Below are 144,179 nucleotides of genomic sequence, written 5' to 3' on the forward strand. Positions count from 1 at the left end.
TACGCAAAAACATAATAGTGATCCAAAATATCTTTAGTTTATGGCTTTAGAAAGAGTAACATTAAATTCAAGGGGAGGAGATTTACAGCGCAAACTCTCCCAACGGGAAATGTTTTGGATTTTCAAATTAGGTACCATGATTCCATCTGGACTTAATGAGAATTATGAGTTAGCCCCCTTTTTGTAATTTATTACTGATCTAGACGTAATTTTATGCTAATCATACTTGAGTACTTTAGAATATATGTGATGCTATAGTATATAATTATTTCTTGCCATACTATTTAACTGTGTGTCTTGAATTATGTAAGGGAGATAGATATTAGTACATTGGGAATTATCCCTTTTTAATTATATTGTCATGTTTATTGTATTAACTGTTATGCACTTTTTGAACCAATAATAGATATATTTGAGCCAAAGAGAGATATATTATAGCTATGTTTATTACAAGCTATATAATAATATTTTTTTATTGGATATGAGTAGAGGTTATGTTACCTAGTTGGGTTATATATTTATATGGTTCTGGATTGTCATATTTTGTAGCTAATAGTGATATACAATTTTTAATAGTGTCATTTTAATAGCGATATTTTAATAATGTTAACTATGTGCTATGTATCCTGTTCTAAAGAGAACCATTCGTTTATGGTAATTGTGTTATTCACATATATATAGAAAAATAATAATGTGAGCAATTGTAATCACTGTATATGCGAAGTCTATCCAGTTTTGCACTGACACTAACTTGATGGTCTTCTGTTTGTGCCAATAAAGTTGTTTTGACGCGTGCGCGGTGATGGGCGGCATCTGCGCATGCGCCAAGATGGCGCTTCAGCGTTATATAAAGTTGGGGATTTACACGGTATGTTTATCTACTATTTTGCTCCTGAGGAAGTCCCGTTGTTACCGGGACGAAACGCGTTGAGCCTGTCTTGCCAGCATGTATTTGCACTCCTTGATGTAAGTGCATTGTTTTATCTTTTTATTAAAACACAATTGTATATTTATACCTTTCCTCTCTGTGTCATTTTCGCCGCCAATGAACGAGGTTGGGATGGAGAGAGTATATATTTGATCATCTAAGGAACCAATTTATGCTGTTACCTAGAAAGCATCTGGTACGCAGTTTATTATTATACATCACGCGGGTGTCCAATATACTATATATGGTCTTCCACCTTGGGTATATATGGTTTTTCTCACAATAAGGAAACCTAAATAGGTGGTGTGCATGCTCACAAGAAGTGTGATGTATACTTTGACCGTACTACTCTATGTTACCCTTTTTTCTGCATTGTCCGATGTTTGACCTATTGGGAGGAACAGCCTAGAAGGAGGGTCTCCCATCTATGATTAGACGACCTACTAAAACCTTATGGTACGCAGCTTATTACATCCGTCTATATATATATATATACAATTGATAATACACATTGAGGCGCCGTGCCTGTCTTCTGTTGCAATATATATATATGTATTTATATATATATATATATATGTTTATATATATATATATATATATATATACATAAATATATATATATATATATATATATATATATATATATATATATATATATGTATATATGTATATTATTATTATTATTAATTTTCATTTATAGGGTGCCACTAGGTGTCCGTAGCGCCGTACAGGGACAAACGAGATTACAATATGAGGTGAGACAGCACAGTACAGTAAACAATAAACACAGTAACTCAGTGAGCTCAAAGCACAGCTAGAGAGGTGGAGGAGGGGAGAGGGGAAGGACCGCCAACGACGGAGTCCAAGAGGGAAGGCACGGATGACAGGGAGACCCCCAAGGGGAGAGGAGGGAGCGAGAGGGGACAGGGGGTAGAGGGTCCTCAAGGAGAAGGGCTGAGTTGCTGGAGAGCAGAGTTAACAGTGGTGAAGACAGGAGGAGAGGATACCCTGCTCAAAGGAGCGTACAATCTAAGGGTGTCAGCAGTAATATGAAGTAGTATGAAAGCATAAAGCTGAACTGAGCAGCATTTTAGAGGAGTATGTAAACGTGGAGCTTATTGAATTAGTGAATGAAGGAAGTTGTAGTAGGTTGGACTACTATTGGACTACTATTTACTATTTTTGCCATGCATAGTTTTAGATGGATCTGCAAAATTGCAGAAGTCATACTTGCCAACTTTGGAGATCACCCCTCTGGGAGATCTTCAAAGTTGGGCATGTCTTGGGGGCGTGGCCACACTAATTGCTTCATTAGGCTCTGCCCCTGCTATACAATATCAATTTCGACCTATTAAAGCAGGGGGTGGAGCCAGGATGACGCGATTAGCCCTGCCCCCACTCACTTCACCTACAAAGCAGGCCGGTTGCCCTGCCCTTCTGGCAGTCTTCCGGACATTCTGGGAGACTAGGCAACCATGGCAAAAAAATGTGAATCACCCATTTACAGAGGCAGTTCTAAAGATCAGGAAGTAGGCTTGCACTCTGAGATGCAGTTTCAGACAAAAAGCTGCTTTTGTGTAAATAAACGTGTCAATGAGATCCCACATATTCTGTGGTTCATAAATGACCTGTAGAATGCACCCAACAGTTACAGGAATTGCATCACAATAGAAATATATCTAATTCAAGTTTTTGTGATGTTTTGGGAGGTTTAAGCGCTATTAGATACTCTTACTTTATATCCATTTAAATATTTTTGTGATGTGTTTTGAATAGTTTATCCTTCATTAATGGGATTGTAATTATATATAATATGTAATGAATTCAATATTATATGATTCAATCAATCCCCTAAATATTTTGGAAGTAAATGTGGAACACTGTTTTCACAATTTCTTTCAAAAACTGGGTTAGTAAACAGCAAATGTAATCATTAACATAGAAGTCAATGGACTTTTCTGAATCTATGTCAACACAATCTGTGAATAACAGTTCCATGAGAGTGTGATACTTAATTTTGGAGTGGGAGATTTGGACAAGCCTGTATAGCTAGGTAAGACATATATTCTGAATATATATATATTGTTAACATTTTCTGCCATATTCTTAGGGGTTTCCATAGCCAATAGCCACATTTTTAAAACTTTTAAATTAAATTGTTTTTCATTCCACATTTGACTGCGAAGTTTAGCATGTTTCACTGGCAGAATTTGGCCTTAGCTGTTCCAAATAGAGTGCGGAATGGCATTATATGGAATTGCAAAGCAATAGCTTGAAGATTGTACCACTGAAATTTTGTATGTTTGTGAAAAGGCCAGTTCTGCAGTGAAATGCTATAAGATCAAAATGTTTAAGATCAAAACCACAATTTCACTCATCTTTACTCTAGAGACAACACTTTCACAAATATGTTACACTAATCAGTTAGTTTATCTTTGGATAGTTTAAGCTAAGACCAGAAAATATGGGAGAAACCGATAGGTTTGAATTTTTGTTCCCCACCTGCCACTCTGATTTCCTTTCTTCAAGTGTGTTAATAGAATGCATCTGCTTTCCCCCACTTGCTTTCCAACTGCAATAACCTTGGGGTAATTTTCTGTAGTTACAGCCTTTTTTATAAATCAGTAAATCAAAGACCTTTTTTGCTGCACATTTAATTTAAAAGAAACTGTTCCCCAATGTAACCTTTCATGTTCACTTGATAAATCTTGGGTGCTGGCAGTTTTTCCTCGAATAGGTTATGGTCAGTGAGCACCTAGAATTGTGCAAACTGCATTACTTTGAAGTGTCCAGTCTTCAAGATTACATTATCCTGTAAACAGGACAGATCATTGCAAAACCTAATTGTCCTGGTGAAAACAGAACAGTTGGCAAATCTATCTGCCATGACTGCTTATTACCAGTCATTCGGGGTTATTTTTATAAATGAGGACTCGAATGGGGACGAATGCTATTAAGCGGTGGGTCTGCATTATCACCACAGCACTTAACTTCAAGGGTTAAACTTTTTCTTAGGCTTTTGAAGTAGCCAATAGGCTCATTGGGGTGGAGTCTTGATAAGCCTAGGCTCATGTGAAGCTCATCCTCTTGTCTTCAGGATTTCCCTCCCACCCTCCCTGAGATTGATGTACATTATTATGAGTCACTAACATCATGTGTTTTTGTTTTTCTCTTATTAACTTGTTTTATTCCTAATTCAGACAAGGCACAGTCGGTGGGAAAGCAGTGCAGTCAGCAGTCTAATACAAGGACGCAAGTGTTTATGTTTGGCCACAGTAGTCTCACTCTTTCGCTCTAGTCTCTTCAGGGTTACTTGTTTACGTGCCTGGGGTATTGTTTGTTGGAACGTGCCTCTGAGGCCAGAAGGAGTGGAGTCTTTTTGACGCCTTTAAAGTAGCGCCGGGGTTTCAGTGCCGGATAGCCACCCCAATTTATTGTAGGTATTGACTGGTAGCTGTTTCACTGCATCTGCTTTTGTTGCCACCATTTTTTGCTAATAATTAAAACTGTGACCTTAGGGCGCCAAAAGTTAAAACTGTGTTTGTGTCCTTATTTCAGGTTGGTTTATGGAGCTTTAATAAGCTCCTGGAAAAGGGTTGGGGTGCTGTGGGGGAGGTGTCAGCCCTTAAAGCAGAAAAATGCAGGGGTGCAATACACAAGTCTTTGTATTCTACGTGTGACGTAATGTTCCAGTTGTTTCACCAATGTCCACAGACTGCTGTGGTAATATGGTAATTTGGAGAGTATTACTTGCTTGCTCCTAAAGATTGTTGCAGATGGTAAGACATAAACAGATCGCAATGTTCGATATGAAGGAGATTGGCAATATTGCCCCATAGTGTGCATAAATGCAAGAAAGGAATTTCATTTTGTAAGATGATAAACTTAAACTAGTGGAGACTGCTGTATTAAAAGGAGTTTTTGTTTTAGTTGGAGACTACTGAGCCTTTTTAACTGTGCAAGGCAGACATAATATTACATGTAAGTGGAGGTAATTTGACCTTGGCCATATGAGATGCCTTTTGCTCTGTATAGGTAAATTCTATAGGCTGGCGCGGGCTGGCAGGTTGCAGCCCGGGGGGGCGCACAGGCGGCCGCACCACATGACACGCGATGCGGCCGCCCATGCGCTGACGCAGCCGCATCACGTGACAAGTGATGCGGCCGACGGTAGTATTCGGCCATTATTGCATCCACGGAGAGGGGGGGGCAGCCGGCCCAAAGAGCTGTTAGACAGAGCGGCCTGGGAGACCGCTGCCCCCCTGCCCCCCGGTCCAGCCCGTCCCTGTCTATAGGGGAAGAGCACTACCATGCATCCATAAATCAATGTAATGGAAAGATACATTTGAAATAAAGGCAGCAGCTGCCAGTCACGAGTAATTAAATACAGAAATGATGGTAAAACAAGTATATTTTTTTTTAAGGAGAAAAAATCTAAATTTCAAATTAATAAAAATCTGTAAATCAGTCTTAGATCAAATTGTTACAAAATGTCATTCAATAGCTCTGTTCAGATGAGAAGTAAAAATCAGGATGGTGGTATGCTCCAGTGTAAGTGCAGAGGGTTTCCCACATTTAGTCCTCAGGGACCACTAACAGTGCATGTTTTCCAGGTCACAAGTGAAATAATTAGCCCCTTTATAATATGTTAGTCAGTAATGAATACACTTGTGCTCCAGCTAAATATCCACACCACAAAATGTGAGGCACCTTTGCATTTGTCTGTGTCGTAGATGACTACAATTTTTTGCTGATACTTATATACATATTGGTTTTTAATTTCCACAGATCTCTATCCAGCTGCTTATTGTCGGAGTTTTAGATTTCTGGAATGGAGAAAAAGTCATCCTCAGTCCTTCCCATTCTGTGGATAATTTTGTTTTCATCTTTTATTACAGCAGTTCACTGTGAGTTTATATAAAATATTGTAATTAATCATCTGGGGGTTGAAAATCTATTCAGGAAAGGTAGAACAATGCAGCGTAAACTATATTGAAGCATCAAAATGTCACATTTAAGGCAATTCAAACTCCGGCAAAACATTCAGAAGCCTGACTTTGTTCTTTCTGCTTTCACTACCACACTGAATGAGTAGATGAAGATTGCGATCCGCCTATTGCTCCATTAAGTGATTTTTATAGTTTACATAATGTGCTAACATCCAGTTTTGCAATAGTGGTATCCAATTGTTGTGATTACAGGAGGAACTTTAATAATTAGTACTTTACTATGGGGCTCATTTAGAGTTGGACATTTGTATTCTAAACCTAAGTAGGAAATGACGTACTTAAATGTATCTGTCGAGTCGGCTGCATCTCAAGATGTGTCCAGCTCAAAAACAGTAGCATCTCCGCCAGGCATACATCAAGCATACATGAGGCATACAAGTGTGTATAATTAGCATAGACATGTGGCTTGACAGTGTTAGAAGTAAATGCTAAAATTACATTATCCTTTTTGTGCAAAATATAATAATGTAATACATAAAAGTGTACTCAAGAGAGAATAATGCCTTGACAATTATTAATAAATGTGAAAGTTGCATTTTCAACATAAAATTTGATGATATACAAACACCTCCACTTCTGTCGTTTACCTCTTTAAACATCATTTGGGATTCTTCTTTCCAAATGGAAATGTCAAGCAAGTAATGCAAATGGACACCCCCTTTTTGATATAATATACCTCCGATGCTAATAATTTAAATTCTATCAGCTGGAGAGATCAATACACAATCAGCCAATCATAAGTAGCTAGATAATGCTGCTAATAGTCATCATCATCATTGAACCAGCCCTTCAGCACCCACAAGAGATATGCCTTATCTGCGGATGCACCCATGTCTAATTTTGTATCAGCTACATGAACATGCCCTTGCTGTCTGAAATAATTTGTTTAAATTAAGTTTGTCAAGTTGTCAGTGTGAAGCTGGTAAATGCTGGGAAGAGGTCATGCTGTTTTTGTGTCACCCACCCATTAAAGGCACCAGCCCTTTGCTGTCCAGCCTAGGGCTATTTTTCACTATGGAAGGAGACCCCATGCCCCTGGACAGGGCCGGATTTACCGCTAGGCAACCTAGGCAAATGCCTAGGTCCCAGCGGTACCCTGAGGGCCCTGCCAGAGCTGACGGTGAGTGGGGAAGGCAAGGCAGAGGGGCGCTCCCCTCCGCCTGCCATCCCACTCTGGCCGCCTGCATAACGCTAATAAAGGATTTAAGAAAAAAAAAAAAAGAAGAAAAAAAAAAGTCAGCTGACCGTCGGGACCCGGCAGTCTCTTCTCCTTCTCTGCCACTGAAAATGACGTCGGGCGTGCATCCCGCCCGACGTCATTTTCAGTGGCAGAGAAGGAGAGGAGCACTGCCGGAGCCGAGAACGCGCGCCATAGAAAAAAAGAAGTAAAGAAGAGAACAGAACAGAGAAAAGGAAAAGGAAATTAAAAGGTAAGTTAACTAACGGAGGGCCCATGAAAGAGGAATTTGGAACAGGCATTAAGGGAGGGGGCATGTTGACAGAAATGTGGGGCATGAGGGTTATAATAATAGAATATGGAGCAGAGGGGCATAATAATAGAAATATGGAGCAGAGGGGCATGAGGGGCATAATAATAGAATATGGAGCAGAGGGGCATGAGGGGCATAATAATAGAAATATGGAGCAGAGGGGCATGAGGGGCATAATAATAGAATATGGAGCAGAGGGGCATGAGGGGCATAATAATAGAAATATGGAGCAGAGGGGCATGAGGGGCATAATAATAGAATATGGAGCAGAGGGGCATGAGGGGCATAATAATAGAAATATGAAGCAGAGGGGCATGAGGGGCATAATGATAGAATATGAAGCAGAGGGGCATGAGGGGCATAATAATAGAAATATGAAGCAGAGGGGCATAATGATAGAATATGAAGCAGAGGGGCATGAGGGGCATAATAATAGAATATGGAGCAGAGGGGCATGAGGGGCATAATAATAGAAATATGAAGCAGAGGGGCATGAGGGGCATAATGATAGAATATGAAGCAGAGGGGCATGAGGGGCATAATAATAGAAATATGAAGCAGAGGGGCATGAGGGGCATAATGATAGAATATGAAGCAGAGGGGCATAATGGAAAAAATATATAGCAGAGGGGCATGATGACAGAAATGTGGATCAGGCAGTGTGAGGTGAAATAAACAAGGGGAGAAAAAATATGGAAGGCACAGTGTGTTGATGAAGGGAGTACAGTGTACTAAAGGGGAAACAATGTGAAGGAGGAGCAAAAGTGATGTGTTGGGGATATTTTTTTCTCTTCTGTACTGCAACTTATTTGGCAAAATACATTTTTTGTAGGAGGGAGCTGTGAAAGCTTGCGCAGGCTCAGTGTGCTTGGACTGGGTGTGCAGGGACTGAAGTGACATCATACGGAGGATCGAGGTAGACTGTGCAGAGTTGGGCCAATAATACCAACCGTCAGGGAGTGAAATAACCTTTCTTTTCATCAGCAAACGTGAGTAATGAAAAGTAATCATTGTAACAGATTATTGAAAAAACTCCTATTATTTAAATGTAATTAATTAAAGCTATGTATAACATTATTTGTGCTCTGTTTTATGTAAGGATTTAATTAAAAGTTAATATTTATTTATATATCATTGTTTGCACTATCATCTCTAGTAGGTATTAACAGTTAATATAATCTATGCCGGGGGGGCGGCCCGGCGGGCATTTGGGGGCCCAAACCAGTATCTTGCCTAGGGCCCTATGAGGTCTAAATCCGGCTCTGCCCCTGGACTCCCTGTTATAGGAAAAAACAGCACATGATGTCTAGCAGTAGGGATGGTTGAGGATTGTGGGAGGGCGACATGTTGTTAGTTTTCATCTATTTATTTTTTTAACTTTAAACAGTACTGGCCAGGTTTATAAAGGAGCGAATGAGCTGGTTCAGTTACAACTGCATAACCAATTCCTGTTGGAAACAATGGTAAAACAGATTATCCCTGGTCTACTTTGTTAAAGGAAACATGGTTGCAAGATTTTCTGGTTGGTGTAAAATATTAGGCAAATTTATGGCAAATCTGCACCAATTCCAAAAGCGATTTTGGGATCGCTGAAATTCATGAAATCCTCCAAATCGATATGTTCATCGCAAACTTAAACTACTTAAACTACATAAAATACACGCACACAAAATTTCAACAAACAGAGGTGAAATCAGTGCCATCCTGATAAAAAAATGTCGATATGCTACTTGTTTCAGACCTGCACCTGGAAATGCTAAAAGCTATAAAGACAGCAGTGTCTCACAACAGTAAAGTAACTGTGGTAGATATTGTCAATATCAGCTGTGTACCTTGACAGCTAACACCAGGGGGTAAATGTATCAATCTGCGGGTTCTTCAACACCCGCGTGTTCAGCCTCTTCCGCAATTAAATTTCAAGCGGCGCTGCATTGTAAAGGGTTAACTTCCCTTTACAATGCAGCGCCGTTTGAAATTTAATCGCGGTAGAGGCTGAACACGCGGGTGTTGAAGAACCCGCAGATTGATACATTTACCCCCAGGACTAGACTGGGACTAAAATTTAGCCCTGGCATTTGAAGCATACAGGCCCACCTCTGTTGACGAGCAGGAAAAAACTGTGGCCACATTATGTTGGGGGCATGATCAACATGGAACATTGATAGATACATTATAATAAAACATTACATTTATCACACCCTTCCCATCCACATCACCCCCCTCCAGACACATTACGGCACCCCCAGTCCACTGTACTTATCTATGCTTCTGATGCTGCTGACATCCATCAGGGTGGGAACTTCCTGTAGAGGGAGCAGGGAAGCTCTTAGTCTCACGAGATTAATAAATCTCATGAGGCTTAGAGCTCCTCGGCTTTCTCTGCAGGCTGTGTCCTGTCCAGGGACTAGGAGCAACTTTCAGATTCCTCTTGCTAACCAGAGCTGGAATATGGCTTGGGGGGCCCTAGGCTCTCAAGACAGGGGTGCTCCTATGATGTAATATGATTATTAGATACATTTTTCAACAAATACACAGGCAATACGGTGAGCACTACTGTTAGGTTCACACAGTTCTGCCCTCACAAGCAGTACTGTATGAAGCAGGACTTACCTCCCAACTGTTCTTGCAGTCAGATCAAATCCTGACTAAGCGGGACAGTCACCCACCAAATTCACGACAGTTGGCAGACTGTCCTGGTCTCTCCTACCTGTCTTGTCACTTTCACCACTTGTGGCTGCTATTGTCTTTAGATCAGTTGCTTCTTGTCTGGATCCTGGAATGTTGGGGGCCCTATTTGAAAAAAAAAAAATGGGTACATGAAATTTAGAAAAATCCAACCAGTCCCAGTGTTAAATCAATTTAGCACCCATGTTTTAAAATTAGGCCTCACTCCAGCCCCAACATTAAAATAATAGTATTCACATTTGATAAGTATATCTATTTCACTCCAACTAGCCCTGACATTAAATTAATAGCATTCCCACCTAATAAATAAATCTATTTCTCTCCAAACAACCCCAGCAAGAAATTAAATAGCATTTACATTTAATAATTATAACCATTTCCCACAACCATCCCAGGCATTAAATTATTCGTAATCACATTTAATAAATAGATCTCATTTTCCCCAAACAGCCTTACATTTAATCAATAGCTATTAAATCACCCCAGCATAAAATTAAAGATCCAATCACCCCATATTAAATTGATAGGGCCCACTATTAAATTAAATTGCCCCACCATCACCCACAAATAAAATAGTACCCAATAATTAGCCCCTACTCACAATTCACCATTAGATTAATTGCCTACCTCCTACATTATATTAAGACCCCCTTCCCTCGCACTTTATATTCATATACTGTCCCCTCACACTCACACATTATAGTCATATACTGTCTACCACACACATTATAGTCATACACTGTCCCCCACACACATTATAGTCATATACTGTCCCCTACACACATTATTGGCCATTTTTATTTTCCTCCTCCTACAGTTATTGCCCCCCCTGCAGTCATTTTCACTTTCTTCCCCCGTGCAGACATTTTCACTCACTCGTACAACCCTTTCGGCAGTATCACTAGAAGTGCCAGATGGCCAGTCCGGCCCTAGCTAACACCATCTGACAATCTCACTAGCCGTTCTAGTCTATGTAGAAAACATCGCAGAAGAGGGATCTTCACATCCATCCTGTAGGCTTGGTGCTCCTCCTCATCGCAAATGATGTGAAAGCCATTAGAACCTGTAAGTAGAGTGATCACAATTTCGATCACTGAACTAAAAACTATTCACCGCGACAGACTCCTATCAGAGAAGCTGTCCCAGCTAAACGATGTTAATAAATAGGCACATTATATAATTTCTTATCAATGCGATAAGAAATGATAACTAACGTGAGGAACATATGAACAGCAGACTATGGGGTCCTAAATAGACTCCATAGTCTGCTGTTGAAATCAAGGTGATAAACAAACACCAACAGTCAGGGACAAAACATGGGGAAAGTCAAAACAGCATCTGTAAATAAGAAAAAAGTCCTTCATTTACTGTGTCCTAGGTCACATTCAAGAAGGTGGTAGACTTCCAGTATTGGAACCAAAGGAACCATGCAGCTGAACATATTCATTCTCAACATGTTCCTGGTGAACTTCACATTATATAGTCTGGAATTGTTTAGAGTGAGTGATGTGCATATATTTTGACTGAGTCTGAACCCTGCTTATCAAAACATATTCTTTCAAAACAGGAATAGCAAACAGTCTAACATAGGAACCTAAGAAGCCACCAGTTTTACAGTGTCACAGCAGACTGTGTACACCAATGCTTGGCCCTCTGAATTTTTTCAATGGCACCATCCGTTCTGCTAGGGTCTCCACTGTTATTAGTGCCACAGACACAGAGCGGTAGAGGTTCCTGTTAAGTCTGTGACTTATATTTCAAGAAAAATATTTAGTAGCCATGACCCATTGGTTATTGCATGCTTCTCTATTGTAGAACTGCAGGAAACACATTACATAGAAGATAGATTCATACACCAACTAAATACAGCACAATATAAGATTCAGAATATCCCTTCATTCGAATACACACACAATTACAGGAATTACATACATCACAGTTCCAAAGCAAGTAGCAACCTCTGCATTTGTCACCAAGTCTGTGCCAACCTCACCCTCCTGTACACCCATACAGGTGCTGGAGGAGTGCAGCGGTGTTTATGCATCCCAATGTCTGGAACCTCCACACAATGGCACTGCATAGATTGCAGGGAAGCATCATTGAGGTCAACAAGGCCTTCACAGAGCCTACTATTGACAGTGTGAAATACTGGTAAGTCAGGGACAATTATAGAATGAGGTCCTGTGTCTACGGTAATCGCTGCCAAGGCATCTCTTTGTACCTGGATGCTACTGCTAACTTCCAGTGATGCTGCAGCAATAAAAATAGCAGCTGGACTGGCATCCCCTAATGAAACAGACAAAACTGCAGGAGCCATGCATGCTAAGATCTGGGATCACTGATGCATCTTATATCACAAGCACGTTTTGTAATTTGACATTGTAATTAGTTAGTTTGTCATCACCAACAACAACATTGGGGAAGTCTCAATACTGTCTTTGATTTAAATGGATGTCATGGCACTTCCAGCTGTACCAGTTTTGTCCTCAAAACTGGGACAGATTTGGAAAAACACATTGCACACCAGAACCTGATCCTGTTCACTGATGTGAAACTGAACACTCAAAGCAGCAACAGCAGCAGCAGGTAGCACAATAGTCCATGCTTGTGTTAGCGTTGTTGTTGGGGGCATTACCAAAAAGTGTTTGTTCTCTGGTTGACTTTGGGGTCCACTACTGGGTCAAAAGTAAAATTTCCCCTTATTAATGTATGTGTTGTGATTGCTCTACCAAAGGCAAACATTTAAATTATGTTTTGGTATAGGTGATTGTGGATATCCTCCAGAAATTGCTCATGGGACACTGAAAGAAGAGTTTCTTAAACAAACAACGTTTGCAATTGCATCAACTGTAAAGTATGATTGTAAACCTGGATATATACGTGTTCCTGGCAGTAAAAACACTATCACTTGCTTGGAGAACTCTAAATGGTCAAGATCTGGAGAATTCTGCAGATGTAAGCAACATTTTGTTTCATTGGGCAAACTTAGATAACTTTAAAATTTTGTTTTAGGTGGAGCTTAAGTTAGAATAAATAGTTCTATTTACTTGGGGCTCATCTCCGCCCCCCTGTTTTGGTAGGTCCCCAGGAGACTCCAATGACCCATCTATGTAAACTAAACAGCAAGAACACATTTCCACAGTAGAAATTAAAACAATTGTGTAATATAGTGCATGGTATGTAAAAGGTCAAGGATGCTTTCAGAGAACATTTTGTCCATGATAACAGAAGCAAAGCAGCCTCTATTTACAAAAAATATAGCAATCATCTTCTCTACAACTGCCACCCATGAACCCAGAACATGTATATTTGTAACAACCAACTTAGGGGCACATTTATCATTATTCACATAAAGTGAAAAGTAGTTTTCAATCCTTATCGCAATGATAAGGATTGAACTACTTCTCACATTTATGTACAGCCGTGCACAGAAACAGCAGTTCCGAAAAACTGCTGTTTCAGTGATAAAAAAAAAACATACTTACCCCCCTCTTCGGAAGCGCTGTCTTCGGGTCTTCTCTTCACTCTGCAAGTGCGCATGTCCAGTTCCAAGAACTGGACATGCGCACACAGATCCCCTCTCTGTCTCTGCAACGATAGAGAGCGCTGAGTGACAGGGAGGGATCATGTGATCCCTCCACACCTGCGCTGTACAGCTCTGCTCTCCGGAGCAGAGCTGACAGCATTAGATTTCCTCAATTCGGATGATGTACGCCAGCTTCAACTGGCGTACATTAACATGACAAGTTCCCGAAAAAAATGTTTTTTCGGGACTTGTTAGATTGCGGCCAGGAGCAGTCACCATTCTGTTGAATGGTGACTGCTCCCAAAAACGAAGAGGAGTGCAAAGCAGCAGATATCCATGATATCTGCTGCGATGCCCCCTTAATAAATTTGCAGAGGACACTGTGGGACCTTAATTACCCGTTAAAAGCACTATCGTGCTTTATTAAATATGCCCCTTAGCTTCTTAATAATACTGTATTTTCTTTCTCCATATGTTTGCCACTGACTTCCCCTAAACAAAATGTTAGAAACAATTGCAGGCACCATAACACTTTAGTCTATTCAATTGTAAACCAAATGGGATTAATATGTTGGGAATTCTCCAAACACCTTACATAGTATGCAGTGTCCATAAATATTACCAGTTATGTTTGTGCTGAAGACATCCTTGATGGATAGCTGCCAGTGTAATTGGGGAGGAAGAGAATTTCTGTATTAATGGAAGGTAGTACATATGGTTTAGCCTGTTAAATGAAATTAGCTCCTTGTTGTTTCCCTTTTACCATTGGTACATCTTCAACATCTTCAAAAACATGTGAAGTACAGGTGCCTCTACACAGTGGCGGATCCAGGGGGGGGGGGGGGGGGGCGATCGGGGCGATCGCCCCCCCTAGCAGACACTTGCTGGCGATGGCTGCACAGTATGTGCAGGTCCGTCCAACCATGACAGGCAGGGACAGTGTTCTGCCCGGCTGCTCTGATTGTGTTTAAAACACAATCAGAGCAGCCGGGCAGCACATTGTCCCTGCCTGTCACGGCTGAACGGACCTGCACATACTGTGCAGCCGTCGGCAGCCTAAACTGTTAGAAAGGGGCGGGGCCTAAATCCCCCCCCTAAATCGCCCCGGGTACAGTCGTTTTCTAGATCCGCCCCTGCCTCCACAGCTACTACTGTGCGTTCACTATGAATTGGCTCAGCAATCACAGTATTCTATGGTTATTTACAGTGCATGCTGAACTGCTACCGCCTACTGTATCATAGACTGGTACTGCAGCTCTGCAGCTCTCTGAGCTCTTCATATCCACTAATGACTCCACTCATTCCCTTATGAAATCACAAAGTTACTGGGCAAACTTACTCTCCATATGATGCCTCACTTTATTATCCTATCTACTGTAATCCTTACAACTGGTTGACAAATGCCATATTAAATTTGCTCAGATTCAATACACAGGCAGAAATAGTCATTCCTTATTGGGCAGCACAGCTTTTCCTTTCTTTTGCCCTGTCTGTGTAAAATGTGTACAGGATGTATGCCTGTATCAGTGTATATAACATTGCACTGAAAATTACATAATTATATAAAATCGTTCTCAAACAAATGTTAAAAAAAACCTAAAAAGCAATATTTTTTTTCCTTACAGTGAGAGCATGTGGATATCCCGGTGACATGGAACATGGATATTTTGAAGCACCAAGCCTGCATTTTGGCTCAAGGACAACATATTTCTGTAATACTGGGTGAGTTTAATGTTTTATATATTACATTATTTGTGCTATATTCAAGTCTAATATATTGCATTATATGCACACAGTGAGCCTGAGGTACTAAGGAAAATAAAGCAAACAAAAGGAGTAAGTTTGCAGCTTGGCAAATCCATGTTGCATTGGAGGAGGATGTAAATTTAAAATGTGGGGACAGACATCTACTTTAAATTCCAGTGTAAAATAAAAGCAAGTATTTGTGTGCTACATGATAAAGCAGCCAGTAGTTAACCTATGTGCAAAATAAATAACTAATTTGCACCCCTTGCATTGTGACATGGTTTGTCCAGGAGCAAAGTTACTCCTTTTTTTTGCTTTGCTTTCCTTAATGATTCAGGCCCAGTGAGTCATGGCAGCACAGTCTTTAGATTTGGTGCCTCAGGGTGCTGGGGTCATGAGTTTGATTCCCGATCAGAGCCATATAGGTAAGAGTTTGAATATTCTCCCCTTGTTTGCGTGTATTTCCTCCAGGTGCACGGTTTCCTTCCCTAGAAAATCCATAGTGGTAGATTAATTGGCTGCTGACAAAATTAACCTGTGTGTGGATGTTTAAATTGTAAGCTGCACTGGGGCAGGGACTGATGTGCACGACAAGTACAGCGCTGCATAATTTGGTGGCGCTACATGAACAATAATAATGGGTCACATGTCTAAGGGTAAAACTGTTCCTTTATCATTTGACACTATATCCAGACAGAATATTTCAAATAAGCAAAGAAAATAATTTTGTTGACCAAGTTCTGTGAGCGTTGTTCTAATACCTATATGCAGTACAGTACATCTTTTGGATAGGCTTCCAGTTAACAAGTTGTGTGAATGTATTTACCACGTAAAAAGTGGTATCTAATGAAGAGAATTGTTGTGACTCATTACAAAAAATAAAATCTCATTCCAGAGCAGGTGACATCTCCCCTCCTTACCACAGTTAATTTGTCTCCTCTTCTCTCAGTGTTGGTTAGTGGCCTCTCTCTGCTGTGCACAGTCTATGGAACGTAAGTCCCTCAATTTGACGTTGAGGAGCTTCTGCCTAAATTAAGTCCCCGGTGTTTTCAGCCAATTAAACTCCCTTTGATTTCTTCTTATGACATAGTAACAGTTGTCGTTATTAAAGACATGGCTTAGTAAAGAGTGAAACCAAACTGATCCCTATAACCGTTCATCTTCACAATGGGAATAGCAATATTCATTAATTGCAACAAACACTGCAGTAGAGCTGTCTGCCTGTTGTTCTGACAGTTTCTAGAACCTGCAGAACCCATTTCTTTTGTATGGGGATTGCCAGGAGCTGTCATTAACAACTAGTTAGCTCTCAACATTAAACCTACAAATGACAGTGGCAGTATAATACAAGAACATCAAGAGTTATTACTAACAGTTGCAGTTTCCAGTGCTACCCTTAGAAACTTGTAGCCTACAATAAACTTGAGGACAATGTACCACACGTTGGTCAGAGCCATATCAGTTGATCAGGCTGCATTCTCCATACAAATTTGTTATTCTATGAGCTGCATACAGTTCTTATTTCCTGTTCTGATTTTATGTATGAGCAAATCCATACACAAAGTATCGCTTTCAGTTCATTCCCCATCTACCAACATCCCAAACTGAAATGGTGCTTCCAGATTGATAAAGTGTCTCAGACTAAAGTAAAGTAACATCTCACAACTAAAAAACAAGTACATTGCATTAAAAGGTTCATTGTGCATGAAATATAATCATTTCTACCTCATAGTTTTCCATTAAAAATAAAATAAAAAGTTATTTACCATTAAAACCATACATAATTTCCTACATCACACTCTATGCTGAGAGCATGTTTGTCTGAATGAGACTTGGGCACAGCTATTCATCATCTTCCTCATCTATTTATTTATACAGCGTCACTAATTCCGTAGCGCTGCACAGAGAACTCATTCACATTAGTCCCTGTCCCATTGGAGCTTACAATCTAAAATTTTCTCATTTAGCAGTGATAAATGAGACCACCATAGAGGAAACCATGCAAGTTATATAAAAAAAAGTTGAAGCCTGCCTTGGTGCTAGGTCCTGATGACCTCACACCCCAAGACCGAGAGAGACTAAGGGCAATTTGATAGCAGTCAATTAACCTACCAGTATATTTTGTGTGGGAGGAAAACAGAGCACCCGGAGGAAACCCACACAAACTCCGCACAGATAAGGGAATCAAACTCATGACCCCAGTGCTGTGAGACAGAAGTGCTAACCACTAAGCCACCGTGCTGCCCACTGTGCTGCTATTGCCAATAAAAGTGGTGTATGATGCAAACTTTAAAAGTTTTCGTAGCATAAAGATGTATTTCACGTGCCACTATATAGGAAACAATGAAATGTACGTTTTCTGTCAGGGCACCCTTATCAAGTGTGAAGTTGAGGCAGAATGGGAGTATGGTGCTGGTCTATGATGTCATAGCCAAGTGCCACACCCACAGCCCATTACAAACATGGATGAACAGCAGCCAACAGCTTCACAGGTAAGAAGCTGGCAGCTGCTGCCACTCCATGTCAATGGCCAATGCTCAGTGTAGGGGTGCCACAGTGATTACCAAGATATATTGTTTTAGGTGCCCCCTAGACCCTGGTGCCTTAGAAAACCACCTAAGTTCACCTAATGGTACCACTGGCCCTGCTTCTGTAAATATTGTAGTATAGACATTTATTCTCTATTAGACACACACACAAAAATATATGAATGTTGTTTGGCAATGTCATGACATGTGTTGTTTATCAGGTACAAAATGATTTCAAAAAAGAATTACAGACAGTGTCTTGCAGATGGAACTTGGAGTAATGCAATCCCAGATTGTGAAGGTAAAAAAAATCCACATCAAGTGCTACAAATTTTATGCAATTAAATACAAAATGTCACTGGGCCTAATGCAGAGTTGGATGCATATTCTTAAAAAAAAAAATTCAAGTCAAATGTACGTAAAAATAGTGTATTTACATGCATATACTCGGCCGCAATTCATGATTTGTGCAGCTCTGCACCAGTGGCATATGCACCAGATGCAATTCAGATACTGAAATCAACACATTTGTCACTTTAATCACATTATTTAATAAGAATGCATTAATTTTATTAGATCAAATTCATCTAGTGTATGTTCAAATTAAATAAGCAGATTACATCAACTTTTTTATGTATATTAGTATTATATCATTATTGTAAAATATGCTCAGAAATAAAGAATATAAATATATATATATATATATATATATATATATATATATATTGTGACAAAGGGCCTGATTTATTAAGGGAAATTATGCAATAAATTGAGTAAGTTTTCTTACTCAAGTTTTCTGGACAAAACCATGTTGCAATGCAAGGGGTGCAAATTTATTATTTTGCATATAAGGAAAATACTGGCTGTTTTTTCATGTAGCACACAAATACTTGATAGCTTATTTGTACACTGAAATTTAAAGTTGATCTAGGACATGCCCTACCCCAAATATAAATTTGCTATCACATTTTAAATTTACCTCCCCCTCCAATGCAACATGGTTTTGGCTTACTTACTTACTTACTTTTGCTTAACTTTCCTTAATGAATCAGGCCCAAAGTCACTGGATCAGTATTTGATGGCAGTTATGTGACAGGATGGACCGCCTATGCCACCCTGTCTGTTGTTGCTGGGAATTGGCTGGTCTTACTTTGCCACCGCCCCCTTTCGTTATTCCAATATGCCCCTCCTGTCGCAGTAGGAGAAGCCTGCTGCCACCACTGGACTCTTTTATGGTGCCCAGAACCACGTTCCTTGTGGGTAAATGTCACTGCTAGTGTACTCCTGTGCTGGTGCACTAGGGCTGGTATCCCTGACCGCTTACTATGGAGCAGGGTGCTGTGGATGGATCCCCCCTGGCCTATCACACTAGCCAGAGCCGCTGGGTAGCGGCAGACTGGTGGTACTGGAGAGCTGGGTCCAAACCTCAGAAACAATCAGAGGATGATTAGATTTAGGGTCTAATCTGTGGGTCTCAGGATTATAGCAAAATTGAAGAAGTTGTCCAGCAGGGTCTTGAAGCAAAGAGTGATGTTTATTTCGCTCAGGTGCCCTGACAAGGACAGTTCCACTGATTAAAGGTATAAGTGGTCAGGTCAGATGGAACATCAGAATGATACATTTCAGTTTACAAGGGCAAAGAGGATTATCTTCCGCACCAGAGTCCTTTAATCCAGTTTATATAACGTATAATTGACACAGAATGGCCCAAATAAGATAGTGGTGTCTAACTTGTAGTAGAATAATATTCTTACAAAAATCTGCTATTGAGGGTGCTGCTTCCTATAGTTTAGATTCATAGTGTCACGACTGATAGTGGGTACCTGCTGTTGTTGGCGCAACTCAGAGGAAGGCGCGGAGTCTAACGTGCCCCTGGTATTCACCAGGAACCCCCGCAAGGAAGTATGGACTCCGCTGCAGGGACACGCAGGTCGCGGTCCTTCCTAGAGTCTACAGCGAGATACAAGGAGGTGTCAGACAGGCCGGGTCAGCAACGTTCAGGTAGAAGAGGTACAAAGGGAAATCCAGAAGAATGGTGAGGCAAGCCGGGTCGGTAACTTTCAGGGAGAACAGTACAAAGGCAGAATCCAAATAGGGGTGGTCAAACGGTCCGGGTCAAAAGGTCACAAGCAGCACGAGGATAGTCAGGAACGAATACAGCAACTGGTATACACAAACGCTGGAGGCAGGAAGACCTGATACTCTGGCACTGGTGAGAGGGCAGGAAGAGGTTTAAATACTGTGGTAACCCAATCAGAATCAGCGTGCAGCGCTGTCATGCCTGCCGCCGGGAATCCTTCATAGCGTCCCGTTGCCTAGCAACGGGGCGCGTCATCACACCCAGAGGTCGGACGGCAGGGGGATCCAGAAGTGATGCGTCTGGTTGCTATGCAACCAGACGCGCTGTCAGCAGACAGACGGCCTTGCGGAACGGCGCCTGACAGTATACCCTCCTCTTTTTCCTCCTGTTTGAAGGAACCTTTTAAGAATTCTAGGAGCGTGAAGGTCCTGCTTGTCCACCTATGATCTCTCCTCTGGGCCAAATCCTTTCCAATGGACAAGAAATTGCTGTTTGCCACGAAGAATGCAAGAGGCCAAGATCCGATTGACTTCGAATTCTGTTCCAGAAGAGGTTTTTATTGGTGGGGGACGACAGGGAGGTCGATAGAATTTATTGAGTACCACTGGTCGTAGTAATGAGACATGAAAAGTATTATGACATCTCAGAGAAGGAGGAAGTTTCAATTTAAAGCATACAGGATTAATTACTTGCATGATGGTGTACGGGCCAATAAATCGAGGAGCCATCTTCATAGAAGGAACTTTTAGTCTTAGGTCCCGGGTGGATAGCCATACTTGGTCTCCCACCTTTAAGAGAGGAGTTGCCCTCCGATGACGATCTGCAAAGATTTTGTGATGCTGAGTAGCCTTGAGTAAAGCCATCTTAGTCTTAGCCCAAATGAGAGAAAACTCCCGATAAAGAGTATCTACGGCTGGAACCGGTGAAGAGGACACTGGAAAAGGATCCGGAAACACAGGATGACTTCCATATACAATAAAGAATGGGGAGAATCCGGTAGACTCATGAATGTGTTGGTTATGGGAGAACTCCGCCCAAGGAAGGAATTGAGACCATTTATTCTGATTGTCAGAGGTAAAACAGCGAAGAAATGTCTCGAGGTCCTGATTGATTCGCTCCGTCTGTCCATTGGTTTGAGGATGATATCCCGAAGAGAATTTCAATTCTATGTTCAATTTCCTACAAAAGGTTCTCCAAAAACGGGATGTGAATTGGACTCCACGGTCCGAAATGATCTCCTTCGGGCAACCATGTAATCTGAATATCTCCTTGATAAAGATATCTGCCAGACGACTGGCCGTGGGCAGTCCAGTTAGAGGAATAAAATGTGCCATCTTCGAAAATCGATCAATAACCACCCAGATAGTGCTAAACCCTGCACTGTGGGGTAGGTCTGTGATAAAATCCATGGCCACACTTTCCCAAGGAGCATCGGGGATAGGGAGTGGACGAAGAAGGCCTGCCGGGACTCTTCTACAAGTCTTGTGTTGAGCACAAGTAGTGCAGGAAGCAATAAATTTACAAATATCGGCACGTACAGTAGGCCACCAGAAGCGACGGCAAAGCAATGATGTTGTCTTCTTTATTCCAGCATGGCCGGCAATGCGGGATGAATGAGCCCACTGCAGGGTCTTGAGCCGGAGATGAGGTTCCACGAATGACCGGCCTGGAGGAGGAGAGGACGTTTTGGTCCTAGTGAGGGCTACAATATTAGAAGGATCAATAATATGCTGAGGAACCAACGGTCTTAAACGATCGGAATCGTCAAATGAGCGAGATAATGCATCGGCACGTCCGTTCTTGGCTCCAGGGCAGAATGTGAGCTTCATGTTAAATCGAGCAAAGAAGGATGCCCAGCAGGCTTGCCGAGGATTAAGGCAACGCGCCTCTTGAATGAACACTAGGTTCCGATGGTCGGTAAACACAGTAACAGGAAATATAGCCCCCTCCAACAGATGTCGCCATTCCTCCAGAGCCGCCTTGATGGCCAGTAACTCCTTGTCCCCTATTCCATAATTACATTCACTTGGAAGAAATCGTCTGGAGAAAAACCCACACGGGTTGTGTGAGCCAGCAGGAGACTCTTGAAAAAGCACCGCCCCAATGCCTACAGGGAATGCATCTACCTCTAAGAAGAAAGGTCGTTCTTGATCTGGCTGGGACAGAACTGGAGCTGAAGAAAATGCTTTCTTTAACGTTATGAAGGCAGACATGGCTTCCGAGGACCAAACCCTGGGGTTGGCAGTCTTCCTGGTTAAAGCTGTAATGGGAGCTATAATGGTGGAGAATCCCTGAATAAATTGGCGATAATAGTTTGCAAAGCCAATGAACCTTTGAATCGCTTTAAGGCCTTGTGGCTGAGGCCAGTCCAGAATAGCTGACACCTTGGTGGGATCCATACAAAGACCTTGACCCGACACAATGAAACCAAGAAAAGGTACCTGGCTAATCTCAAACACACATTTCTCCAGCTTGCAGTAGAGGTGATGTTTCCGGAGTCTACGTAAGACCTCCTTTACTTGTTCCCGATGAGTTTTCAGATCTTTAGAAAATATTAATATATCGTCTAAATACACTACCACAGAAGTGTATAACAGGTCATGAAAGATATCGTTAACAAAGGTTTGGAAGATGGCTGGGGCGTTGCAGAGGCCGAAGGGCATCACCAGGTACTCGAAATGTCCATCTCTGGTGTTAAAGGCCGTTTTCCATTCGTCTCCCTTCTTGATGCGAATCAAATTATAGGCCCCACGGAGATCTAATTTGGAAAAAATTTGAGATCCACTGAGTTTGTCAAAGAGGTCGGAGATGAGAGGTAGTGGATATCGATTTTTGACAGTGATGCGGTTGAGAGGACGATAATCAATACAAGGCCGAAGAGACCCATCCTTCTTCTTAACGAAAAAAAACCCTGCACCCGCTGGGGAAGTGGATTTGCGGATAAATCCCCGTTTCAGGTTTTCCGAAATATATTGAGACATGGCTGACGTCTCTGGACGAGATAAAGGGTAGGTCCGCCCTTTGGGGATGGGTTGGTCAGGAGATAAAACAATAGCGCAATCCCAGGGACGATGAGGAGGCAAGATCTCCGCTTCCACCTTACTGAATACATCTTGGAATTCCATATAGGCCTCAGGAAGATGGGTTAGCTCGGAATGAGCCATTACTTGACATTTTGAAGGCAAGACTCTAGACAGACATTCAAAGCGACATCCTGAACCCCACGACATAACTTGAGCGTGGTCCCAATCCATCTGAGGAGAATGCTTTCTCAGCCACGGTAGCCCCAAGATGAGGGGATTAATGGACCTCGGCAACACCAAAAGTTGGATCATCTCGCTATGAAGTACTCCTACCATCAACCGAACAGGAGAAGTCACGGAGGAGATGGAGCCGTGGGTGACACGACTACCGTCGACTGCCGTCAGAGATAACGGTTGAGGCAATGGGTTTAAAGGTATTTGGAGCTGCGAAGCTAGATCCGCCGAAATGAAGTTCCCGGAGGAGCCGGAGTCCACAAAGGCCGTGGTGGAAAAGGTACCCTTGGGGGTGCTCAAGATGACAGCCATCTGAAATTCTGGGGAATTTTCTTTAGAATAGGGAGCAACTGTGGATTCTCCTAAAACGGCCTCCCCGCCACCGTTTAGGAGGAAGAGTTTCCCGGTTTCTTGGGACAAACTCTTAGCAGGTGTCCCGGATCTCCACAATACAGACACAGGCGTTGTTTGAAGCGTCTCTCCCTCTCTTCAAGGGATAATTTAGAGCGTCCTACTTGCATTGGTTCGTCCACTGGCAGGATGGGATTTTGGAACTGGGGTGCTAGCCGTGGTATGAACCGTTTGCCAGGAGAGCGTTCCTGCGTGCGCTCTTGGTAGCGCAAATCCACCTTTATGCACATGGAGATGAGGGAATCTAACTCGGCCGGGAGTTCTCTGGAAATTAGCTCATCCTTAATCCGGTCAACCAGACCTTGCCAAAAGGTTGCCACCAGTGCTTCGTTATTCCATTTTAACTCGGAAGCCAGGGTCCGAAATTGAACTGCGTATTGCCCCACGGACAGGTCACCTTGGCGGAGGTTTAACAAGCTAGTAGCTGCAGAAGCAACTCTTCCGGGATCATCGAAGACTTTTCTGAAAGCTTCAATGAAGGAGTTGGAGCTATTAAGAAGTGGACCCCCTTGTTCCCATAAAGGTGAGGCCCAGGCAAGGGCTTGACCACTGAGGAGGGAGATGAGAAAGGCTACTTTGGTGCGTTCTGAAGAAAAGGCCCCTGGGTTGCACTCAAATTGAATGGCACATTGGTTCAGAAAGCCCCTGCACTTCTTGGGATCACCGTCAAACTTTTCGGGTGTCGGGATGCGTAAACCGGAGGCCGCTGTAGAGACCGTAACCACACTGGATGCTGTGGATGCAGAAGAGGTTATGGCTGGTGTAGCGGGTGAAGCATTCTGAAATGTATCGAAGCGGGTAGCAATCCCTTGGACACATTGTAGGAGATGCGCTTGGGCTGCTTCTTGTTGCTCCACTCGTTGAGCCAAATGCAGGAGTAGGTCTCGAGCAGACGGTTCACCAGACCCCTCCGTTGTCATGGCCAGAGTATACTGTCACGACTGATAGTGGGTACCTGCTGTTGTTGGCGCAACTCAGAGGAAGGCGCAGAGTCTAACGTGCCCCTGGTATTCACCAGGAACCCCCGCAAGGAAGTATGGACTCCGCTGCAGGGACACGCAGGTCGCGGTCCTTCCTAGAGTCCACAGCGAGATACAAGGAGGTGTCAGACAGGCCGGGTCAGCAACGTTCAGGTATAAGAGGTACAAAGGGAAATCCAGAAGAATGGTGAGGCTAGCCGGGTCGGTAACTTTCAGGGAGAACAGTACAAAGGCAGAATCCAAATAGGGGTGGTCAAACGGTCCGGGTCAAAAGGTCACAAGCAGCACGAGGATAGTCAGGAACGAATATAGCAACTGGTATACACAAACGTTGGAGGCAGGAAGACCTGATACTCTGGCACTGGTGAGAGGGCAGGAAGAGGTTTAAATACTGTGGTAACCCAATCAGAATCAGCGCTGCAGCGCTGTCATACCTGCCGCCGGGAATCCTTCATAGCGTCCCGTTGCCTAGCAACGGGGCGCGTCATCACACCCAGAGGTCGGACGGCAGGGGGATCCGGAAGTGATGCGTCTGGTTGCTATGCAACCAGACGCGCTGTCAGCAGACAGGCGGCCGTGCGGAACGGCGCCTGACACATAGTTCACTGGGAAAAAAGGGAGAGAGAAAAAAAATACTAAATACTAGCTGAATTCTCATTTATGAAGTTCCCTCCATGATCAATACACCATAATTCTCATTGGCACGTATGTGTTAGGCTGCTAGTGGTTAGATAACGAACCTGCAGAACAGACTGGTGGAGGTCTTTACCTATAGCAGCTGCCTTTCCCGTAGAGCAAGACGCACTCACAGGTACTCGGGTGCCCCCAGCACTTAACTCCAAGTAGTGTAGGTTCGTTATACTAGACCGCAGCTGCAAACCAGGAGACAGTAGAAATGGTAAGGGGTCACTTGCGAGAAGAGTAGTCAGGAAACACGCCAAAAGTCGAGGTCACAAGCAGAACAGCAGAATCCAAGATACAGGCCAAAGGGTCAGGGTCACAGGCAAGCAAACAGGGTCCAAGAAACAGGCAGGGGTCACAATGGGTAGTCAGAATCAAAGTATCCAGAGCAGGTCAGCAACAGTAGGAAACTGGAACGCTATAACTGGCAGGGAGGCTAAGCCCTCCCTGCTTTATATACTGACATTGGCCAACCAGGGCTTAGCCCTGTAACGATTACCAGGCTTAGACTAATTAAATGGTATCCAAAATATTTAATTAGCCCGCAGCCTATAACACTAGCGCATGCGCCCGGCTGCAGCACTTGCCGGTGTGCACCGCTTAGTACACTCGGCGCCCGGCTCGAGAAACAGGAAGTGACACCCCGGTCATCATGGAGACGGCCGGGACGCTCACAGTGGGAGGAAGTGAGTCGCGGCGTTGCCCGTGGCCGCCGTGGCTCCTTACAGTACCCCACCCTTCTTGAGGAGGGATTAAAGGACCCCGACATCCTGGTTTTCTGGGAAATTGCTTGAAGAAATTTTTAATGAGTCTGTCCACATGAAGACAGTTTTTTGGAATCCAGGCACGTTCTTCCAAACCACAGCCCTTCCATTGGACTAGAAAGTGAATTTGCCCATGGACTCTCTTGGAATTCAGTATTTTTTGTATCACAAATTCTCGGTGTCCTTCCACATTAACCGAATGAGGCCTCCGAGGGTGGACACGTCTGATGTTACTAGAGAAAATTACAGGTTTGAGTAGGGAGCAGTGGAACGTATTTGGGATCTTCAGGGAGAGTGGGAGTTTCAATCTAAAAGTCACTGCATTCACTTGCTTGATAATGGCAAAAGGACCACTAAACCTAGGACCCAGTTTTTTACATGGTTGTCCGAGCCTGATATTCCGGGTAGAGAGCCACACCTTCTGACCCACTTTGAAAGAACAGCTCCTTAATGAATCAGGCCCCTGCTTTGCATTAGAAAAGCTGGATTGATCAAATGTAATGTATATTTTGTATGATAATATTATTCATTGTTATATTTGGCTATACAAATTTTGCATCATACCATTTATATTACTCCTAATAAGAGCCTTATAAAGAGGATTACCTGAGATATACATACATATATCTGTAGCTACTCATTTACACCACTAAGTTTTAATATTTCGCTTTTAATATATACAATTTTAATTCATACAAATAAAATGTTGTTTTAATGTGTGTTTTTTCATTCATCTCATGTCTATGAGCAATGTAAACCATTAAGAAAGAATTTTGGAATATACTAATCTTAATTACAATTATTACTGACTACACATATGAGGTGTGCCTTCCCTAGTTAGTATTTCTTTCTCTCTCCTTTTGTTCCCAGTTTACAAGGGCTCTCTTTTTGTACTATTTTAGACACAGCCTTACAGGCTATTTTTAGAATCAGGATGTAACCTGTTTAACAAAACATAGATTTACATGCATTGCAAAGCTAAAAATATTTTTGCTTATCTGTGATATATTAAGACTTGCTGTAATATCCTGCATCTTACTTTGAACTCAGTGGACATCTGACAGCAAGTCTAATTATATCTTCCTATGCCATCAGGTGCTAGCCCCTCACACATCAAAAGGTCTAATTAGCATGGGTCCTTTCTTCAAACAGTTGCAGAATGCACATTTCCTCCAAAAAAAAGAATTCCGCAAGAAAAGTTGCAAACCCCAAATAAGGCATTTCCTTACACCAAGATATACAAATGGCTTTCTAAACAAAGACTTATCGTATCAGATATATACATTAGAAATATGGCATTTCCTCCAGCAAGGTTAAAACAGAGAAAACAAATTTTCTCCCCAGTCTCAGAAATGAAGATTTCCTATATCAAAATATTCACAATATAAAAAATAAGTGTATTGGCAATTATATAAATAAGCACCCTGCACTATTTCCTTTAAATAAATTTATACCATTATAAGTGATCCAGTCATGCTCGTCCCCCTTTGTACATGCGGCAACCAACGAGCCATGACCTAAGATTTGGCTCCTGGTCCGCAGTCTCCTAAGGTTACCAGAGGTGACCTGGAGGATCCGGCGCTTCCTGCCGAGAAAGTCCATCCGCATTGCTGTCAGCCTTTCCTTGCTTGTGAATTATGTCAAAGTCATAAATTTGAAGTGCAAAGCTCCAGCGCAACAAACGGCCATTTTCCCCTGTGGTGTGTCATAGCCACTTTAAAGAATTATGATCAGTCACCACAGTAAAATGTCGTCCATACAAATAAGGTTGAAGTTTTTTCACTGCCCACACAATGACCAAACATTCCTTCTCAATTTTGTCATAACCCACCTCCTGGTTTAGCAGTTTACTGCTCAAATAGACCAAAGGTTGCTCCTACCCATCTGGGCCCACCTGGGTAAGTACTGCTCCCAGTCCATACTGTGATGCGTCAGTTTGCACAATAAAGTCCTTGTCATAATTAGGCACCAACAGTACTGGAGCACGAACCAGGGCTTCCTTTAACGACTGAAATGCCAGCTCAAAAGAGTGTGTCTACTTTGGGGAGTTTCATCTTAGTGAGATCTGTCAGGGGCTTCGCTACAGTTCTAAAGTCTGGGACGAAATGTCTGTGGTAGCCTGAGGTCCCTAAGAAGGCCAGTACTTGTCTTTGGGTTGTGGACCAAGGCCAGTCTCGGATTGACTCTATCTTAGCTGGTTCTGGCTTAGCCCTACCTCCCCCCACACGATAACCCAGGTACTGCAGCTCTGACATCCCCATCTGGCACTCCTGTGCCCTAACATTCAGACATGCCCACCCAATCTTTCCTAACACCAGCCCTATTTGCCACTGATAATCTTCCCAAATCTTACTGAAAATGGAATTGTCTTCTAGGTAACCCTGAACTCTGTCCAACTCATCTAAAAGAGCGTTAATACAGGGCAACGGGTAGGTATCAGACATAGGCACATTATTCAACTGGCGGTAGTATACGCAAAACCGCGTTGCCTTATCATTCGTGGGAAACAATACACCGAAGGAAGCACATGGACTGCGCAATGGCTGGATCACACCTAGCTCAACCAGCCCCCACATCTCCGTGTATAGACTCTCCTTGGACACTGGTGAGACCTGATACGCGTGTTGCCTAACTGGCTTCTGCTCACCAGTGTCCACGTGGTGCATCACCAAGGAAGTCCGTCCAGGCTTTCTACTGAACTGAGTAGCAAAGGGCCACAGCATTGCCTCAAGCTGCTCCCTCTTGCGGGCATTCAACTGCTGATCCCAGCCTACTTCCTCTACACCACCTTCCTCTCTGTCATCCGCGAGAAGGTCAGGTAGTGGGTCACTTCCTGGTTCCTCAGTCGGTACGCAACAAACCGCTAATACCGACTCCACATGCTCGTGGTATGCCTTCAACATATTTACGTGGCAGGTCCACTGCCGCCTACCACATAAGTGATGTCATTCAGGCGTTTTGAGACCATGTATGGTCCAGCCCAGGCAGCCTGGAGCCTGTTCTGAGCGTGGGCATCAGAACAAGGGTCTTCTGCCATACCTCAAACACTCTGGCACGCGCTCCCTGATCATACCAAGTCTTCTGTTTTGCCTGCGCTAGCCCGATGAGATTCTCTAACCGATCTCTGAGCTTCAACATATACTCCACCACAGAGACATCCTGGGTGAGAAGCTCCCCTTTCCAAGACTCCCGGATCAGGTCAAGAGGGCCACGGACTCTGCGGCCATATAGTAGTTCAAAGGGGGAGAAACCGGTAGACTCCTTCGAAACCCCCGGATTAGTAAACAGGAGGTGCTGCAGGTAGCGATTCCAGTCCCCCACCTCCAAAGTTACAAATGCCCGTAGCACGTGCTTCAGAGTGCCATTGAACTGCTCGCACAGTCTGTTAGTCTGGGGACGGTAGGGGGCAGTACGGAGTTGCCACACTACGCACTTTGCCCAGAGACACTGGATCAGTTCACTCATGAACTGTGTCCCTTGATCGTTTAGGATCTCACTAGGGAACCCTAATCTGCTAAATACTCCTAGCAGCGCATTCACTACCTTTTCTGCAGTTATGGAGGTCAGAGCTACAGCCTCTGGATGCCGGGTAGCATCGTCCACCACGGTGAGGATGTATTTCTTCCCCGATCTACTGGGCACAGTCAGGGTACATACTATGTCCACAGCCACTCACTGAAAAGGTTCCCCAATTATTGGCAAGGACCTGAGGCGAGCACGAGCACTGGGGCATCCAAGATGCTGACACACATTACAGGACTTACAGTAGGCCCGGACATCATCCGACATTCATCTGGTCTATCCCCATCGACCTTCCTAGCTACACGGTACAACAACCCTGTATGCCAGGTCACAATCCCCACCTCCAGCACTGGAAGGCTGTCGTCAGTCTAGTGCTTCATGCCTTCCAGTGAAGGATCAGAGAGCTGCACTGCCCTGAACTCTTCCATGCGGCCTTCACTATCGTCTAAGTCAGGATACGCTGCAGGGAAGTCTATATTGGGGTGACTAGGGCCAGTCAAAGGGAGGTCACTGTGGTCAGCTATACTCACCGCCGGAGCTGGCATACTGCTAGGGTCAGGAGCATCATCGGGCACCCCTCAATATGAGGTTGGGAAGGGACAAAATCCTCTGTGTTGAAAGGGAATGTAGTCTTTCCAGAGGCAAAGGGCTGGCTGTTTCCTGAAGAAAAAGCAGATGTGGTCTTTTCCTCTGGGCTGGCTGAAGCTGTGGTTGCTGGTGATGGCTATTTTTTAGCAGATGTGGTCTTTTCCTCAGGGCTGGGATGTGCAGGTGTAGATCCTGAAGACTGTAGTTTAGCAGCTTGGCTCCGGGTAATAGAGTTGAGAAGTGCGATCACAATTCCACCACCAACATTTTGCCCAAAATCACATCAGTTGGGAGGCCATCCATAACGGCAACATCTAGCAATTCCTGGCCATCTCCCCAGTCCAGATACAACTTTACTACAGGCACTTCTTTCTCCAGTCTCTTTAGAGTCGTGGGTTCAAATCTCACTGCTGCCACCAGAAATCTGTGACCGGATGGACGACCTATGCCACCCTGTCTGTTGTTGCTGGGAATTGGCTGGGCTTACTTTGCCACCGCCCCCTTTCCTTATTTCGAATATGCCCCTCCTGCCACAGTAGGAGGAGCCTGCTGCCACCATTGGACTCCTTTATAGCATCCAGAACCACGTTCCTTCTTGGTAACTGTCACTGCTAGTGTACTTCTGTGCTGGTACACTTGGGCTGGTACCCCTGACTGCTTACTATGGAGCAGGGTGCTGTGGATGGATCCCCTCTGGCCTATCACACTGGTCAGAGCTGCTGGATAGCGGCAGAGCGGTGGTACTAGGAGCTGGGTCCAAACCTCAGAAACAGCCTGAGGACAGATTAGATTTAGGGCCTAATCTGCAGGTCACAGGATTACAGCAATATTGAAGAAGTTGTCAAGCAGGTCTTGTAGCAAAGAGTGATGTTTATTTCGCTCAGGTGCCCTGACAAGGACAGTTCCACTGATTAAAGGTATCAGTGGTCAGGTCAGATAGAACATCAGAATGATACATTTCAGTGTACAGGGCTCCCTTTTTGTACTATTTTAGACACAGCCTTGCAGGCTATTTTTAGAATCAGGATGTAACCTGTTTACCAAAACATAGATTTAAATGCATTGCAAAGCTATCAATATTTACGCTTATCTGTGATATCTTACTCCTTACTGTACATTGAATACAGCCAAATGCCCCTTCCCTGCCCCGTTCCCTCCCTGAAATCGTAGGCTTTAGTACGTGTCCTTTGTGCAAGACTATGAATTGAACATATGAGCCATTTCTGGGCATGCACAAAGTTATTTTTGATATCATTCGCACAAAATCGGCAGATACATTCCTTAATGAAAAAGGCCCTAAATGAACAGAGCTATGATGCTCCAGTACCAACCCCCATCATGTAGGTCAATCCTACCAGTGCTCTCAATAATCTACAGTTTTAGCATTGCTAGTGTGGAAAAGTGGGGCCAGGCAGAGTATCGCCTCAAGCTTAAACAAACTGACATTAACCAGAGCATTTACAGGGCCTTAATGGTACTCTAATCACCTGACCCTTTCTCATGGATGAAATAGGGGAAACAGACTACATTGTAATATAACTCAACTTGGAACCTTATGACAAGTCCTCTTTAATTTGTTTGCACATATTTTAAACACATGCTTCTAATTTCTCGTTTTAGTTGTAAAATGTCCCCCTCCTGCTACATTCCACAATGGACTTTTTTTATCCAGTTAAAGAAGAATACCATTTCCAGGATGCTGTGAAATATGAATGCAATGGTCCAAATGCTGTGATAGAGTTTGACAGCTCTGTGTTCTGCATGGAGGATGGAGAATGGAGTAGTGGTCATCCCGATTGTATAGGTAGGAGTTTAGCCTTGATTATCACTTTTACCTATTTTAGTACACAATTTTGTATGAATTAAATAGGTACAAATTGATTAGAATTCCAAGATGATATTTCGGGGCTTGTTGTGAGTCAAAAAATATTCATTCATGTTGTTTAAAATTAAGTATAGACAATGAATATAGTTTTGACCATGTTTAGTCTTTTATACTGACGTACCTTCTGTACAGTATGTATCTCTCTATTGGATGCATTTAGTCATATACTACATCTCGATTGCAACAGTAGTGTTAGGTATTAGTCAATGTTCTTAGTCTCTTGTTTGGACAGTCCTTGCTTGCTGCATTGTAGTGATACAAATGCTTACTCTAAGCCCCTTTATACCATTTAAATAATCATATCCAAAAAAAAGAATCCCGCAAAATGCAATCTTGTTTCTTCACTTCTGTGCAAACGTCGGTGCTCTTGAGCACTTTTGCATCCCTGTAGATGGAGCCATCTTGGGCTGTAAATCCATGTGCTTCCTTGTGAAACTTACTATATTTACATGGATTTAGGCATGTGACATCACAAAGAGCATTTACAGATTTGTACTTTTACGATAACGATTTTTCTGTGTTATAAGTCGCTATTGTAGAATCTGAATAATATTGATAAATCAAAGATAGCTCAATAGTGAATTATTTGCACTCAAGGATGTTAAAATAAATACATACATAATAATAATAAACATTTTAACATCACACAAAGTTCAGAGACATTTTACACTACATTTTACTGCTAGAAATATAAAAATAGATTTTTCAATTTATAGTGCTCTTTATATAAAATGCTGCAGCATGACAGGTCAAATGTATGGCTGGGAACATAAGGGTGAATTTGTGAATGTAATTATTTTATACATTCACAAATTTATCCTGGCTAGACAATGATAAAGTTACAAAAACAAATGCATTCATTTTTTTCAGAGCAGTGCATTATGTGAAAACTAACTAACTAATAATAAAATAATTGTTCAGTTAAAGTATAATAACACAAAAATGGGTTAAACTTATAGATCAAAATCCGATCTAAAGTTGGTTGGCCAATGATTCTCAATGTTACATATAAGAGGCAATTGACTGACCCTCATGTTGTAGCGAAGAGCAGTTTCTATTCCATGTGTGTGGCCAAATTGCTTACAAATCTTATCGATGAGACCATTAGTATTTTGACTGACACATTCTCTGTCTGGGTGTCGTTAAAATAACTACCACCGCTCTGTCTAGTGAACGTAAGAAGGGTAATGTGCACATATGGGGCAGAACCTGATGCAATATCTGCTCTGCGTAATATGATATTCTGTTTAATTTTTACACTAATAAAGTTTCAGAAACAATGGGTCCATTTATGAAAGCTAGTGGCAGAAATATAGCTGTTTTGAAAATGTGATGCAACTAATAGCAAAAATTATATTCTAAAGCTAATTTTTTTATGGTACAGTTAAAAAATGAAAGCAAACATCTAATTATTTGCTACAGCACCTTGTTTTTAACCCCTATAAAGTTATACATGCTTTACTGTAAAACTACTGATACAGGCATATCAATGGGTTTAATGTCTGGAATTGATTTCTACCAATATGTTTAGTTCACAAATTGTCCCCCATATCAATGGAAATATTTACCATGTGTGCTTTAAAAAATCTCCTTAAATTCAATGTTTGGGATGTACTAACCTACATAGGTCCAATACCACTCATACTTGACCACTTGTCAATTTTTAACAGTATATCCATGTACTTAGATAAATGTCCTGGCAGAATAACAAACACACACTGGGCCTGATTCATTAAGGAGAGCAAGGAAAAAAAAAAGTTAATTTGTTCCTGGACAAACCATGTTACAATGCAAGGGGTGCAAATTTGTCTATTTGTACCCTACTGTCAATGTGTTTTTGCAAATAAGTTTATTATTTTGCATGTAAGGAAAATACTGGCTGCTTTTTCATGTAGCACACAAATACTTTATAGCTTTATTTTTACATTGAAATTTAAAGTTGATCTAAGACATGCCCTACACCAACTATAAATCTGTCCCCCCTTTTTAAATTTACCTCCCCTCCAATGCAACATGATATTGCCAAGGTGCAAAGTTACTTCTTTTTTTTTTTGCATTGGTCTCCTTAATAAATCAGGCCCACTATGTATTATTACTTTGCCATTGGGAACAAACTGACAGACAGCACCTGGTTCCGTTGTTATGATTGGGGATAATTAGATAGCAATGATAAAATTGGGACTTTCTCTTTTTGAGGCTGACCCTTTTGGGACAGAAGAGATGTCACCTATGTCTCTCCTGACACTCTGTAGCAATATATCAGTTATCTAACATTGCTAAGTGGCAGTGGAATCATGAATCAAGTTTCTACTGTAATTTTGTTGTACAAAAGTAAAATACACAGGTAAAAAAAATACATAAAAAATATCATAAATGTCCATCCCAACCATCCATCTCCCTCTTCAGCCTTTCAAGACCATGTGTGTACCCATTCTGCAAGACAGACACATTTTGCATGGATATCAAACATAGATGTTACACAGAATATATGTTATCTCCATCCCCGATTTTGGCAGTTCACCTTTTGCCCTATACCTACTGTCTGTGTGCAGACGTGGCATACCATCAGGGGGAAATCAACTTTTAAAACTGAAATGTGTGCTTTTGCTCTTGGGGCCTATAACTATTTCAAATCTTTAATAAAATACAATTAAGTAGTATTGCTTTACTCAGGAAAACTAGCCGATTAAATTGGGGATGTAATTCTGGAGCTGAACTAATTAAATTAAAGAAACTATGAAAACAATCATGGAAAGGTTTCCAGTAGGTAATGTTTAAAATGAAAACATAAATAAGTCTGTGTTAAAAGTTTGGACATAGGCTTTTCCAGAATCCAAAACACTTTGCTTTTGCGGTTTTCTTGGATGAGATATTGATTGGCAGAAAACCAACTTCTCAGTCTCGGTTTTCCGAAAACCGCGTTCCCCTGAACATCCCCAATCCAAGTACCGAGCCGAGCCGGCTCGGTACTTTCCCACTTCTTCGGAACTGAAATTGAGGCAAAGCGTCATTGTCACATTGTCGGAATTCGCAGGTTTTGGATTCCATAAGTGCCTCCCTCCGCCAGAGATCCGGCACCATTTCTCAGACAGACACAAGAGGGGTAATACCATTTTTGTCAGTCTCCAGTCAAATGGTTCTTGTCACTGTCCAGTCTCAGTGCCATTAGTCACACAGTAACAGGAGTAGCAGTGTTCTTGTCACTCTCCAGTCTCCAGTAACATTGTTCTTGTCACTCTCCAGTCACATTGCTCTTGTCTCCGTGCCATTGCTCGGTACCATTAGTAACAAAGAGTCAGGGGTAGCCGTGTTCTTGTCACTCTCCAGTCTCCAGTCACATTGTTATGTGTCATCGATATGGATTCACATCAGTCCACAGAAGACCAGGAGCACCAAGCAGCTGCTGGCACCAGTCATGATGATACTAATCCCTCTACATCATCTGCTAAAGCCTATTCAAGTGCATAGTGGTTTTAAGTCAGGAAAACAAATTTTAAAAAAAAAAAAGATTTTAGCTTGGTAAAGAAATAAATACCTGTAATCAAGACAAAATTAACTGCAGAAAACATAAACATGCCATTCTACACACGCACTGGAAGGAAAGAAGACCTTTGCCTTTCAGTATGATTGCTAGATCTGATACTGTCAGTGAGGCATCTTCTTGTAAGGTCAGTCATGACGATGCAAGACCTTGTCATTCTGACTCAAAAAGAGGTGCCCAAATATTTTTAAGTGTAAAAACTGAGCTGTAAAAAAACAATAATGCAGTAGAAGTAGCTGTATGTTCATTTGCAGAAATGACACAAATCTCTGAGGAGAGTCTATCCACAAGTGCTATGTGTTAGCTTGTCCTTTCTGATACTGTACTCATAAAGAAGCCTCCTTTCAGCATTTCTGCAGATGTTTGGATGAGCAACCCAAGTGATACACAAATTGAGGATGCCACTTTGGATTTACAGCAGGATGAGGGCGATATTTGTGTAGCTGACGATGGCGCTAATGAGGATGTTGATGATGATGATGATGTTTGCACCAGTGGAATCCGTTCTTGCCAGTGATAAGAAGAAGGCCATTGTCATGCCTGAGCATAAGACCAAAAAGTCCACCTCTTATGTGTGGAATTATTTTTACCCAAATTCTGACAACAGTTGTCTAGCCATTTTTAGCGTTTGTAAAGCCACAGTCAGTAGAGGTAGGGACCTTAACCATCTAGGAACCTCATCCATGTTACACCATTTGAAGTGAGTTCATGGCAAGCTTTTGGGAAAATCAGAAACTTCTGCTAAAAAATATAACAGCAAGCAGTCCAGCATCAGCTAGCTCCATTCTCTCAGCTAGATCCCAGGACCTGCAATCTAGATGTAACGATTGTCTCGTTGTCTGAACGCAGACATCCCTGGGTAGATGGATACACGTGTTAGGCTGGTTTAGCACTGACCGTAAAGAGGCGCAGAGTCTAACGGGTGAAGACACCAAGAACCGCACAAGGCAGGATGGACTTTAGCGGGCGGAAACACGCAGTTTGCTGCCCTCTGAACAGTCAGTAGGCGAAACACAGCAGAGAGAAATGAATATCCGAAAGCAGGTCAGCTATCTGAGGACTGGTACACTGGCGGTAGCGTGGTACAAAATCAGTATTCAGAAGGAAAGTCTAACAACAGGCCGGGATCTGGTACACAGGCAGAAGCGCAGTACAGAATCAGGATCCGAGGAAGAGAGGTCAAAAGAAGCAAGGACTGGTACACGAGGGGTTAACAGGCAGAAGCACTTTCCAAGAAGGATTCACAAGGAAAACCAAGGACAATAGCAATACAGCATAACAGGGAGTCAGTCTGGGTATGAAAACCTGTTGCTCTCCAACTGTTAGAGTGTCAGAGTGAGCTTTATATACACTGCAGAATATGCCGCCTTCCAGCCACAATCATGTGACCGCCCAAACCAGGAAGTGCTGATCTAACACAGAGACAGAGGGAATCAGAAGCACAGGTGTGTGAGCATGGAGGTTTGTGACACTACACTGACAATACCTTTCTCATCAATTCCCTCACTAGTAATTAGAGTTAGTTCTGTATCCAAGTTGCTAAAGCTAGATGGCTTCTCCCCTATCCAGGATTCCCCTGAAGAATTCTTGAGCGTTAGGCCCGCTGCAGCTGCAGCTGCTGCTGGTGGTGGATCTGCATCCCAGAAGCAAACCAAGAAAAAGACTACTAGTAGTTTACAACAATTGACTGTTAAACAATCCTTTGCAAGAGGAAGCAAGTATGCCGGCTGTCACCCAGTTGCAAAGCGGATCTCAGACGGCATGGCGACTATGCTAGTATTAGATCTGCGTCCAATATCAACAATTGCAGTTGGTTTTAGACAGTTAATTGAGGTCCTGTGTCCCCGTTACCAAATTCCATCTCGACACAATTTTACTAGAAAAGCAATTCCTGACCTCTACTAGAAGGTTCAAAAATATGTAATTATTGGGCTACAAAATGCCATTCTATCCACTGTACACTTAACCACAGATATGTGGACAAGCGGACTTGGGCAAACTAAAGATTATATCACTGTGACAGCCCACTGGGTTGGAGAATCGCCTTCAGCAGCAGCAACATCTACCAAACAACTCCAGATTTTTCAGTGGCAGGCTAATCTGTGTATCACTGGCTTCACTAAGAGGCATACTGCTAACAAACTGTTTGAAAGACTAAAGGGATGTCAATGCAACATAGCTAATCCCGCTTGGACTCTCCTGAGTTTATGCAATTTCTGATAATGCCACCAATATTGTGAGAGCATTACAGCTGGGTGAATTCAATCACATTCCCTGTTTTGCTCACGCAATCAACTTGGTGGTACAGAGCTTTTTGAAAAATGACAGGGACGGGCAGGAGACAGTGTCTGTGGCCAGAAAAATTTCAGGTCATTTTCGGCATTCTGCAACAGCTCGTAGGAGATTGCAGCAGCTACAAGAAGAATTTAATTTGCCCCGCCACCAATTGAAGCAAGAAGTGGTAACAAGGTGGAATTCCACCCTTTATAAGCTTATGAGGATGGAGGAACAGTGAATAGCCATCCACGCATACTCCACAAGGCATGACATTGGGTAAGAAGGGGGAATGTACTTTGCAGTGGTGAAAACTTTCTGTGTTGTGCAAGTTGCTAATATCATTTGAAGTAGTCACATGTGAAGTGAGTTCAGACACTGCTAACTTGAGCTAAGTGATTCCCTTAATTACACTTTTGGAAAAGCAGCTTGAGAAATTGAAGGAGATGAAACAAAGCAATTCCGCTAAGTATGTCAGACTTGTAGATCAAGTACTTTATTCGCTTCACCAGGATCCAAGCGTTATCAAGATCTTGAAATAGGATCACTATATCTCAAGAGATGCAATGAGGTCCTGGTGAACAAGTTGACCGCTCAAGTGGTAAATGACACAACATCTCCTCCTTCAGTTTTTCAGGCCACTGCTCTTAGGAAAAGCTTAACTTTTCCAAAAGACCCAGGGATTATGCAGATGAGTCAGCAGAATATTTTGACATCTGGTCTAGTCTAAAATAATTGCCCAAAAATTATGACACCTCTGACATTACGCCACTTGATCCTACCATCAACATCCAAAGAATGATAGAGGATTATTCTAATGACAGCATGCAAATAGAAAGGTCAGACTGTTTCTTTACATACCGGGAAGAAAAAAATGCAATTTGAAGACTCATGTACAAACTTGCTTTGCAATACCTAAGCTGCCCACCCTCTAGTGTATACTCAGAAAGAGTTTAATTACATCAAAGTACAGAAACTCTGTAAAGGTTGCCTCCAGCGGGGAAGAATTAATATTGTGTGAGGATGATGTACAGACTGATGAGGGTGAGGATGAGGCTGAGGATGATGACAACCACATCTTGCCACTGTAGAGCTAATTGACAGCACTGTTAGTTTACCACCCTTAAGCCCATTTGTAGCTTGTTTTGTGGGGGCCCAAACAAACCAAGCACTTCAGCTACAAAGTGTCAGTCCTTGTCGCTGAAGTGCTTGGTTTGTTAAACTGTGCATGTCCTTTTTAACATATTTCCAACTACAATTCCATCTTGCACTTTATGACATTTAGGCCTTGGTCTATCAGCTTGTGTAACAGTCGACAATTAAGGTGTCAACAGTATTATTAGGTCACCAATTCACATGGTGGACAGTATGATTAGGTAGACTATTTAAATGTAGACAGTATAATTATAGGGCTAGGGATATGGCTACGGACAGGCCTAGCGATAGATCTAGGGACAGGGATAGGGCCAGGGATAGGGACAGGGTTAGGAACAGGGATAGGGATAGGGACAGGTTTAGTGATAGGGACAGGGACAGAGTTATGGACAGGGACAGGATTAGAGTGAGGAATAATACTGTCTGCGTTTGAATTGTAAACCTAATAAATACTGTCTACATTTCAATTGTTGTCCTAATAATGCTGTCAATGTCATTATATTGTTGACTTTATAACCTTCTCTAGTCTGCTGCCCATCAATCATATTATGTTAATCCGACATAAGGGTGGGTGGGAGGTCCCAATTACAATTCCATCTTGCACCACTTTTCTTTTCTGGCACTGCCGTGTGGCAATGTTTCCGACATGTGATATAAACTGCTGTGTGGTTTTGCCGTTGCTCTGTCACTTAGTAACCAGCCAGCTCACTGCAGTCTTGCAGTTCATTGACAGCACTGTTAGCTTATCTTTCTTAAACCCATTGGTAGCTTGTTTTGTGGGGGGCCCAAACAAATCAAGCACTTCAGCCACAAAAGTGGCCCTCCTTGTCGCTGAAGTGCTTGCTTTGCTAAACTGTACATGTCCTTTTTAATGGGTGTGGTAGGATTTTCAGACAAACCCGACACAGTAGAGAGCGACGAAAAGATAACTATGACAACAAGACTGGTCATGTAGAAATTGCGACTTACCAAGTTAATGACAAGTGATGTTTGCAGCAGCTTCAATTTCCTGACACTGATAAAACCGACTTTGCAAAAGCTGGGTGCTACGAAATCACCTCATTTGTAATGGTCCGAATGCAAGATGCGGTTTTAAAGTGACAATGGCTGGACCCACAGCATGTATAAAGTAATCCAGGGTGTGGGTCCAGCCATTGCCGCTTTAAAACCGCATCTTGCATTCGGATCATTACAAATTACGTCATTTCGTAGCGCCCAGCTTTTTCAATGTCGTTTTTTTTAGTGTCAGGAAAATGAAGCTGCTGCAAACACCACTTGTCATTAACTTGGTAAGTCGCAATTTCTACATGACCAGTCTTGTTGTCATCGTTATCTTTTCCCTGGTGAGGTGGTCAAAATTTACTGCAAATTATTGGAAATTAGTGTTATTGAGGTTAATAATATTATTTTTTAAAAACACAGATCCAAAAAAACCCCCAAAACATGTGAGGGTGGTTTTGTTAAAACCAAAACCAAAACATGAAGTTAATACAGATCCAAATCCAAAACCAAAACAAGGGGTCAGTGGTTATCTCTACATCTAGATTCTTTCAGTGTGAATGCACAATTCTTTATCTAGACCAACAGACCATTCTGTGTTTCTAGCACAGGGTTTACTGCTCATATGTCACGATTCATCTAATGATCCTGCATACCTGCTCTCCTTGGTTCTCTACATATTCTTAACCTGTCAGACTCTCCCTGCTTAGCATTGCTGAGAGCCTGTGTGGGCTTCCCTGGACCTGTTCTCATTTTACCTGTTTCTTCGGCCATGTATCAGAAGATGGCGGGTTTTCTGGCCTAATTCTACCGGCTTCATGCTGGCTCGACACCCAGGGGTGCCTTACTATGCCAGGGAAGCCTACCCGGTACCTTCTAGGATTCGTATATTCACTCAGGCAAATGCAGTTAGAAAGTAAAACAATACATTTATTGTAATAAAAACAATCACTAGAATATTATAGACAGACAATAAATAAATGCCAGGCAGGTTCACCACATTATCTGTCCCTTACACCACTAGCTTTACAGTCACTTGATTGTCCTAAATTGCAGAATCCAAAGGCCATGGATCTCTCTCAGCTGCATATGAAGTATTTAGTAGAGAATAGCAACTCAACACCAGACCTTGCACCTTCCAGAAAATCACAGAATGAACACTCATCTCCCCCACTGGAGTGGCTCCTTATCTCTAGGGTCACATTTCCAGTATTTTCCTCTCCCTGGGCAAACGCCTGGCTCTCTCCCTCTTTAAACATTGGTGGTTGCTGGATCAGGAGGTTGGAGAGAGATTGGAAATGAGTTGTCATTCCACAGAAGCTCCCTTGCGGGTTCGCAGACAGACTGTGTCAGGAAGTCCTGTGGAGGACAAAGGGTACTAATTGGCCTTCCCCACCTCTGAATATCAGATAACAGTTAACCCCTCCTAAAATTAACCCCTTACACTACTTTGTGATGTCACAGGGTCCCCAGCTGTTCCATGCTTCCTGTAGAGAAAAGAGGGGGAAAATGAATGTAGCTACAGTCCTCTCACCTGTATCCTGGAATCTCATAATTATTTACTTTTTTTAATGCAATGCAAGGTCCCTATGGATCATGTACCAGATGGGGACCAGCCACAAGAGATGCGACTTTTCTAGTGAAATAAAGAGCAAGATATGGTGTAAGTTATATATGTTATATAAATAAATATCATTACATTACATGGCTGCCACGGCATAAAAACAGATTCCATAAACAAATACAAGGCTTGCACCAAAGAAAGTAAACTTACTCTTAGACTGTTTCACTGACTAGAATTAAAATAGCAAAGCTATTGTTTCAAGTAAGGCATAAGACAAATTTTATAGTTATATTCTGTATGAAAATATACTTTGTATTTTGACTATTTATTTATTAATTTTCTAACAGAAGTTAATTGTGACTCACCAAACATTTCCAATTCAAGGAAGCTCTCTGGATTTGTTGGTCCATACACACTTAATTCCATGGTGAGACTTGAATGTGTTGAAGGGTTCATCATGAATGGATCCAGCTCTATTGTCTGTAATATTGATAGTGAATGGATGCCATCACCACCTATATGTGAACGTAAGTATTAACCTATCTCTTACATTAGATTAAGTGACACTGTAAATTAAGACAATTTTTCACTTATTTCTTATTATTATTCAAACACACTAAACACAAAGTTCTATGAATTTACAATAACAACAAAAATACATTAAAATCTTTATTGGACAGGAGTAGATTTAGTGAATGTCAATTCTAGTAGTAGTCATATGTTTGTTTTTTCTATGTCGACATGCATTTTCTAAGACTGAGTATTAACAGCAGTGAAGCTAACAGGAAGCAGAGATCCACCTTCTCAGACATCCCTGTTACAAACTGTTCCTTTCTTGAGCAGCAGAAATATTCACTAATGCTGCCTCATTGTCTACACTGGAACCTATAGTACAGTAAAGTACTCCAGGAGCATGCCTACCCCTCAAAAGCATCATTACGACCATCTACATTCCTTAACAAGGCTTTGATGCTATTTTTATATTTTGGGGAAGGCAGAATTTGCCTGAGGGAAATATGCAGTCAAACTGGTGTTTGGACGGTATTGCTGGTTTAATCAATATTTCAAGAGGTCACTGTTTGCATGGTCAATATGAGTGGTAGCTGCTGATATTAAAAGCACCTAGCCATTGTTATATTTCATGAATATGCATAAGTAGTCAAGTGTGACAAAACTCTGAATGTAATACATCTTTGGCGATACCACTTTATTGGGAACAAATTTGTGGAAAGGCTATATAGGTACACAAAAGGTCTATGCTCCTCCTGAAAAGCTTTATACTTCCCATAGGGAAATGCACCTCATCAGAATAGAGCATGTTCAAGGATTAAAAGCAAAATCTGCTTTGTGTTACTAAGCATGTGCATTAAAAAAACATGCAAGTTTGAGTTTCACGTAAAGATGCGTTTGTAATACTGTATGCCTGGAAAGGTGGATCGGGGAAATACAGTGCAACTGAAGCACAGTAAGGGCTTGTGTGAGGGAAGTGGGGTGCTGGCAAGGCCTGATTAAGGGTCACAGCCGCCCTAGGCTACTACACTGGTTACCGCCCCCCCCCCCCCCCCCCCACCAATGTGTGGGTAAATAATAAAAATATATATATGTATATATATATATATATATATATAAAGTCAATTAAGGATACGGCGCACAATGGTGTGTTACTAGGAATTTATCCCAGGTTCAGTGGAAAAATAATAGTATAGTCAATGGATCAAAGTTCCACGTTTGCTGGACGGTCTTATAGGACCAAGGGTATGAGTCCAGTTTGCACATATAAAAGACAGAATAATATAGGCATAGGATTAGTAGAAGCAGTGTGTTAGTGATAGCCCATCACCATAGTATTACACACCCAAAGGAAATTATATCGCTTATCTGTATGATTAATCCAAAGACTGGAACACAGCTTAACAACCACTTCACTTTCAATATTATGTGGTCAGCATACTCAGCAACTGCAAGTCTGGTCTCCAGTCAAAAACATCAGCATACTGTAAATATATCTCTCTTCCACTGTGAGAAAAGATAGGTCCAATACAAAGCAGTCATAGAATGTAACTGCATCACAGATCTAAAAACTATATATATATATGTAAACAAAATTGTAAAACATTAATTAATACATAAAACACACTTCATTATGCACGTCCTCTCTTACCTGATCTTGCAGCATAGACTACCTGGTGTTCTCTTTTGCTTGTTCTTGGAGCGTTGTCCGTTGCCTGGCTTCTGAAACCTTGGGAGTCCTGTATTTAAAAGGTGCATAAATTGTATTATAGTGCCAAATTTTAACAAACCCTGAATGTTACAAAACAACCCCCTAGTACAGACATAGACAATAAAATATATGAAATTTATTTACACTCATATAGTAACATTTACCAGCCCTGTCTATGTAGTATTTAGTATTCTAGTGACCGCTGAAACCACAGTCAGCATGCACATCACCGCCACACAATACAGAGATCCTTCCCCCACAAGCCATTTCATCACCTCCCCCACCAGCTAATTCATCCCCCCTATCAACCCGCAACAGACAGTGTATGACCCCCCTATTCAATTCATTAACCCCCCCCTTGTAGCCAGTTCATTACGTCCCTATTGCCATTTCATTAATCCCCCTATCCAATTCATTAACCCCCCTCTAGCCAGTTCATTACCTCCCCATTTTCACTTCATTAATACCTCCTAGCCATTCCATTAATCCCCCCATCCAATTCATAAGCCCCCCCTCTAACAAGTTCATTACCTCCCCATTTTCACTCCATTAATCCCCCCTATCCAATCCATACTAGCCAGTTCATTAATCCCCCCATATCCAATTTATAAGACCCCCCTCGTTAGCCACATTAGCCAGTTCATTAGTCCCCCCAGTCATCTCCCCCCCTCCACATCCGATGTGTCTTCCCCCCCCCCCCCGATATTTAACAAGCTGCACTTACCTTGCTGTCTTCTGTTCCTCCTCTCACCAGCCGGTGCTTCTGTGATCTTCACACGCAGCTAACAACATCTGACGCTGTTAGCTGCACTGTCACTGCGGGCGCGCTCTGTGTGATTAGTGTGGTCATGTGAGATGTGAGATCTCACGTGACCACACTAAGCAATACACTGACTAACAGCAGCAGCTAACAGCTAACAGCATTAGATGCTGTTAGCTGCGTGATTGGGTATAGGAACATGCGGGACCGCCCCCTTGTGGCCAGGGGCGGCCCCATAAGAGGAGAAAGAAGCCGATCACCGGCATTTGAAGAAAAAAACCCCCCCAAAAAAAACAGCTTACTAGTGTGCCGCGCTGCGCCCCCCCCAGGACTCAGCGCCCCAGGCTGCAGCCTGGTCAGCCTAGTGGTTGATCAGGCCCTGGGTGCTGGGAACCAAGAGAGGCGGTTGTCCCACCCACTGCACGCTTCCTCCATTGCCATTACAATTGTGCTCTGTTCTCATAAGCTCTATGTGGGCCATGACTACACCAGTGGGAGATGTGTTTGAGTTAAGGGTTATAGGACTCATTGGGCCTGATTCATTAACGAAAATAAAGCCAAAATAATTAGTAATTTTGCACTTTGGCAAAACAATGTTGCATTGGAGGGGGGTGGCAAGTGCTTCTCCCCTTTAAAAAGGAGCGGGCGGTGCCGTTGCCCAGGGCACAAGCCCAAGGGGGCGCAGCAGCCGCCCGCTACCTGCCTCTCTACAATTAGCCTTTTACTGCCGCAGTGGAACGCACGTGCGTTCCTCTGACAGGATGTTCGGCATTTGAAACGCAACTTGCGTTGCAAATGCCGAATTTCCTGTTAGTTAGAATGCACTCTCGTTCCACTGGGGAAGTAAAAGGCTGAAGAAAATCAATCTCTCTCTCTCTCTCTCCCCTACAAGGTGATACCTCTCTCTTCATGTACAAGGTGATACCTCTCTCTCCCTGTACAAGGTGATACCTATCTCCCTGTACAAGGTGATACCATTAGTGGAGTAACATTATATCATGATGATACCTAGGGCAGCTGCCTAAGGTAATAAGGTTTGGCTGAAAAAAAGGGCAATAAAATGAAGAGAATGCATTTTACAAATTCCACTTATCTGGCTGCAAATATATAAATTAACCGAATTTACGTTGTTAGTAAATCTAATGATACTGTGATTGAAAATATTTCTATTTTAAGGTGACCCAACTCATTTACAAATGTCTGTTGTAGATTGTATAAGCTTTATAGCTTGGCACACTGCTTTTTAGCGGTGTGTTAGGTTTGGCGGAACTTGTTAATTTATACAGATATCCAGTCCCAACATGCCCCACCAACGAAATGCTGGAACTCTTGAATCATGGTGCCTAAGCAACATTCTGTAAAGGCACAGTACTCCGACTAAGCATCCTCTGCTAGGATGATTGCTGGGGGTGAGTGGGAGGGGGGATTAATCACTAATGGAGGACCTGCCATGAAATAAAATCTGTTACTCTACCGTGTTACTCAAAACTGAGCATCTGTACAAGAGCAGCACTTTTTAGGAAGACCTTCAGCAACTTTGGAAGCTACTCTCTCCCATGGCTGAAAAACGAAACCATTGTTGAAGAAACTACCATGAAATATAGCCTAGATGTTGGTCTTCCACATGCTGCCAACTGGAGGAATATTTTTGCCTACTTTAAATGGTCATAGGGCAGAGTACCGGCTGTTAATTTATTTGAATCCCACCACTGTAAATATATATTTATATTAAGGGTGTGCACCGGGATAGAGATGGTCTGGTGTGTAACTTATTGTAAAATCTTATAATCACAAAACAAAAGATAGAAAATAGGTGCAGTCAGCCTTTAAGCAAATTCCACCATTGTTCTCAAATATCCATTATGAATATAATATTCTCTGTTGTATCTCAACCAAAAAAAAAGAGATGTATATAGCGTAGTACTTATATAATTACTGAATATATATACTGATTAGGGATGTGCACCGGCGACTTTTGAGGTCTCGTGTTTTGTGTTTTGGATCCGAATTTTCGTTATTTTTGGGGTTCGGATTTGTCTCGCAAAACACTTGACGAAAGGTCTCGGTTCGGATTTAAGGTTTTGGATTCGGATTTTTTTTGAAAAAAACATAAAAAGTTTAAAAATCAAGTTTTTGGGCTTATTTTCACTCCTAGGCTATTATTAACCTCAATAACATTCAATAACAAGCATTTCCACTAATTTACAGTGTATTCTGAACACCTCACAATATAGTTATTAGTCCAAAACGTTGCAACAAGGTATCTTTCTGGACTGCGTAGAGGAGTGGGTCACCACAATATATATTAAAAACCCTGAACTTTTATGATTCGCACCAATAAATGTACCTGGACTGCGTAGAGGAGTGGGTCACCACAATATATTAAAAACCCTGAACTTTTATGAATCGCACCAATAAATGTACCTGGACTGCATAGAGGAGTGGGTCACCACAATATATATTAAAAACCCTGAACTTTTATGAATCGCACCAATAAATGTACCTGGACTGCGTAGAGGAGTGGGTCACCACAATATATATAATAAGAAAACCATCAACTTGTTTGATTCGCACCAATAAATGTACCTGGACTGCGTAGAGGAGTGGGTCACCACAATATATATTAAAAACCCTGAACTTTTATGAATCGCACCAATAAATGTACCTGGACTGCATAGAGGAGTGGGTCACCACAATATATATTAAAAACCCTGAACTTTTATGAATCGCACCAATAAATGTACCTGGACTGCGTAGAGGAGTGGGTCACCACAATATATATTAAAAACCCTGAACTTTTATGAATCGCACCAATAAATGTACCTGGACTGCGTAGAGGAGTGGGTCACCACAATATATATAATAAGAAAACCCTGAACTTTTATGAATCGCACCAATAAATGTACCTGGACTGCGTAGAGGAGTGGGTCACCACAATATATTAAAAACCCTGAACTTTTATGAATCGCACCAATTAATGTACCTGTACTGCCTAGAGGAGTGGGCACTGGGCACCACAATAAAATATATAAAAAACCTTCAACAGGTCTGCATTACACTACACATACGGCTGCTCCTCCATCCTCTCCATCATATACATGTTGGAGTTTTAGCGTGTGACAACCTCTTGTTTTTGATAATGTCAGTGCATTTTGAATATTTTTCAATTTGCCCCACACCACTGAATGTACTTTATCTATGATACGCATCTATCTATCTTGACTGCGTAGTGTGGTGGCCCCGGTACACAATTTGGTAGCGAGGCCACAATATAATTAAAAAACCCTCCACGTGTCAGAATTCCACAAAACAAGTATCTGGACTGCGTAGTGGGGTGGCCCCGGTACCCAATTTGATACCGGGGCCACAATAAAATAAATACACCCTCCACGTGTCAGAATTCCACCAAACAAGTATCTGGACTGCGTAGTGGGGTGGCCCCGGTACCCAATTTGATACCGGGGCCACAATACCTCCTCCAAACATGGTACAGACAATTCGTCATTGAGATCCCATCAAGTATGTTAAAGACAGACAGGGTCCAAGTGTTATTGGTTGACTTTGTAAACCAAAAAACTGTCCCTGTTGCACATAGTCGTGCAATGAAGACTGACTTTTTCATTTAAAGGCACCATCTTTCAAGTGTAGTGTTTGTAAGTTTAAGTCATATTATACTTTTGGTAAAATTGGTTTATTTTGTTCCTCTTTATGGTAACTACTAATAGAATTAAAGTATTAAATAGAAGCGGCAGTTCCTCTTTATGGTAATTAGTAATAGAATTAAAGTATTAAATAGAATTAAAGTATGAAATAGAATTAAAGTATTAAATAGAATTAAAGTATGAAATAGAATTAAAGTATTAAATAGAATTAAAGTATGAAATAGAGTGGTATAGAGTTGTAGTGTGGTATAGATAGAGTGGTCCCCACAATATAATAATAAAACCCTCAACTGGTCTGAATTCCACCAAACAAGTATCTGGACTGCGTAGTGTGGTGGCCCCGGTACACAATTTGGTACCGAGGCCACAATATAATTAAAAAATTGGGCATCAACTGTCACCGTTGTTTAATATCTGATACACCTAAATATGGACTGCACAGTGGAGTGGCCCCGGTAGTAAATTTGGTGCCGGGGCCACAATACCTCCTCCAACTTCCAAGTGTAGTGTTTATAAAGACAGACAGCGTCGAAGTGTTATTAGTTGGCTTTCTTAACCCTAAAATTGTCCCTGTTGCAAATATTCGTGCAATGGACAGTTACTTTTTTATTGAAAGACTCAAGCTTTCAAGTGTAGTGTTTATAAAATATAAACAACAATACAGTAGTTTTAGAGCACGTCAATACCTCTTGTTTTAAATTATGACACGGCATTTTACTTTTGGTTTAATTTCTTGAATTTTTTAAAATTTGGTTTTACTTTTTGAACATGGCAAACGACTGTTGATTGGTCATATAATGCCAAAAAAAAAGTTCCAAGATGGAATTGTCCTTGGGCCCTCACACCCACCCTTATGTTGTTGAAATAGGACATGCACACTTTAACAAACCAATCATTTCAGCGACAGGGCCTACCAAACAACTTTGGCTGAAATGATTGGTTTGTTTTGGCCCCCACACCAAAAAAGCTATTCATCTCTCCCTGTACAGACTAAACAGGCTCTACTGAGGCAAGATGTCGTCCTCATCCTCAACCTCTGATTCCTCTCCCCCTACAGTGTGTACTTCCTCCTCATCACACATTATCAATTCGTCCCCGCTGGACTCCACAACCACAGGTCCCTCTGTACTATCTGGAGGGCAGTGCTGTACTTCATTGAGGAATTGATTATTCATTTTTATAAACATCATTTTTTCAACGTTGTGAGGAAGCAACCTCCTTCGCCGCTCACTGACCAGGTTCCCCGCTGCACTAAAAACTCTTTCCGAGTACACACTGGAGGGGGGACAACTCAGGTAAAATAGAGCCAGTTTGTACAGGGGCTTCCAAACTACCTTTTTTTCCTGCCAGTAACAATATGGACAGTCTGACATGTCTATTTGGATGGTGTCAGCAAAGTAATCATCCACAATTTTTTCTATTGTGACAGCATCCAATGCAGCGAGAGTAGACATGTCTGCAATGGTTGGCAGGTCCTTCAGTCCGGACCAGATGTTATCAGCATCCCCGCCAGTGCCTCTTTTGGGAAAACTGAGCTTTTTCCTTGCAGCCATAGATGTGGAAGAAAATGAGGGTGGAGCTGTTGGCATGTCACGGTCCTCTTCAGAGGACAATCTCCTGACCAGCAGGTCTTTGCACCGCTGTAGACTTGTGTCCGCCGGAAACAGAGACACAACATACGCTTTAAACCGAGGATCGAGCACGGTGGCCAGAATGTATTCCTCTGACTTTAAAAGAGTGACCACCCTCGGATCCTGGCAAAGCGTACGAAGGGCTACATCCACAAGAGCTACATGCTTGGTGTAATCGCAATGGCTTACCAGCTCCTCCCTCACTTTCTCCAGCTGCTTCTGCAACAGCCTGATCAGGGGAATGACCTGACTCAAGCTGGCAGTGTCGGAACTGACTTCTCGTGTGGCAAGTTCAAATGGCTGCAGAACCTTGCACAACACGGAAATCAGTCTCCACTGCGCTTGACTGAGGCGCATCCCCACTCCTTTGCCTATGTCGTAGGTGGCTGTGTAGGCCTGAATGGCCTTTTGCTGCTCCTCCATCCTCTGCAGCATATAGAGGGTGGAGTTCCAGCGCGTCACAACCTCTTGTTTGAGGTGATGGCAGGGCAGGTTCATGCTTTTTTGATGTGCCTCTAGTCTGCGGTAGGCACTGGCTGAATGCCGAAAGTGTCCAGCAATTTTGCGCGCCACCGCAAGCATCTCCTGCACACCCCTGTCACTCTTGAGGTAATGCTGCACCACCAAATTAATGGTGTGGGCAAAACATGGGACGTGCTGGAAATTGCCCATATTTAATGCCCGCACAATGTTACTGGCATTGTCTGACACCACAATTCCCCATGAGAGTCTAAGTGGGGTAAGCCACTGGGAGATAATTTCCCTCATTTTCTCTAATATGTTGTCAGCGTTGTGCCTCTTATTAAAGCCTGTAATACACAATGTTGCCTGCCTTTGCACGAGCCGCCATTTTGTAGTTGCTGCTACTGATGCAGCTGTTGCTGTTGCTGCGGAAGGGGATGCATCTACCCAGTGGGCTGTCACAGTCATATAGTCCTTCGTTTGCCCAGAACCACTTGTCCACATGTCCGTGGTTAAGTGGACAGTGGGTACAACCGCATTTTTTAGAGCACTGAGGACACTTGATCGTACTTCTCTGTACATTTTTGGTATCGCCTGCCTAGTGAAGTGGAATCTCGACGGGATTTGGTACCGGGGACACAATACCTCCATCAACCCTCTAAATCCCACTCCACTGATGGCGGACACCGGGCGCACGTCTAACACCAACATTGCAGTTACAGCCGCAGTTATACGCTTTGCAATAGGGTGACTACTATCGTATTTTGTGGTCATGGCAAACGACTGTTGGACGGTCAATTGTTTTGTGAAAGACTTAGCGGTCTTACGACTTCCCCTCTGGGAAGATGACCGACTAACAGCAGCAACAGCAGCAGTGGCAGTAGTAGGCGTACCGCTGCAGGATTCCTCGGATGAATCCCGTATTGAGGAGGACTCAGTCTGGCTGCTGACTTGGGCTGCAGGACTGAATCTGATGGAGATTGTGGAGGAAGTTGACGAGGAGGGTGTTGCTGGTGTGTATCCAACTGGACCACGGGATTTAGGTGTCCCTGTACCGATGAGGGTCCTAGCCCCAGTTCCTGAACTAACCACTGAACTATGAAGGTTATTCAGGTGACGTATAAGGGAGGATGTTCCTAGGTGGGCAAGATCCTTACCCCTGCTTATTTGAGCTTTACATAAGCTACATATGGCCATACATTGGTTGTCTGGATTTGGATAAAAATAACTCCAGACCGAAGAGGTGCATTTTTTGGTCTTCTGACCAGGCATGACGATGGGCTTTTTCATCCCATGGACATCAGCTGTTTCCCCCCCTGGTGCCTCATTTACAATAACCACATCACCATCCTCATCATCAAGTTCCTCCACAGCGCCAGCTACATCATCAATAGCCTCCTCCCGAGCCACCTCTTCCCGTACAGTGATGGGAAGGTCAGGCTTGACAACCACCAACATCCTTGGACTCGCCTTGTGGATTTGTGATAATTTCTCTTTAGAAGGCAGAGTTGTTTGCTGTTTTGTTGCTGACAGCATAACTCTCTTCAATTTTTTGTAGGGGGGGGGGAGGAGGAGGAGGGCTAAGATCCGTGGGTGAAGCTGAACCACTAGTCATGAACACGGGCCAGGGCCTAAGCCGTTCCTTGCCACTCCGTGTCGTAAATGGCATATTGGCAACTTTACGTTTCTCCTCAGATGATTTTAAGTTTCTCTTTTTGCTACTTTTTCTTAACTTGGGCTTTTTGGATTTTACATGCCCGGTACTACGAGATTGGGCATCGGGCTTGGAAGACGACGTTGATGGCATTTCATCGTCTATGTCATGACTAGTGGCAGCAGCTTCAGCATTAGGAGGAAGTGGGTCTTGATCTTTCCCTACTTTATCCTCCAAATTTTTGGTCTCCATTATATGTAGCACAAGATACTGCAGAATGTGTGAACTTGGTAATATTGCAGTACCAATGGACTGGTTTTGCAAATTTGGTTATAATTATTGTATTTATTTATTTTTTTAAATTTTTTATTTTTTTTTACTTTTTTTTATTTTTTAAAAACTTGGGAATAGTGGGGAAATAACTATGCCCTTAGAAGCACAGAGCACAGGACACAGCACCACTGGACTGAACAGGACACGGCACAGGACCCAGCAGCACTACGGACCTTAGCAGGACAGAGCACAGCACACAGCACCACTGGACTGATACTGCAGAATATGTGAACTTTGTAATATTGCAGTACCAATGGACTTTTACTGCTGAATGTGTGAACTTGGTAATATTGCAGTACCAATGGGCTTATACTGCAGGATTGGTTGTGCAAATTTTGTGGTAATTAAAAAAAATTAAAGTAGTTTTTGGTATTTTTTAAAAAAACTTTTTTTTATTTTTTTAAACACAGGGGAATATTGGGGAAATAACTATGCCCTTAGAAGCACAGAGCACAGGACACAGCACCACTGGACTGAACAGGACACAGCACAGGACCCAGCAGCACCACTGACCTCAGAAGGACAGAGCACAGCACACAGCACCACTGAACTGATACTGCAGAACACAGCACAGCACAGCACAGCACAGCACAGCACAGAACTAAACAGCACAGCACAGAACTAAACAGCACAGCACGAGATCTACCAGGACAGAGGACCACCTAACACACCCTCCCTCTACCCTGATCAATGCCCGAGTGAAGATGGCGGCGACTAGCGGGGAATTTATAGGATCCGAGTATCGCGAGATCCGACAATGGGATTATGAGTCAGAGCCTCAGTTTCACATTTGAATTTGGCGCCAATACCCGGATCTGTCTCGGATCCGACTCGGATCCGCAACGTTCGGGTGGGCTCGGATTTCATAAATCCGAGTGCGCTCATCCCTAATACTGATTTATACTAGTGAACACCCCTCTTGTGATGTCAAAAGTATATAGAAAGTGATATTAAAACAGTTATATGACCAAATCCGAATAGACCACAGTTAGTGCTCTTATACGTTATCACCATCACCCTCTCGTGAATACTTACTAGAAACCGATTGTACAAGCACATAAAATTTCGGAAGAGAGAGGGGTTCTCATAGAGTAGAAAAGTTTTATTAAAGAAATAAAATACAGAGCAAAGCAGACAAACACTTTCTTAAGTAGAAACGTGTTGACGTGGGATCATACACAAGTAAAGAAGTTGTGGAGAAGCTATAGTGGAGAAGACCCAAAGGTAACCCTGTGTCTCTAGTAGCCATGATGGGGGAGATCAAGGCACTTTTAGAGCCTCAACCCAAGCTTGGGCTATTTTTTATTTGATTTTTTTCTAGTGCTGCGTGGTAGGCCTGATGCTCTCTGACATCATTGAGTATGATGTTGTAACTCATCTCCACCTCTTCACCCGATGAGCCCATAAAATACACTCACTGTTTTGATTGACCAATGACTATTTCTTTTGACCTGAACTCATGCACCACTGAGAAAGATAGGAACTCTGCCTTAACCACCATGAAGTATATCTGTAAGGTTAATCCCACTCACATTTAGCAATAAAAGAGTTGAAAAGTTAAATTGATGAATTCAGCTGACATGTAATTAAGTTGCCTTGCTCTGCTAGTCATCGTCACGATCTGGACCCTCAGATTTTTTTACTTGGGACCGGCATACTCCTCCAGTTTGTACTGGCATGTGCAGTATCGCCCATGAACATTCTATTCATAAACTAGCTAGCCTGCTATTGGGTCCTGACTCCATGCCCCCTAATTGACTCCACACTATATTAGGCACAGTTTTCAGCAAGATGGTTGCCCTGACAAGTTGGCTTCTAGTTTCTTTAGTGTATTCCTGGTACTTTTGTTCTAGTATGCCCCTGTATATTCACTCCAGTGTGCCTCTGGTTATTCTCACGCGTTCCAATGTGTTCCTTGTAAATCTCACCTGGTCTAGTGTGTTTGTGGTTATTCCATCCATGCCATTGTCTTCCTGGTTATTCCATCTATGCCAGAGTCATCCTGGTTATTACATCCATGCCAGTGTATTTCTGGTTATCACATCCATGCCATTGTCTTCCTGGTTATTCCATCCATACCAGTGTCTCCCTGTTTTAATTCATCTATACCAGAGGATTCTGCCCTATTTGCTATTCTGCATTCACTCCTGATTCAGTCTTCCTGCCAGCCATGTCCGATACTGTACGAAAGACTGTGACCTGTGGAGGGATAGCATTTAAGCACGAACCTCCTGTTGCACCTCCACTGCAGGTAGAGTGAAACTGGTCTGTAAGTAACTTCTTAAGGGCAACTTATTTAGAGGAATTTATAACTCATCTTAAAGAGGCATCCAAGAATAAGTCACTATTCCTAAATAATTGCCCAAAATAGGTCTTTTGAAATCTGTTTTCTGGATGTAACTTAATCATCTTTGTGTTCATTAATCTGCACAACTTGAAGCATTAATGTTAGTCCATCACCCCCAAACTTGCCAGGCATTTATGGATTTATAATATTCCATTACATTCTTTTTGGTGATCAAACTTTAGACAAGATATCCAGAAATATGATTCCTTGTATTTAACTTGTTCCCAAAGTAAGATTTTGCATTCCTCTCATCTGGGTTTACTCGAATCACTTCCGTTTCCATCTCACGCTTGGTGTTACATTTTTATGAAATTTGTAGTGGATTTGCTTCCCTTCAAAGGAATGACTACCATTGTAATTGTGTGACATTTTGTGGGTTCTCTGTGGTTTTTTTTACCTTAACCTCCCATTCTGCCTGTTCACTGCAGATGTGACCCCTATTGGATCTGACTACTCTCTAGATACTGATCTTATACCTCACTATCTGACTTGTTGCTAACCTTCTGCTTAGCTTGATTTTGTCTCTGAATATGTATTTGATACAGGATTTGGTTACAGTTGTGGTCCTTTGTCTGAAATTAAGACCTTCTGTGAATAATGACATAAGTAATAAATAAATAAGTATCTTACTGCTTGACAGTAAGGTTGTAACCCTAGCAGTTTTGTTTGCTGGGATTTAGAGGAAAAAAAATGTTACTCAAAATTGAGGCACTCGTAGGATATTGACAATCGATGATTAATTAAAAATACCAATCCAGTATCAAACAGTTTAATATGTGAAAAAATTATTTAATTATACATTCTTGATGCCTATATACTCAATCAATGATAAGGTGTAGAATAAAAATATTCAAGTTTTCTCTATTATGGCAAGCCTACCCTATGTGGTACTGATCTGGGTGGAATCTCAGAAGTTTCAGGACTATACACTTCTTCTTACCTTCTATACAGTGTGCTTATCTAAAACCTTTTGACTTGCTAAAGCTCTATTTAGTCTTTTCATTCTTTTGGATTATTTTAAATTCAATTACCATTTATTATCTGATGTGTATACATACTGGGATTAATTTATGAAGAGCAGAATGGCGCAGCACAAAATCCTCACTGGTTGTCCCGTGTGCCCCTATTTGTGCAAGTGCACCTAGATTACTGCCAAAGTGCATAAATTATTAGAGTGGGTAGGGTACGTGATAGCGTCACAGACATTTCTGACAACACTAACTAGAAGAATGCTGATTGCTGTAATTGAGACACGTAGGAAATCCCGATTTAGCGAAAAATTGACAGAGAAGAATTTCGGCAACCCTGCTATCAGCGGCGATAGGAGAACATGCTGGCAGTCAGATTCACGTCACTTCAAATGGCGACTGTTACATTGCTAGTATTAAGAGAACAACACTGGCATTCTTCTGTTGCAGTAAGTGTTGTCGTAAATCTGTTTATCGCACTAATGTCTACCCCTGATTAGAGTTATTAGAGCAAGATGATGTTCCAGTAGGTGGAGAAAGTTGGGTAGCATGAGGATTTTCTTTGCAAAGGGTGGTGTAGGTACACTGATATAGCTGTGCAAAAACAATATTGTGATTTACAATATTTAAAGAGACTGTAGTTTCGACAAAATTATTATAAATAAATTATTGATTTCACTATATTATTGTATTCACTATATCACGTTAACGACAACACTTTTCAGGTCCTTCACAGTCTGCGTGGTTTAGCTCTGCCTACCACAAAGATGCGGAATCTAACGAGGTGAAGGTATTCACCAGGGACCACCGCAAGGAAGTTTGGTCTAAGCCACTTTAACCCCACAGGTCGCGGTTCTCTGGGTGGGCACCAAGTAAGACTGGTTGAGGATAGTGCTTAATGGCTAGCACTTCTGCCTCACAGCACTGGGGTCATGAGTTTGATTCCCAACCATGGCCTTATCTGTGTGGAGTTTGTATGTTCTACCCTCTATTTGCGTGGGTTTCCTCTCGGTGCCCTGGTTTCCTCCCACACTCCAAAAGCATACTAGTAGATTAATGGGCTGCTAGTAAATTGACCTTAGTCTCTCTTGGTCTGTGTGTGTGTTTGTGTATGTTAGGGAATGTAGACTGTAAGCTCCAATGGGGAATGGACTGATGTGAGTGAGACTTCTATGTACAGTGCTGCAGAATTAGTGGCGCTATATAAATAGATGATGATGATGATGATAGTGTAGGTGTAGAAGTAGAATAAGTACAAGTGTCTTGATGATCAGGTTTAGCTGGGAAGCTGGAAATGCTGGGTTACAGATATGAAAGTTATTACTGCAGTTACAGGGTGTCTGGATAGCCAGGTTAAGCCTGGAAGCTGGAAACACTGGCTTTCCAAGTATGACAGGGGACTGCAGGTACAGAGTGTTTGGATAGCCAGGTTAAACTGGGAATCTACAGATGCTGGTTTTATAAGAATGACAGATGACTGCTGGTATAGGTTGCCTGGATAACCAAGTTAAGCTTGTTTTCCAGGTATGACAGGTAACTGCAGGGAGCCAAATAATCCTTAACTGAGCAGCCTGAAGGACAAGAAAGTCTGGCTATTTGGGAAAGACACCGGTGCCTTAAATAATTGAGAGAGTTAAGTAGGAGGAATAGCTAATCAGCCTATGGCTGGATGACAGAGGAGATAAAAGACGGGTCTGCGCGTTCGCATTAGGAGAATCCAAGTTGGCACCTGTCACTGAATGGATGCGGCGCCTCAGCACTGAGCGAAGCGGCGGTGACCCTCAGGTAAGCATGCCAGACCCTGGCAGGCAGGACTTTGGGTCCGGTACCTGACACACTATTATTACTGAAAGTGTCAATGTCACATTTAAAACAATAGTCATTCAATATCTAATTTATACACTGGGAAAATATCAACAATAACAGAGTATCAAAATATAATGGGATGGAAAACCTGAGTGAGAATCAATAACTATTTCAGCAATATGCCAAATTCAGATGTGTATTTCCTCCTTGGAATAAGCGGCCCAGGTTTCTATTTAATGTGAATGTGATCACCCACACACATTCGATCTTCAGCAGCTTGTGATTGGCTGGGTTTGGTGAATTGGCTGTGTCTTTTTTTAATTACTTTACCACTCTTTTTATGTTTGTTGTAATATTCAGGACAACAATGCAGCAAACTCCATTTGCCTGCTATCTAGTAGTCTTGTATTAATCAGAGGTAGTATGGACATGACTTATAAATTGCATTGTTTGTAAAGGTCTCTGCCTCGTTTAAGGAGCTCTGTAAGAGCATAATGATATCAGTGGTGTGTTTATTAAATACTTTCATACTGAATCCCATCTGGTGTGATGCCTCACTAGAATAATCATTGTTTCCACTCATCTCAAATTACTTATTGAAATAACGTGAACTGATTTTTGGTTTAGCACTTTTCTTTTATAGTAATTTTTTTAAATTTTGTAAATTGGTCCAAGAAATGTATGACAATTTAATCAATTGTAGCCATCATTACATAAAAATGTGAAATTAATTTTTGCGTTTTATTTATTTTTTACCAGGAGGATTTTGTCCTGTGCCTAAATTGCTGAATGGAAATATAAAAAAGACTACTCAAGGATACGGAGTAGGTGTATCTATACAGCTGGAATGTAATTCACGTTATTTCCTAAGAGGAAAAAACAAAGTAAAATGTGAAAAGGATTTCCAATGGCATCCTGAAATTCCAATTTGTGAAAAGAGTAAGTCTTATTTTTTTCTAGTTTGAGAGCAGTAGAAGGAATTGATTTAACCATAGAAATAAAAATGATAAGTGCCAACAAAAACCTTATATACAAAGACACTATAGCCACATTTATCACATCTTCCTTTACAAACCAGTGAACAACAAAAAAAAACAACACAACTAAAAATTGATCAGCTTTTGAAATGGGGATTATTGTTTTTTGGAGTATTCTCTGAGTTATTCACACAGTCATTCTTGAGTAGAGATGAACTACATAGGAATTGTATTCAGAGCCGGATTTAGACCACATGGGGCCCTAGGCAAGATACTGGTTTGGGGCCCCCTCCCTGAAAAAATCCATAGCACTATAGTTTTTTTGCATAACATATACCCCTATTCAGTGGCTGGCTGGAAGACTTTAGCCCGGGGGTGCAAGCATATAGCACTGGCCCATAAGTAGCGGCCCACTTTTAAAGGTTGGTCTCACCACTAGCCCTGGGAGGGCCCTCTGGGAACCACTGGGCCCTAGGCAATTGCCTAGGTTGGCTAATGGTAAATCCGGCCCTGATTGCATTGTATTATATTGTATATCAGTGACTGATACTTATTGTATGTATACAAATAAGTAGTATCCCCGTAGCGCACAAATGTAAGAGAGGTGTAAATAATAAAATTTATTGTGACACGTTATATGATGGTTAAACAATACAAGGTTGCAAACCACAAATCCAGCTGTATATGCATAAAAACATAGATATGACAAGGCTCAGACCTAAACATTTCACATAAGCCCTGTGTAGTCGGACACAGAGGTCCCAGAAACTGGATAGGTGAAATGAGTCCCAATAGTATAAACACATAAATAGATGTCTCAGAATGGGTAAGCTGATATTGCTTCACACTGAAGTCAGCATAAATACAAGCCGTTGTGGAATAAAAGGTAAAAGGTACCTTTTATTCCACAACGGCTTGTATTTAAAAAAATTAGTACTGCAATATCTAACTACGTTCACTGTTCCTGCAGTAAAAAGGAATTTCTACTGCAATATCTAACTACGTTCACTGTTCCTGCAGTAAAAAGGAATTTCTACTGCAATATATAACTACTTACACTGTTCATGCAGTATAAAAAAAATACTACTGCAATATCTAACTACGTTCGCTGTTCCTGCAGTATAAAAAAAAATACTACTGCAATATATAACTACATTCACTGTTCCTGTAGTATAAAAAAATTAGTACTGCAATATCTAACTACGTTCACTGTTCCTGCAGTAAAAAGGAATTTCTACTGCAATATCTAACTACGTTCACTGTTCCTGCAGTAAAAAGGAATTTACTGCAATATCTAACTTCGTTCACTGTTCCTGCAGTATAAAAAAAATACTACTGCAATATCTAACTACGTTCACTGTTCCTGCAGTAAAAAGGAATTTCTACTGCAACATATAACTACGTTCACTGTTCCTGCAGTATAAAAAAATAGTACTGCAATATCTAACTACGTTCACTGTTCCTGCAGTAAAAAGGAATTTCTACTGCAATATCTAACTACGTTCACTGTTCCTGCAGTATAAAAAAAATACTACTGCAATATATAACTACGTTCACTGTTCCTGCAGTAAAAAGGAATTTCTACTGCAATATCTAACTACGTTCACTGTTCCTGCAGTATAAAAAAAAATACAACTGCAATATATAACTACATTCACTGTTCCTGCAGTAAAAAGGAATTTCTACTGCAATATCTAACTACGTTTACTGTTCCTGCAGTAAAAAGGAATTTCTACTGCAATATATAACTACGTTCACTGTTCCTGCAGTATAAAAAAAATACTACTGCAATATATAACTACGTTCACTGTTCCTGCAGTATAAAAAATTAGTACTGCAATATCTAACTACGTTCACTGTTCCTGCAGTAAAAAGGAATTTCTACTGCAATATCTATCTACGTTCACTGTTCCTGCAGTATTAAAAAATTAGTACTGCAATACAACGTGTGCTGCATATAATGGAGTACAAAAATTTGTAGGATAAAGTAGGGAAAGATCAAGAACCAGTTCCTCCTAATGCTGAAGCTGCTGCCACTAGTCATGACATAGACGATGAAATGCCATCAACGTCGTCTGCCAAGGCCGATGCCCAATCTCCTAGTAGAGGGCATGTAAAATCCAAAAAGCCAAAGTTCACTAAAATTAGCAAAAAAAGAAAATTAAAATCATCTGAGGAGAAACGTAAACTTGCCAATATGCCATTTGCGACACAGAGTGGCAAGGAACGGCTCAGGCCCTGGCCCGTGTTCATGACTAGTGGTTCAGCTTCACCCAAGGATCTAAGCCCTCCTCCTCCCCCCCTCTAAAAAATTTAAGAGAGTTAAGCTGTCATCAACAACACAGCAAACAACTCTGCCTTCTAAACAGAATGCATCACAAATCCCCAAGGCGAGTCCAAGGGTGTTGGTGGTTGCGAAGCCTGACCTTCCCATCACTGTACGGAAAGAGGTGGCTCCTTCCACCATTTGCAGCACGCCCTATGCATATGCTGGAAGGATCACCCACAGTCCAGTTACAAATTTGGCTAATTAAGTGTTCAATGTTGTACACCGGGAGGAGAATATTGATGTAGCTGGCGCTGAGGAGGAACGACGAGGAGGATGCTGATGTGGTTATCTTAAATGAGGCACCAGGGGGGGAAACAGTTGTTGTCCATGGGATGAAAAAGCCCATCGTCATGCCTGGGCAGAAGACCAAAAAATCCACCTCTTCGGTCTGGAATTATTTCTATCCCAATCCGGACAACAAATGTATGGCCATATGTACCTTATGTAAAGCTCAAATAAGCATGGGTAAGGATCTTGGCCACCTAGGGACATCCTCCCTTATACGTCACCTGAAGAACCTTCATAATTCAGTGTTTAGTTCAGGAAATGTGGCTAGGACCGTCAGCAGTCCAGGGACACCTAAATCCCTTGGTCCTGTTGTATCCACACCAGCAACACCCTCCTCGTCAATTTCCTCCTCGATCTCGATTGTAGATAGTCCTGCAGGCCATGTCACCGGCATGACTGAGTCCTCTTCAATCTGGGATTATTCCGGAGGATCCTGCAGCGCGACGTCTACTACTGCCGCTGCTGCTGTTGCTGCTGGTAGTCGGTCATCTTCCCAGAGGGGAAGTCGTAAGACCGCTACGTCTTTCACTAAACAGTTGACCGTACAACAGTCGTTTGCCATGAGCACGAAGTACGACAGTAGTCATCCTTCACTAGGCAGGCGATACCCGGGATGTACAGAGAAGTACGAAAAAGTGTCCTCAGTGCTCTGAAAAATGCGGTTGTACCCACTGTCCACTTAACCACGGACATGTGGACAAGTGGTTCAGGGCAAACTAAGGTCTATATGACTGTGACAGCCCACTGGGTAGATGCATCGCCTTCCGCAGTAACAGCAGCAGCTGCATTAGTAGCAGCATCTCCAAAACGCCTGCTCGTTCCAAGGCAGGCAACGTTGTGTATCACCGGTTTTAATAAGATGCACAATGCTGACAACCTCTTAGAGAAACTGAGGGAAATAATCTCGCAGTGGCTTACCCCACTTACACTCTCCTGGGGATTTGTGGTGTCAGACAACGCCAGTAACATTGTGCGGGCATTACATATGAGCAATTGTCAGCACGTGCCATGTTTTGCCCACACAATAAATTTGGTGGTGCAGCATTACCTGAAGAGTGACAGGGGTGTGCAGGATATGCTTGCGGTAGCCCGCAAAATTGCTGGACACTTTCGGCATTCTGCCACTGCCTACCGAAGACTGGAGCACCATCAAAAATGCCTGAACCTGCCCTGCCATCACCTCAAACAAGAGTTTGTGACGCGCTGGAACTCCACCCTCTATATGCTGCAGAGGATGGAGGAGCAGCAAAAGGCTATTCAAGCCTACACAGCCAACTACGACATAGGCAAAGGAGTGGGGATGCGCCTGAGTCAAGCGCAGTGGAGAGTGATTTCCGTGTTGTGCAAGGTTCTCCAGCCGTTTGAACTTGCCACACGAGAAGTCAGTTCCGACACTGCCAGCTTGAGTCAGGCGATTCCCCTGATCAGGCTGTTGCAGAAGCAGCTGGAGAAAGTGAGGGAGGAGCTGGTAAAGCATTGCGATTCCACAAAGCATGTAGCTCTTGTGGATGAAGCCCTTCGTACGCTTTGCCAGGATCCAAGGGTGGTCACTCTTTTAAGGTCAGAGGAATACATTCTGGCCACCGTGCTCGATCCTCGGTTTAAAGCGTATGTTGTGTCTCTGTCTCCGGACACAAGTCTACAGAGGTGCAAAGACCTGCTGGTCAGGAGATTGTCCTCTGAAGAGGACCGTGACATGCCAACAGCTCCTCCTTCATTTTCTTCCACACCTGTGGCTGCGAGGAAACAGCTGAGATTTCATAAACCCAAAACCCAAAATCAGAACCAAAACCTTTAGTGGGGTGTTTTGGAAAAACCAATCCGAATCCAAAACCTCAAGCTAATCAGAACCCGAAACCCAAAACACGAAAAGTGGCCGGTGCACACCCCTAACATATATGTGTATAGAAAGATACTGTACATATACAAGTGCATCTGCATAAAACTGTGTTTACAAGACTGCATTGCCTGATTGCTGCTGTACTACAAAGTACCTGCATCAACTCTGTTGTTACCAAGTCCAATAAAACAGCAACCTGTTTAAGTCTAAAGTGTTTGTGGCTTCACATCCACCTAACACTGCTGACATCTTTAATAATATCCAAAGGTATAACCAATAGGCTATGGGCCCAGCACCGTGTGTTAAAGTAAACGCTTAAACGTAATAGAATAGCAACGGAAGTATGCAAGAATAAAAGGAAGCTGATATACTACAGAATAGTCCTGTGTTCAGTGCACAAAGAAAAATGCACAGCACAGGAGCCAGTATGAGGTTTGTATAAGGCTCTGAAAACTATGCAACATGGAAATTCACCATGCAAATGCAGTTAAAGTTTGAAAAGCTCTAGAAAGTCACAGTTGATCCGGGAGACAGTCAAAATGCTGATGAGGTGGATAGATCCATGGGTACCATAGACTTAGCTGTAGAACAGCATGTGTACTCCATCATTAACGGTAAAGAGTCAGCAAATGAGATGTGGACTGCTTTACAAAATGCGTATGAGGACAGAGGTCTGATGAGAAGAATCAATTTGAGCTGTACACTGTACGGGATGAAGTTAAGTGCACATGAACAAGTATATAGACAAAATGCAGTTAATATCCCAGCAATTCGCATTTGTGGGAGTACAGGTGGATAATGAGGAAGATGCAAAGACGATGCTCCAGAACTTCACACCAGAGTATGATTTCCTGGTAGTAGCTGTGGAGTCCAATGATACAAAGTTGACAGAAATCGTGAAAGCCAAACTGCTGCAGTTCCACCAGAGAATTCCCATCAAGGCAAATGCTGAGAGTACCTCTCTACTCGCAAAAGTTACAAATTCCAAAAAGCCCAAGTATAAATGCTTCATATATCACAAGATAGGTCACAAGGTATCTGAATGTAGGCTGAAAGATTCAAGTGGTGCACAGAAGAAGTGTGACAAACCCAATGAGTCAGCATTAAATGTAGCAGACAGTCACAAGAATGACTGCTAGTATATGGACTCAGGGGCCACTAGACACTTCAGCTGCAATGCGGAGTGGTTCACTACGCTGAAATCATGTGATCCTGTTTTGGTTAAAAGAATTGGGGACAAAGTTCTTACCACAACAAAAGTTGGGACAATCACAGTGCTCCTAAGCATAAAAAGTGAGGCTGTCACTACATACATCCAAGACGTCATGTATGTACCAGATTTGGGAACCAACCTTATCGCTATAAGCATCCTTGAGAGGAAAGGTTACAAGGTCAAATTTGCAGAGGGCAAATGTGTGGTTCAAAACCAGAGAGGGACTGTAATTGCAACAGCAACACGGTGTAACCAAATGTATGTCCTAGACACAGAAGATTGTCTTGCAATGACGGACACTAATTCAATCAATGAAACGGTGATAACAGTGGATAAAGGAGTCTTTCATTGGACATTCATATATGTACTGTATTACACTATGCCATGCCATATGTTATTCTAGATCTCATCTTGGGATTCATTCCATCAGGAGGCCTTGCTGTCTGATTTCAGTTGTACACCTATGTGTCTGAAGGGAGGGCCTCATGTATGTATTTCTATTCTTTTTGTATGCATATTAATAGGACAATTGCTCTTTAACTGTTTGTTTATTCTACTGTAATACTATAGAGTTTGAGCAGATAATGCATTGCGATCCACCGTGTCTTCTGCTGTTCGAAGTGCCAGATGTCACCATATAACTAAAATAATTCTATAAGATCTATCTGTGTATGTTTTTATCCGCTGTTGCAATATGTTCAGACATCATGTTAATTTCTAAGTCCTAAACTGGAGGGATTTTTAATGCCACAAAGCCTATATAGCACCTGTGGAGTGGGCTAGAATCACAAAAACAAGGCTAGGGATATTCATTGTCATCTGCCCCACACCTGCCATAAGACAGCATGGGAGAGAGTCTCCAGTACCAGATTGGGGATGTTTTACTGTTCCACCCCTTCCTGGTACTTGGATAGAGCCCCCAGCATTTATCTGTGAACTATGTATTTAAATCCAGCCACCCTCACCAGATGGAGAACAGTTAGAGTCCCCAGCACTAGAAGGTAAACATTGCCTTGGCTCAGGCAGCACCATGTGGGGAATAGAAAACCCACTTCCCCAAGGCAATAAAGTGTTTATTTTCCTACTTCCAGGGCCCCCATAACATGTCAATCAGGCTCACAATGAATTCTTCCCCCTCATATGAAACTTAGTTTATAGAGCATCATCCCCCGTACATTCAATGCATCAGAGGAACCCTGGATAGAGCACCAAGCGCTAGAAAGTTGATTACCAGCACCTGCTTCTTAACAATTTAATTATATATATATAAATATTAAGGGTGTGCACCGGGCACTTTTAGTGTTTCGTGTTTTGGGTTTTGGGTTCTGATTAGCTTGAGGTTTTGGGTTCTGATTTGTTTTGCCAAAACACCTGACGAAAGGTTTTGGTTCTGATTTATGGTTTTGGGTTCTGATTTATTATTAAAAAAGCATAAAAAGTGCTCAAATCTAGTTTTTTGTTGGTTTTTCACTCCTACGCTATTATTAACCTCAATAACATTCAATACCAATCATTTCCATTTAAAAATATATAACCCCCCCGCCCGCCAATCGCCTCCCCCCCGCCTCCCGCCATCCCCCCTCCCCTTCCGGAAGATCGTAATTGGACACAGTGAATACAAAGCAGGATAAAAACACAAGGAAATAACAGTACAGCCACATCCCTGACGAAGTCTAAGGACGAAGCGCGCTGGCCCACCCCTACACACCCCGCAAAAAGACTCCCTGAACACTCACCTCTGCCCCTGGAAACACCACTCGCATAACTCTCCAGGATCAAAGTGCGAAGCAGAAAGTCGAAGAATCAACTCAGCCCGCAGTGGAACGCAGAGTGCGCTCCACCAAAACCGGAAGTCCGGCGCAAGCGCTTCAGGTGAACCAGCAGCACCCGCCCGGCCACAGTAACGCTACCGCTCGGGACACGCTACAATAACTTCTGACTGCAGCGCCTAAACTACAGGACAGAGAGACCGGCTAGCGACCACCAAACTGCTCTTGTAAGAGCTTCCTAAGCAAAAGTATTGTCCCACCCGCATCTCACGAAAAAACCCCCATATTAGAACACATAGTCCATATTAACCTGCCATGAACATCATTAACAGAGCACATCACAGCACATAATAATAAAAAGAGGCTATCACAACACTAACTGCCTCTATAAATAGCTCTAACCAACCAAGAGCTTGTTAAACCCCCCCCACAGACCATTAGACACACCCCTCACAGGAGGTACCAAACCACCACAATATACATTGCAATTAGGGCTGTAAACAGGGCAAAGAGCTATAGACCCACACCAGCAAAATGAGCTATAACCTACATTAAGCCCCAGGAGTATATTGTTGGTACCGCATCTGTACTGTGTTCTCCACACACCACCCCTGCCCCCCCCCCCTTTCTCTCTCTCTCTCTCTTCTCTCTCCCCAGGTTGCGCCACGGCACAAATAAGTAGTAATATAAATGGCAGTTCCTCTTTTTGGGAACTAGATATAGAATTAAAGTATTAAATGGAAGGGGCAGTTCCTCTTTTTGGGAACTACATATAGAATTAAAGTATTAAATAGAAGTGGCAGTTCATTTTTTTGGGAACTACTAATAGAATTAAAGTATTAAATAGAAGTGGCAGTTCCTCTTTTTGGGAACTACATATAGAATTAAAGTATTAAATAGAAGTGGCAGTTCCTCTTTTTGGGAACTACATATACAATAAAAGTATTAAATAGAAGTGGCAGTTCCTCTTTTTGGGAACTACTAATAGAATTAAAGTATTAAATAGAAGTGGCAGTTCCTCTTTTTGGGAACTACATATACAATAAAAGTATTAAATAGAAGTGGCAGTTCCTCTTTTTGGGAACTACTAATAGAATTAAAGTATTAAATAGAAGTGGCAGTTCCTCTTTTTGGGAACTAGATATAGAATTAAAGTATTAAATAGAAGTGGCAGTTCCTCTTTTTGGGAACTACATATACAATAAAAGTATTAAATAGAAGTGGCAGTTCCTCTTTTTGGGAACTACTAATAGAATTAAAGTATTAAATAGAAGGGGCAGTTCCTCTTTTTGGGAACTACATATAGAATTAAAGTATTAAATAGAAGTGGCAGTTCCTCTTTTTGGGAACTACTAATAGAATTAAAGTATTAAATAGAAGTGGCAGTTCCTCTTTTTGGGAACTACATATACAATAAAAGTATTAAATAGAAGTGGCAGTTCCTCTTTTTGGGAACTACATATACAATAAAAGTATTAAATAGAAGTGGCAGTTCTTCTTTTTGGGAACTACTAAAAGAATTAAAGTATTAAATAGAAGGGGCAGTTCCTCTTTTTGGGAACTACTAATAGAATTAAACTGGCTCTACTGAGGCAAGATGTCGTCCTCATCCTCATCCTCTGATTCCTGGCCCCCTTCAGTGTGTACTTCCTCATCCTTACACATTATCAATTCGTCCCCGCTGGACTCCACAACCACAGGTCCCTCTGTATTATCTTGAGGGCACTGCTGTGCTTGATGGAGGACTTAAGAATTCATTTTTATGAACATAATTTTTTCAACGTTCTGAGGAAGCAACCTCCTTCGCCGCTCACTGACCAGGTTCCCCTCTGCACTAAAAACTCTTTCGGAGTAAACACTGGAGGGGGGACAACTCAGGTAAAATAGAGCCAGTTTGTACAGGGGCTTCCAAACTGCCTTTTTTTCCTGCCAGTAACAATACGGACTGTCTGACATGTCTATTTTGATGGTGTCAGCAAAGTAATCCTCCACCATTTTTTCAATTATGACTATGTCTGCAATGGTTGGCAGGTCCTTCAGTCCGGACCAGATGTTCTCAGCATCCCCGCCAGGGGGTCTTTGAGGAAAACTGAGCTTTTTCCTTGCAGCCACAGGTGTGGAAGAAACTGATGGAGGAGCTGGTGGCATGTCACGGTCCTCTTCAGAGGACAATTTCCTGACCAGCAGGTCTTTGCACCGCTGTAGACTTGTGTCCGCCGGAAACAGAGACACAACATACGCTTTAAACCGAGGATCGAGCACGGTGGCCAGAATGTATTCCTCTGACTTTAAAAGAGTGACCACCCTCGCATCCTGGCAAAGCGTACGAAGGGCTTCATCCACAAGAGCTACATGCTTGGTGGAATCTCAATGGTTTACCAGCTCCTCCCTCACTTTCTCCAGCTGCTTCTGCAACAGCCTGATCAGGGGAATCACCTGACTCAAGCTGGCAGTGTCGGAACTGACTTCTTGTGTGGCAAGTTCAAAAGGCTGCAGAACCTTGCACAACACGGAAATCAGTCTCCAGTGCGCTTGACTCAGGCGCATCCCCACTCCTTTTCCTATGTCGTAGGTGGCTGTATAGGCTTGAATGGCCTTTTGCTGCTCCTCCATCCTCTGCAGCATATAGAGGGTGGAGTTCCAGCGCGTCACAACCTCTTCTTTGAGGTGATGGCAGAGCAGGTTCAGACTTTTTTGATGTATCTCGAGTCTGCGGTAGGCACTGGCAGAATGCCTAAAGTGTCCAGAAATTTTGCGGGCCACCGCAAGCATCTCCTGCACACCCCTGTCACTCTTCAGGTAATGCTGCACCACCAAATTAACGGTGTGGGGAAAACATGGGACGTGCTGGAAATTGCCCATATGTAATGCCCGCACAATGTTACTGGCGTTGTCTGACACCACAAATCTCCAGGAGAGTCTAAGTGGGGTAAGCCACTGTGAGATGATTTCCCTCAGTTTCTCTAAGAGGTTGTCAGCGTTGTGCCTCTTATTAAAACTGGTGATACAAAATGTTGCCTGCCTTGGCACGAGCAGCCGTTGTGGAGATGCTGCTACTGATGCAGCTGCTGCTGTTGCTGCGGAAGGCGATGCATCTACCCAGTGGGCTGTCACAGTCATATAGTCCTTCGTTTGCCCTGAACCACTTGTCCACATGTCTGTGGTTAAGTGGACAGTGGGTACAACCGCATTTTTAAGAGCACTGAGGACACTTGTTCGTACTTCTCTGTACATCTTTGGTATCGCCTGCCTAGTGAAGTGGAATCTCGACGGGATTTGGTACCGGGGACACAATACCTCCATCAACCGTCTAAATCCAACTCCACTGATGGTGGACACCGGACGCACGTCTAACACCAACATTGCTGTTATTGACGCAGTTATCCGCTTTGCCATAGGATGACTAGTGTCGTTCTTGGTGCTCATGGCAAACGATTGTTGGACGGTCAACTGTTTGGTGAAAGATGTAGCGTTCTTGCGACTTCCCCTCTGGGAAGATGACTGACTACCAGCAGCAGCAGCAGCAGCAGCGGCAGAAGTAGGCGTACCGCTGCAGGATTCCTCAGATGAATCCCGTATTGAAGAGGACTCAGTCTGGCTGATGACATGGCCTGCAGGACTAAATCTGATGGAGATCGTGGAGGAAGTTGACGAGGAGGGTGTTGGTGGTGTGTATCCAACAGGACCAAGGGATTTAGGTGTCCCTGGACTGATGACGGTCCTAGCCCCAGTTTCTGAACTAACCACTGAACTATGAAGGTTATTCAGGTGACGTTTAAGGGAATATGTCCCTAGGTGGCCAAGATCCTTACCCCTGCTTATTTGAGCTTTACATAAGCTACATATGGCCAGACATTTGTTTTCCGGATTGGGGTAAAAATAACTCCAGACAGAAGAGGTGCATTTCTTGGTCTTCTGACCAGGCATGACGATGGGCTTTTTCATCCCATGGACATCCACTTTTTTCCCCCCTGGTGCCTCATTTAAAATAACCACATCAGCATCCTCCTCATCAAGTTCCTCCACAACGCCAGCTACATCAATAGCCTCCTTGACACCTTGATTATCCAAATCTGGAGCGACACTGTGGGTCATCCTTCCAGCATATGCAGTGGGTGTGCTGCAAATGGTGGATGGAGTCACCTCTTCCCGTACACTGATGGGAAGGTCAGGCTTCGCAACCACCAACACCCTTGGACTCGCCTTGGGGATTTGTGATGTCATCTGTTTAGAAGGCAGAGTTGTTTGCTGTGTTGTTGCTGACAGCATAACTCTTTTAAATTTTTTGGAGGGGGGGGGGAGAAGGGCTTAGATCCTTGGGTGAAGCTGAACCACTAGTGCTGAACACGGGCCAGGGCCTAAGCCGTTCCTTGCCACTCCGTGTCGTAAAGGGCATATTGGCAAGTTTACTTTTCTCCTCAGATGTTTTCAATTTTCTTTTTTTACTAATTGTAGTGAACTTTTGCTTTTTGGATTTTACATGCCCTCTACATGGAGATTGGGCATCGGCCTTGGCAGACGACGTTGATGGCATTGCATCGTCTATGTCATGACTAGTGGCAGCAGCTTCAGCATTAGGAGGAAGTGGGTCTTGGTCTTTCCCTACTTTATCCCCCAAATTTTGGTACTCCATTATATGCAGCACACGTTGTATTACAGTACTATTTTTTAAATACTGCAAGAACAGTGAACAATTTTTAATAGATTGTAGTATTTATGTTAATGGACTGCAATAATTTTTTTTAGACTTTTTAGAATACTTCTTTATATTTTTTTAAAAGGATTTTTGTCGAATTATAATTTTTTTGTAAGATTTTTTAATACTTTTAAAATAAAGATGCACTTAGCAAAACAAAGCACAGGACAAAAGCACCGCTGGACTCAGCAAGGACAGAGCACTGGACTGATGCACCACTGGACTCAGCAAGGACAGAGCACTGGACTGATGCACCACTGGACTCAGCAAGGACACAGCACTGGACTGATGCACCACTGGACTCAGCAAGGACTTTTTTGATTATTTTTTTTATATTAATTTAAAAGGATTTTGGTAGAATTTTTTTTTTTTTTTTTTATTTTTATGGAAGAATTTTTAATACTTTTGAAAGAAATATGCACTTTGCAGAACAAAGCACAGGACAAAATGCACCGCTGGACTCAGCAAGGACAGAGCACTGGACTGATGCACCACTGGACTCAGCAAGGACACAGCACTGGACTGATGCACCACTGGACTCAGCAAAGACTTTTTTTTATATATTAATTTAAAAGGATTTTTGTAGAATTTTTCTTTTTTTTTCTTTTCATGGAAGCATTTTTAATACTTTTGAAAGAAATATGCACTTTGCAGAACAAAGCACAGGACAAAATGCACCGCTGGACTCAGCAAGGACAGAGCACTGGACTGATGCACCACTGGACTCAGCAAGGACAGAGCACTGGACTGATGCACCACTGGACTTAGCAAGGACACAGCACTGGACTGATGCACCGCTGGACTCAGCAAGGACAGAGCACTGGACTGATGCACCACTGGACTCAGCAAGGACAGAGCACTGGACTGATGCACCACTGGACTCAGCAAGGACAGAGCACTGGACTGATGCACCACTGGACTCAGCAAGGACACAGCACTGGACTGATGCACCACTGGACTCAGCATGGACTTTTTTGATTTTTGTTTTATATTAATTTAAAAGGATTTTGGTAGAATTTTTCTTTTTTTTTCTTTTTATGGAAGAATTTTTAATACTTTTGAAAGAAATATGCACTTTGCAGAACAAAGCACAGGACAAAATGCACCGCTGGACTCAGCAAGGACAGAGCACTGGACTGATGCATCACTGGACTCAGCAGGACAGAGCACAGCACAGCACAGCACAGCACGAGAAATAGCAGGACAGAGGACCACCTAACACACCCTCCATCTTCCCTGATCAATGCCCGAGTGAAGATGGCGGCGGCAAGCGGGGAATTGAAAGGTTCCGAGTATCGCGAGATCCGACAGCGGGATTATGACTCAGAGCCTCGTTTTAAGTTTCGGAATCGGCAGGAATACCCGTACAGTGCTCGGATCTGACTCGGATCCGCAATGTTCGGGGGGGGGCTCGGATTCCAGGAATCCGAGTGCGCTCATCCTTAATAAATATGCATATAAGAAAAAATAATACACACTAAGGGCTAGATTTACTAAGCTGCGGGTTTGAAAAAGTGGGGATGTTGCCTATAGCAACCAATCAGATTCTAGCTGTCATTTTGTAGAAGGTACTAAATAAATGAAAGCTAGAATCTGATTGGTTGCTATAGGCAACATCCCCACTTTTTCAAACCCGCAGCTTAGTAAATTTAGCCCCAAGGCTCTGTTTTTAGGTACTGAATACTAAGCCAAGGGTAATTTAATTTCATAACCCCCCCTCTTTTGATAACATACAGTCCCCTGGATTCTCTTTGCACCAATGTGACTCTAGATTAGAACTCCCAGCATTATGCAAGAAGCATCTTTATGTTTGCCTGTAAGTTACCAGTTAGTGTCTAATATTATTTTTTTCTTATATAGTTTATTATTTTTAACACAACTCCACCTCTAGGAGGGGTGTATTAGATATAAGCACTTTCATAGAATATAATGAAACTTGCCATCTAAATGGTCTGTGAGGCAAAGCTGCAGTGCCACAGAAATACATGGGCACAATTCTATCTGATTAGATCCAAGGGATCACAGTAATTTATTATTACATCTAAGTTGGCACAATAATTAATTTTTACATCTAAGGGGACACAGTTGCTTATTATTTAATATAAGATACCAGATTTATTTTATTACCTTGGTCCCCATTGGCCAGGGATGCCAAGAGGGGCTCATTGCTACTCAGCTCAGTGCTACTTAACTGGAAACTCAGCACAACACCTCAAAGCATGGGAAATTCCCCTGCTATAAAAATTACAACTCTGCCGCCAATAGCTTGTTTGTTCCGGGGGTCCCATGTGAGTAAGTTCAGCGTTGTCAACTAGGGTTTATTTTGTTTTACAAGAACCAGATTGCCAGCAGATGGTTTCAGAGGTGTCAATTCATGCCTGTACTTAGATGAGAAAATAAAAAGGCTAATGAGGATAGATCGGGGAGTCTTTATTTAGAATAACGTTTTATATACAGTGTGTGTGGATTTTTATTACAAGTTTTTCAAGGTGCACTACAAGTCCCAGCGGGCCATGGATGCAAGATAATGCTGTCTATTGTGGAGTTTGTAATATTACATGCACCAGCATGCCAAACCACTTAAATTAGGCCAGGACATGTTGGGTTCAGTAGTGTACCTTGAAAAAAATTATATGCTGTCACGTTAATTTAAATAATTAATTCACACACAGCAACCAACCCCTAGGGAATTTAGTCCCGTGCTGAATGGAATAAAGGCTGGATGGCATTTTAGTGGGGGAGGCCAAGCTGCCAAGTGCTGGTATCAGCATTTTCAGGGGGACACCATGCTTATGTCTCACAGATTTTGTCGATACCAGCCTAAGCTGATAGCACTAGAGCTGATCATCAGCACAGATCTTCCTAAAAGAAGTATCTGCGCATGCATCCATCTCCACATAGGTGGTAAGGTGGAGGCAGCTACGCAAGCCTGCCCCTCCCCTCTCCCCCCCAGTCTGCCTCTCTATGTGTAGAATGGGTATACTTACTTAGATGAGCACCATTTTACTGTGCATGTATAGAAGGAAAAAGAAAATTTTGCTCTGGCGTGTTGAATTATGTGCAGCTCTACATCAGACCAATAATTTTTAATAATATTTGCATATGTCTTTTTTAAAGCCTTTATTATAAGTAAAGCATAATAAGTACATTTCTTGTGTTACAGATATGAGCTTGATGTAACTCCTGTATTATGTTTATAAGTTGAATCTCACTTTAATCATAAGTGAATTTTATTAATTAACTCACTCCTGTTTCAGGTATGATACCTAGGTATTTAATGGTTTCAGTTGCCCATTTGTAACATCTGGATAGATTGCTAAGGCCATAGTTTTCCCATAGTTAATTATGAAGTCAAATTTGTTGGAAGTATTGTACTTTGTCTTGTACATGTATGAGGTCAACTTTTCTGTTGGATAAGAAAATCAACAGATCGTCCGTGAATGCAGCTGATTTAATTATTGATCAACTTATCTGTATACTTCTAATAAAACTTTAACATATCTCAAATATGGATCTAATGCTAAATTGAATTTTATTGTTAATAGTGGGGTTCGCTGATGGGTGCTTGATTTTAATTGTAATTTTTTGATTGTGAGGTAAGTTGTAGTTAAGTGATATATTGACATATTAAAATTTAACTGTTCGGTTTGTTTCTCATCTTGCTTCACTTAGTTTATTGAGAAATTGCCTGGAGTAGCCATGTGAAGTCTGGCTATTTATTTGTGCATTGTTCTGGGTAGTATTCTATGGGGATACCAGGAAGGGGGGGTGGGTAAATATATCAAACTGCGATTTTGAATATCCAGGAATTTTCTCGGGCAAGTTTAGAATCGCTAATTTATTAACCAGTGATTTGATGTAAAATCGCCAGAAATGTGTTTCTTTTCAAATTGACATTTTAAAAATCGCTGCAGATCGCGGTCCCACTTTTTTTTGCCACTCTAGCTATACAAATCGCCAGATGGATGAAGCTGAAGATTTTTCGAACTCAACCAAGTTTGAATTCAAAATCACCAGATACAGCGCGCTGCTTTCTATAGGCGACATAGGCAAACACATCACTGTTACTCTGCAGGCAATGTTAATATAACAGGAGACTTAAGGTAGCACATAAATATCAACTTTAAATTTCAGTGTACAAATAAGCTATCTAGTATTTCTGTGCTACATGAAAAAACAGTCAGTATTTAACTTATGTGCAAAACAAAATCCTAATTTGCACCCCTTGAATTGTAACATGGTTTTTGTCCAGGATACTGAAATAAGAAGTTTCTCAAGTTAAGATCCTTAATGAATCAGGCCCTAAATGCATAATTCCCTCTCAGCTTAGCCACGCAAAAGTTCTACAGGCAAAAGAGTCTGTTAGCATAAGATCCAGAGAGCCTTGGTATCTTGCTGTCCCCAGCCTTGGTATCAGTCTCCCCCACTCCTGCGGTTGCACCAATATCCCCAGAACCTATCGACTTTCTCCTGATGGAGATGGATGGCAGGTTTCAAGGTGTAGTAACAGCCTGCTTGCCAGGACAAAGGTCAGCAATGATCACCGGGTCTGCTGGTAGAAAGCAGAAACTCAACACCAGACAGCTCCAAATCTGCAAGGAAAAGAACAGGAACACCCCTTCCTTCCCCCCTGGAGTGGCTCTTTATATCCAGTATCACATTCTCCCTGTATTTTCCTCTCCCTGGGCAAACCCCTTGGTCTTTCTTTTTTGAACATTCCCTCCAGGAAAAGAACACGAACACCCTTCCCTCCATGGAGTGGCTCCTTATATCCTATTAAAGTAATTTTATCGCTTACCAATAAAACATTGTCTTATGAGAATGTTGTGGTTCCAACTCACAAAGCGATTTAATAGCAAAAAGTAGCAGAGTAACAATTAATAAAATATGTACAGCCGATTACATATTTAGGTGCTCTGGATCCAGCATACAGTCATTCAATCCTGAAGTCTGTGGTCAAGAAGTGTTTGTATGTTGAAGTATGTTTCCTCTATCCTGAACCTTAGATCTCAATAAAGTGCTTTTAACATTATTATATTTAAATATAAATCCTACTAAATCTGAATATAAACGACTGTGTGCTGGACCTATTTTTAGATGAACAATTTGCAAGAGAATGTGTGAGTGTAAGTGTATGTGTGCATTATTTATCCGTGCGATTGCTTCATAACTCGCAATCGCTGAGTAAAAAGACACTAATCAATTTGATTTACTTCATCCAATTATTTGACTTCAACAATCCAGTGTCAAATTCCCACTGTATTTTCCTCTCATCGGGCAAACCCCTGGGTCTCTCCTGCTTGAACATTGGTTGGTGCTGGACCAGAGGTTTGGAGTGGGAGTGTAGATGAGCTGTCTTTCCACAGGGGCTCCCCTGCTGTGTCTCTGCCAAAATCTTTGGGCCAGTCATTTGGAAGACAATGGATACTAATTGGCCTTCCCCACCCCCAGATCTAGGATAGCACTCAGTCCCTCCTGGAATTAACCCATTTCACACTTTTGTGATGTGTCAGGGCTTCCAGCTGTCCAGTATTTCCTGTCTTTTCTTTATTAATTCCGATGTATCTGCAAAAGTCCTTCCCCGGGGCCAATTTTTAAAACTGGACATTTAACCCTGCGGATTGATGGGCCGGTGGTAAATGTTATTCTGGCAGTGTTTCCTGGTTCTGTCACATATCCTGTGAAATTCATTTCTTTGTTTTATTTATTTTTACCAGGAGAATTCTGTCCTGTGCCTATATTTCTGAATGGAATAATAAAAAGGAATAAACAAGAATACCGAGTAGGTGAATCTATAGAGCTGGAATGTAATTCAGATTACACCTTAAAAGGAAAGAAAAAAGTAACCTGTGAAAAGGATTTCCAATGGAGTTCTGAAATTCCAATTTGTGAAAAGAGTAAGTCCTATTTATTTTGTAGAAGGAATTAAGTTTAACAATAGGAATAAAAATGGTTAGAGTCGACAAAAAACTTGTACACACGTATCTACCGCTTTTGAGCGTATTGTCAGCAAAACCACTCTGCACATGCCCAGAACCGGCACATACGGCCATGAATGCAGGCCTGTTCCGTGCGACAATGCAAGCAAAGAACACTTACTATCGTGTCCGTGCTCAGGGAGTGACCTGGGTGGGGAAGGGACATTTTGCCATAGGCAATTTACAGTAGGGGTGTGCCAAACTCAAGCGCAGGCAGCAATGCCTGTATCTGGCTCAACAGCCATCAAAGTTACTTGTTTTTCTGCCATATCACTCGCACCAGCTCTGAGGCTAGGCTAATTTCAGCTGTATGCATGTGGTCACCCCCATCCTAATGATATAAACCCTTGTGTTGCCAGCCTTGTGCTGATAGGTGCAAAATCTGGGCGAAAAATAAGCATGGGTCCCACCAATTTTACAAAAGCCAGCACTAGGCAAGCTAACCGGGGCTGGTGGCACTATAACAGGGGAACCCGTATCAGGGCGCTCCTTGTCGAAATGACAAACCAGCCCCAAGCTATTCAGCACAAAGCTCTAGGGCCCTTCCCACACCCCTGGGCGGTGGGTTTGGAGTAATAAAATGAACAATACAAGTGTAAACATTATTTTAGTTTGTCTAACTACAGGTCCAAGCCAGCCCAGGCTGCCATTAACAGTCTGGGTCTGCTGGTGGTTATAGAACTACAAGCACCAGCATACCTATGGCAGCCAGGGCATGCTGGTACTTGGAAAAACACAAGTGCCAGCATGCCCTGACGTCTAGGGCCCGCTGAGCCATGTAATCCCACAAACTAAAATTTAAAGAAACCACACGCCTCTTTTAAACCACATTATTTTAATTTAAGAACAAACAAACAAATTAAAATGTAAATAAACCACACACCTCTTTTAAACCATGTAATTTTATTAAAAATAACAAAACCCCAAAACATCTATTTTCTTCATCTGTAATGGATCCAATCTTGTAAACTGAAGGCTTGAGTCCATAATAAAAACCAAATCATTCCAAGGTCTTATTGGTGTTCCAAAAATATAACATTCTAGGTCCTGGAGTTGTCTATTAATAAAAAAGAGAAAAATAATTCCACAGATAGTTGTAAAAAATAATTTTTTTCTTTCCTGAAGAAACCAAACTAATCCTCAGCATACTGCTTGGCAAAATAACAAATCCTCAGGACAACGAGAACTATGATCCTCTATGGAGGATCAACCGCCGCAGAATGAAATATTGAAAGACGCCAGGTCGCGGTATCTATTTATAATCTAGGGGGCTTTCCCATGCTTCTCACTGACAGCTTTTTTTTTCAGATTTGCAACTACTAGCACTAGGCTGGCAGCACAAGGATTAATATCATTAGGAAGAGAGGACCCCATGTTTTTTTTTTTTAAATAAATCTACTTTTTAACACTTTATAGTGCTAATAGCCACCGGACCCGCAGGCAGACGCGGGCTGGCAGAGTTCAGCCCGGGGGGCGCCCAGGCGGCCGCATCACATGACACGCGATGCGGCCGCGTCCAATGACGCGGCCGCATCGCGTGTCAGGTAATGCGGCCGCCTGTGCACTGAAGCGGCCGCATCCCATGACACGGGATGCGGCCGCCGTTAAAAAGTAGCCGAAATTGCGTCCTGTGGTCAGCCGGCCGGCCTCCCGGCTGGCCCGATCAGCAGTGAGAATGAGCGGCCCGGGGGACCGTTACCCCCCTGTCCCCCAGGCCAGCCCGCCCCTGCCCGCAGGCTACTGCAGGCACTGAAAGATATGTATCCTGCAGTGTCCTGTGTATTAGAGCTGAACAGAGCAGTCCTGTACCCGATTTCAACAGACCTTGATGAATTCGGGCGAACAGAAAGCCTAAATACGTGCATGTAATACTGAACACGGGTTGTGCTCAGAATGCGTGCCTTGATGAATGAGGCCCAGAAACAGTATCACCACATCTATCTCATCCTCCTTTACAAAGCAGTGAACCCTTCCTCCCCCCTCCACTCTCCCCCCCGAGCCACCAACTCCTTCTCTCCTTCCGCCCCACCTCGGGTGAGGAAGTCCACTCTCTCATTTCTTCTTCCCCCCCTTCTACCTGCCCCCAGGACCCTATCCCTTCTCACCTTCTTCGCTCCCTTTTCGCCTCCACCTGCTCCCACCTCGCTCACCTCTTTAATCTGTCCCTCTCCACCGGCATTTTCCCCTCCGCCTTTAAACATGCTCTCGTCTCACCCATTCTCAAGAAACCTAATCTTGACCCCACCTCACGCTCTAATTACCACCCCATTTCCCTTCTCCCATTTGCCTCCAAAATACTCGAGAGACTTTTCTGCAACCGTCTCTCTACCTACCTCTCTGAACACTCCCTCCTTGACCCTCTCCAATCAGGCTTCCGCCCCCTCCATTCCACTGAAACTGCCCTGGCTCAAGTTACGAATGATCTCCTCTCGGCTAAAGCCATGGACCACTACTCCCTCCTGATTCTCCTCGACCTCTCAGCGGCCTTTGACACCGTTGACCACCCCATCCTGCTTCACACCCTTCAGTCCATTGGCCTCTCCGGTACCGTCCTCTCCTGGTTCACCTCTTACCTTGCCGACCGTTCCTTCTCTGTTTCCACCTCTGATTCTCTCTCCCCTTCTTCCTCCCTTCCAGTCGGGATCCCTCAGGGCTCTGTCCTTGGACCCTTACTATTCTCACTATACACCTCTTCTCTGGGTGCACTCATCAGCTCCTTTGGCCTCAAGTACCACCTTTATGCTGATGACACTCAACTCTACCTTTCCTCTCCTGATCTCTCTCCCTCCCTTCTTTCCAGGGTATCCGCATGCCTCTCTGCCATCTCCTCCTGGATGTCCTCTAGATTTCTTAAACTCAATCTTGCTAAAACTGAACTCATTGTCTTTCCTCCCTCTCGTACCTCCTTCCCCTCTGACCTCTCCATCACTGTTGACAACTCATCTATCTCCCCTGTTCCCCAACTCCGCTGCCTAGGTGTCATCCTCGACTCCTCTCTCTCCTTTGCCCCTCACATTCACTCTCTCGCCAAATCCTGCCGTTTCCAGCTTCGCAACATTGCCCGCATTCGGCCCTTCCTCTCCCAGGATGCCACCAAATCTCTCGTCCACTCTCTGATTATCTCCCGCTTGGACTACTGCAACCTTCTCCTTATCGGCCTCCCCCTCTCTCATCTCGCTCCCCTTAGATCTGTACTTATCGCCGCTGCTAGGCTTATTTTCCTCTCTCGCCGTTCCACCTCTGTATCCCCACTCTACCAAGCCCTTCACTGGCTCCCCTTCCCCTACAGAATCCTTTTCAAGCTCCTTACTCTGACTTACAAGGCCCTCGCCAACTCCACTGCTCCCTACATCTCTAACCTTATCTCTATTCACACTCCCTCCCGCTCACTGCGATCGTCCAACGACCGTCGCCTCTCTTCCCCTCTGATTACCTTCTCTCACACACGTATCCAAGACTTCTCCCGCGCCGCTCCCCTCCATTGGAACAAGCTCCCCCGCTCCATCAGAACTTCCCCTAATCTGTCCTCTTTCAAACGAACATTAAAAACCCACCTTTTCCTTAAAGCCTTCCAGTCTCATGCCTAAACTCCCACCTCCGGCTACCTCTCTTTCTCATCCCTTCTTCCCTTTTCCCCCTTCCTCGACTCTGTCTCCGTTTCTCCAGTCTCTCCGTCTCATCCATGTGTCTGTCTGTCTTCCCCTCCCTTTAGATTGTTCGCTCCTTTGAGCAGAGCTCTCCTACCTTCTGTTTCCATCACTTTTAACTGCGCTCTCTGGCTACTCAGCTCACCTCCTCTCAGTCCCTCTGCCCTCTGTCTCCTCTCGCTTCTCTCCGCTCCCCTCAGTGACTCTCAACCTGTCATCCGTGCCCACCCTCTTGGGCCATAGTTACCTGCCTATACTCACTTTTCCCCTCCCTCCCTCTCTTTCATGCTGTGCCTGAGCCCCCAGAGTTATAGTGCTTACTGTTACTTGTACTGTGCTGTTTCACCTTGTACTGTGCCATTGTTTGTCCTTGTACGGCGCTACGGATACTTTGTGGCGCCCTATAAATAAAAATTAATAATAATAATAATAACTGAACACAACTGAGAATTGACCAACTTTTGAAATGGGGATCATTGATTTTTTGGGTATTCAGTGTGTTATTCACACAGTCTTTTTTGAGTCTTTCACACTGGGTCTGATTTATTAAGGAACTTAAATTAAGAAGTTTCTTATTTAAGTCTCCTGGACAAAACCATGTTACAATGCAAGTGGTATAAATAGTTTTCTCTTTTGCACATAAGTTACATACTGACTGTTTTTTCATGTAGCACACAAGTATCAGCTTATTTCTACACTGATTTTAAAGTTATCAAGTATTTGTGTGCTTCATGAAAAAAAACAGTCAATTTTTAACTTATGTGCAAAAGAGAAAACTATTTATACCCTTTGCATTGTAACGTGTTTTTGTCCAGGAGACTTAAATAAGAAACTTCTTAATTTAAGTTCCTTAATAAATCCGGCCCTGTCACGTTACCAGAGAGATTACAACTGGATCCTGATAGTTCAGCCGAGATTGACGTTACTTCAGCAAGGGGCGTGGAGTCTAACAAGTGAAAGGTGTTCACCAGTGATTCCCGCAAGGGAATATGGGCTTTTGCGGCTTCCACTTGCAGGTCGCGGTCCCCTGGAGAAGTTCTCAGCGAACACGACAGACGGAGCGTAGAATGAGGTAGAAGTAGTGCTGTCACTTGATAGTGGCGTTTAGCCGGGAAGTTTGGCAGCGTTGCCACTTGGGAGAGGAAATATAGCTGGGATGTTCAGCGATGTAGTCACTAGGGAGCTGGTTAGCAGGAAAAGATAGTGCCGCCACTTGGAAGTGCTTTCACTGGAATGTCAGCAGCGTAGTCACCTAGAGGTGAATTCCCCGGAGATATGTAGCTTGGGAGCTGAAGAGGTAGCAAAAAACACAGGAGCTGTTTCCAATCTTAAAGTCAGGGACTGACTGAAAGAACCAGCATTGAGTTCTGGTCAGAGGAGGTAGATATAGTGCAGTTCCTATTGGACAGCCAATAGAGGGCAGTGAGAACACATAAAACAGTTAGACAGTTCTGCGCATGCGCAGAACCACTGAGCGCCGAACGGAAGAAGGGGAGAGACAGTGCTGGAGGGCTGCAGCAGCGTGGACCAGGTAAGTGAAAAAAAAGAAACAGAGTCTTGGTGGGGAAGGCCTCTGGAATCAGCAGACACACAAGCCGGCTCCCGGGGAGACAGCGGGAATCCGGCGTGTGACAGTTCCTCCCCCTTTAGAGGTGGGCACCGAAAACCTAGAACCTGGTTTCTTCGGAAATCTGGAGTGAAATTTTTTCAGCAGAAGAGGAGCACAGATGTCTGCAGCCCGTACCCAGGAGCGCTCTTCGGGGCCATACCCCTTCCAGTCCACTAAATACTTGATTGTTCCTCTAGAACTTTTGGAATCCAGAATATGGCTGATCCCGAATTCATCAGTTTGTTGGAGAGAAAGAGGAGTGGTAGATGTGACAGGAACAGTGAATCGAATAATAATGAGTGGTCTCAATAAGGAAATATGAAAGGCATTGGCAATACGTAGAGTGGGTGGTAGCCGTAACTTAAAACAAACGGGACTGATTACTTGAATGATCCTATAAGGACCAATGTAGCGAGGAGCAAGTTTCATACAGGGCACTTTAAGAAGAATGTTCTTTGTTGATAACCACACCTTGTCGCCAACCTTCAAAAGAGGAATGGCTCTGCGTTTTTTATCTGCTGCTAGCTTGTAGCGAGTAGAGGATTTCTGAAGGGCCTTTCGAACTCGAGACCAGATGGATATAAAGTCCTGTCGAAGAGTGTTAACCGCTGGAACTTGGGTGGGAGGGAGGGCTGAAAATTCTGGCATACGAGGATGGCCTCCAAATACCACGGAGAACAGAGTGGTTGATGTGGATTCGTGAAAGGAATTGTTATGGACAAATTCTGCCCAGGGTAGCAAATCCACCCAATTACTCTGGTTGGCTGAGGAAAATATCCTGAGAAACGTTTCAAGATCTTGATTGACCCTTTCTGTCTGGCCGTTGGTCTGGGGATGATATGCGGAAGAGAATTTCAGACGGATACCCAGAAGATGACAAAGGGACCTCCAGAATTTTGAGACAAATTGTACCCCACGATCCGAGACAATTTCAGCGGGACAGCCATGTAGTCGGAAAATTTCCTTTATGAAATGTTGAGCTAGACATGCTGAGGACGGAAGACCGATGAGTGGAACGAAGTGTGCCATTTTAGAGAAACGGTCCACAATAACCCAGATGGTATTAAATTTATTAGCTGAAGGTAGGTCAGTGATGAAATCCATGGTAATATGGGTCCACGGTTTGGTAGGTAGTGGAAGAGGGTGAAGTAGCTCTTGTGGAACCTGGCGGGGAATTTTGTTTTGGGCACAGGTAGGGCAGGCAGCCACGAAATCTTTAACTTCGGAGTGGAATTTGGGCCACCAGTACTGTCGAGAGAGTAGTTCAGATGTTTTACGGGAGCCAAGATGACCTGTAAATCGTGAAGAATGACACCAGTGAAGAAGACTCTTCCGTAGATGAGGAGGAACAAATGTTTTTCCCTGGGGGGAATAGGAGTTGAGGAAGTTGAGAATAATCTAATGCATTTAGAGTCCAGGATAGGACGTTCCAGCAAGGTGTCTGATCCCAAATTTTCTGGGAAAGCCCGGGATAATGCATCCGCCTTCTTATTTTTGATACCGGGTTTGAAAGTGACCCGCAGATCAAAGCGGGTAAAGAAAAGGGACCAGCGGGCTTGACGTGGATTCAGGCATTGGGCTGACTGGAGATAGAGTAGATTCTTATGATCCGTGAAGATCATAACTGGGTGATGAGCCCCCTCTAGAAGATAACGCCATTCAGTTAGGGCCAACTTCATGGCCAGGAGTTCTTTATCCCCAATGGCGTAATTACTCTCTGCTGGCAGGAACTTGCGGGAGAAGAATGCGCAGTGATGGAACTTGCCTTGAATAGTTTTTTGCGAAAGAACTGCCCCCACACCGGTGGAAGATGCATCCACCTCTAGGAAAAAAGGAAGGGAGACATCGGGTTGCTGGAGGATAGGTGCCGATGAAAAGGCTCTTTTGAGAAATTGGAACGCTTCTAATGCTTCTGAGGTCTAATTTTGCGGAGTTGCCCCTTTTTGGGTAAGAGCTGTCAGAGGTGCCACAACAGAGGAGTAACCAGCAATAAAGCGTCTATAATAATTGGAGAAACCCAGGAAACGTTGAATGGATTTGAGTGTAGTTGGTTGGGGCCAGTTGATTATAGCATGAACTTTTCCCGGGTCCATTTGTAGACCGGATCCAGAAACCAAATAGCCCAGGAAAGGCAACTTAGGGACCTCAAATATGCATTTTTCCAATTTGCAGAATAAATGGTTGGTGCGTAATCTGGAAAGAACTTCAGCCACATGTAGACGATGAGTGGAAAGGTCCCTGGAGAAAATTAAGATGTCATACAGATATACTACTACATTGGAATATAGCAGATCACGAAAGATTTCATTCGCAAAACTTTGGAAAACGGCTGGGGCGTTACATAAGCCAAACGGCATCACTAGATATTCGTAATGGCCGTCTCGTGTATTAAGCCGTTTTCCACTTATCCCCAGAGCGAATCCGGATCAAGTTGTAAGCTCCGCGTAGATCGAGTTTAGTGAAGATTCTGGCACCTTTAATGCGATCGAAGAGTTCGGTGATTAATGGAATGGGGTAGCGGTTTTTAATAGTGATGGCGTTCAGGCCTCTGTAGTCGATACACGGACGGAGAGCTCCATCTTTCTTTTTCACAAAGAAAAACCCGGCCCCGGCGGGTGAGGAGGAAGTTCTAATGAAACCACGTTGCAGATTTTCCTTGATGTAGAGTGTAGTAGCCTCTGTCTCGGGCAGTGAGAGCGGATAGACTCAGCCTTGAGGAGAAGTTTTCCCCGGAATGAGATCGATCGGGCAATCCCAAGCTCGGTGGGGTGGTAGACGCTCAGAGGAGGCTTTAGAGAAGACATCCGAAAAGGAAGAATACTGGTGCGGTAAGATAACTGTAGTGGGTTCTGAAGGAATCTGTGTGAAGCCGAGAGGCTTGACCGGAGTTAGACATTGGCGAGAGCATGCAGGGCCCCATGCGGTGATTTGTGATGAAGGCCAATCCAGATGGGGTGAATGTAGATGAAGCCATGGTAGACCTAGAATGATTGGGCTGATGGTCAGTGGGAGAATGAGAAAGGAAATCTTTTCCCAGTGGAGGGCCCCAACTTGCATGGAGATAGGTTTTGTTAGTCTAAGAATACTGCCATTAGGGAGACGGGAACCGTCAATGCCCGTAGTAGCCATGGGCTTTTTCAGCGGAACAGTGGGCAACGCCAGTCTTGTAACTAGAGATTGTGACATAAAGTTCCCGGCTGCTCCTGAATCCAACAAGGCCTTGGACGACTTGGGCCCTGAAAGTAAATGTAAGGTGACAGGAAAAGAACATGTTAGGTCTGGAAAAGAAGTTGGAGAGGAAGTAAGAGTCCCTAGACTGACCTCTCCAGTGCAGGCTAGGGTTTGTCGTTTCCCGAACGCTGGGTACAAGAAGCCAGGAGGTGACCAGAATCTCCACAATATAGGCATAGTTTATTCTTCATCCTTCTCTCTCTTTTATCCGGAGTTAAACGGGAGCGCCCCAGTTGCATAGGCTCGTCCGTAGATTTGGGTGGTTGAAAAGGAGGAGCTAGACGAAAGGTAGACCATCTAGGAAGGTCTTTCTCGAACGATCTTTCCCGAAGCCGAAGATCTACCCGGTTGCAGAGAGAAATTAGGGCATCTAAGGTGGGTGGCAATTCTTGAGAAGAGAGAGCATCCTTGATCTTATCTGACAGCCCTTGCCAAAAGGCAGCAACAAGAGCCTCGTCGTTCCACTGGAGCTCGGAAGATAGAGTCTGAAACTCAATAACGTATTGAGCCACAGAACGAGAATTTTGACGTAGTCTTAGGATGCTGGTAGCAGCGGATGTCACTCGTCCTGGTTCATCAAAAATCCTCCTGAATGCAGAGGTGAAGGCTGAAACATCATTGAGGAGATTGTCATTACGTTCCCAAAGAGGAGAGGCCCATGCCAGGGCTTTCCCGGATAGGAGGGAGACCATATAAGCTACTTTTGACCTGGAAGTAGGAAAATTCTGAGGTAATAACTCAAATTGGATGGAGCACTGATTTAAAAAGCCACGGCAAGAGTTAGGATCACCATCAAATTTGGAGGGTGTAGGCAAACGCAGAGAGGAAGCGGCTGTAGCGGGGTCCTCGGCTGCTTGTGGTTGAGCAGTCGGCTGAGGCGTGGTCTCCTGTAATGCGTCTAGACGGGTAGCCAGAGTTTTCAAACATTGCAAAAGTTGCATCTGAACTGCATCCTGACGCTCCACTCTTCCAACCAAGTGTTGAAGCATGTCCTTGGCGGAAGGTTCTCTATCAGGATCTGACATGGCTGGTTCTTAGTGTCACGTTACCAGAGAGATTACAACTGGATCCTGATAGTTCAGCCGAGATTGACGTTACTTCAGCGAGGGGCGCGGAGTCTAACAAGTGAAAGGTGTTCACCAGTGATTCCCGCAAGGGAATATGGGCTTTTGCGGCTTCCACTTGCAGGTCGCGGTCCCCTGGAGAAGTTCTCAGCGAACACGACAGACGGAGCGTAGAATGAGGTAGAAGTAGTGCTGTCACTTGATAGTGGCGTTTAGCCGGGAAGTTTGGCAGCGTTGCCACTTGGGAGAGGAAATATAGCTGGGATGTTCAGCGATGTAGTCACTAGGGAGCTGGTTAGCAGGAAAAGATAGTGCCGCCACTTGGAAGTGCTTTCACTGGAATGTCAGCAGCGTAGTCACCTAGAGGTGAATTCCCCGGAGAGATGTAGCTTGGGAGCTGAAGCAGTAGCAAAAACACAGGAGCTGTTTCCAATCTTAAAGTCAGGGACTGACTGAAAGAACCAGCATTGAGTTCTGGTCAGAGGAGGTAGATATAGTGCAGTTCCTATTGGACAGCCAATAGAGGGCAGTGAGAACACATAAAACAGTTAGACAGTTCTGCGCATGCGCAGAACCACTGAGCGCCGAACGGAAGAAGGGGAGAGACAGCGCTGGAGGGCTGCAGCAGCGTGGACCAGGTAAGTGAAAAAAAAGAAACAGAGTCTTGGTGGGGCCTCTGGAATCAGCGGACACACACGCCGGCTCCAAGGGAGACAGCGGGAGTCCGGCGTGTGACAGGCCCACTGTGATTAACGCAATAATGATAAATCTACATAGGAATTATATTTGGAATAATATATCCCTATTGTAAAGTATATGGATATTTGAAGTCATCAAAGAGTTCTGTGACCATATAATAGTGTTAGGATATAGTAACATAGTAACATAGTTGATGAGGTTGAAAAAAGACACCAGTCCATCAAGTTCAACCTGTTTTGGATCTCCTGCGATCCTGCACTTATATTTGAAATTAATCCAGAGTAAGCAACCGCCAATCTGTTTCAATTTTGAAAATCCCCCCAAACTCAATATTGCAATCCAATTTTTACCCTATATCCACTACTATCCTTTATTTTAAATTAACAGTCGTATCCCTGGATACACCTTTCCGCTAAAATTTGTCTAACCCTTTCTTAAACATATCTATTGAATCTGCCATCACGTCCTTCCCTGGCAATGAATTCCATATCTTGACTGCCCTTACTGTAAAGAACCCCTTCCTTTGCTGGTTGTGAAATTTCCTCTCCTCTAACCTTAGGGGATGACCACGTGTCCTGTGTATGGTCCTTGGGGTAAAAAGTTCCCATGAAAGCTCTCCGTATTGACCCCTAATGTATTTGTACATAGTAATCATATCTCGCCTTAGACGCCTCTTTTCTAAAGTAAACATGCCTAAACTGGCTAACTGGCTAACCTTTTCTCATAACTTAATGACTCCATACCCTTTATCAATTTTGTCGCCCTTCTCTGAACCCTTTCTAGTTCCAAATTATCTTTTTTTATAGAGTGGTGCCCAGAACTGTACTGCATATTCAAGATGAGGTCTTACCAACGATTTATACAGTGGCAAAATTACACTGTCTTCCCTTGCATCTATGCCCCTTTTTATGCATGCCAATACTTTGTTTGCCCTTGCAGCTGCTGCTTGACATTGAGCACTATTGCTAAGTCTACTGTCTACGAGCACTCCCAAATCCTTTTCCATTATAGATTCTCCTAAATTAATTCCATTTAATTTATAGATTGCGTTCTTGTTTTTGATCCCTGAATGCATAACCTTACATTTATCTGTGTTAAACCTCATATTCCATTTAGCCGCCCAATCCTCCAGTTTATTTAAGTCCCTCTGTAGAGAAGCTACAACTTGCTCTGATTTTATTACCTTACAGAGTTTAGTGTCATCTGCAAAAATATAAATTTTACTCTCTAAACCATCACCAAGGTCATTAATAAATATATTAAAAAGGAGTGGTCCCAGCACGGAACCTTGAGGTACTCCACTTAAGACTTTTGACCAATTAGAAAATGTTCCATTTATCACAACTCTCTGTTCCCTATTCTCTAACCAGTTTTCGATCAAAGTACAAATTTTGATTCCTAGACCCAGTTCCCTTATTTTGTAAACCAACCTCTTGTGTGGCACTGTATCAAAGGCATTTGCAAAATCTAAGTAGACCACATCTACTGTCCTGCCCTGGTCTCCCACTAGTTCCCACTAACTTCCTCGTAGAAACTAATTAGATTAGTTTGACATGACCTATCCCTCACAAATCCATGTTGATTTCCACTAATAATTTTATTGCGTACCAAGTATTCCTGAATACTGTCCCTTAAAATACCTTCCAGTAGTTTCCCCACTATTGATGTCAGGCTTACAGGTCTATAATTCTCTGGTTGTGATCTCGTCCCCTTTTTAAACAACGGAACCACATCTGCTATTCGCCAATCCCTTGGTACTGAGCCTGATGAGATTGAATCTCTGAAAATTAAGAATAGCGGTCTAGCTATTTCTGAGTTTAACTCCATAAGGAACCTTGGGTGTATGCCATCTGGACCTGGAGCTTTATTTATCTGGGTAAAGTTGAAGTGAATTTTAATAATCATAATAATTTACAGTAAGATGTTCACCATTCCTTATTACATACATTTCTTTAATGAACACTGAAGGTGTTCTCTTACCTAAGAATGCGATAGACTTTGTTCACCACTGACATACTTATTTCATGTATAGTTTACTAAAATATTAATATTCCTACAATGAGCAGCTGCTAGAGGTGAGTTGAACTCACATGTGTGCAGGAAGGAACTGCCTTGATCTCTGCTATTGAAACCCTGCAGTGCTTTGCCACGTTAAAACACAGTTTTGCAAATATATATATATATATATATATATATATATATATATATATATATATATAAAAAAGGAGTGTTGATATAAACATTATTAGCTCACAGCCAAGTGAAGTCTGTATTAGTTGAGGCAGCATCATTTAACTGCTAGAGATCTTGTCTGGGCCTCACTAGAGTAGTATGAGGCTCAGGCAGTGGTGAGATTCAAATAAATTAACAACCGGTTCTCTGCCCTAATGACCGTTTTAGTATATAAAAAGATATACGAAAAGGTAAAAGGTGTGCGTGTCTGTATAAAAGATTTCGTATTTCATGCTGCTAATATCGAGATAATAATAGTAATGAGTTATGTCACACAGTTATGCTCCCAGTAAGTTCATATTATGTTACAGTAATGACCCCAGTAAGTTCATATTATGCCACAGTAATGATCCCAGTAAGTTCATATTATGCCACAGTAATGCTCCCAGTTCATATTATGCCTCAGTAATGCCCCTCTTCATCACACTGTGCCATGCTGCCTTTGCCGCTGTAAACAGTCTGTAATGCTGCCTTTGCCTCTCAAATTAAAGTCTGTCATGCTGCCTTTGCTCCTCAAAGTAATGTCTGCCATACTGCCTTTTCTCCCCCTTGGTTATGTTCCTTCACTTACCTTTTCTATTGGCTTCTTTCTTCTCCTTTCTTCTCTTCATCTTCTCTATTCTTGCCACCGACTCCTCTCTGCACCGCTCCTCACTAAATGTAGGGTGTGACGTGATGACGTCACGCCCGACATTCAGTGCGGACGGACCAGGGAGGAGGAGTGCCGATGCTGCGGACAGGTGAGTATGTTTTTTTTTCATGCAACCTGCTCCCCCCACCAACGAGGATGGTGACAGCCTGTAGTCACCGGTTCGCTGAACCGAGCCTTAAATTAGGTATTTGTTCTGGCGAACCGGTGAGAACCGACTGAATCCCACCACTGGGCTCAGGTACCAGTAAAATGCCTCTCTGTCTTTGGTGGGGTTTTCCTGACAATGGTGAGTGGGGATAGGAATAATTTAATAGCAGCCATTCTAGAGCTGGCAGTCCTGACAGACAATTAGTGTTAGAGGCTTAATAAAGTGAATATTTTGCATCCTACTGGTGGGTGGGTAGTAGGATAATAAAATATCCCACTGACTAGCAATGTGGCATTACCCCAGACTGGGAGCTGGTAAAGTAAATAACCACCAGACTGCTGAGTTGGTTATATCTTATACAGTGAGGAGCAAGTGATAATAAATAGCCCTCAGTCTAGATTCCTTTGGAGTATTGTTACCAGGTGTATTTTATATATATATATATATATATATATATATATATATATATATATATATATATATATATGTAGCATTAAATGGCACCTACAAATCTTTGGGGCATGGGTCAAGTGCATAGTGATATAGGGGTCCCCAAACACAAAGACAGTGGGCCTGATTCATTAAGGAAAGGTACGCAAGTAAGACAAAACCATGTTGTATTGAAGGGGGAGGTAAATTTAAAATGTGATGGCAGATTTATAGTTGGGGTAGGACATGTCCTAGATTAACTTTAAATTTCAGTGTACAAATAAGCTGTCAAGTATTTGTGTGCTACTTGAAAAACAGCCAGTATTTTCCTTTTGTGCAAAATAATAAACTCATTTGCACCCTTTGCATTGCAACATGGTTTTGTCCAGAACACTTAAGCAAAAAATTGAGTAAGTTTTCTTACTTCTCTTTCCTTAATGAATCAGACCCTCAGACCCAATGTAACTTGATTGAAGCTCTTGATTCTGTCTTGATGCAATGTTTGTTATTTGGAAAATAAATATATTTAAAGAAAAACACCCATCACTCCTTAGAAATCTGATTGTTTAGTAGCTTCCATCAAACAGATATATATAGGCTAGTGGGAAAACTGTTAAAAAATTTCCCACTATTCTCTGGTTGAAGCTTTCAACAAATCAGAGCTCAGAAGAGAGTAAATATGTGAGACTCTCTGCTTAAAATGTTCATGTGCATGTGCATGCAATCTTAGCTCAGTGGCTGGGAAGGCCATTTCTGTTGTTTGATTGTTTAAATTCTTCTGGAAAACAACAGATTAGACACCAAATATTTTTCTGATTATTTTGAAGTGTTTGTTTAATAATGAAATGGAGCGATGAGAAGATACTTGTTCTATGACCTTACCCAGTTTGGGGTTTACTATGATTTGTTATGAATTAAAGCAAATTGGAGCTAGTTCACCATTAAATATTATATATATAGTTTTTGTGACATAATCAGGTGAATAGGTACCATCTCCTGGGAAAGATGGCGACGAACAGCAGCAATAAACCACACAAGTCCAAAGGTTTCAGTTTAAAAACATACTTGCCTACTCCCAGGAACTTGTTTCCAGGAAAGGGGGCGTGACTGGAGGGCGGGGGGAGGCCATTCACATCATTTTGGCCCCGTCCCCCGCAAAACCATAATGTACTTCGCTGGGGGTGGGGCCAAAATGACGCGATTTGGCTTCAATCCGCCCCCTTCCGCCCTCCAAAATGGCGTGATATCCGGGATGCAGGAGAAATGTCAGCTGACCCGAATTTCGGGAGTCTCCCTCACTTTCCGGGAGAGTTGGCAAGTATGTTTAAAAGCCCAAAGCCACAGCTAGTTTTATTTACCAGCTTGCAAACAAGACATAACAAACAAAATCCTAGCCATCTGGCTACTAATTAATAAATTTTTGGAGCAGCAGACCACAGCAGACTGCCTCATGAGGCAACTCACCTCCTCCCCAAGTCTGAGACAAAGATTGCACAGTCTAGCTGCATTTTAACAGGCACCTCACAGGTGCAACTCCTGATCAGTTTGTTTAGAGACTGGCAGATCAGAAGACCCGACTGGGCCTTATGTGTGAAGCCCACCCTTCTCTTCCTCCATACATAACACCAGGGACCTTTACCATGTTTTGTTACCAAGTGTAAACACTCTGTGGGAAGCTTTTCCCGCACATCTACACATTCTCCCTGGTGTTTTAAGTACACAATGCAGGAAGCCTGGGACACATACTTTTGTCATTTACCCTCATTCCAGTGACTGTCATAACTGAAACTATATAATCTGACAAGAACTTAGTCCCACTAGCAACAACCCCAAAGTAACAGAAAAGATCTCCAGACAGTGTTATAGTATATAAAAGGCGAGAATGCATGACTGGATGAAAGCAGGTATTCCAAAGATGTCAATCTTACAAAGGAATATTTTAAGTTTATTGGGCTTTGGCTTTCTTTTATGGAGCAAAACACCTGAGGCAGCAGTGAGATACTACTCTGAAGTTGCAGCTAATACACATTTATGCAGCCATTCCAATATATACTAGAGATGAGCGCACTCGGATATCTGAAATCCGAGCCCATACGAACGTTGCCGATCCGAGCCGGATCCGAGACAGATCCGTGTATTCCCGCCAATTGCAAAACTGAAACCGAGGCTCTGAGTCATAATCCCGCTGTCGGATCACGCGATACTCGAATCCTATAAATTCCCCGCTAGCCGCCGCCATCTTCACTCGGGCATTGATCAGGGTAGAGGGAGGTTGTGTTAGGTGGTCCTCTGTCCTGCTATATCTCGTGCTGTGCTGTGCTATGCTGGGAAAATAACAATGCCCTTAGAAGGACACAGCACAGCACAGCACAGCACAGCACAGCGCAGCACAGCGCAGCACGAAAAATTTTAAGAAAAGTTATAAAAAAAAGAAATTAAAAAAAAATATCCAAAAACAATCCTGCAGTATAAGTCCATTGGTACTGCAATATTACAAAGTTCACTGATTCTGCAGAATAGACTGGGAATTAGTGGAAATGATTGTTATTGAATGTTATTGAGGTTAATAATAGCGTAGGAGTGAAAATAAACCCAAAAAATTGATTTTAACACTTTTTATGTTTTTTTCAAAATAAATACGAATCCAAAACCTTTCGTCAGGTGTTTTGCGAAACAAATCCGAACCCAAAACCTCAAGCAAATCTGAATCCAAAACACAAAACACGAGACACCAAAAGTGGCCGGTGCACATCCCTAATATATACCCATTTATCTAATACAAATGAAAAAAAAAGCTTGACAGGTTACACTGCTAGGAGAGCCATATTACACATAAAAGTACAGCTTACTTTTCTCATTCTATTTAACTTTTTAAAACTGAATACTGTTTGGGATTAAAAACATGGAAGAGGTGTGTGTTGTCCAGGTGTTGGTGTAAAAGGGAAAAAAAAGTGTTGGGTTAAAAAAAGGGCTAGAGTGTTCTGTAAACATCTGGGGATAAATGTGTCAAAGTGCGATTTTGCAACTCTAGCGATTTTCTCGGGAGAGTTGAAACTCGCCGATTGTATTAAGCTGAGTTTTCATACAAAATCGCCAGAGTTCTGCTTCTGTCAAAATCGCTACTTGCAAAATCGCCAGAGATCAAACTCACCACTGTTTGCCACTGCAGCTATACAAGTCTCCACTGTATGAAGCTGCGAGTTAGCAAACTCAGGAGAGTTTGCTTCTAAACACGCCAGATACAACACGCTGCTTGATAGCAGCGTGTTGTATCAACACATCACTGTTACACTGCCCTGGCAGTGTTAAAAAGTTAAAGAATAGATAAAAGTTTTTTTAAAAAAAAGCGTGAGGTCCCCACACTATTCCAGCTTAACCCTAGTGCTGCCTGACTAGTGCTGGTCCCGTGAAAATCGGGGAAAATTTTTGCGTGGAGTCCCCCCGGTTTTCACTTTAGCAGCACTTTGCAAACCAGCCAGGGTTGGCGGCACTATAGCATGGGGACGCGCGGCAGGGGTCCCCCTGCCATAATGACTAACCAACCCTAGACTGTTCAGCGCTGGGCTGGATTCCCTAGGGAGTTTGTTCCTCCGAAAATAACGAGCAGGCGTCCCCAGGGCCTGATTAAGGGTTCTGGCCGCCCTAGGCTAATACGGCCGCAGCGCTTCCCCCCCCCCCCCTCCTCCGAATATATAGGTGTATAGGAACACTCCTGAATATGAATGTTCAGGTGTATTCTCCAGCATTCAGATTTAGACAGATTGTGCCATTGTCTCTTACCTGTCCTTGCTCTTCTCTCTTGCAACTTTGTTATCCTCTCGCTGGCTTCTGGAAAGTTGGCATCCTGTTTTGAAAATGCAAAGATGTATTATAATGCAAACCCTGAATGATTAGGCCCTTTAGTTAAAACAAAACACTCCATTATGGCCAGCTAAAAGTACCCCATTGGACAGGCATATCTAAGCAATATCTATATATTTGTTGTCAATCAAATACAAACCTCTACCAGTCCCCCTCTCCCTCCCTATACATATGCATGACAATCCCTCCTCTCCCTCCCTATAGATATGTAGGGTAACCCCCCCTCCCTATAGATATGCAGGGTAGTTCCCCCCTCCCTATATATATGCAGGGTAGTTCCCCCCCTCCCTATAGATATGCAGGGTAGTTCCCCCCCCCTTCCTATAGATATGCAGGGCAGTTCCCCCTCCCTATAGATATGCAGGGCAGTTCTCCCCCTCCCTATAGATATGCAGGGCAGTTGCCTCCCCCTCCCTATAGATATGCAGGGCAGTTGCCTCCCCCTCCCTATAGATATGCAGGGCAGTTGCCTCCCCCTCCCTATAGATATGCAGGGCAGTTGCCTCCCCCTCCCTATAGATATGCAGGGCAGTTGCCTCCCCCTCCCTATAGATATGCAGGGCAGTTGCCTCCCCCTCCCTATAGATATGCAGGGCAGTTCCCTCCCCCTCCCTATAGATATGCAGGGCAGTTCCCTCCCCCTCCCTATAGATATGCAGGGCAGTTCCCCCCCCTCCCTATAGATATGCAGGGCAGTTCCCCCCCTCCCTATAGATATGCAGGGCAGTTCCCCCCCCTCCCTATAGATATGCAGGGCAGTTCCCTCCCCCTCCCTATAGATATGCAGGGCAGTTCCCCCCCTCCCTATAGATATGCAGGGCAGTTCCCCCCCCCCTCCCTATAGATATACAGGGCAGTTCCCCCCCTCCCTATAGATATGCAGGGCAGTTCCCCCCCCTCCCTATAGATATGCAGGGCAGTTCCCCCCCCTCCCTATAGATATGCAGGGCAGTTCCCCCCCCCTCCCTATAGATATGCAGGGCAGTTCCCCCCCTCCCTATAGATATGCAGGGCAGTTCCCCCCCTCCCTATAGATATGCAGGGCAGTTCCCCCCTTCACTTACCTGTAGTTGTGCCAGCGTCGCTCCTCTCCTCAGATCAGCAGATAGGAAGTGAAGACGTCCTGCTTCCTGTCTGCTGCACAGCAACAGGCAGCCTGGCGATTGGCTGTGTGTTGCTAACCAATGACCACCAATGCTTTTGATCGTCGAGCCCTCCACCCCCCCGCGGCGACCCCCCCCCTCACGCACCCCGAAAAAAAAATGAATGAAGAAAAAAAAAATACCCCCAGTGCCGCGCCCCCCGGGACCCAGCGCCCCAGGCTGCAGCCTGGTCAGCCTAGTGGTTGATCAGGCCCTGGGCGTCCCCCTATAAAGAACCAGTCCAGTGCTGATAGCACTAGGGCTCTTCCTACTACCCCTGGGCTGTGGGTAGAAGGGTAACACGGCGAAAATGTTAAAAAAACAAACTGACACCAATTTTTTGGGTGGAACTACAAGTCCCAGCCAGCCAGGTTGCCCTAAAAACTGTGGCCATGCTGTTGCTTGTATAATTACAAGCACCAGCATACCCACGGCAGCCAGGGCATGTTGGCACTTGGAGAACCACAAGTGCCAACATGCCCTGACATCCCTGGCTTGCTGGGACCTGTAGTTCCACAAAGAAAAAAGTTAAATAAATAACAACACCCTCTTAAACACCACATATATTTATTAAAAATGAAAACCCCACAATAAATACACTAAGCACCCCCTTTTTTACCACATCTATTTAATAAAAATAAAAAAAACCCAAATACTCACCAATGATGTCTTCTTTCTTCTTACCAACGTGTTGGCTTGCCCCAGTCCCTTAATATTTATACCTCCATCTTGCCGGCTTGCCCCAGTCCCAGCCATTTTGTACTTCCAAAAACGATTGTTGAAAAGCAAGAACACTTCGCCCAGAAGGGGCCCATATTTGTAAGATCCCGAATCTGTGTGCTTGCTTGCAGAAAAAAAAAAAATATCTTGAGACGCCGCAAACACCTCCTACCTAGTAGGAGGTCCTTATCGCAATGAGCTTACGTTGTTTGCGTAAGCTAAAACTACAGTATAATGTGATTTTCCCACGCTAGTGGGGGAATCACCTAATACTGTAAATAGAGCTTACGCAAGCTCCGGCAGCTGTATGACAGGGCCAGTGTAACAGTGATGTGTTGACAACTCACTGTTACAACACAGGAGAGTTTGCCAAACACAGGAGAGTTAGCTAAACTCGTGAGTGTTTACATCACTCAAAATCGCCAGAGATGACCAGCGATTTTGAACATGAGTCTCAAAATCGCAGCTTGATACATTTCCATTTTTTTTTTTTGAAAACTCGCGGGTAAACACCCGCGATTTGCCGCGATTTAAACACGCTGGCAAACTCGCACTTTGATACATTTACCCCCTGATTTTTGTTTCAACAATCAACCATTTTCCACTTTTTAGATAAATAGTGTCTTGTCCCCTCCGTATCCCTTGACATGTTAAATATTAACACAATTTTTTTTATAACCATAAGTAGTAAAAATATGAAACACAGTAAGTATAGGTCTAAGAAACATGCCACTTTTGGCTAGTGTTATTGGCAAAATGTGCAATTGGGAAAGGATGCAGATTGGCTGGGTGGCAGGGGTGTGGTAGACTGGACATTCTGGTAGCACTCTCTCAAAGATCCGTATGGCACATTCCATGCAGAAGAGATTGTGCCCACAGGGCACTAATGCTGTGATTACCTCACTCTCATAACAAACTACACAGTCTTGCGACGGCCATCTTAGCTGCTGGAGTCGGCAAGAGAGCCAGATGCCACAGATGAACTGCCAGGAAGAAAGGATGATGATGAATAGCTAGCACTAGTGGAGAAAGAAGAGAGGGATCCTTGGTTTGGCAGCCAAGAAATACTATTGACTGAATCGCTGTGTATCCTGCAGGCCAATGATTGTTTAAGCCCAATGCCAGGATCAGGCAAGGTGGGGAAAGCAAAGGTGTGTCGCTTCCACTCATACCACTATTCCTTCTCTGAGCGGGGCATTCTGGAGCTGTGTTTCAAAGGATGACCAAACAGCTGTGTGTGTATTGAAATCCAGAGCAAGAAATTCAAAGCCAAAATCACATTCCTCTATTCCCACAACAGCCTGCCCTGTGGGAGGTTCTCCTCCCAATGGAAATGTTCTACCCAGTACTGATCTGAAGGGACTTCTTGGACCTTGCTCTCTACCACCTGTCCAAAGGTGGGGACTCTCTACAAATGAGCTACGCAGACTTTCATTTGTCATAGGTCGGCTCTCCGCTCATCTAGAGGTCCTGAGGGCCCAGGCTCAGGACTGGTTCTTGGACAGCATCCTTGGTGTCACGGTTCCAATATGACAACTGTCAGCGGTATCTTGTGCTTCAAGTGTTCTTTGTTTGGTCCCCGGGTGCCCATCTCTCCTTCAGTGTCTCCTTTGTGTGGCCCCCGGGTGCCCTCTCCGCCTGACTCTTCCCCTCCCCCCGGGTCTCCTGCATGCTTCTGTTGCCTCCCCTGCTCATTCTTGAGTTGTAGACAGTATATATCTTAAATGCAAAATAATAAACTAATTTGTACCCCTTGCATTGTAACATGGTTTTGTCCAGGAGAAAACTTACTATTTTTTTTTGCCTTACTTTCCTTAATAAATCAGGCCCTATATGAGTGGAGTCTCAAGAGGAGAGAGTACAGTCATGGCCAAAAGTTTTGAGAATGACACAAGTATTGGTTTTCGCAAAGTTTGCTGCTTCAGTGTATTTAGAACTTTTTTTCAGATGTTGCTATGGTATACTGAAGTAAAATTCCAAGCATTTCATAAGTGTCAAAGGCTTTTATTGACAATCACATTAAGTTTATGCAAAGAGTCAATATTTGCAGTGTTGTCACTTCTTTTTCAAGACCTCTGCAATTCACCCTGGCATGCTGTCAATCAACTTCTGGGCCACATACTGGCTGATGGCCGCCCATTCTTGCCTAATCAATGCTCGGAGTTTGTCAGAATTTGTGGGTTTTTGTTTATCCACCTGCCTATTGAGGATTGACCACAAGTTCACAATGGGATTAAGGTCTAGGGAGTTTCCTGGTCATGAAATGATGTTTGATGTGGGATCAAAATTTGATGTTTTGATCCCCAAGCCACTTAGTTATCACTTTTGTCTTATGGCAAGGTGCTCCATCATGCGGAAAAGGCATTGTTCTTTGATGTTTGGGAGAAGTTGCTTTTGGAGGATGTTTTGGTACCATTTTTCATTCATTGCTGTGTTCTTAGACAAAATTGTGAGTGAGCCCACTCCCTTGGCTGAGTTGCAATCCCACACATGAATGGTCTCATAATGCTTTACTGTTGGCATGACGCATGACTGATTGTAGCACTCACCTTTCCTTCTCCCGACAAACATATTTCCAGATGCCCCAAGCAATCTGAAAGGGCATTCATCAGAGAAAATGACTGTACCCCAGCCCTCAGCAGTCCAATCCTTGTACCTTTTTCAGAATAAGAGTCTGTCCCTGATGTTTTTCCTGGAGAGAAGTGGCTTCTTTGTTGTCCTTCTTGACACCAGGCCATCCTTCCAAAGTCTTCGCCTCACTTTGCGTGCAGATGCACTCACACCTGCCTGCTGTCACTTCTGAGCAAGTTCTGCACTGGAGGTGCCCCGATCCCGCAACTTTAGGAGACAGTCCTGGTGCTTGCAGGACGTTTTTGGGTGCCCTGATGCCTTCTTCACAACTACTTAACTTGAAGTTCTTGATGATCCGATAAATGGAGGATTTAGGTGCAATCTTATTAGCAGCAATATCCTTGCCTGTGAAGTCCTTTTTGTGCAAAGAAATGATGACTACACATGTTTCCTTGCACGTAGCCATGGTTAACAGAGGAAGAACAATGATTTCAAGCACTACCCTCCTTTTAAAGCTTCCAGTCTGTTATTCTAACTCAATCAGCATGACAGAGTGATATCCAGCCTTGTCCTCGTCAACACTCTCACCTGTGTTAACGAGGGTATCACTGACCTGATGTCAGCTGGTCCTTTTGTGGCAGGGCTGAAATGGACTGGAAATGTTGTTTTTGGAATAAAGTTCATTGCCATGGAAAAGAGTGGCTTTGAAATTAATTGCAATTCATCTGATCACTCTTAATGGCATTCTATAGTATATGCAAATTGCCATCATAAAAACTGAGGCAGCAGACTTTGGGAAAAATAATATTTGTGTCATTCTCAAAACTTTTGGCCATGACTGTATACTGGATCAGGATATTTTTCATTAAGTAAATATGAATTGTATTTTGTACTTCCATTCATTTTCTAAGATTAGCATCTTTAAAAATTTTAATTAATAACATCTTTACCCTGTAGCCTGAAAATAAAAGGTCACACATTTTACAATCATCTTTCCTATATTTGTTTCTCTTTGCTTCTATTAGCTGGTCACATATCACCAAATCCAAGCCCCCCCCCCCTCCCATCCACACAAATACATCTGTATCAAAACACTACTGATATCCTGAAATCCAGGAAATCTCAAAAACATCACCTGTGTACCGTCTCTTTCAAAGTCCTTTAATTGTAGAGATGCTCACTGACCCCCGTGTTTTGGTTTTGGATCTGGATTACCTTCGGGTTTTGGTTTTGAAAAAATGGCCCTTGCGTGTTTTGGTTCTGCTTTTGTTATGCTATTTTTTTCAAAATTAAATTTTTTGAGCTAAAATCACATAATTTAGGTATTATTTTGTACCTATATTATTATTAACCTCACGAACACTAATTTCCATTCAATTTTGACCACCTCACAGGTCACAATATTATTTTCATACACTTTCAAACAAAGATTGCAGCATTTCTTGCCAGTGATAAGAGAAAGGCCATTGCCATGCCTGGGCACAAGACCAAAAATCTACCTCTTAAGTGTGGAATTATTTTTACACAAATCCTGACAACAGTTGTCTAGCCACTTGCAGCGTTTTTAACACCACACTCAGTAGAGGTAGGGACCTTAACCATCTAGGATCCTCATCCATGTTACGGCATTTGAAGAGAGTTCATGGAAAGCTGTTGGGAAAGTGCCCCTAGTTCATATTATGCTACACAGTAGTGCCCCCAGTTCATATTATGCCACACAGTAGTGCCCCTAGTTCATATTATGCCACACAGTAGTGTCCCCAGTTCAAATTATGTCACAATAGTGTCCCAGTTCATATTCTTCCACAGTAGTGCCCCTAAATCATATTATGCTATATAGTAGTGCCCCTGGTTCAAATTATGCCACAGTAGTACCCCCAATTCCTATTATGCCATACAGTAGTGTCCCCAAATCATATTATGCCACAACAGAGCCCTCTATTCCCAAAATGCCAAACAGTAGCGCCTCCAGTTAAAGAGAGGAACTGCAATCTATATTACTACGTTCACTGTTTCTGCAGTCCCAAAAAAATAGGAACTGCAATCTATATTACTACGTTCACTGTTTCTGCAGTCCCAAAGTGTTTGTGGTTTAGGGGTACGCTCTCTTGTGCTGCATATAATGGAGTACAAAAATTTAGAGGATAAAGTGTCACAGATCTCAAACAGAAGTACAGCTAGGAGTCACGAATTTGGTGAAAACACTCTGTGTTTATTTGCAGAGAGGTATTAACAACAGGTAATAAAGAGCAGTGATAAATACCAGGTTCCAGCTGATGCAGAAAGTAGCATGAATGTCCAGAAACAATCAGGTAAGGACAACAGGAAATTACATCAGGATTGGACAACAGGAAAGGACATCACAGGATGGGACAACAATAACCAGCAATGACTGCTGGGAGGAACAGGTATATATAAGGGGAATGAGACACACCCAGGTGCATGAGATAATTAGTGAACATACAGGTTAACTCCTTAAGCACAAGAATAATGCACAATAGCAGCACCTCTGGTGAAAAGAGGTACTGCTGGAACACAAAATAGCAATACAAATAATAGAGTCCAAAAGTCCAGGAGGCAGGTTGTTACAGTACCCCCTCCCTAAAGGGCGGATTCCAGACGCCCATATCACCAAAAGTGTTTGAAAGTGTCCGAGTCATAGTCCACTATCGGGCATGTGGTGGAGAAATCCTCATCCATGGACAGAGAAGGTACAGAAACCATGTCCAAGGAATGCGGGAATCCCGAAGTCTCACCTCTCTTCTTTTTACATTTGTTTTTCTTTGCTTTCTTTTTAGGGACACAGGATTGCTTAAACTGAATAGAACATGCAGGTAGCCTCAAAGGTTGGGCAACTGGAGACAACGAAGTTGGCACAACAGACATACAAGGAGTAAAACTGACAAGTGCTGGAACAAATTCTTTGAACACTGCCTCACAAAAAAGTTGTAAATCGGAAAGGATGGGATCTCTGGTCTCAACAAAGGGGCTGGCCCATTCCAGAGCTTTCCCTGTAAAATTGGACAACAGGTAATATACTTGCTTCCGTTGGCTATCTAGGAGGTCAGGTACTGATGGTAAATACGATATAAAAAATTTAATCAGAGCATTAAATTGCTGTATATCCCCATTGAAGGTAGGTGGTAGTTCAGACTTGGTGGCAGGCCCGGACTGGGCAGCAGGCTTGACAGGAGACCCAGAATGGGCAGCAGGCTTGGCGGCTGGCCCGGCAGCAGGCCCGGACTGGGCGGCAGACTTGGGAGCAGGCCCGGACTGGGCGGCAGACTTGGGAGCAGGCCCGGACTGGGCGGCAGACTTGGGAGCAGGCCCGGACTGGGCGGCAGACTTGGGAGCAGGCCCGGACTGGGCGGCAGGCTTGGGAGCAGGCCCGGACTGGGCGGCAGGCTTGGGAGCAGGCCCGGACTGGGCGGCAGGCTTGGGAGCAGGCCCGGACTGGGCGGCAGGCTTGGGAGCAGGCCCGGACTGGGCGGCAGGCTTGGGAGCAGGCCCGGACTGGGCGGCAGGCTTGGGAGCAGGCCCGGACTGGGCGGCAGGCTTGGGAGCAGGCCCGGACTGGGCGGCAGGCTTGGGAGCAGGCCCGGACTGGGCGGCAGGCTTGGGAGCAGGCCCGGACTGGGCGGCAGGCTTGGGAGCAGGCCCGGACTGGGCGGCAGACTTGCCAGCACTTTGAGAAGCCTGAGGGCAGACAGCACTTTGAGAAGCCTGAGGGCAGACAGCACTTTGAGAAGCCTGAGGGCAGACAGCACTTTGAGAAGCCTGAGGGCAGACAGCACTTTGAGAAGCCTGAGGGCAGACAGCACTTTGAGAAGCCTGAGGGCAGACAGCACCAAGTGGTAACTCGGGCTGGACCGCATAGTCTGGCAACTCGGGCTGGACCGCATAGACTGGCAACTCGGGCTGGACCGCATGGACTGGCAACTCGGGCTGGACCGCATGGACTGGCAACTCGGGCTGGACCGCATGGACTGGCAACTCGGGCTGGACCTCATGAACTGGCAACTCGGGCTGGAGCAGACTGGAGGGACAGGACCCCCTCTGGAGAAGTCTTTAAGGGCAGAGCTCCCTCTGGAGCAGACGGGAAGGGCAGCGCCGCCTCTGGAGCAGACGGGAAGGGCAGCGCCGCCTCTGGAGCAGACGGGAAGGGCAGCGCCGCCTCTGGAGCAGACGGGAAGGGCAGCGCCCCCTCTGGAGCAGACGGGAAGGGCAGCGCCCCCTCTGGAGCAGACGGGAAGGGCAGCGCCCCCTCTGGAGCAGACGGGAAGGGCAGCGCCCCCTCTGGAGCAGACGGGAAGGGCAGCGCCCCCTCTGGAGCAGAAGGGAAGGGCAGCGCCCCCTCTGGAGCAGACGGGAAGGGCAGCGCCCCCTCTGGAGCAGACGGGAAGGGCAGCGCCCCCTCTGGAGCAGACGGGAAGGGCAGCGCCCCCTCTGGAGCAGACGGGAAGGGCAGCGCCCCCTCTGGAGCAGACGGGAAGGGCAGCGCCCCCTCTGGAGCAGACTGGAGCTCAGGAACAGAGACCGCGGCTGAAGACTCGGAACCGGACACAGTGGCTGGAGACTCGGAACCGGACACAGTGGCTGGAGACTCGGAACCGGACACAGTGGCTGGAGACTCGGAACCGGACACAGTGGCTGGAGACTCGGAACCGGACACAGTGGCAGCAGGCTCCAAGCTGGAGGCAGATGATGTGACCTCAGAGCTGGAGGCAGATGATGTGACCTCAGAGCTGGAGGCAGATGATGTGACCTCAGAGCTGGAGGCAGATGATGTGACCTCAGAGCTGGAGGCAGATGATGTGACCTCAGAGCTGGAGGCAGATGATGTGACCTCAGAGCTGGAGGCAGATGATGTGACCTCAGAGCTGGAGGCAGATGATGTGACCTCAGCACACGAGACAGAGTCTGGCACCTCGGCACAGGAGACAGAGGGAGTGGGTGCCTCAGGACAGGCGGCTGGAGCTGGCAGATTGGGTCTCTTTGCAGAGAACAGGAATGCTGGAGCATAAACAGATTTGGAGTGCCGAGAGGAAACAACAGGAGATGGTTCAGTAAGCTGACGTGGTCTACGGACAGGACAGTCCTGCAAGAAATGTGCATTGCTAGCACAGTAGAGACACAGTTTGTTGGTTACTCTGCGCTGTCGCTCCACTTCGGTCAGATGGGGGCGTGGCCCACTTGTGAACCGGGCATTAGTTAAACTGCAGTTGTTAGTTAAATGCAAATTTGACATGGTATTATTGCAAGGTGTTGGCGGCATGGATTCAGCAGCAGACAGAGTTGGCTGGGTCAAATCAATAGTATTAGATTTCAGTGAAACAGTCTCTGATAGTCTCAGTCAGAGTGGGTCCAAAAGCAAAGTGGAAAATTTGGCCAGCTGGGAGCGTAACAATATAATGTCCATTTGTAAGGTTTGTAGCAGTGGTAATTCCATGATTGGTAAAACAGACATGTTGCAAAAGACAAATGAAAACTTGATTGCAGCAAAAAAAGTCCCAGAGTAAAACAAAACTTTCACCTGACTCCAAAGCTGTTTTTTTGGCTGGTTATACTGTCACAGATCTCAAACAGAAGTACAGCTAGGAGTCACGAATTTGCTGAAAACACTCTGTGTTTATTTGCAGAGAGGTATTAACAACAGGTAATAAGGAGCAGTGATAAATACCAGGTTCCAGCTGATGCAGAAAGTAGCATGAATGTCCAGAAACAATCAGGTAAGGACAACAGGAAATTACATCAGGATTGGACAACAGGAAAGGACATCACAGGATGGGACAACAATAATCAGCAATGACTGCTGGGAGGAACAGGTATATATAAGGGGAATGAGACACACCCAGGTGCATGAGATAATTAGTGAACATACAGGTTAACTCCTTAAGCACAAGAATAATGCACAATAGCAGCACCTCTGGTGAAAAGAGGTACTGCTGGAACACAAAATAGCAATACAAATAATAGAGTCCAAAAGTCCAGGAGGCAGGTTGTTACATAAAGTAGGGAAAGATCAAGACCCACTTCCTCCTAATGCTGAAGCTGCTGCCACTAGTCATGACATAGACGATGAAATGCCATCAACGTCGTCTGCCAAGGCCGATGCCCAATCTCCTAGTAGAGGGCATGTAAAATCCAAAAACCCAAAGTTCACTAAAATTACCAAAAAAAAGGAAATTAAAAACATCTGAGGAGAAACGTAAACTTGCCAATATGCCATTTACGACACGGAGTGGCAAGGAACGGCTTAGGCCCTGGCCTGTGTTCAGGACTAGTGGTTCAGCTTCACCCAAGGATCTAAGCCCTCCTCCTCCCCCCCTTCAAAAAAAATTAATATAGTTAAGCTGTCATCAACAAAACAGCAAAGAACTCTGCCTTCTTAACAGATGACATCACAAATCCCCAAGGCGAGTCCAAGGGTGTTGGTGGTTGCGAAGCCTGACCTTCCCATCACTGTACAGGAAGAGGTGGCTCCTTATACCATTTGCAGCACGCCCTCTGCATATGCTGGATGGATCACCCACAGTCCAGGTACAGATTTGGCTAACGAAGGTGTGAATGTTGTACACCGGGAGGAGGATATTGATGTAGCTGGCGCTGAGGAGAAACTTGACAAGGAGGATGCTGATGTGGTTATCTTAAATGAGGCACCAGGGGGGGAAACAGTTGTTGTCCATGGGATGAAAAAGCCCATCGTCATGCCTGGTCAGAAGACCAAAAAATCCACCTCTTCTGTCTGGAGTTATTTTTATCCCAATCCGGACAACAAATGTATGGCCATATGTAGCTTATGTAAAGCTCAAATAAGCAGGGGTAAGGATCTTGGCCACCTAGGGACATCCTCCCTTATACGTCACCTGAAGAACCTTCATAATTCAGTGTTTAGTTCAGGACCTGTTGCTAGGACCGTCAGCAGTCCAGGGACACCTAAATCCCTTGGTCCTGTTGGATACACACCACCAACACCCTCCTCGTCAACTTCCTCCACGATCTCCATCCGATTTAGTCCTGCAGGCCATGTCACCAGCCAGACTGAGTCCTCTTCAATCCGGGATTTATCCGAGGAATCCTCCAGCAGTACGCCTACTACTGCCGCTGCTGCTGTTGCTGCTGGTAGTCGGTCATCTTCCCAGAGGGGAAGTCACAAGAACGCTACGTCTTTCACCAAACAGTTGACCGTCCAACAGTCGTTTGCATAGTCGTTAAGTAGGTGGGGCGGAGGGTTCCTTAGTCTCCCTCTGGTGTTGCTCATTCCACAAACATTAACCTGGAGAGTTTATTTACAGACAGGACACAAAAGTCTGTACACACACCAAGCAGGGAAAAGGGATGCTGCGCATATATGATCTTGACAAGAGATTAAAAATTCTTTGTTGAGGGACTTGCTAAATAGTCTAGTGAATATGGAAAACATATTTTTAAAAAGATGTAAGTTTCAAACTGGATCTGGGTAATGCAGTGGATGTAACGTATTTAATATGTTCAAAAGCATTTGATACTGTCCTACTTAACATATTGCTACATGAGATGAGAATACTAGGACGAAGTGACAAGATAGATAACTTGTTTAAGAATAGAAAACAGCATGTTATAAATATTAAGTATTCTGAGTGGGTTAAAGTTATTAATTGGATACCATGGGGAACGGTATTGGGTCCTGTAATTTTTAATACTTTTATTAATGACCTGGTAGATGACCTATGTAATGTCCATATTTGTAGATGACTTTAACAATATATAGTTATGGACATGGAAAGGAATATGATTAGGGAAATTAGAGATGGAAAAGGATTTAGTAATCCTAGTAGATATTAGTAGATAGTAAACTAAATAAGAGTGCTTTCTGTCAGGCAGCTACTGTAAGAGCTAAAAAAATGTTCAGATGCATAAAAAGGGGATAGATAAACGGAATGCAAACATACTATTTACATTTGTATATGCCAGTTGTTAGACTACATCTCAAATATGAGGAACAGCTGTCTACAAAAAGCAGAAACTGAAATGGTTCAAAAGAGAGTAACTTTATTAAGTAAGGAAACGGACAAGTTTACATTATAAAATGAAGACTAGATCAATTGGATTGTCTACATTTGAAAAATGAGATGACCTGCTGATGAGCTTTTCATACTTATGGGTGGAGTACTATATATCATTACGATGACCACTATTCTAACAAAAGTTATAGCGACACTACTATGCCAATTGCTATAATTCGGATATATAGGAAATGCAGACTTACCTAAAAACTGACAGTCAATAATTGCAGTGATATAAACGGAAACAGCAGAAAATGCCGTCAGTGCAATTGTCGAAACTTAATATGGCGACAGTCACATTGGCAGTATTAAGGGGGCAAATCGAGGACCCAGCAGCTGTATGAAGTCCAAAGCTTGGTAAAAAACATAAAAAAAAAGTGTGGTGGGGATTGCTATAAACACTATTAACCTTGACAACGCTAGGTGGAAAAAGTGGACTGTTCTGGGAAAACTGTAATCTATGACAATCCTTGGTAATGGATCTTGATTATAGAACTCTTAGAAATGGTAAAAACAAAAGTAAAGACATGCCATTGATAAAATGTAACAGATTTATTAATAAGTTATGTTTCTCGTCTTGTTGTAGAAAAAGGTTGCAGTTCACCCAGAATTAACAATGGAAAAGTAGTTTGGAAGAATGGAAACAATTACAACCCTGAAATAGATGGCCATGGCTTCTCTGTATCAGACAACATTGTAGTAGAGTGCAATGACGGATATAAGCTCAAAGGCAAAAGAAGTAGTGTGTGTATTTGTAGTGGCGTCATTTGGTGTACATATAAATGGTCACCACAGCTACCAACATGTTCAAAGTAAGTCAATTCTATCTTGCATTCATACTTTGAATATGAGTATTATATATATATTATAATGTGAGGGAAGTAAATTATATTTAGAATCAATGTGAGCAAATATCTGTTTACAAAACATATAAATATTTGTAGATATGATGTACAGAGCATTAAATGCATTAAATTCTGGCAGTTTTGGATCCCTCAACATAACACAACAGGTGATCTTTATACAGTTAAGTATAAATAAAATTATTTGTAGAACGGTCTTTGAATAGAGATGTGCGGCTTAATAGGCTGTTTCACAGAGGCACAACGTTCCAATGACACAATCTTTGAGCTCTACTTTTGCTTCAATACACCATGGAATGGTATTCTGTACTGTATTTGTAAGTGAGCATTTTGATGAATTTATAGTCTATCAACAGAGCTGGCTTATCAATACAGCTGAAATAATGACAGTACATTGATTCTGTTATTTGGTGTGGTTGGGATAAGACGGGAAACACATAAAGCCAATTCTGTGGCAAAATTTGCAATAGTTTGTGGCCACAATGCAAATTTATATCGCCAAACAGTTTTGAAAATTGTTCCCATTTCTACTTTTTAGTATATTGAGTAGAGATGAGCGCACTCGGATTTATGAAATCCGAGCCCACCCGAACGTTGCCGATCCGAGTCGGATCCGAGACAGATACGGGTATTGGCGCCAAATTCAAATCTGAAACTGAGGCTCTGACTCACAATCCCGTTGTCAGATCTCGCGATACTCGGATCCTATAAATTCCCCGCTAGTCGTCGCCATCTTCACTCGGGCATTGATCAGGGTAGAGGGAGGGTGTGTTAGGTGGTCCTCTGTCCTGCTATATCTCGTGCTGTTCAGTTCTGTTCAGTTCAGTTCTGTGCTGTGCTGTGCTGTGCTGTGCTCAGTCCAGTGGTGCTGTGTCCTGTGCTCTGTCCTTCTGAGGTCAGTGGTGCTGCTGGGTCCTGTGCTGTGTCCTGTTCAGTCCAGTGGTGCTGTGTCCTGTGCTCTGTGCTTCTAAGGGCATAGTTATTTCCCCAATATTCCCAAGTGTTTAAAAAAATTAAAAATAGTTATTTAAAAAAATACAAAAAACTAATTTAATTTTTTTTAATTACAACAAAATTTGCACAACCAATCCTGCAGTATAAGCCCATTGGTACTGCAATATTACCAAGTTCACACATTCAGCAGTAAATGTCCATTGGTACTGCAATATTACCAAGTTCACACATTCAGCAGTAAATGTCCAGTGGTACTGCAATATTACAAAGTTCACACATTCTGCAGTATCAGTCCAGTGTTGCTGTGTCCTGTGCTCTGTCCTGCTGAGTTCAGTAGTGCTGCTGGGTCCTGTGCTGTGTTCTGTTCAGTCCAGTGGTGCTGTGTTCTGTGCTCTGTGCTTCTAAGGGCATGGTTATTTCCCCATTATTCCCAAGTTTTTAAAAAATAAAAAAAAAGTTCTAAAAAAAATAAAAAAAATAAAAAAAAATAATTATAACCAAATTTGCAAAACCAATCCTGCAGTATAAGCCCATTGGTACTGCAATATTACCAAGTTCACACATTCAGCAGTAAAAGTCCAGTGGTACTGCAATATTACAAAGTTCACACATTCTGCAGTATCAGTCCAGTGGTGCTGTGTCCTGTGCTCTGTCCTGCTGAGTTCAGTAGTGCTGCTGGGTCCTGTGCTGTGTCCTGTTCAGTCCAGTGGTGCTGTGTCCTGTGCTCTGTGCTTCTAAGGGCATAGTTATTTCCCCATTATTTCCAAGTTTTTAAAAAATAAAAAAAAAGTAATAAAAAAAATAAAAATAAAAAATTTTAAAAAAAAATAATTATAACCAAATTTGCAAAACCAATCCAGCAGTATAAGTCCATTGGTACTGCAATATTACCAAGTTCACACATTCTGCAGTATCTTGTGCTACATATAATGGAGACCAAAAATTTGGAGGATAAAGTAGGGAAAGATCAAGACCCACTTCCTCCTAATGCTGAAGCTGCTGCCACTAGTCATGACATAGACGATGAAATGCCATCAACGTCGTCTTCCAAGCCCGATGCCCAATCTCGTAGTACCGGGCATGTAAAATCCAAAAAGCCCAAGTTAAGAAAAAGTAGCAAAAAGAGAAACTTAAAATCATCTGAGGAGAAACGTAAAGTTGCCAATATGCCATTTACGACACGGAGTGGCAAGGAACGGCTTAGGCCCTGGCCCCTGTTCATGACTAGTGGTTCAGCTTCACCCACGGATCTTAGCCCTCCTCCTCCTCCCCCCCCCCTACAAAAAATTTAAGAGAGTTATGCTGTCAGCAACAAAACAGCAAACAACTCTGCCTTCTAAAGAGAAATTATCACAAATCCCCAAGGCGAGTCCAAGGGTGTTGGTGGTTGTCAAGCCTGACCTTCCCATCACTGTACGGGAAGAGATGGCTTGGGAGGAGCCTATTGATGATGTAGCTGGCGCTGTGGAGGAACTTAATGATGAGGATGGTGATGTGGTTATTGTAAATGAGGCACCAGGGGGGGAAACAGCTGATGTCCATGGGATGAAAAAGCCCATCGTCATGCCTGGTCAGAAGACCAAAAAATGCACCTCTTCGGTCTGGAATTATTTTTATCCAAATCCAGACAACCAATGTATGGCCATATGTAGCTTATGTAAAGCTCAAATAAGCAGGGGTAAGGATCTTGCCCACCTAGGAACATCCTCCCTTATACGTCACCTGAATAACCTTCATAGTTCAGTGGTTAGTTCAGGAACTGGGGCTAGGACCCTCATCGGTACAGGGACACCTAAATCCGTGGTCCAGTTGGATACACACCAGCAACACCCTCCTCGTCAACTTCCTCCACAATCTCCATCAGATTCAGTCCTGCAGCCCAAGTCAGCAGCCAGACTGAGTCCTCCTCAATACGGGATTCATCCGAGGAATCCTGCAGCGGTACGCCTACTACTGCCACTGCTGCTGTTGCTGCTGTTAGTCGGTCATCTTCCCAGAGGGGAAGTCGTAAGACTGCTAAGTCTTTCACAAAACAATTGACCGTCCAACAGTCGTTTGCCATGACCACAAAATACGATAGTAGTCACCCTATTGCAAAGCGTATAACTGCGGCTGTAACTGCAATGTTGGTGTTAGACGTGCGCCCGGTGTCCGCCATCAGTGGAGTGGGATTTAGAGGGTTGATGGTGGTATTGTGTCCCCGGTACCAAATCCCGTCGAGATTCCACTTCACTAGGCAGGCGATACCAAAAATGTACAGAGAAGTACGATCAAGTGTCCTCAGAGCTCTAAAAAATGCGGTTGTACCCACTGTCCACTTAACCACGGACATGTGGACAAGTGGTTCTGGGCAAACAAAGGACTATATGACTTTGACAGCCCACTGGGTAGATGCATCCCCTTCCGCAGCAACAGCAACAGCTGCATCAGTAGCAGCATCTACAAAATGGCTGCTCGTGCAAAGGCAGGCAACATTGTGTATTACAGGCTTTAATAAGAGGCACAACGCTGACAACATATTAGAGAAACTGAGGGAAATTATCTCCCAGTGGCTTACCCCACTTAGACTCTCATGGGGATTTGTGGTGTCAGACAATGCCAGTAACATTGTGCGGGCATTAAATATGGGCAATTTCCAGCACGTCCCATGTTTTGCCCACACCATTAATTTGGTGGTGCAGCATTACCTCAAGAGTGACAGGGGTGTGCAGGAGATGCTTGCGGTGGCGCGCAAAATTGCTGGACACTTTCGGCATTCAGCCAGTGCCTACCGCAGACTAGAGGCACATCAAAAAAGCATGAACCTGCCCTGCCATCACCTCGAACAAGAGGTTGTGACGCGCTGGAACTCCACCCTCTATATGCTGCAGAGGATGGAGGAGCAGTAAAAGGCCATTCAGGCCTACACAGCCACCTACGACATAGGCAAAGGAGTGGGGATGCGCCTCAGTCAAGCGCAGTGGAGACTGATTTCCGTGTTGTGCAAGGTTCTCCAGCCGTTTGAACTTGCCACACGAGAAGTCAGTTCCGACACTGCCAGCTTGAGTCAGGTTATTCCCCTGATCAGGCTGTTGCAGAAGCAGCTGGAGAAAGTGAGGGAGGAGCTGGTAAGCCTTTGCGATTACACCAAGCATGTAGCTCTTGTGGATGTAGCCCTTCGTACGCTTTGCCAGGATCCGAGGGTGGTCACTCTTTTAAAGTCAGAGGAATACATTCTGGCCACCGTGCTCGATCCTCGGTTTAAAGCGTATGTTGTGTCTCTGTTTCTGGCGGACACAAGTCTACAGCGGTGCAAAGACCTGCTGGTCAGGAAATTGTCCTCTGAAGAGGACCGTGACATGCCAACAGCTCCACCCTCATTTTCTTCCACATCTATGGCTGCTATGAAAAAGCTTAGTTTTCCTAAAAGAGGCGCTGGCGGGGATGCTGATAACATCTGGTCCGGACTGAAGGACCTCCCAACCATTGCAGACATGTCTACTCTCGCTGCATTGGGTGCTGTCACAATAGAAAAAATTGTGGATGATTACTTTGCTGACACCATCCAAATAGACATGTCAGACAGTCCATATTGTTACTGGCAGGAAAAAAAGGCAGTTTGGAAGCCCCTGTACAAACTGGCTCTATTTTACCTGAGTTGTCCTCCCTCCAGTGTGTACTCGGAAAGAGTTTTTAGTGCAGAGGGGAACCTGGTCAGTGAGTGGCGAAGGAGGTTGCTTCCTCATAACGTTGAAAAAATTATGTTTATAAAAATGAATAATCAATTCCTCAATGAAGTACAGCACTGCCCTCCAGATAGTACAGAGGGACCTGTGGTTGTGGAGTCCAGCGGGGACGAATTGATAATGTGTGATGAGGAGGAAGTACACACTGTAGGGGGAGAGGAATCAGAGGTTGAGGATGAGGACGACATCTTGCCTCAGTAGAGCCTGTTTAGTTTGTACAGGGAGAGATGAATAGCTTTTTTGGTGTGGGGGCCCAAACAAACCAATCATTTCAGCCAAAGTTGTTTGGTAGGCCCTGTCGCTGAAATGATTGGTTTGTTAAAGTGTGCATGTCCTATTTCAACAACATAAGGGTGGGTGTGAGGGCCCAAGGACAATTCCATCTTGGAACTTTTTTTTTTGCATTATATGACCAATCAACAGTCGTTTGCCATGTTCAAAAAGTAAAACCAAATTTAAACAAATTCAAGAAATTAAACCAAAAGTAAAATGCCCTGTCATAATTTAAAACAAGAGGTATTGACGTGCTCTAAAACTACTGTATTGTTGTTTAATTTTATAAACACTACACTTGAAAGCTTGAGTCTTTCAATGAAAAAGTAACTCTCCATTGCACGAATATTTGCAACAGGGACAATTTTAGGGTTAAGAAAGTCAACTAATAACACTTCGACGCTGTCTGTCTTTATAAACACTACACTTGGAAGTTGGAGGAGGTATTGTGGCCCCGGCACCAAATTTACTACCGGGGCCACTCCACTGTGCAGTCCATATTTAGGTGTATCAGATATTAAACAACGGTGACAGTTGATGCCCAATTTTTTAATTATATTGTTGGCGCTGTAAAAAATTGTGTTTCGGGCACACCACAATACGCAGTCCATACCCTTTTTTGGTGGAATTCTGACCCGTGGAGGGTTTTTTAATTATATTGTGGCCTCGGTACCAAATTGTGTACCGGGGCCACCACACTACGCAGTCAAGAAAGATAGATGCGCATTATAGATAAAGTACATTCAGTGTTGTGGGGCAAATTGAAAAATATTCAAAATGCACCGACATTGTCAAAAACAAGAGGTTTTCACACGCTGAAACTCCAACATGTATATGATGGAGAGGATGGAGGAGCAGCCGTATGTGCAGTGTAATGCAGACCTGTTGAAGGTTTTTTTATATATTTTATTGTGGTGGCCAGTGGCCAGTCCTCCTCGCAGTCCAGATACTATTTTTGGGTGTAATTCAGACCTGTTGAAGGTTTTCTATATATTATATTGTGGTGGCCAGTGGCCAGTCCTCTACGCAGTCCAGATACTATTTTTGGGTGTAATGCAGACCTGTTGAAGGTTTTCTATATATTTTTTATTGTGGTGCCCAGTGCCCACTACTCTACGCAGTCCAGATACTATTTTTGGGTGTAATTCAGACCTGTTGAAGGTTTTCTATATATTATATTGTGGTGGCCAGTGGCCAGTCCTCTACGCAGTCCAGATACTATTTTTGGGTGTAATGCAGACCTGTTGAAGGTTTTCTATATATTTTTTATTGTGGTGCCCAGTGCCCACTACTCTACGCAGTCCAGATACTATTTTTGGGTGTAATTCAGACCTGTTGAAGGTTTTCTATATATTATATTGTGGTGGCCAGTGGCCAGTCCTCTATGCAGTCCAGATACTATTTTTGGGTGTAATGCAGACCTGTTGAAGGTTTTCTATATATTTTTTATTGTGGTGCCCAGTGCCCACTACTCTACGCAGTCCAGATACTATTTTTGGGTGTAATTCAGACCTGTTGAAGGTTTTCTATATATTATATTGTGGTGGCCAGTGGCCAGTCCTCTACGCAGTCCAGATACTATTTTTGGGTGTAATGCAGACCTGTTGAAGGTTTTCTATATATTATATTGTGGTGGCCAGTGGCCAGTCCTCTACGCAGTCCAGATACTATTTTTGGGTGTAATTCAGACCAGTTGATGGGTTTTTAATTATATTGTGGGGAACACTCCTCTACGCAGTCCAGAAAGATACCTCGTTGCAACGTTTTATACTAAAAAAAATATTGTGAGGTGTTAGGTGTTCAGAATAGCCTTTAAATCAGTGGAAATTATTGTTATTGAATGTTATTGAGGTTAATAATAGCGTAGGAGTGAAAATAAGCCCAAAAACTTGATTTTTACACTTTTTAGTTTTTTTAAAAAAAAAATCCAAATCCAAAACCTTAAATCCGAACCAAAACCTTTCGGCAGGTGTTTTGCGAAACAAATCCGGATCCAAAACACAAAACACGAGACCTCAAAAGTCGCCGGTGCACATCCCTAATTGAAACAGTCTTCCATGAGTCAATTACAGTAAGGGTGTGTTCTCACAAACGGCTGAGGCAGACCAACATGAAGATGTATACATGCCCGTCAGGTGCCTATTGTTTGCACATGCTAAAGGGAAGGTGCAAATACAAACTGATGATGATGGTCACCAGCACATGCTAGCTGCATCTGATTGGCTGATTGAGAATCCACCTCTGAAGCTGACAAGTATTTTTTTCATTGATCATACATATAATGTAGGATTTTGTGGAAATATTTAAAAAATATGTTTTTGTTACTTTCATTCGTATTCGTGAAGGAATGTTATATCTGTTGTACTACATGAAGCTTATTAACGAATGTGCTAGCAAATGTTAAAACACATTTCTTGTGCTTATGAGCTGGTTGTGTGTGTATGTGGGTGTATGTATGCAAGACTTAAACCTGGAGCACATGCTACAGGTTCAGAACTGGGCAAAGTGCAATAGGTGCGACTTTGCATATGGTGTAAATATGGTGTCATTTTTACAGGCGTCTTTTTTAAGGGTAAACTGCGTCCAACATTCTTCCAATTACACCTAAGGCACATAATGTTTACAGTCGGACTTTGATAGGTCTGTCTTAAGCTTTCAGACAATTTATAAATATTAAAGGGGAGATAAGAAATATATGCCACGCTACAATACTTCTGTGGTTCTCATGTGCTCCTGTGACTAAATTATATTCAAGAAACCAGCTTTTACAGCATTTACATGAGCCACTCAAAATAAAATGGTCATGAATCCCTAACTAGTATGCGGATCTAATAGGAGATGAAAAAACTGCAGAGATATAATTCAGTCCTATGTATGTCAGTGGCGCACGCAGGGGGGGTTTCTGAGTCTCTAGAAACCCCCCCCCCCCCTGAGCTAACTAAGTGGCCACTGTGCTATACAGCAGCCGCGGCGCTGTCAAAGAAGCGTCTGCGGCGGTGCTGTATTATATACAGCACCGCCGCAGACGCTTCTTAGACAGCGCCACGGCTGCTGTATAGGACAGCGCTGGCGAAATGGAGCTGCTGCGCATGCGCAGCAGCTCTCTCTCTGGGTTTTTTTTTTGTTTTTTTTTGGGTCGGCGGCGAAAAAACCCCCTTCCCCGACAATCCTCCGTGCGCCCCTGTATGTTGTAATATACCTTGGCACAACTACAGGTGCCTCCTATATTAAACACTTATAATTCAACCATATACTTAGTTATCCAAATCTAATAATCAATTGGTGCTGCCACCCTTAAAATTGATGAAAACTACGAGATAAAAATGATTTATAAATAAAGGGAGTGCAGCCTTGTAAAATCTGAATTATATGTATAAAAATATATTACTCAAAATTTGAAATATGTAAAAGGATCAATAATATATATTTGATAAAAGCTCTAGAAGCAAGGGGGCTCATTTAGAGTTGCACACATATGCACTCGTAACATACTCATAATATGCACTTGAAAAGCATATTTATGTGCATATGTTGAGTCAGAGTCATCTTAAGATGCATCCAGGTCAAAACGCACATGTATCAAGCTGTGAGTTTCCGGTGGGTTTGAAAAGTGGAGATGTTGCCTATAGCAACCAATCAGATTCCAGTTATTATTTATTTAGTACATTCTATAAAATGATTATAGATTCTATCAGATTCTAGATTATCAGATAGAATCTGATTGGTTGCTGTATGCAGCATCTCCACTTTTCAAACCCGGCGGAAACTCGCAACTCGAAACACTTACTCCCTGGTGTAGCAAGTATGCATAATTATGCCTGATGATAATGTAGGAATAGCGTAGAGAACACAGCAAAATAGCATCAAAAGATTGGTTGGCAGTGTCAGTAGTAAATGCTAAATTTGCATTACATTATTTATACACACTATTATAAAGTGTTATATACACGAGAGAGTAGTGTTTTGGCAGTTATTAATAAATGTTACATTTTCCATATAAAATGTAATTAAAACAAAATTAAATGAAATGCATACATCTTTAGTTTCACCCTTTATATTCTTTTCTGCAATAGACCAAACAGAAATGACAATTAATAATTGATGGCCTGGCTTCACATTATATAACGGCTACGCTAATTAAACTATTAGCTGGAGGGTTGAATAGCCAATCAGAAATGGCTAGACAGTGCTGCTGATTGTCATCATCATCAATGCATATCATAGCATCAGCCTTCCAGCACCGGCAACAGATACACTGCCTCTAGACAATCATCATACCCTGTCAAAATCATTACCTTTTGTCATATTACACCATGAAATTTCAAAAAAGTCCTCGCAGTGAAAAACTCATTTAGCTTACTCCCTCCACTCTGAAAGACAAAATGAAACAATTGAGTTCTAAAAAAAAATATAGAAAAATTAAGCCCTAAAAAAAGAAAGCACACACAGGAGACTCTCACTCTCCAGTCATGGATTTGTGGGAAAGCCACAACAGCCCACATCTAGAGCTGCTGAATTTAAGTAGATTTTAAATACTGATAAAATGTTGTTGTTTGTTATACCTGGAACATGTTAGGGTTTCTGAGATGGGCAGGTACTAAATTTACAGGCCCTGACCACCCTTGGGGTCAGGGCATTGTCAAATCTGTTCCTACAGCCCATCTTAAATAGATTATATGTGAGGGAAAGTGACTAAGACCAATAGCTTTGATATGCAATAGTCTCAGGCTACACAAATGAATTAATTTTCAATTCAAGTTAATATCACTACACTTTTGTGTTCAAATTAAGTTCCTTTTTTGCTTCTATTTTAATTGTTCACTAAAAATGTCAATATTATTAATGTGTTCGAAATATCCTCCTAATATATACATATTGCTCTATTTTGCAGAGTATCATTTATTACTTAACCTCGATGGAGTACAGGATCAAACCGAATGTAATATCTACTTAGAAGACAACAGTAATTTGTTCAGCTATTGAAACTCAATGGATTTCTTCATGCCTTCCTTAAAACTCATTATAAGCTCTTTACAGTATTATTTTCTTACTTGTTGGATTTCATGCATATGGTGAACAATAAAAAATACCTCATATAATAAAATTCTTTATGTAACACCTTCCTTACGTCTTAACTTCCTTATTACAGGTGTAATACTGTACAGATGGCTACAGTATAGTGCTTGTGGTGCACACCAAAGTTTCTTCAGCCAATGAAATAAGACTTGATTAACTTCTAAATTGTGTTTAACAGTCTGGAAAAACATAGGTGCACAAAGGCCCAGTGTGACATCAGCCTTTGCTATAATAATTATGTTCCAATAGCCTATTACTTGGCAACTAATTATGGAGATTATTTACTAACAGAATGCAAATCAGAGATTTCCTTTCCCTGTTTAACTTGCATCAAATTGATAACAGAGAACTGTTGAATGGCTGGAATGGGTTACTGCAAAATTGCATATACTTTGCTAGTAAATAAACCCACTGGCCTTTTGGTCACTCTTGTTCTAGGGATACGTCATTTTTAATTTATACTCTTTATACTCTTTTTATTCCTGAGAGTTTAAGATGTTTGTTGTCTTATTAAGGGGCACAACTAGAATTTATTGAGCTTCATAGTAGCATTTTAAAGAGGTTCCTGTTAGGAAGCCCTCCAGCCGGCACAACACAACCCGGAATCTACTCTGCCAATCAGGTGTTCACTGGAGCCCCTGATGGTGGGGACAGACTGGGCCGCAGACTGACAGAGGGTTCGTAAGTATGTACCGGCTGGGGAGAACCCAGGCAAGCGGAGTGAGGTCCATGCAGAGGTCAAGGGCAGTTAGCAGGCAACAGTACCAGTAAACAAGCCGAGGTCAGGGGTCACAAGCGGATAGCAAAAAACTGTAAACAGGCCAGAGATCAGGGTCACAGGATACACAAGTGAAGTCCAATTCAAAGCCAAAGGTCATACATGGGAAAACAGTAGAGGTTCAGGAGACAGGAATGGGAACAAGCAGGTCAGCAGACTGGAGAGCAGAAGCTATAACCGGCAATGAGGCAGCAGACCTCATTGCCCTAAATACTCAGGCAGACCTATGAGAGCCCAGCTCTCTGATTACACACCAACTGTTCCAATTAGCCCGCAGGCTTGCCCTGCTGTTTGCGCACGCGCCCGGCTGCCCTGTGATGCCGGGACGCGGCGCTGGAAAGGAAAGCGTCTTGCCATTGCCACGGCAACATCCGACGCGCCCTCGGAAGAGACGTCCCGGTCGCCATAGCGACGGCCGGGACGGAGGTAGGGGAGTCGCGGCGGCTGGGCACCGCCCTGGCTCGTAACAGTTCCCATCTATAAACTCACATCCATTTCTACAGGCACAAAAACCTTCAGCACATGGTTGGTAGACAACCTTCGCAATACCTCAATGTCTTTTAAATTATTCATGCTGATGACATTGCCTGATTTGGATTTCACTAACTATTCTTAAGCCACTCCCCCTACCCTAACTATACAACTGTTTAGGATTCATATAGACTTGAATGTTACAAATCTCCCAACATTTAATATTTATTATAAAATTATGAACTTTTCTATCTTTTACACCACAAAACATATCCAATCAAATAGTATATTAGAAATATTTAGAAATATTAGCAATATTTGCTAATATGCTTTCTAAATGAACCAAAGTCCCTTTTACCACCCAATGGAAACCCAAGCAGGTCCCAATAGTTAAGGTTAGCTAAATCAAATAAACTAGATTATGTGATGAAGAACGGGTTCTCAAGGATAGTTAGAGATTACACGCTACATGCCCCTTCTATACTGCATGGCAGAGTGTGTATCTGGAATTACCCAGCAAAGACTCCTACACCAGATTAGCATATTCCGGGCTACACACTTTCACACAGTGGCAAATATGCCCATAAAAATATGCATAAATATTATTAATACAACAACACCAACAACAATTATAGCTCTTTCAAGAAAGGGATAACTGCAATAGATGTAGCACAACACACAAGGGAAAAATGTACAGCACTATATACTTGGTCCACAAGTTGCCAACCAGGAGTATTAGATGCATGCTTGATTCTGGGCTGCAGAGACTTCTCTCCTGACAATGCCAGCAATGCAATGGTCCTACTTTACTGCCACCCCACTTTCAGTGGGCACACAGATCCACAAGATCCAAATATCCTGATGAAGGAAGAAGACTTGCTTCAACAGCAGTATGACCTTCAGTCAGTTCAGCAGGAGCCTTAACCCCTCACCAGTCCTGACAATTAGCTCATGATCACCAAGCTCTTCCCGGTTTCCATCATGAGAAATATGAAGTGCTTGCAGTAAATGCTGGGAGCAAGATGGTGAGTAGTCCTATACAACCTAGGAAGTTTGATACAGCAGCTTTTATATTATACACTGACTACCATCTACTTCCTGGTAGGAACATGTATGTTTTTATATAATAAATATCACTAGTTACTACTTTAGAGATGTTCCTTTTGTTCTTTCTTCTATGACCATCCAATGAGATGTTTGATGAAAAAGATCATAACTTTTGAAGTGGTAATTTGCAAGACTCCGTGGTGTAAGTAGTACCCCCCTGCGGGAGATTTCCCACGATATTTGAGGATACAGAATTTTACCTGGTGGAATGTCCTTTTATGAAACACTATTGTCGGTGAAGGCTCATCTTGGTTCTACTAGCCATTTGATACCCTTTAATTCTTATAGAATATTTTATGCTATTCATTGTCATACAGGATTACACTATTGTTATTTCTTCTCTTCCCATTTATATGTGTATCGTTGTTGGAAAGGAAAATAGTGAAGAAAAACGGCATATCATAACATCATTTAACATAAGTATTAATTTTACTTTTGTCATCGTTTTGTTTTACCAGTTTTTTGGGGGATCTCAGCGCAGAAAAGACTCATTCATACTTTGTATATTGCGGTAAATGTTGGGAGCAAGATGGTGAGTAGTCCTATACAACCTAGGAGGTCTTTCCACAAGCCTTGGACCTCCCAAAACCTCTGCCCAGTCCCATATGACCAGTGTAATAGACAAGCCTGGTCTGCGTTGACAAGTGTAGTATATACAGTCCATTCCCTAGCGAAGAGTACAATATACATAGAAATATGCCTGATGACCTGTACATATTAAAGAGCATATTCCCTGGTGATCAGTATAACATACCAAGCCTTGTGTATAATATGAAGAGTCAGTGACTTTTTAGCCAGTGTAATTTGTACAACCCATTGCTTGCTTAGTTGTAATATACAGATTCCATTCACTTGTTGTCTGTTTGATTTATAGAGTCCAGTTTCTGTTGGTCAGTGTAAGATTTCTGTTCATTACCTGGAATTCAATGTACTATATAGAGAGCATTCCCTAGTAGTGAGGTAGAACTTACACCCCCTGCTCTCTCCGTGCAGTCACTGAGCTAATACCAACGTATACAATCTATAGTTAATTTTCTTCTAATCAGCAGCCAAGCAGTGTTCATTGAAAAAACAGGAAACTACATGTTATTCAACAACCATAGAACACATATATAAGTAAAGAACAATTATATGCATACTACAAAAACTGCAAATATTAATAGCTCTAATAACAATTGCAAGTAATGTAACAATGTGTCCATCTAGATTAATATAATTTGTATTCTGAATCAGTGTACAGTCATCGCCAAAAGTTTTGAGAATGACACAAATATTATTTTTCACAAAGTTTGCTGCCTCAGTTTTTATGATGGCAATTTGCATATAATCCAGAGTCTCATGAAGAGTGATCAGATGAATTACAATTAATTTCAAAGTCCCTCTTTCCCAAAAACAACATTTCCACTGCATTTCAGCCCTGCCACAAAAGGACCAGCTGACATCGGGTCAGCGATTCTCTCGTTAACACAGGTGAGAGTGTTGACAAGTACAAGGCTAGAGATCACTCTGTCATACTGACTGAGTTAGAATAACAGACTGGAAGCTTTAAAAGGAGGGTGGTGCTTGAAATCATTGTTCTTCTTCTGTTAACCATGGTTACTTGCAAGGAAACACGTGCAGTCCTCATTGCTTTGCACAAAAACAGCTTCACAGGCAAGGATATTGCTGCTAGTAAGACCTAAATCAACCATTTATCGGATCATCTCAAACTTCAAGGAGAAAGGTTCAATAATTGTGAAGAAGGTATCAGAATGCCCAAGAACGTCCAGCAAGCGCCAGGACTGTCTCCTAAATTTGATTTAGCTGTGGGATCGGGGCACCACCTGTGCAGAGCTTGCTCAGGAATGGCAGCAGGCAGGTGTGAGTGCATCTGCACGCACAGTGAGGAGAAGACTTTGGGAGGATGGCCTGGTGTCAAAAAGGCCAGCACAGAAATCACTTCTCTCCAGGAAAAACATCAGAGACAGACTGATATTCTGGAAACACTCCTTTCCCCCTCTCGGATCATCACCTTATTAGCTACTCGCTCACCCCCAGTTCTTTACTCTCTCTAGTGTCAAACTCTTCCAAGCCTCCTCACAACCGCAGGAATTTTCTCTATTGATTTTCAACAGTTTTCCACCTCTCTCCAACACCTTCTCTCCCCAATTTCTACATTTTCCTCCCCTGATCGGGCAGTACCCCATTTTCATCAAACCCTAGCAACTGCCCTGGATCAAGTGGCTCCAGCGACACTACATACTTCACGTAGAATTCGTTGCCAACCGTGGCACACTACAGTAACACGAACTCTACAAAAACTTTCTCGTAAAGTAGAACATCACTGGCGTAAATCTTGTGCCTTTAATGATTTCATCACATATACTGATATCTACCACTCCTATAGAAATGCTCTGGACACTGTTAAACAAGCATACTTCCGATCTCTCATCTATGCTCAGGCTTCTAACCCCAAACGCCTCTTTAACACATTTAACTCTCTTCTGAATCCTCCTGCCCCAAATCCTCCAGCTAACATCAGTGCACAGGCTCTTGCTTCCTATTTCAAGGACAAAATTGATAAGATCAGGCTTGAAATGGTATCATCTCCCTTGACAGGCAATCAATTCAGGCTCAATTCCTTTGTAGCACCCTTTGACACTCTCTCTTCATTTGATCCCACAAATGAAGAGGAAGTTTCTACTCTCTTCTCATATTCCTACTCTACCTCCTGTCCTCTTGATCCCATTCCCTCACAAATTGGTATGTCCCTGTCTCCTGTTCTCATTCCCCCTCTAACTTAAATCTGTAAACTCTCTCTTTCTACTGGTATTTTTCATTGCTCCCATTTTAAAAAAACAAAATTCTGACCCTAACTCTCTCTTAAATTACCACCCCATCTCCCAGCTCCTATGCCCCTCCAAGCTTCTCGAGAGAATTGCCTACACTTGCCTCACACACTTTCTTACAGCAAACAACCTGTTGGATCCTCTTTAGTCAGGCTTTCGCTCTCAACACTCCACAGAGACTGCACTGACCAAGGTTGTCAATGATTTGATCACAGCAAAAAATAATAACCATTACTCTCTTCTAATTCTCCTGGATCTCTCTGCTGCATTTGACAGAGTTGACCACTCTCTCCTCATACAAATGCTACAATCCCTAGGTCTTGAAGGCACTGTCCTATCCTGGTTCTCATCCTACCTATCTAATCGCTCTTTCAGTGTTAATTTCTCTGGATCCACCTCTGCTCCGCTTCCTTTATCAGTTGGAGTACCTCAAGGCTCAGTCCTAGGTCCTCTGCTATTCTCTATCTACACCACTTCTCTTGGAAAACTAATAAGCTCCTTTGGATTTCAGTATCATCTCTATGCGGATGATACACAAATTTATCTATCCTCTCCTGATCTTTCACCATCTGTGTTGTCTCGCGTTACTGACTGTCTTTCTGCCATTTCATCTTGGATGTCTTCTCGCCAACTCAAACTCAATCTTTCAAAAACTGAATTAATAATATTCCCACCCAAAAACAGAAGATTCCTGCCTGACATTTCAATTTCTGTTGATAACATGACCATAAATCTTACCCCGCAAGCTCGTTGCCTAGGTGTAATCCTTGATTCACAACTGTCATTTATCCCCCACATCAACTCTATATCTAAATCATGTTACAAACACCTAAAGAACATTTCCAGAATGTGCACATATCTGACACAAGACACCGCAAAAACATTAATTCATGGACTCATCATCTCCCGCATCGACTATTGCAATTCCCTCCTTAAAGGTCTTCCCAAAGCCAGACTTGAACCCCTACAATCTATTTTGCATGCAGCGGCTAGATTGATTTTCCTTACTAACCGTTTTTCCTCTGCTGAGTCACTCTGTCAGTCTCTACATTGGCTGCCTGTATTTCAACGAATCCAATATAAAATTCTTCTACTAACATACAAGGCCATTAACAAAATTGCACCGACATACATTTCCTCACTGGTCTCGAAATATCTCCCCACTCGACACCTCCGTTCTGCACAAGATCTGCGTCTCTCTTCCACTCTCATCACATTCTCCCATTCTCGGTTGCAGGATTTTTTCCGGGCTGCACCCACGTTGTGGAATTCCCTCCCTCGCACAGTAAGACTTTCCTCTAGGCTTCAAACCTTCAAGCGTTCACTGAAAACCCACCTCTTCAGACAAGGTTATGATATTCCTCAGCCACCATCTTAATTTCCCTAGATTACCCTATTATCATCCTCTACTCAGCTAACGCAAGACAACAACCCTCTGACCAACACTGCAACACACACACCCCACTCAATACTTTTACCTTTGCGTTCTAGCTGGTCCATTGTGCAATATTATGTAGCACATGCCCTTGTGTTTCTAACTCCCATTGTCCTATAGATTGTAAGCTTGCTAGCAGGGTTCTCTTACCTCTCTGTCTGTATGTATTACCCAGTATTGTTTTATCAATGTTTGTTCCCAATTGTAAAGCGCTACGGAATTTGCTGGCGCTATATAAATAAATGTTGATGATGATGATGATGATGATGAAAGGTACAGAGATTGGACTTCTGTAGACTGGGGTAAAGTCATTTTCTCTGATAAATGTCCTTTAAGATTGTTTTGGGCATCTGGAAAAATGCTTGTCCAGAGAAGGAAAGGTGCTGTGTCATGCCAACAGTAAAGCATCCTGAGACCATTCATGTGTTTGGTTGCTTCTCAGCCAAGGGAGTGGACTCACTCACAATTTTGCCTAAGAACACAGCCATGAATAAAGAATGGTACCAAAACATCCTCCAAGAGCAACTTCTCCCAACCATTAAAGAACAGTTTGGTAAAGAACAATGGATTTTGATTGAGATTAGTATTTTTTATTCATTATTTTTTAAATTGGATATTTTATATATGTTTTTTAGGTTTTATATTGTCTCCTTTTTCCGTTAGTGATATAAGTGATAGATGTGGTATTAGACTCCTCTATACCCTGGCCGTGATACGAGAGGAGTATTGTTATAATTTGAATCTATATGCCCATTAAGGACTATATTGAGATCATGCACATAAAGAAGTGTTGAGTTCTATGAATAACGAAGGGTTAAGTCCCAACAAGTGCGTGTTATTTGAATTAACGATGTAATAAGTATATCAGTATGCCACTGCACACTAGGACTATGTCTCTCAGGAAAAGATCAACAGGTTAGTCCTCCTGACTCTGCCCTTGTGCCTCCTGCTCTCTGTTGCTATTACATTGGTGTTCCTGTCTGGGCTCCCTGGTTAGCTGCATAAGGCAAAAGTGATAACTAAGTTGCTCAGGAATCAAAACATGAAAATTTTGGGTCCATGGCCAGGAAACTCCCTAGACCTTAATCACATTGAGAACTTGTGGTCAATCCTCAAGAGGTGGGTGGATAAACAAAAACCCATAAATACTGACATTCCAAGCATTGATTAGGCAAGAATGGGTTGCCATCAGTCAGTATGTGGCCCAGAATTTGATCGACAGTATGCCAGGGCGAATTGCAGGGGTCTTCAAAAAGAAGAGTCAACACTGCAAATATTGACTCTTTGCATAAACTTAATGTAATTGTCTATAAAAAGCTTTGACACTTATGAAATGCTTGTAATTTTACTTCAGTATGCAATCGCAACATCGGACAAAAAGGTCTAAAAACACTGAAGCAGCAAACTTTGTGTAAAACAATACCTGTGTCATTCTCAAAACTTTTGGCTATGACTGCATATATAAAGAGCAATTAATTCATAAAATGACCAGTACTAAAAAACATAAGATTAATCTAATCGCTAAAAACTTGTGAATTAACCTTTCATAATGTAATATCTTAAGCACATAGTAAACAACACTAAGGAAGTTTGAAATATTTAGTGAACAATAACAAATGACATCTCAAAAATAAATATTTTTTTATATGGTTGATCTGACACAGGTATGATGTTAGATCCTCCCTTTTATTTCAATTTTACCGCCACAGGTCATATGATGAGATCCGACGGGGAGTCATGTGACCTCCCCGCTGCGAACCCGGAAGTGCGGCTGATAGTGCTGGAACGTGGACAGGTAAGCTTTCTTACAGGATCATTAGATATGATCAGAGCAAATTCTGAATGCTACAGGATATCTGAAGATTATTGGCGATCAGACGTAATCATTTATGGCAGCACTATACTCAGTGAATTATTCAAAGTAGAAATTTATTGCGAGTTAAATTGCAAAAACTGTGAGACATATTGGAGTCTGCATGGTCCAGTATTCTTGTGCTGCACATTCAGTACCTTGTTGAATACATGCTGGAATGCCTTGGATTTAGATTTTAATCAAATGGGCTCTAAGCATATGCACGCATTTGTATAAATGTTTGTGCGTGTGTGTGTGTGTATGTGGGGACCTTGACCTGTTTAGACACCAACACTGTGGGGACCTGAGTCATGGAGACAAAAATTGAGGTTCCCACAAAGCTTCTCAAGGCTAATCAATGCTGGGCACCTTGCTGATATGATCAGCATAAAAATCTGGCATGTCCCCGGGAGTCACATTTGTCAGAACAAAAGTGTGCGCGTGTCCAATGTGGAGGGGAGAGTGTGTGTGCATCCCACCTCCAGAGGTCAGTAGACCGTCTAAATGTATACCTGGAGCAGGAAGATGAAGTGATTGTAGCCTACAGGCTCTTTAAACACCAAGCGGGTAAAGACACAGTCGCATTCGTCTGCTGCTGAAGGTAAAGCGGTGAAAGTGGAGCATGACAGAGCCCACCGGTAGCTCCCACTATAGCCCGGAGAGCAGTGGAGATGAGTATGCCCCTGACACTTTTGAGGACAGTGGTTCAGACACCAGCGGTGATGCACCATTGACCACCAGCGCAGCAGAATGCAGGCATCCAGAGATTAGTTCTATGTACGACTTTTCTTGAACTTCTGGCAGCTGTGTTTTAAACACAGAGGGTTGGAGAGATGACACTGTGTCTGTCCAAACTCTATCCAGAAACAGTGATAGATCCAGGGTGTTTAACAAAAAGTAATACTGCCTGTACTAAGAGAAGCCCCTCTTAAAAATTGCAGCATGTTCACCACAATGAGACTGAAGTAGCCTGGGCCCTGAAATTCCCCAAGCACTCGAAAGAAAGATGCATGCAATTGCCACATTTTCGCAATAGGGGCAACGTTGCAAGCAATGCTGAGACAAGGAGGGCAGGCCATGGCATTCATGTCATGTGCAAACTTCCAGATAAATAGATGGATGCCGAAGGCTTCATGCACTGTTTAGCCTGCCAGGGCTTGTTAGCAAGGAAATACCTGTGGCGACACATGAAGAAATGTAAGCTAAACCGAAGGGACAACAAACTCCCACCTGGAAAGTACAGAGTCCAGTCATTGTGTGCTTTTGCTCAGCCTGTTCTACCTGACATCAGTGGTGGCTTTTGGAAGCTCCTGAGTGGCATGACCCAGGATGAAATCTTACTCGCAGTCAAAAATGACCGATGCATCATGCAGATGGGACAGCATCTCTTCAACCAGGTCGGATCAGATGTTGGCATGCACGAGTATATCCATTAGAAGCTTCAAAAAATGGGCAGGCTACTACTTCAGGCCAGAAGAGCTACTCCTTTGGAGAGGATGGAAGATTTTACCACCCCATCAAACTTTCTGCACGTAGTAGACGCTGTCAAGCTGGTAGCTAGTTATGACAGGGAGACAGGTACAATTAAGATGCTCTCACTGGCACTCAAGGTCGGGTATGACTGCAAAAGATAGCGAGCATTGTGGAGTGCCAAACCATGATGGAGGGCTGCACTACTGCGGTTGAAAATACATGAAATTTCAGGAAGATATATGGGGGAAGATTGACCGAGTTCCATCTGGAACATGTCACAGCTCTTACCTTTCACGGAAGATGCGAAAAAAATCACTTGTACCTCGTTGAGAAGCAGCAAGCCTACCAAAGTGGTCTAATCACTGAGCCTACAGTTAACCACTAGGCACTACTTGCAAAGGTCACCCTGGCAAGTGGTGATCTTGTTCAATCGAAGAAGGGAAGGGGAAGTTTCAAAAATGTTGCTAGCTACCTTCTCCTCAAGAGATACTTTGGATCTCCATGAAGATGTGTCCCAAGCGCTTTCCAAGGTTGACAGAGTTTCCTCTCTAGGTTGAGAGGAAACTCTGCCGGCACTTCACTCGCATTGAAATCCGAGGAAAACGAGAGAGAAAATTCCCCATCCTGCTGACATTAGACATGCAAGCTGCAATAGAACTTCTCGCAGAAAAGCGTGACAAATGTTTTGTAGATAGCTAAAATGTCTACATGTTCGCCAGGCTTCGATTGCATACGACTGTTTGCCCCAGAGTGTGGGGCCAAGCATCCCCACACACTGTCTTTCACAAAGCTTCGAAAGCACGTTGCCACTCTCTTGAAGGTCCTCAACCTAAACAACTCAGAACTGAATAAGTTGGCAGACTTCCTTGGGTACGACATAACGGTGCACCGGCAGTATTACCGCCTCCCAGAAAGTACCCTCCAATGCGCCAAGATCAGCAAACTGTTAATGGCTTTCGAGAATGGCAGACTGCCCGAATTCAAAGGCAAGAATTTGGACGAGATGCACATTGTAAGCTTGCGAGCAGGGCCCTCTCCCCTCTTTGTCTGTTTCACCCAGTTTGTTTATTAGTTTATTATGTTTGTCCTCAATTGTAAAGGATGATGATGATGATGATGGATCCGGGCGGTAAGTAGGAAATCTTGTGTCTGATGTATGCTTTCGACTTTTACCTTGGTCATTTACATATCTGTTTCTTTTCAGAGCTGGTCCAGCTACAGAGCGATATGTTGGATAATGATCAATTCTCGTGACAGAGGGACATGTGGCCAAGCGTTTGGTCAGCACTTTCACGGCAGAAGAGAGGCGGTTTATGGAACTGGCAAGACAGGACTAGTATCCAGCCATGGCTTCCACAGGTAGGTGTAGCACACAGTTTTGTTAGGCAGAAGAACTTTGCCTTCTCTGTATTCTGCAGAGCCATAATGGACCACTCTGCTTCCTTTCAGATAGGAGGTCCAGGCTATGGAGAAACACCTGATGAGGTTTATACAGACATGCCGGGTGCCCGGAAGGCAAGACTGTGTTGTGTGCCTCAGAGCTGAACCATCCATACTGAAAGATCCGAACTGGTCGGGGGTGAAATTCTACATAAACAACTGCATAACAACTTTAAAGAGGGATCAAACTTGTTGAAATGATGCGCAGTGGTTGAACAGGGCTGTAACCTCCATGGCAAGGTGTCAGTGTAAGAGGGCATGCGGATGTCCTCAGACATCCAGAATATATGAAACTTTCCCTACCATTGTCATTATTTATTAATGTATATAGGCGGGAATGTGGACGTCCTCAAAATACATGACACTTTCCCCATCTTGCAGTTTGTGTCAGTACTTTATGCAAAGTCAAAGTGTAAATCTCATGTTGTAACTCTGGTGACAAACTGCTCCTACATATACCCCTATGTTTGTTCTGTCAACAGGACATTATGAAAGGAGTGTCCCTATAAGCCATGTTCCAGACATGATGCAATAAAAACAAGTGTGTTTGTGTTTTCGTACACTGGTCCAATCAGCAAACTCAGATTTTAAAACAAAGGAGCTTTAATGATCAGCAGAAAAATAACAATGTCTTCCATGAAACAGTAAACATACACCACAGGGAGTTCTAATGGACCATTAAAAACAAAATAATATACAGTCCATATATTGGCTTGGTTCCTTGCTCAGTTATTCACTGCAAACTTCATATTGTTGTTGCCCCATTTCTACTGCACAATCACCCTCAAACATGTTATAACAAAATAATAATAAAGACTCGGACACATATATAACTTTGGCAAAAATAGGTCACCGTATTAAAGTAAACTGGTGTGGAGAAAGCAAAATGCAGGACAGCTAAAACAACCGACTACTGTAACAAGTGGATGGCCAAATAGCCCTGAAACCACTAAACCAAAGATAAACTATTTGTCACACGTCGAAGTCCGTCAATTGCTTTTCAAACTTGCTGTCCGGCATGCTCACTCTATTCGTCCCTCCGCTCCAGGTGCAGATCCTTGTGCCATAATAATAATGCTTTGCACAACAGAAGGTGCATGGCCCTTTAAAAGCTCTGAACCTGTGATCATGTGTTCTGTCTTGTGACCTGTCCTGCTCTTCAGCTCAGCTATTTAAACCTGTTCAGTGCACAGGCCTGTGCCAGAGTATTAGGCTCCATACCTTTACACCAGCATTTATGTGCAACTTTTGGCTGAATCCTGTGTATCCTGATCCGGACTGTTCCTGACTCTTCTTCTGCCTGTCGTTTGGTACTGTGTATTCCCGATTGTTGCTGACCCGGATTGTTCTGACAATTGTTCGGTTTCCTGATTTGGCATTCTGCACTTTGTACCAGTCTCGGCTATGTTGACTTATCTCTTGCACTTGATGCCAGCTCGTCTCGCCTGGAGGAAGTGCAGAGGGCAGTGTCCTGCGAACTTACCTGCAGCTAAGCCCAATCCTCCTTGCGAGGGTCCCTGTTGAAAACCAGTCGTTCGTTAGACTCCGTGCCTCTGTTACTGGTAGCGCTAATCCAGGTTGGCGAAAGTGAATTTACTTCTGCTAGTATTGTGACAGTATACTCCGTCCATGGATTCTGCTGGTAATTTGTCTCCTCAGGAGCTGCTGCAACACCTTGTAAGCAGGGTAGAAAAGCAAGAAGCTAATCAGGATAAACTGATACACTTTCTATGTTGTCTTTCCTGTCGTGTGGACAGATTTCAGAATTCCCTGGGTACACACCCACCTGCTCCAGTACAAGCACCTATGGTCATGGCGATGCCATCACAACTTCGTATACCAGAGCTGCCCAAATACTCCGGGGACTCCAAGACCAGCATAGGCTTTTTGAACCAGTGCGCTATTCAATTTAAGCTCCTTCCAGGGAACTTCCCTTCCGAAAAAATAAATGTAGCCTATATTATATCCCCTGGGCCTCCCCGCTCTGGGAGCACAATGATCCGCTTCTGCACAATTTCACCTCCTTTTTGGAATCTTGTAAGAGAATCTTTGATGAACCTGGTCGTGTTTCTTCAGCTGCCTCAGGAATTCTTCACCTGTGTCAAGGTTCTGACACAGTGGGCCAGTATGCAGTTCAGTTCCAGACTTTAGCAAACTGCAGTGGATTAATGAAGCCTTTGTGGCAACATTCTGGCAAGGGTTGTCTGACCGTGTTAAAGATGAACTAGTTTCTTGAGAGCTCCCATCCTCCCTGGATCACCTTATTAGAGTGGACATCCGCTTTAGGGAGCGCATTCAAGAAAAGGAATCCTCTCACCATTTTGTTGGCACCCTGCTATCAACCTGCAGTTGTGTCCAGTAAAGAACCTGTGCAGTTGGGGCGATCTCGCCTTACCCCAGCGGAACAAGAGAGAAGGTTATAAAATAATTGTCCCGGGCACTAGGAGTCTTTACCCAGGGATCACCAGGTGGTAGGCTTACCAGAGCAATATAGATGGTAATAGGGTACTCTGGTAGCTGGGTGATCACGGAACAGGAAACAGCAGATGATGAGATGCTCAGGAAAGTCTATGACTAGCAGCACTGGTAATATGGAGGTAATAGTACAAGAGGAACTGTAGGACAAGGACACGTGAAGGTAGTCAGTGGTCTGCGATAGCAAGTTGTACCACTGCTATAGTGAGGAGGAATGTCCAACAGAAACGAGGAGGTGATGGGAGTCAGCGGTCTGCGGATAGCAAGTTATACCGCTGTCTGAGTGAAGGAATGGAATCCAAGTGGAGGTATCCGGGGAGTCAGTGGTCTGCGATAGCAAGTTGTACCACTGCTATGTGAGAGGATACTGGAACAGGTGATACTGGAGACAGGGATCAGTGGTCTGCTACTAGCAAGTTGTACCACTGAATATATATGTGAGGAGGTGCACGGGGAGAGACTGCAACACAGGATATACACAGGCACCTTATATACGATCCACAGTAACATGCACAATATGTATATAAATGACTGAACAGGTCTGCAAATATAGGAAGTCTCTTGAAGCAGTCCAGCACAAGTTAACACAGTCAATGATGGCAATAGACTCAGCGGATAGCAGACTCCAGAGGAGAACCAACACAGTCCAGCAAGATATGCAATACACCAGCACAGTCAATGAGAATTATGCATACCGTGGTTCAGAAGCAGGTAGTCAGATAGGAGTGCAGGGATACCTGAGCGGCAGGAGGCCGGCTGGATGAGAAGTCCCAGGATACCTGAGGCAGCAATCAGTAGGTGCAGCGCACAGATAAGTAGACCAACAGGGACACGAATCCACAGGAATCAATAACACGTGGAACTGGACTCACGCAGGGCCCAGGAGAGTGGAGACGATCCAGCAGAGGAGTAGTAGATGAGATATAAATCCAATGCAGACGGGAGGGTAGACCTGCGGGACACGTGAAGGCGTGGAGAGCGGATCAGCAGTAGATGGATGATAGCGCGATCAGCAGCAGCAGGACTCTGCGGTACACGGAGGTAACCAGTAGCAACCAATAGTTGTCAGTAGCGATGGCACACGGGATAGCAGAGCAGACCAGGAGCTGTTGATCACGGAGAGTAGCAAATGGCAATGAGAGCAGCAGTCTCGAGGAAACACAGAAGAGCTGAGGAGAGACTGCAGTGCACAGGAGCAGCGGATAGGAATCAGCTAACTTGTCACGATGATGAACACAGGCGAGTTGTAGGCTGGAGGCTGTAGTGCACGGAAGCAGCGGGTAGACATCAGCTAACAATCCCGATGATGAACACAGGCGAGTTGTAGGCTGGAGGCTGTAGTGCACGGAAGCAGCGGATAGACAACAGCTAACAGTCACGATAATGAACACAGGCGAGTTGCAGGCTGAAGGCTTATAGTGCACGGAGGCAGCGGATAGGAATCAGCTCACTGACTTGATGAGGAACAGGTGAGTGGATGTAAGGTAACGGTTGGAGTGCACAGAGGCAGCGGGTAGGAACCAGCAAACAGTCACAGTGAAATATAATAGCGATGAAGTGGATTAGAGGACTGAAGTGCACGGAGGCAGCGGATAGGAATCAGCAAACAGTCACAATAATAAGTAGTAGCGTTGAAGTGGTTTGGAAGACTGTAGTGCACGGAGGCAGCGGATAGGAATCAGCTAACAGTCACGATGATATAGTTGATGGTAGAAGTGGTATGGGGACCACAGTAGTAGAAGTGGTTTGGAAACCACAGAGGTAGAAGTGGTTTGGAAACCACAGGAATCAGCAGCGCTGAAAACACGAGGAATACAGGAACACCTTCAGAGACTCATAGAGAATGAGACTCCAAGATCAGGCCACGTGGTGTTGACCACAGGTGCTTAATATAGGGAGTGTTGCCTGATCTGCCAATTGAGTTAAAGGGACATACACAGAAGTATAGGAAAGGGCTGCGCATGCGCAGACCCTCAGGATGGAGGACGGCCACGGTTCCTAAATGTCCGGGAAGAGGCACTCACGGTACGGTGAGTGACAGTACCCCCCCTTTTAAAGGTGGGCACAGAACGCCTGGAACCGGGCTTGTCCGGATTTTTGGAGTAGAACTTCTTCAAAAGGGCAGGAGCATTAAGATCTTCGGCTTTGATCCAAGAGCGCTCCTCAGGACCAAAGCCCTTCCAATGAACGAGGAAACGGAGGACTCCTCGCGAAATTTTTGCATCCAATACTTCAGTAATCTCGAAATCCTCCTCCTGATGAACTTGAACTGGCTGCGGAGCTGAGGGAGGAGTTGAGAAACGGTTGATGATAAGAGGTTTGAGTAAAGACACATGGAAGGCATTGGAAATCCGAAGATTCTTAGGAAGAAGAAGTTTCACACATACTGGATTGATTACTTGAATGATCCTATATGGACCAATAAAACGAGGGGCGAATTTCATAGATGGAACCTTCAAACGAATGTTTTTAGTAGATAACCAGACACGATCTCCAATTTTTAGTGGTGGAATAGCCCGCCTCTTCTTATCTGCGAAAGATTTATATTTGATAGATGTCTTCTTTAAACAGGTTTTGACCTGAGACCAGATATTTTTAAAGGTCTGACAAGCGATCTCCACCGCAGGAACTTGGGTGGGCGGGAGGGCAGGAAATTCCGGAAAAGACGGATGGTGACCGTAGACCACAAAAAATGGAGTTTTGGATGATGACTCATGATACATGTTGTTATGGGCGAATTCAGCCCAAGGGAGCGACTCTACCCAGTTGTCTTGATTGGCTGATGAGAACATCCTTATAAAAGTCTCAAGATCTTGATTGACACGTTCAGTTTGTCCGTTAGATTGCGGATGGTAAGAAGATGAGAGTGCTAATCGTATGCCCAAGGTTTTACAAAGGGCTCGCCAGAATCTGGAAACGAATTGTACTCCTCTATCCGACACAATCTCAGACGGACATCCATGAATACGGAAGATCTCTTTAATGAAATGTTCAGCCAGAATGGATGAGGAAGGCAAACCAGCCAGAGGAATGAAATGAGCCATCTTCGAAAATCTGTCCACCACCACCCAAATAGTGTTATGATTCTTACTAGGTGGTAAGTCAGTAACGAAATCCATACTAATATGGGTCCACGGTTTGGACGGAATGGGTAGTGGTCGCAGCAACCCTGCTGGAGTTCTGCGGGAGGATTTAAACTGGGAACATAGCTCACAGGAAGCAATGAACTCTTTGACGTCTCTCCTCATTGAAGGCCACCAGTAACTTCGAGAGAGAATCTCAAAGGTCTTGTGTTCACCGGCGTGCCCAGAAAAACGAGAGGCATGGAACCACAAAAGGATTTTCCTCCTTAGAGTAGGAGGCACGAGGGTCTTCCCAAATGGTAGCGTTTTGGTGGATGAAGCAGCCAGTGAGATACATTTGGGGTCTAGAATGGTATGGTTGGAAACCTCTTCTATATCAGAGGGCGTCATAAAAGCTCTAGATAAAGCGTCAGCTTTTTTGTTCTTGGCAGCTGGTTTGAAGGTTATTATTAATTCAAAACGGGAAAAGAAAAGAGACCATCTTGCTTGACGAGGGTTCAAGCACTGGGCAGACTGGAGATATGACAAGTTCTTATGATCTGTGAAGATCGTCACCGGATGGCGAGCTCCTTCCAGTAAGTATCTCCATTCCTCTAATGCAGCTTTGATAGCCAGTAACTCCTTGTCTCCGATAGTATAATTCTTCTCTGCGGGCAGGAGACCCCGAGAATAAAAGGCACAAGGATGAAATTTTTGCTGTTCCGAGCGTTGGGAGAGAATAGCTCCTAAGCCCACATTAGAGGCATCTACTTCCAGGAAGAAGGGGAGTGTCACATCAGGCTGTCGAAGGATTGGAGCCGAAGAGAAGGACTCTTTTAGTATTTGGAAGGCTTGAAGAGCCTCAGGTGACCATTGCTTAGGATTAGCCCCCTTCCTAGTCAAGGCCACAATAGGAGATGCAATGGAAGAAAAGTCTTGAATGAAGCGTCTATAGTAATTGGCAAAACCTAAAAAACGCTGGATGGCACGAAGAGTAGTTGGCTGGGGCCAATGTAGTACAGCATTCACCTTGTCGGGATCCATTTTCAGGCCAACTCCGGAAACTATATACCCCAAGAATGGAATCTGGGGTAATTCGAATGAACATTTTTCTAATTTACAGAACAATGAATTTTTCCGTAGCCTGGAAAGGACTTCTGCCACATGTTGGTGGTGAGAAGGCAGGTCCTGTGAAAAGATCAATATGTCGTCCAGGTAGACGACGACACATACATATAATAAGTCCCGGAAGATCTCATTAATGAACCCTTGAAAAACAGCGGGGGCATTACACAGCCCGAAAGGCATTACCAGATATTCGTAATGCCCGTCTCTGGTGTTAAACGCTGTCTTCCATTCGTCACCGGAACGAATTCTGATTAAATTGTAGGCACCACGAAGATCCAACTTAGTAAAGATACGAGCTCCCTTGATGCGATCGAATAGCTCAGTGATCAGCGGAATGGGGTACCGATTCTTGATAGTAATGGCATTGAGTCCACGAAAATCTATGCAAGGGCGTAAAGATCCATCCTTCTTTTTAACGAAGAAGAACCCAGCTCCAGCGGGAGAGGTGGAAGGTCGAATAAACCCACGCTGGAGGTTCTCCTGTATATACTCAGATGTAGCTTGAGTTTCAGGTAACGAGAGTGGATAGACCCGGCCCCTGGGTGGAGTCTTGCCAGGTAGAAGATCGATCGGACAATCCCAAGAATGATGAGGAGGAAGACGTTCAGACTGAGCTTTATCAAAAACATCGGTAAATGAAGCATATTGAGGAGGGAGTCCCGGTGAGGTAGATGAGATGGAAGATTGCTGTACTTTGAGAGGAATGACTTGGGAAAGGCAACGATGGTGACATTCAGACCCCCAAGACGTGACTTGAGGGGTGCGCCAGTCAATCTGGGGAGAGTGACACTGAAGCCATGGAAGGCCTAAGACAATTGGACTTGTCGTAACAGGAAGGATTAAAAACGATATTTCTTCATGATGCAGGGCACCAATCTGAAGGGTTACTGGAGACGTACTCTGAGTGATGAGACCGTTGATGAGACGTGATCCATCTATAGCCGTCACAGTAATGGGTGTTTTTAAGGTAATCACAGGTAGAGACCATTGATTTACTAATGATTTGGAAATAAAATTTCCTGCTGCTCCGGAATCAATCAATGCCTGTGACTCAAAGGTTTTGGTAGCACAGGAAATCGTAACGTCAAAGGCACAGACTTTAGATTTCATGGAAGATGGAGAGGACTCCAGGGACCCTAACTTCACCTCTCCAGAACTAGTTAGGGCCTGGCATTTCCCGATCTCTTAGGGCAAGAGCTGAGCATATGAGTGGAATCGGCACAATAGATACAGAGTCTATTCTTTACTCTTCGTTTCCTCTCCTCTGAAGATAATTTGGAACGTCCTATCTCCATGGGAATCACAGAGGGTGAAACTGGACGAAATTGAGGGTTAGAGCGAAGAGGTGTTTTAGCCGAAGTTGTTTTCTCAGCCTCTCTTTCACGAAATCTCATATCAACACGATGGCAAAGAGAGATCAGATCTTCAAGTGACGAAGGAAGCTCCTGGGTAGTCAGTGCATCTTTAATTTCATCGGAGAGCCCCTGCCAGAAGGCGGCAACTAGAGCTTCAGTGTTCCACTGAAGTTCAGAGGCTAAGATCCTAAATTGAATGACGTACTGTCCTACTGTATGAGATCCTTGTCGCAGACGGAGGATGCTGGAAGCAGCGGAGGTCACATGACCTGGTTCATCGAACACACTTCGAAATGTAGCAATGAATTTGGCACTATCTTGCAATATTGGGTCGTTTCTCTCCCACAGAGGGGAGGCCCAAGCCAGGGCTTGTCCAGAAAACAAAGAGATAAGATAGGCCACTCTGGAACGATGGGTAGAAAAATTTTGAGGTTGGAGCTCAAAATGGACTGAACATTGGTTAAGGAAACCCCTACAAGTTTTGGGGTCCCCATCGTACTTTGACGGAGTAGGCAGGTGAAGCGTAGAAGCTGTAGACACCTGGGATGGCACTGGGGAAACGGAGGAAAGCACAGGAGCCTCAGTAGTAGCTGTCACTGTCTGTCCAGATGTTCCTTGGGAGGTTAACGATTGATAACACTGAAGTAACAGCTGTTGGCGGGCATCCTGTTGCTCTACACGGCTGACCAGATGCTGCAGCATCTCTTTGGCTGTAGGTTCCGTATCTGGGTCTGTCATGGCCTGATCTTACTGTCACGGGCACTAGGAGTCTTTACCCAGGGATCACCAGGTGGTAGGCTTACCAGAGCAATATAGATGGTAATAGGGTACTCTGGTAGCTGGGTGATCACGGAACAGGAAACAGCAGATGATGAGATGCTCAGGAAAGTCTATGACTAGCAGCACTGGTAATATGGAGGTAATAGTACAAGAGGAACTGTAGGACAAGGACACGTGAAGGTAGTCAGTGGTCTGCGATAGCAAGTTGTACCACTGCTATAGTGAGGAGGAATGTCCAACAGAAACGAGGAGGTGATGAGAGTCAGCAGTCTGCGGATAGCAAGTTATACCGCTGTCTGAGTGAAGGAATGGAATCCAAGTGGAGGTATCCGGGGAGTCAGTGGTCTGCGATAGCAAGTTGTACCACTGCTATGTGAGAGGATACTGGAACAGGTGATACTGGAGACAGGGATCAGTGGTCTGCTACTAGCAAGTTGTACCACTGAATATATATGTGAGGAGGTGCACGGGGAGAGACTGCAACACAGGATATACACAGGCACCTTATATACGATCCACAGTAACATGCACAATATGTATATAAATGACTGAACAGGTCTGCAAATATAGGAAGTCTCTTGAAGAAGTCCAGCACAAGTTAACACAGTCAATGATGGCAATAGACTCAGCGGATAGCAGACTCCAGAGGAGAACCAACACAGTCCAGCAAGATATGCAATACACCAGCACAGTCAATGAGAATTATGCATACCGTGGTTCAGAAGCAGGTAGTCAGATAGGAGTGCAGGGATACCTGAGCGGCAGGAGGCCGGCTGGATGAGAAGTCCCAGGATACCTGAGGCAGCAATCAGTAGGTGCAGCGCACAGATAAGTAGACCAACAGGGACACGAATCCACAGGAATCAATAACACGTGGAACTGGACTCACGCAGGGCCCAGGAGAGTGGAGACGATCCAGCAGAGGAGTAGTAGATGAGATATAAATCCAATGCAGACGGGAGGGTAGACCTGCGGGACACGTGAAGGCGTGGAGAGCGGATCAGCAGTAGATGGATGATAGCGCGATCAGCAGCAGCAGGACTCTGCGGTACACGGAGGTAACCAGTAGCAACCAATAGTTGTCAGTAGCGATGGCACACGGGATAGCAGAGCAGACCAGGAGCTGTTGATCACGGAGAGTAGCAAATGGCAATGAGAGCAGCAGTCTCGAGGAAACACAGAAGAGCTGAGGAGAGACTGCAGTGCACAGGAGCAGCGGATAGGAATCAGCTAACTTGTCACGATGATGAACACAGGCGAGTTGTAGGCTGGAGGCTGTAGTGCACGGAAGCAGCGGGTAGACATCAGCTAACAATCCCGATGATGAACACAGGCGAGTTGTAGGCTGGAGGCTGTAGTGCACGGAAGCAGCGGATAGACAACAGCTAACAGTCACGATAATGAACACAGGCGAGTTGCAGGCTGAAGGCTTATAGTGCACGGAGGCAGCGGATAGGAATCAGCTCACTGACTTGATGAGGAACAGGTGAGTGGATGTAAGGTAACGGTTGGAGTGCACAGAGGCAGCGGGTAGGAACCAGCAAACAGTCACAGTGAAATATAATAGCGATGAAGTGGATTAGAGGACTGAAGTGCACGGAGGCAGCGGATAGGAATCAGCAAACAGTCACAATAATAAGTAGTAGCGTTGAAGTGGTTTGGAAGACTGTAGTGCACGGAGGCAGCGGATAGGAATCAGCTAACAGTCACGATGATATAGTTGATGGTAGAAGTGGTATGGGGACCACAGTAGTAGAAGTGGTTTGGAAACCACAGAGGTAGAAGTGGTTTGGAAACCACAGGAATCAGCAGCGCTGAAAACACGAGGAATACAGGAACACCTTCAGAGACTCATAGGGAATGAGACTCCAAGATCAGGCCACGTGGTGTTGACCACAGGTGCTTAATATAGGGAGTGTTGCCTGATCTGCCAATTGAGTTAAAGGGACATACACAGAAGTATAGGAAAGGGCTGCGCATGCGCAGACCCTCAGGATGGAGGACGGCCACGGTTCCTAAATGTCCGGGAAGAGGCACTCACGGTACGGTGAGTGACAATAATCTTTGTCTATATTGTGCAGACATCTACTTGGATCCTGCCCCAAGCGTTCAGGACTTCAGAGCCTAACTGGCACAGGAGAGGCCATGTTAGGTACATCTGTAAACTCTGCCTCTTATGATCCAAGTTCCTCTTTTGCCACTCTGGTGACTTTGTATTATTCCATGGGGTCAGTCACATTGTCTGCCTTTCTGGGCTCAGGTGTAGCTGGCAATTTCATTTCAGCTTCTCTAGTCACTAAACTGTCTCTTCCCACTCACTCTCTATAACCTCCTCTCTCTTTGACAGCGATCGATGGCAGTAAGATTGCACAAGGCACGATACATAGTGCACTGCTCCACTAACCCTACAGGTGGGAGCACTTGCATAAAGAGAGTATATCTTTCTATGTGATTCCTGTAGCCATCAATCCCATAGTACTGGGCCTTCCCTGGCTGTGATTACATTCTCCTGTCATAGATTGGCATTCTACGCAAGTTTAAGCCTGGAGTCCTCGCTGTCATTCACAGTGTATACAGAGAATTCAACCTCTGTCATGTGTGCCAATGACTTCTACATCCGTGGAACTTTGTTTACCTCCTCAGTATTCAAGCTTTTTTGATGTTTTCAGAAAACAGAAAGCAGAGCAGTTACCGCCACACTGAAAATGTGACTGTGTAATTGATCTCTTACCTGGGCAGCCTTCTCCTCGAGGTCGTGAGTAACGTCTCTCCTTACCAGAAAAGAAAGCCATGTCCGCTTACATCCAAGAGAATCTGAAAAGAGGTTTCATTCACAAATCCACTTCTTCTGTGGGTGCTAGGTTTTCTTTGTAAAGAAAAAAATATGGCGGTTTACAACCCTACATTGATTACAGAGGCTTGAATGTCATCACGATCAAGAATAGATATCCAGTACTACTTATTTCGGAGTTAATGGATCGCATCCAAAGTGCTTTCATTTACTAAGTATGATCTCCAAAGTGCCTACAATCTCATTCGCATTATGGAGGGAGACGATTGAAAAACCGCATTCAACACCAGGGATGGGCATTGCGAATATCTTGTGATGCCATTCGGTTTATACAATGCTCTGGCAGTTTCTTCAAGATTTTGTAAATGAAATCTTCCAAAACGTTTTATACTTGTTTGTAATAGTATATCTCAATGATATCTTAATCTTCTCCTCCGGTATTAAGAGTCACAGACATGTGGCAGATGCATTGACCCGACTTTGCACTCATAATCTCTATTGTAAATTAAAGAAGTGTTTGTTTGAACATCAACAACTACCTTTCTTAGGGTACATTGTTTCCGGTTCTGGTCTCCAGATGGATCCTGCGAAAGTAGAGGTCTCCTGTGTTCTACTAGTGTCTTCAGTCTCCTGTGGATTCCCTGCGCTACTCATCGCTGGCTTCCATCCCTGCTACAGTCTCCTGCTTCCTGCCTGTGTCCTCAGCTGGTCTCTGATTACCGCTTCTACTCACTTGTGGTTCCTATACTCGTTGCTGCCGTTCAGCGTCTCTGCAGTCCCTGCATCTTCCTGTGGACAGACTGTTCTACCGAATAGCGGTATGCCTATTTGTTATTGACTTTTCACGTTTACTATACATATCCGCTAGGACTAGCTTCTCCTCTCGGCAGCGGTATCCATACCCGCTATAGACTGTTATTGTTACGCTGCATATCTGTGCTGAGCAAGTCTCTCTACCCAGCAGCGTCACACATACCGTTATAGACTTTGCTGTATACACTGCATATCTGTTGGGATCAAGTTCCTCTGTGCTCTCAGTGTCTTCATCCTATTACCCTTTGTATGACTCCACTCATCGGCACCTGTACACATCCTCACCTATTAAGCAGTGGTACAACTTGCTGTACGCAGACCACTGACTTCCCCGCTACCTCCCATGTCTTAAACTCAGAGTAATACAAGCTTATAGATAAACCGGTAAAAGGAAAAAGGATAAAACGGATAAAGGGTCGGGGCCGACAGAAAGACTGGTTATCTGAGTAACAGACAGGCCAAGCAGTGGCCCTGACAGAGGTCAGGGTCACCAGCAATAAATCAAAGTCCAAAAAACAAACCAGAAGGATCTATCCAGGAGTTCAGGAACAAAGCACAGGAGCAGATCAACAGTCAGGAACTGAACACTATAACCGTCAAGGAGGCAAACTAAGCCCTCCCTGCCTTAAATACATATATCTACCAATAGCACCCTGCAGGAGTTAATCAGCCTCAGGAGACTGTTGATTAATTTGCACTAGTTGCGAACGTGCCCAAACAGCTGTCATGCCTGGACTGGGGGATCCTGATTCAGTATGTCCCGACCGTTGCCTTACCAACGGCTGAGTCAAAACCGGAAGTGACGTCCTGGTCATCATGGAGACGCCCGGGAAGCAGCCAGGGTAAGAGAGCAAGTCGCGGTGGCTTCAGGAATCGCTGCGGCTCATAACATGAAGGAGTTAAAAAGACACAGGAACTCATTTCCAGAAATTACTGGTGGCCTTCTCTTCCTCGGGATGTTAAGGAATTTGTTGTAGCCTGTCCTATTTTCGCTCAACATAAAACGCCACAACAAAAACCTCTTCGTCTTTTACTTCTACTACCAGTCCTGGTCACTGATCTACCCCCAGTAAAGGATACAATTCCATCTAGGTGGTGATTGATAGATTTTCTAAGGCAGCCCACTTTGTTTCCCTGAAGGGGCTTTCTTCTTCTCTTGCTCTAGCTTACATTTTTATCAGAGATATTCAGATTACATGGTTGCCCGTAAGTCTCTGAACGAGGGGTGCAATTTGTGTCTTTGTAAAAGTTTTGGCATCAAATTAAATTTTCCCACTGCATATTATCCGAAGTCAAATGAACAAACAGAGAGGGTAAACCAAGACCTGGAGACATTCATTAAGATGTATATTTACGCATGTCAAGATAATTGGGTTGAATTGCTTTCTTTTGTTGAGTTTGCTCATAATAATCACATTCATGAAGGGATGTCCATGTCCCCTTTTTTCATCCTATATGGTTGTCACCCTCAGCTTTTGGTACTCTCTTCCATCCCCAGTCCACGGGTTGCTGCTGTTGACTTCCTATTACAAAAGTTCTTAGACATCTAGACCCAAGTAAAAACAAATTTGATCAAAACATCATCTTGCTACAAATCTGCGGCTGACAAAAAAAAAAAGTAAAATTCCTAGTTTAGCTCTAGGGGACAAAATGTGGTTATCCACCAGGAATCTTCGATTAAGAGTACCCAGCTTGACGTTTTCACCACGTTTCATTGGACCATTTGAAAAATATGTTTTAAAACATTCTAATAGGTTAATTGGCTGCTACTAAATTGTAGAGATGTTCACTGACCCCCGTGTTTTGGTTTTTGTTTTTGTTTTGGATCTTGATTAATTTCGTGTTTTGGTCTTGGTTTTGATAAAACCGCCCTCGCGTGTTTTGGTTTTGGTTCCCGATTTTTTTCTAAAATCCCTATTTTGTTTGCTAAAATCACATAATTTGGTTCTTTTTTTTATCACTGCATTATTATTAACCTCAATATCATTAATTTTCAATCATTTCCAGTCAATTTTTGACAAGGGACAAGAACACTGCTACCCCTCCTGTTTCTGTATGAGCAATGGCACTGGAGAGTGACAAGAACACTGCTACCCCTGTTTCTGTGTGAGCAATGGCACTGAGCAATGTCACTGGAAACTGGAGAGTGACAAGAACACTGCTACCCCTGTTTCTGTGTGAGCAATGGCACTAGATCTCCTGGGGAGGGAGGTACTTATGGAATACAAAACCCGCGAGATCTGACAGCGCAACAAAGATGTTTTGAATCGATTCAGATCCGAGGCTGCGCGAAAGTAACAAATCAGCTCGCGAGCCTACTCGGATTCCCCTAAGTTCGGGTGGGCTCAAAAACCGAGCCTGAGCATGTCTGCTAAATTGCCCTTAGTCTCTCTCGGTCTGTGTGTGTGTATGTTAGGGGATTTAGATTCTAAGCTCCAATGGGGCAGGGGCTGATGTGAATGAGTTATCTGTACAGTGCTGCAGAATTAGTGGCGCTATATAAATTAATAAAAATGATGATGATGACCTTTCAAAATCCTCCAAAAGTTTAATCCTGATGCCTTCAGGTTGGATTTACCAGTTTCATTATGTGTCTCCAAGGTATTCCATGTTTCCCCTACTCAAACCTCTTGTACTTAATCAGTTTAACCCTAGAAGTGATCCTCCCTCCTCTGTAACAATTGACCAGCAAGAGAAGTTTGAGGTTAGCCAGATTTTGGACACTCTGGTTTCTAAAGTTGGCCTTCAATTTCTTGTGGATTGGAAGGGATGCGGTCCTGAAGAACGTTCTTAGGTCAAGACCACTGATATTCATGCTCCCAGACTTCTTAAAATGTTTCATAGGAAATTTCCTGATAAACCTTTTCTTGGTTGTCCAGAATCCATCCTTTAGATGGGGGGTA

The 144,179-nt window shown here is 43.4% G+C and overlaps 1 protein-coding gene across 3 annotated transcripts; it reads left to right on the forward strand.

Moving 5' to 3' along the window:
* The first annotated feature begins 2,894 nt into the window (after positions 1-2,894).
* LOC142138990 (complement component receptor 1-like protein) lies at positions 2,895-117,535 on the forward strand. Of its 3 annotated transcripts, XM_075196189.1 has the most exons (11): positions 2,895-2,981; positions 5,717-5,835; positions 12,876-13,067; positions 15,264-15,360; positions 18,134-18,213; positions 31,816-31,999; positions 41,961-42,140; positions 58,217-58,396; positions 76,287-76,466; positions 107,184-107,409; positions 117,304-117,535. In XM_075196189.1, the coding sequence occupies exons 6-11, from the start codon at positions 31,849-31,851 to the stop codon at positions 117,320-117,322; spliced, it is 936 nt and encodes a 311-aa protein (XP_075052290.1). In that variant the 5' UTR covers positions 2,895-2,981; positions 5,717-5,835; positions 12,876-13,067; positions 15,264-15,360; positions 18,134-18,213; positions 31,816-31,848; the 3' UTR covers positions 117,323-117,535. The 3 variants fall into 3 exon arrangements, with proteins under 3 accessions (XP_075052290.1, XP_075052291.1, XP_075052292.1); XM_075196190.1 differs by lacking the exon at positions 107,184-107,409; XM_075196191.1 differs by lacking the exon at positions 76,287-76,466.
* Positions 117,536-144,179: the final 26,644 nt, after the last annotated feature.

Source organism: Mixophyes fleayi, chromosome 2 (genome assembly GCF_038048845.1).
Source record: "Mixophyes fleayi isolate aMixFle1 chromosome 2, aMixFle1.hap1, whole genome shotgun sequence".
Taxonomy (NCBI): domain Eukaryota; kingdom Metazoa; phylum Chordata; class Amphibia; order Anura; family Limnodynastidae; genus Mixophyes; species Mixophyes fleayi.

Coding starts and splice junctions, on each gene's coding strand:
- LOC142138990 (XM_075196189.1), top strand. CDS start 31,849: ATGGACTTTTTTTATCCAGTTAAAGAAGAATACCATTTCCAGGATGCT. Junction 58,397..76,286: donor AATTCCAATTTGTGAAAAGA/GTAAGTCTTATT, acceptor TATTTTTACCAG/GAGAATTCTGTCCTGTGCCT. Junction 76,467..107,183: donor AATTCCAATTTGTGAAAAGA/GTAAGTCCTATT, acceptor GTCTTGTTGTAG/AAAAAGGTTGCAGTTCACCC.